At 50.6% G+C, this 144,179-nt stretch overlaps 1 protein-coding gene across 3 annotated transcripts; it reads left to right on the top strand.

The window, feature by feature from the left end:
• The first annotated feature begins 54,321 nt into the window (after positions 1-54,321).
• LOC137327802 (formin-binding protein 4-like) lies at positions 54,322-109,802 on the top strand. Of its 3 annotated transcripts, none has more exons than XM_067993611.1 (17): positions 54,322-54,978; positions 64,546-64,641; positions 66,188-66,318; positions 68,814-69,036; positions 81,677-81,821; positions 85,118-85,226; positions 85,420-85,758; positions 86,547-86,781; positions 88,284-88,405; positions 88,575-88,679; positions 89,468-89,601; positions 90,597-90,775; positions 92,223-92,551; positions 93,098-93,257; positions 100,085-100,320; positions 103,161-103,321; positions 109,409-109,802. In XM_067993611.1, exons 1-17 carry the CDS (start codon positions 54,876-54,878, stop codon positions 109,497-109,499), a joined length of 2,898 nt encoding a protein of 965 aa, XP_067849712.1. In that variant the 5' UTR covers positions 54,322-54,875; the 3' UTR covers positions 109,500-109,802. The 3 variants fall into 3 exon arrangements, with proteins under 3 accessions (XP_067849712.1, XP_067849711.1, XP_067849713.1); XM_067993610.1 differs by having other exon boundaries at positions 54,323-54,978; positions 100,079-100,320; XM_067993612.1 differs by lacking the exons at positions 54,322-54,978; positions 64,546-64,641; positions 66,188-66,318 and having other exon boundaries at positions 68,893-68,963; positions 100,079-100,320.
• Positions 109,803-144,179: the final 34,377 nt, after the last annotated feature.

A 144,179-nucleotide genomic window follows, 5' to 3' on the forward strand; every position in this document is an offset into this window, starting at 1 on the left:
CTGATCATCCTCCACCTCCTCCTCTTCAACACAGACCCTGATCCTCCTCCACCTCCTCCTCTTCAACACAGGCCCTGATCATCCTCCACCTCCTCCTCTTCAACACAGACCCTGATCCTCCTCCACCTCCTCCTCTTCAACACAGACCCTGATCATCCTCCACCTCCTCCTCCTCTTCATCAAAGACCCTGATCATCCTCCACCACCTCAGGTGGAGATAGAGGAACAGATATGTAGGCAAATCTCAGAAAATTGTGCAAATAATAGGGTAATAATAGTGGGGGATTTCAACTTCCCCAATATTAACTGGGATACTCAGAGTGTAAAAGGCTTGGAGGGTACAAAATTCTTAACGTGCATCCAGGAGAGCTTTTTGAGCCAACATGTAGAAAGTCCTACAAGAGAGGGGGCGGTACTGGACCTAATTCTAGGGAATGTGGCCGGCCAAGTGGAAGAAGTGCTAGTAGGTGAGCACTTTGGTGACAGTGACCATAATTCGGTGAGATTTAAGGTGGTCATGGAAAAGGACAGGGAGGGGCCGGAAATAAAGGTTCTAAATTGGGGGAAGGCCGATTTTAATAGGATAAGGCAGGATCTGGCCAAAATGGACTGGGATCAGCTGCTTGTAGGAAAATCCGCATCGGAGCAATGGGAGTCTTTCAGAAGGGAGATTGAGACCATACAATGGCAACATGTTCCCGTAAAGGTCAAGGGTGGTTCCAAGAACTCCAGGGAACCTTGGATGTCAGGGGATATACGAGAATGGATTAGGAAAAAAAGGAGGGCTTTTGGCAGATACAAAAGGCTAAAGACGGAGGAAGCCCTAGAGGAGTACAAAAAGTGCAGGGGGATACTTAAAAAAGAAATGAGGAGATCAAGGAGGGGCCATGAAATAACACTGGCGAGCAAAATAAAGGAAAATCCTAAGATGTTTTATAAGTATATTAAGGGTAAGAGGATGACTAGGGAAAAAATAGGGCCCATTAGGGACAAAAATGGCAATCTGTGTGTGGAGCCGGAAGATGTAGGAGGGGTTCTAAATGAATTTTTTGCATCTGTTTTCACTATGGAGAAGGACGACGTAGACATAGAAATACGACAGGGGGACTGTGATATACTCGAACATATTAACATCGAGCGGGAGGAGGTATTGGCGGTTTTAGCAGGCCTAAAAATGGATAAATCCCCAGGCCCAGACGAAATGTATCCCAGGCTACTGTGTGAGGCAAAGGAGGAGATTGCGGGGGCTCTAACACATATATTCAGAACCTCTCTGGCCACAGGGGATGTGCCAGAGGACTGGAGAACCGCTAATGTAGTACCATTATTCAAGAAGGGGAGTAGGGAAAAACCGGGGAACTACAGGCCAGTGAGCCTAACATCAGTGGTAGGAAAATTATTGGAAAAAATTCTGAAGGACAAAATTAGTCTCCACTTGGAGAAGCAAGGATTAATCAGGGATAGTCAACATGGCTTTGTCAAGGGAAGATCATGTCTGACTAATTTGATTGAATTTTTTGAGGGGGTGACTAGGCGTGTGGATGAGGGTAACGCAGTGGATGTGGTATACATGGATTTCAGTAAGGCCTTCGATAAAGTCCCGCACAGGAGACTGGTCAAGAAGGTACGAGCCCATGGAGTCCAGGGTGCCTTGGCACTTTGGATACAAAACTGGCTTAGTGGCAGAAGGCAGAGGGTGATGGTCGAAGGTTGTTTTTGTGACTGGAAGCCTGTGACCAGTGGGGTACCACAGGGATCTGTGCTGGGGCCCTTGCTGTTTGTGGTCTACATTAACAACTTGGATATGAATGTAAAAGGTATGATCAGTAAATTCGCTGATGATACAAAAATTGGTAGGGTGGTAAATAGCGAGGAGGATAGCCTCAGTCTGCAGGACGATATAGATGGGTTGGTCAGATGGGCGGAACAGTGGCAAATGGAATTTAACCCGGAAAAGTGCGAGGTGATGCACTTTGGAGGGACTAACAAGGCAAGGGAATACACAATGAATGGGAAGACCCTAGGCAAGACAGAGGGTCAGAGGGATCTTGGTGTGCAAGTTCACAGATCCCTGAAGGCGGCAGAACAGGTAGATAAGGTGGTAAAGAAGGCATATGGGATACTTGCCTTTATTAGCCGAGGCATAGAATATAAGAGCAAGGAGGTTATGATGGAGCTGTATAAAACACTGGTTAGGCCACAGTTGGAGTACTGTGTGCAGTTCTGGTCGCCACACTACAGGAAGGATGTGATCGCTTTGGAGAGGGTGCAGAGGAGATTCACCAGGATGTTACCAGGGCTGGAGCGCTTCAGCTATGAAGAGAGACTGGGAAGTTTGGGTTTGTTTTCCTTGGAGCAGAGGAGGCTGAGGGGGGACATGATTGAGGTGTACAAAATTATGAGGGGCAGAGATAGGATGGATACGAAGGAGCTTTTTCCCTTCGTTGAGGGTTCAAAAACAAGGGGACATAGATTCAAGGTAAAAGGCGGGAGGTTTAGAGGGGATTTGAGAAAGAACTTTTTCACCCAGAAGGGTGGTTGGAGTCTGGAACTCACTGCCTGAGAGGGTTGTGGAGGCAGGAACCCTCACAACACTCAAGAAGCATTTGGATGAGCACTTGAAATGCCATAGCATACAAGGCTACGGACCAAATGCTGGAATATGGGATTAGATTAGACTGGGCTTGATGGCCGGCGCGGACACGATGGGCCGAAGGGCCTCTATCCGTGCTGTATAACTCTATGACTCTATGACTCTATGACCTCCTCTTCAACACAGGCCCTGATCATCCTCCACCTCCTCCTCTTCAACTCAGACACTGGTCCTCCTCCACCTCCTCCTCCTCTTCAACACAGACCGTGATCCTCCTCCACCTCCTCCTCTTCAACTCAGACACTGGTCCTCCTCCACCTCCTCCTCCTCTTCCTCCTCTTCAACACAGACCGTGATCCTCCTCCACCTCCTCCTCTTCAAGACCGACCCTGATCCTCCACCACCTCCTCCTCTTCAACACAGGCTCTGATCCTCCTCCACCTCCTCCTCTTCAAGACCGACCCTGATCCTCCTCCTCTTCCTCCTCTTCAACACTGACCCTGATCCTCCTCCACCTCCTCCTCTTCAACACAGACCCTGATCCTCCTCCTCTTCAAGACCGACCCTGATCCTCCACCACCTCCTCCTCTTCAAGACCGACCCTGATCCTCCACCACCTCCTCCTCTTCAAGACCGACCCTGATCATCCTCCACCTCCTCCTCTTCAACACAGACTCTGATCATCCTCCTCCACCCCCTCCTCTTCAACACAGACCCTGATCATCCTCCACCTCCTCCTCTTCAACACAGACTCTGATCGTCCTCCTCCTCCTCCTCTTCAACACAGACCCTGATCCTCCTCCACCTCCTCCTCTTCAAGACCGACCCTGATCCTCCACCACCTCCTCCTCTTCAACACAGACCCTGATCATCCTCCACCTCCTCCTCTTCAACACAGACCCTGATCATCCTCCACCTCCTCCTCTTCAACACAGACCCTGATCCTCCTCCTCCACCTCCTCCTCTTCAACACAGACCCTGATCATCCTCCACCTCCTCCGCTTCAACACAGTCCCTGATCCTCCTCCACCTCCTCCTCTTCAACTCAGACACTGGTCCTCCTCCACCTCCTCCTCTTCAACACAGACCCTGATCCTCCTCCACCTCCTCCTCTTCAACACAGACCCTGATCCTCCTCCACCTCCTCCGCTTCAACACAGTCCCTGATCCTCCTCCACCTCCTCCTCTTCAACACAGACCCTGATCCTCCTCCACCTCCTCCTCTTCAAATCAGACCCTGATCCTCCTCCACCTCCTCCTCTTCAAATCAGACCCTGATCCTCCTCCTCCTCTTCCTCCTCTTCAACACAGACCCTGATCATCCTCCACCTCCTCCTCTTCAACACAGACCCTGATCATCCTCCACCTCCTCCTCTTCAACACAGACCCTGATCATCCTCCACCTCCTCCTCTTCAACACAGACCCTGATCATCCTCCACCTCCTCCTCTTCAACACAGAGTCTGATCATCCTCCACCTCCTCCTCTTCAACACAGACCCTGATCATCCTCCACCTCCTCCTCTTCAACACAGACCCTGATCATCCTCCACCTCCTCCTCTTCAACACAGGCCCTGATCCTCCTCCTCCACCTCCTCCTCTTCAACACAGACCCTGATCATCCTCCACCTCCTCCTCTTCAACACAGGCCCTGATCATCCTCCACCTCCTCCTCTTCAACACAGACCCTGATCCTCCTCCACCTCCTCCTCTTCAACACAGGCCCTGATCATCCTCCACCTCCTCCTCTTCAACACAGACCCTGATCCTCCTCCACCTCCTCCTCTTCAACACAGACCCTGATCATCCTCCACCTCCTCCTCTTCAACACAGACCCTGATCATCCTCCACCTCCTCCTCTTCAACACAGACCCTGATCCTCCTCCACCTCCTCCTCTTCAACACAGACTCTGATCATCCTCCACCTCCTCCTCCTCTTCATCAAAGACCCTGATCATCCTCCACCACCTCAGGTGGAGATAGAGGAACAGATATGTAGGCAAATCTCAGAAAATTGTGCAAATAATAGGGTAATAATAGTGGGGGATTTCAACTTCCCCAATATTAACTGGGATACTCAGTGTGTAAAAGGCTTGGAGGGTACAAAATTCTTAACGTGCATCCAGGAGAGCTTTTTGAGCCAGCATGTAGAAAGTCCTACAAGAGAGGGGGCGGTACTGGACCTAATTCTAGGGAATGTGGCCGGCCAAGTGGAAGAAGTGCTAGTAGGTGAGCACTTTGGTGACAGTGACCATAATTCGGTGAGATTTAAGGTGGTCATGGAAAAGGACAGGGAGGGGCCGGAAATAAAGGTTCTAAATTGGGGGAAGGCCGATTTTAATAGGATAAGGCAGGATCTGGCCAAAATGGACTGGGATCAGCTGCTTGTAGGAAAATCCGCATCGGAGCAATGGGAGTCTTTCAGAAGGGAGATTGAGACCATACAATGGCAACATGTTCCCGTAAAGGTCAAGGGTGGTTCCAAGAACTCCAGGGAACCTTGGATGTCAGGGGATATACGAGAATGGATTAGGAAAAAAAGGAGGGCTTTTGGCAGATACAAAAGGCTAAAGACGGAGGAAGCCCTAGAGGAGTACAAAAAGTGCAGGGGGATACTTAAAAAAGAAATGAGGAGATCAAGGAGGGGCCATGAAATAACACTGGCGAGCAAAATAAAGGAAAATCCTAAGATGTTTTATAAGTATATTAAGGGTAAGAGGATGACTAGGGAAAAAATAGGGCCCATTAGGGACAAAAATGGCAATCTGTGTGTGGAGCCGGAAGATGTAGGAGGGGTTCTAAATGAATTTTTTGCATCTGTTTTCACTATGGAGAAGGACGACGTAGACATAGAAATACGACAGGGGGACTGTGATATACTCGAACATATTAACATCGAGCGGGAGGAGGTATTGGCGGTTTTAGCAGGCCTAAAAATGGATAAATCCCCAGGCCCAGACGAAATGTATCCCAGGCTACTGTGTGAGGCAAAGGAGGAGATTGCGGGGGCTCTAACACATATATTCAGAACCTCTCTGGCCACAGGGGATGTGCCAGAGGACTGGAGAACCGCTAATGTAGTACCATTATTCAAGAAGGGGAGTAGGGAAAAACCGGGGAACTACAGGCCAGTGAGCCTAACATCAGTGGTAGGAAAATTATTGGAAAAAATTCTGAAGGACAAAATTAGTCTCCACTTGGAGAAGCAAGGATTAATCAGGGATAGTCAACATGGCTTTGTCAAGGGAAGATCATGTCTGACTAATTTGATTGAATTTTTTGAGGGGGTGACTAGGCGTGTGGATGAGGGTAACGCAGTGGATGTGGTATACATGGATTTCAGTAAGGCCTTCGATAAAGTCCCGCACAGGAGACTGGTCAAGAAGGTACGAGCCCATGGAGTCCAGGGTGCCTTGGCACTTTGGATACAAAACTGGCTTAGTGGCAGAAGGCAGAGGGTGATGGTCGAAGGTTGTTTTTGTGACTGGAAGCCTGTGACCAGTGGGGTACCACAGGGATCTGTGCTGGGGCCCTTGCTGTTTGTGGTCTACATTAACAACTTGGATATGAATGTAAAAGGTATGATCAGTAAATTCGCTGATGATACAAAAATTGGTAGGGTGGTAAATAGCGAGGAGGATAGCCTCAGTCTGCAGGACGATATAGATGGGTTGGTCAGATGGGCGGAACAGTGGCAAATGGAATTTAACCCGGAAAAGTGCGAGGTGATGCACTTTGGAGGGACTAACAAGGCAAGGGAATACACAATGAATGGGAAGACCCTAGGCAAGACAGAGGGTCAGAGGGATCTTGGTGTGCAAGTTCACAGATCCCTGAAGGCGGCAGAACAGGTAGATAAGGTGGTAAAGAAGGCATATGGGATACTTGCCTTTATTAGCCGAGGCATAGAATATAAGAGCAAGGAGGTTATGATGGAGCTGTATAAAACACTGGTTAGGCCACAGTTGGAGTACTGTGTGCAGTTCTGGTCGCCACACTACAGGAAGGATGTGATCGCTTTGGAGAGGGTGCAGAGGAGATTCACCAGGATGTTACCAGGGCTGGAGCGCTTCAGCTATGAAGAGAGACTGGGAAGTTTGGGTTTGTTTTCCTTGGAGCAGAGGAGGCTGAGGGGGGACATGATTGAGGTGTACAAAATTATGAGGGGCAGAGATAGGATGGATACGAAGGAGCTTTTTCCCTTCGTTGAGGGTTCAAAAACAAGGGGACATAGATTCAAGGTAAAAGGCGGGAGGTTTAGAGGGGATTTGAGAAAGAACTTTTTCACCCAGAAGGGTGGTTGGAGTCTGGAACTCACTGCCTGAGAGGGTTGTGGAGGCAGGAACCCTCACAACACTCAAGAAGCATTTGGATGAGCACTTGAAATGCCATAGCATACAAGGCTACGGACCAAATGCTGGAATATGGGATTAGATTAGACTGGGCTTGATGGCCGGCGCGGACACGATGGGCCGAAGGGCCTCTATCCGTGCTGTATAACTCTATGACTCTATGACTCTATGACCTCCTCTTCAACACAGGCCCTGATCATCCTCCACCTCCTCCTCTTCAACTCAGACACTGGTCCTCCTCCACCTCCTCCTCCTCTTCCTCCTCTTCAACACAGACCGTGATCCTCCTCCACCTCCTCCTCTTCAAGACCGACCCTGATCCTCCACCACCTCCTCCTCTTCAACACAGGCTCTGATCCTCCTCCACCTCCTCCTCTTCAAGACCGACCCTGATCCTCCTCCTCTTCCTCCTCTTCAACACAGACCCTGATCCTCCTCCACCTCCTCCTCTTCAACACAGACCCTGATCCTCCTCCTCTTCAAGACCGACCCTGATCCTCCACCACCTCCTCCTCTTCAAGACCGACCCTGATCATCCTCCACCTCCTCCTCTTCAACACAGACTCTGATCATCCTCCTCCACCCCCTCCTCTTCAACACAGACCCTGATCATCCTCCACCTCCTCCTCTTCAAGACCGACCCTGATCATCCTCCACCTCCTCCTCTTCAACACAGACTCTGATCATCCTCCTCCACCCCCTCCTCTTCAACACAGACCCTGATCATCCTCCACCTCCTCCTCTTCAACACAGACTCTGATCGTCCTCCTCCTCCTCCTCTTCAACACAGACCCTGATCCTCCTCCACCTCCTCCTCTTCAAGACCGACCCTGATCCTCCACCACCTCCTCCTCTTCAACACAGACCCTGATCATCCTCCACCTCCTCCTCTTCAACACAGACCCTGATCATCCTCCACCTCCTCCTCTTCAACACAGACCCTGATCCTCCTCCTCCACCTCCTCCTCTTCAACACAGACCCTGATCATCCTCCACCTCCTCCGCTTCAACACAGTCCCTGATCCTCCTCCACCTCCTCCTCTTCAACTCAGACACTGGTCCTCCTCCACCTCCTCCTCTTCAACACAGACCCTGATCCTCCTCCACCTCCTCCTCTTCAACACAGACCCTGATCCTCCTCCACCTCCTCCGCTTCAACACAGTCCCTGATCCTCCTCCGCCTCCTCCTCTTCAACACAGACCCTGATCCTCCTCCACCTCCTCCTCTTCAAATCAGACCCTGATCCTCCTCCACCTCCTCCTCTTCAAATCAGACCCTGATCCTCCTCCTCCTCTTCCTCCTCTTCAACACAGACCCTGATCATCCTCCACCTCCTCCTCTTCAACACAGACCCTGATCATCCTCCACCTCCTCCTCTTCAACACAGACCCTGATCATCCTCCACCTCCTCCTCTTCAACACAGACCCTGATCATCCTCCACCTCCTCCTCTTCAACACAGAGTCTGATCAACCTCCACCTCCTCCTCTTCAACACAGACCCTGATCATCCTCCACCTCCTCCTCTTCAACACAGACCCTGATCATCCTCCACCTCCTCCTCTTCAACACAGGCCCTGATCCTCCTCCTCCACCTCCTCCTCTTCAACACAGACCCTGATCATCCTCCACCTCCTCCTCTTCAACACAGACCCTGATCCTCCTCCACCTCCTCCTCTTCAACACAGACCCTGATCATCCTCCACCTCCTCCTCTTCAAATCAGGCCCTGATCATCCTCCACCTCCTCCTCTTCAACACAGACCCTGATCCTCCTCCACCTCCTCCTCTTCAACACAGACCCAGATCCTCCTCCACCTCCTCCTCTTCAACACAGACCCTGATCCTCCTCCACCTCCTCCTCTTCAACACAGACCCTGATCCTCCTCCACCTCCTCCTCTTCAACACAGACCCTGATCCTCCTCCACCTCCTCCTCTTCAACACAGAGTCTGATCATCCTCCACCTCCTCCTCTTCAACACAGACCCTGATCCTCCTCCACCTCCTCCTCTTCAACACAGACCCTGATCCTCCTCCACCTCCTCCTCTACAACACAGGCCCTGATCATCCTCCACCTCCTCCTCTTCAACACAGACCCTGATCCTCCTCCACCTCCTCCTCTTCAACACAGACCCTGATCATCCTCCACCTCCTCCTCTACAACACAGACCCTGATCATCCTCCACCTCCTCCTCTTCAACACAGACCCAGATTATCCTCCACCTCCTCCTCTTCAACACAGACCCTGATCATCCTCCAACTCCTCCTCTTCAACACAGACCCTGATCCTCCTCCACCTCCTCCTCTTCAACACAGGCCCTGATCATCCTCCTCCTCCTCCTCTTCAACACAGGCCCTGATCCTCCTCCACCTCCTCCTCTTCAACACAGACCCTGATCATCCTCCAACTCCTCCTCTTCAACACAGACCCTGATCCTCCTCCACCTCCTCCTCTTCAACACAGACCCTGATCCTCCTCCACCTCCTCCTCTTCAACACAGACCCTGATCATCCTCCACCTCCTCCTCTTCAACACAGACCCTGATCCTCCTCCACCTCCTCCTCTTCAACACAGACCCTGATCCTCCTCCACCTCCTCATCTTCAACACAGACCCTGATCCTCCTCCACCTCCTCCTCTTCAACACAGACCCTGTTCCTCCTCCACCTCCTCCTCTTCAACACAGACTCTGATCATCCTCCTCCACCTCCTCTTCAACACAGACCCTGATCATCCTCCACCTCCTCCTCTTCAACACAGACCCTGATCCTCCTCCACCTCCTCCTCTTCAACACAGACCCTGATCATCCTCCACCTCCTCCTCTTCAACACAGACCCTGATCCTCCTCCACCTCCTCCTCTTCAACACAGACCCTGATCATCCTCCACCTCCTCCTCTTCAACACAGGCCCTGATCCTCCTCCACCTCCTCCTCTTCAACACAGACCCTGATCCTCCTCCACCTCCTCCTCTTCAACACAGACCCTGATCCTCCTCCACCTCCTCCTCTTCAACACAGACCCTGATCCTCCTCCACCTCCTCCTCTTCAACACGGACCCTGATCATCCTCCACCTCCTCCTCTTCAACACAGACCCTGATCATCCTCCACCTCCTCCTCTTCAACACAGACCCTGATCATCCTCCACCTCCTCCTCTTCAACACAGACCCTGATCATCCTCCACCTCCTCCTCTTCAACACGGACCCTGATCATCCTCCACCTCCTCCTCTTCAACACAGACCCTGATCATCCTCCACCTCCTCCTCTTCAACACAGGCCCTGATCATCCTCCACCTCCTCCTCTTCAACACAGACCCTGATCCTCCTCCACCTCCTCCTCTTCAACACAGACCCTGATCCTCCTCCACCTCCTCCTCTTCAACACAGGCCCTGATCATCCTCCACCTCCTCCTCTTCAACACAGACCCTGATCATCCTCCACCTCCTCCTCTTCAACACAGACCCTGATCCTCCTACACCTCCTCCTCTTCAACACAGACCCTGATCATCCTCCACCTCCTCCTCTTCAACACAGACCCTGATCATCCTCCACCTCCTCCTCTTCAACACAGACCCTGATCATCCTCCACCTCCTCCTCTTCAACACAGACCCTGATCCTCCTCCACCTCCTCCTCTTCAACACAGTCCCTGATCATCCTCCACCTCCTCCTCTTCAACACAGTCCCTGATCATCCTCCACCTCCTCCTCTTCAACACAGACCCTGATCATCCTCCACCTCCTCCTCTTCAACACATGTAAGGAATCTTACAACACCAGGTTATAGTCCAACAGTTTTATTTGAAAATCACAACCTTTTGGACGCTTCCTCCTTCGTCAGGAGTGTGTGGGATTCCTTGAAATTTACCGCACATATAGACAGAGAACAATGCCTGGTGATCACAGATGATCTTTCCAACTGCCCGTTATCAAGGCCATCAAAGGAATTGAATAGTGTTCAGACAGAGAGACATTAGATACAAGACTACTGAATATACAAACGGCCAGAACCAAAGACAGAGAGAGAGAGAGAGAGAAACATCCGAAAGGAAGAGAAAGAGAGAGAATGACCAGTTGTATTAAAAACAGATAACTATTTTTTCGCTGGTGGGATTACGTGCAGCGTGACATGAACCCACGATCCCGGTTGAGGCCGTCCTCATGGGTGCGGAACTTGGCTATAAATTTCTGAGACCCTGATCATCCTCCACCTCCTCCTCTTCAACACAGACCCTGATCATCCTCCACCTCCTCCTCTTCAACACAGACTCTGATCCTCCTCCACCTCCTCCTCTTCAACACAGACCCTGATCATCCTCCACCTCCTCCTCTTCAACACAGACTCTGATCATCCTCCACCTCCTCCTCTTCAACACAGACTCTGATCCTCCTCCACCTCCTCCTCTTCAACACAGACCCTGATCATCCTCCACCTCCTCCTCTTCAACACAGACCCTGATCATCCTCCACCTCCTCCTCTTCAACACAGGCCCTGATCCTCCTCCACCTCCTCCTCTTCAACACAGACTCTGATCCTCCTCCACCTCCTCCTCTTCAACACAGACCCTGATCATCCTCCACCTCCTCCTCTTCAACACAGACCCTGATCCTCCTCCACCTCCTCCTCTTCAACACAGACTCTGATCATCCTCCACCTCCTCCTCTTCAACACAGACCCTGATCCTCCTCCACCTCCTCCTCTTCAACACAGACCCTGATCCTCCTCCACCTCCTCCTCTTCAACACAGACCCTGATCATCCTCCACCTCCTCCTCTTCAACACAGACCCTGATCATCCTCCACCTCCTCCTCTTCAACACAGACCCTGATCATCCTCCACCTCCTCCTCTTCAACACAGGCCCTGATCATCCTCCACCTCCTCCTCTTCAACACAGACCCTGATCCTCCTCCACCTCCTCCTCTTCAACACAGGCCCTGATCATCCTCCACCTCCTCCTCTTCAACACAGACCCTGATCATCCTCCACCTCCTCCTCTTCAACACAGACTCTGATCCTCCTCCACCTCCTCCTCTTCAACACAGGCCCTGATCATCCTCCACCTCCTCCTCTTCAACACAGACCCTGATCATCCTCCACCTCCTCCTCTTCAACACAGGCCCTGATCATCCTCCACCTCCTCCTCTTCAACACAGACCCTGATCCTCCTCCACCTCCTCCTCTTCAACACAGGCCCTGATCATCCTCCACCTCCTCCTCTTCAACACAGACCCTGATCCTCCTCCACCTCCTCCTCTTCAACACAGACTCTGATCATCCTCCACCTCCTCCTCCTCTTCATCAAAGACCCTGATCATCCTCCACCACCTCAGGTGGAGATAGAGGAACAGATATGTAGGCAAATCTCAGAAAATTGTGCAAATAATAGGGTAATAATAGTGGGGGATTTCAACTTCCCCAATATTAACTGGGATACTCAGTGTGTAAAAGGTTTGGAGGGTACAAAATTCTTAACGTGCATCCAGGAGAGCTTTTTGAGCCAGCATGTAGAAAGTCCTACAAGAGAGGGGGCGGTACTGGACCTAATTCTAGGGAATGTGGCCGGCCAAGTGGAAGAAGTGCTAGTAGGTGAGCACTTTGGTGACAGTGACCATAATTCGGTGAGATTTAAGGTGGTCATGGAAAAGGACAGGGAGGGGCCGGAAATAAAGGTTCTAAATTGGGGGAAGGCCGATTTTAATAGGATAAGGCAGGATCTGGCCAAAATGGACTGGGATCAGCTGCTTGTAGGAAAATCCGCATCGGAGCAATGGGAGTCTTTCAGAAGGGAGATTGAGACCATACAATGGCAACATGTTCCCGTAAAGGTCAAGGGTGGTTCCAAGAACTCCAGGGAACCTTGGATGTCAGGGGATATACGAGAATGGATTAGGAAAAAAAGGAGGGCTTTTGGCAGATACAAAAGGCTAAAGACGGAGGAAGCCCTAGAGGAGTACAAAAAGTGCAGGGGGATACTTAAAAAAGAAATGAGGAGATCAAGGAGGGGCCATGAAATAACACTGGCGAGCAAAATAAAGGAAAATCCTAAGATGTTTTATAAGTATATTAAGGGTAAGAGGATGACTAGGGAAAAAATAGGGCCCATTAGGGACAAAAATGGCAATCTGTGTGTGGAGCCGGAAGATGTAGGAGGGGTTCTAAATGAATTTTTTGCATCTGTTTTCACTATGGAGAAGGACGACGTAGACATAGAAATACGACAGGGGGACTGTGATATACTCGAACATATTAACATCGAGCGGGAGGAGGTATTGGCGGTTTTAGCAGGCCTAAAAATGGATAAATCCCCAGGCCCAGACGAAATGTATCCCAGGCTACTGTGTGAGGCAAAGGAGGAGATTGCGGGGGCTCTAACACATATATTCAGAACCTCTCTGGCCACAGGGGATGTGCCAGAGGACTGGAGAACCGCTAATGTAGTACCATTATTCAAGAAGGGGAGTAGGGAAAAACCGGGGAACTACAGGCCAGTGAGCCTAACATCAGTGGTAGGAAAATTATTGGAAAAAATTCTGAAGGACAAAATTAGTCTCCACTTGGAGAAGCAAGGATTAATCAGGGATAGTCAACATGGCTTTGTCAAGGGAAGATCATGTCTGACTAATTTGATTGAATTTTTTGAGGGGGTGACTAGGCGTGTGGATGAGGGTAACGCAGTGGATGTGGGAACATGGATTTCAGTAAGGCCTTCGATAAAGTCCCGCACAGGAGACTGGTCAAGAAGGTACGAGCCCATGGAGTCCAGGGTGCCTTGGCACTTTGGATACAAAACTGGCTTAGTGGCAGAAGGCAGAGGGTGATGGTCGAAGGTTGTTTTTGTGACTGGAAGCCTGTGACCAGTGGGGTACCACAGGGATCTGTGCTGGGGCCCTTGCTGTTTGTGGTCTACATTAACAACTTGGATATGAATGTAAAAGGTATGATCAGTAAATTCGCTGATGATACAAAAATTGGTAGGGTGGTAAATAGCGAGGAGGATAGCCTCAGTCTGCAGGACGATATAGATGGGTTGGTCAGATGGGCGGAACAGTGGCAAATGGAATTTAACCCGGAAAAGTGCGAGGTGATGCACTTTGGAGGGACTAACAAGGCAAGGGAATACACAATGAATGGGAAGACCCTAGGCAAGACAGAGGGTCAGAGGGATCTTGGTGTGCAAGTTCACAGATCCCTGAAGGCGGCAGAACAGGTAGATAAGGTGGTAAAGAAGGCATATGGGATACTTGCCTTTATTAGCCGAGGCATAGAATATAAGAGCAAGGAGGTTATGATGGAGCTGTATAAAACACTGGTTAGGCCACAGTTGGAGTACTGTGTGCAGTTCTGGTCGCCACACTACAGGAAGGATGTGATCGCTTTGGAGAGGGTGCAGAGGAGATTCACCAGGATGTTACCAGGGCTGGAGCGCTTCAGCTATGAAGAGAGACTGGGAAGTTTGGGTTTGTTTTCCTTGGAGCAGAGGAGGCTGAGGGGGGACATGATTGAGGTGTACAAAATTATGAGGGGCAGAGATAGGATGGATACTAAGGAGCTTTTTCCCTTCGTTGAGGGTTCAAAAACAAGGGGACATAGATTCAAGGTAAAAGGCGGGAGGTTTAGAGGGGATTTGAGAAAGAACTTTTTCACCCAGAAGGGTGGTTGGAGTCTGGAACTCACTGCCTGAGAGGGTTGTGGAGGCAGGAACCCTCACAACACTCAAGAAGCATTTGGATGAGCACTTGAAATGCCATAGCATACAAGGCTACGGACCAAATGCTGGAATATGGGATTAGATTAGACTGGGCTTGATGGCCGGCGCGGACACGATGGGCCGAAGGGCCTCTATCCGTGCTGTATAACTCTATGACTCTATGACCTCCTCTTCAACACAGGCCCTGATCATCCTCCACCTCCTCCTCTTCAACTCAGACACTGGTCCTCCTCCACCTCCTCCTCCTCTTCAACACAGACCGTGATCCTCCTCCACCTCCTCCTCTTCAACTCAGACACTGGTCCTCCTCCACCTCCTCCTCCTCTTCCTCCTCTTCAACACAGACCGTGATCCTCCTCCACCTCCTCCTCTTCAAGACCGACCCTGATCCTCCACCACCTCCTCCTCTTCAACACAGGCTCTGATCCTCCTCCACCTCCTCCTCTTCAAGACCGACCCTGATCCTCCTCCTCTTCCTCCTCTTCAACACAGACCCTGATCCTCCTCCACCTCCTCCTCTTCAACACAGACCCTGATCCTCCTCCTCTTCAAGACCGACCCTGATCCTCCACCACCTCCTCCTCTTCAAGACCGACCCTGATCCTCCACCACCTCCTCCTCTTCAAGACCGACCCTGATCATCCTCCACCTCCTCCTCTTCAACACAGACCCTGATCATCCTCCACCTCCTCCTCTTCAACACAGACTCTGATCGTCCTCCTCCTCCTCCTCTTCAACACAGACCCTGATCCTCCTCCACCTCCTCCTCTTCAAGACCGACCCTGATCCTCCACCACCTCCTCCTCTTCAACACAGACCCTGATCATCCTCCACCTCCTCCTCTTCAACACAGACCCTGATCATCCTCCACCTCCTCCTCTTCAACACAGACCCTGATCCTCCTCCACCTCCTCCTCTTCAACACAGACCCTGATCCTCCTCCTCCACCTCCTCCTCTTCAACACAGACCCTGATCATCCTCCACCTCCTCCTCTTCAACACAGACCCTGATCCTCCTCCACCTCCTCCTCTTCAACACAGACCCTGATCCTCCTCCACCTCCTCCGCTTCAACACAGTCCCTGATCCTCCTCCACCTCCTCCTCTTCAACACAGACCCTGATCCTCCTCCACCTCCTCCTCTTCAAATCAGACCCTGATCCTCCTCCACCTCCTCCTCTTCAAATCAGACCCTGATCCTCCTCCTCCTCTTCCTCCTCTTCAACACCGACCCTGATCCTCCTCCACCTCCTCCTCTTCAAATCAGACCCTGATCCTCCTCCACCTCCTCCTCTTCAAATCAGACCCTGATCCTCCTCCTCCTCTTCCTCCTCTACAACACAGACCCTGATCATCCTCCACCTCCTCCTCTTCAACACAGACTCTGATCATCCTCCTCCACCCCCTCCTCTTCAACACAGACCGTGATCATCCTCCACCTCCTCCTCTTCAACACAGACTCTGATCGTCCTCCTCCTCCTCCTCTTCAACACAGACCCTGATCCTCCTCCACCTCCTCCTCTTCAAGACCGACCCTGATCCTCCACCACCTCCTCCTCTTCAACACAGACCCTGATCATCCTCCACCTCCTCCTCTTCAACACAGACCCTGATCATCCTCCACCTCCTCCTCTTCAACACAGACCCTGATCCTCCTCCACCTCCTCCTCTTCAACACAGACCCTGATCCTCCTCCACCTCCTCCTCTTCAACACAGGCTCTGATCATCGTCCACCTCCTCCTCTTCAACACAGACCCAGATCATCCTCCACCTCCTCCTCTTCAACACAGACCCTGATCCTCCTCCTCCACCTCCTCCTCTTCAACACAGACCCTGATCATCCTCCACCTCCTCCTCTTCAACACAGACCCTGATCATCCTCCACCTCCTCCTCTTCAACACAGACCCTGATCATCCTCCTCCAACTCCTCCTCTTCAACTCAGACACTGGTCCTCCTCCACCTCCTCCTCTTCAACACAGACCCTGATCCTCCTCCACCTCCTCCTCTTCAACACAGACCCTGATCCTCCTCCACCTCCTCCGCTTCAACACAGTCCCTGATCCTCCTCCTCCACCTCCTCTTCAACACAGACCCTGATCCTCCTCCACCTCCTCCTCTTCAAATCAGACCCTGATCCTCCTCCACCTCCTCCTCTTCAAATCAGACCCTGATCCTCCTCCTCCTCTTCCTCCTCTTCAACACAGACCCTGATCATCCTCCACCTCCTCCTCTTCAACACAGACCCTGATCATCCTCCACCTCCTCCTCTTCAAATCAGGCCCTGATCATCCTCCACCTCCTCCTCTTCAACACAGAGTCTGATCATCCTCCACCTCCTCCTCTTCAACACAGACCCTGATCATCCTCCACCTCCTCCTCTTCAACACAGACCCTGATCATCCTCCACCTCCTCCTCTTCAACACAGGCCCTGATCCTCCTCCTCCACCTCCTCCTCTTCAACACAGACCCTGATCATCCTCCACCTCCTCCTCTTCAACACAGACCCTGATCCTCCTCCACCTCCTCCTCTTCAACACAGACCCTGATCATCCTCCACCTCCTCCTCTTCAAATCAGGCCCTGATCATCCTCCACCTCCTCCTCTTCAACACAGACCCTGATCCTCCTCCACCTCCTCCTCTTCAACACAGACCCAGATCCTCCTCCACCTCCTCCTCTTCAACACAGACCCTGATCCTCCTCCACTTCCTCCTCTTCAACACAGACCCTGATCCTCCTCCACCTCCTCCTCTTCAACACAGACCCTGATCCTCCTCCACCTCCTCCTCTTCAACACAGAATCTGATCATCCTCCACCTCCTCCTCTTCAACACAGACCCTGATCCTCCTCCACCTCCTCCTCTTCAACACAGGCCCTGATCATCCTCCACCTCCTCCTCTTCAACACAGACCCTGATCATCCTCCACCTCCTCCTCTACAACACAGGCCCTGATCATCCTCCACCTCCTCCTCTTCAACACAGACCCTGATCCTCCTCCACCTCCTCCTCTTCAACACAGACCCTGATCATCCTCCACCTCCTCCTCTTCAACACAGTCCCTGATCCTCCTCCACCTCCTCCTCTTCAACACAGACCCTGATCATCCTCCACCTCCTCCTCTTCAACACAGACCCTGATCATCCTCCACCTCCTCCTCTTCAACACAGACCCTGATCCTCCTCCACCTCCTCCTCAACACAGACCCTGATCATCCTCCACCTCCTCCTCTTCAACACAGACCCTGATCCTCCTCCACCTCCTCCTCTTCAACACAGACCCTGATCATCCTCCACCTCCTCCTCTTCAACACAGACCCTGATCCTCCTCCACCTCCTCCTCTTCAACACAGGCCCTGATCATCCTCCACCTCCTCCTCTTCAACACAGACCCTGATCATCCTCCACCTCCTCCTCTTCAACACAGACCCTGATCCTCCTCCACCTCCTCCTCAACACAGACCCTGATCATCCTCCACCTCCTCCTCTTCAACACAGACCCTGATCCTCCTCCACCTCCTCCTCTTCAACACAGACCCTGATCATCCTCCACCTCCTCCTCTTCAACACAGACCCTGATCCTCCTCCACCTCCTCCTCTTCAACACAGGCCCTGATCATCCTCCACCTCCTCCTCTTCAACACAGACCCTGATCATCCTCCACCTCCTCCTCTTCAACACAGACCCTGATCCTCCTCCACCTCCTCCTCTTCAACACAGACCCTGATCATCCTCCACCTCCTCCTCTTCAACACAGGCCCTGATCCTCCTCCACCTCCTCCTCTTCAACACAGACCCTGATCATCCTCCACCTCCTCCTCTTCAACACAGACCCTGATCCTCCTCCACCTCCTCCTTCAACACAGACCCTGATCATCCTCCACCTCCTCCTCTTCAACACAGACTCTGATCATCCTCCACCTCCTCCTCTTCAACACAGACCCTGATCATCCTCCACCTCCTCCTCTTCAACACAGGCCCTGATCATCCTCCACCTCCTCCTCTTCAACACAGACCCTGATCATCCTCCACCTCCTCCTCTTGAACACAGACCCTGATCCTCCTCCACCTCCTCCTCTTCAACACAGGCCCGGATCCTCCTCCACCTCCTCCTCTTCAACAAAGACCCTGATCCTCCTCCACCTCCTCCTCTTCAACACAGGCCCGGATCCTCCTCCACCTCCTCCTCTTCAACACAGACCCTGATCCTCCTCCACCTCCTCCTCTTCAACACAGACCCTGATCATCCTCCACCTCCTCCTCTTCAACACAGACCTGATCATCCTCCACCTCCTCCTCAACACAGACCCTGATCATCCTCCACCTCCTCCTCTTCAACACAGACCCTGATCATCCTCCACCTCCTCCTCAACACAGACCCTGATCATCCTCCACCACCTCCTCTTCAACACAGACCCTGATCATCCTCCACCTCCTCCTCAACACAGACCCTGATCATCCTCCACCTCCTCCTCTTCAACACAGACCCTGATCCTCCTCCACCTCCTCCTCTTCAACACAGGCCCTGATCATCCTCCACCTCCTCCTCTTCAACACAGGCCCGGATCCTCCTCCACCTCCTCCTCTTCAACACAGTCCCTGATCCTCCTCCACCTCCTCCTCTTCAACACAGACCCTGATCATCCTCCACCTCCTCCTCTTCAACACAGACCCTGATCATCCTCCACCTCCTCCTCTTCAACACAGACCCTGATCCTCCTCCACCTCCTCCTCAACACAGACCCTGATCATCCTCCACCTCCTCCTCTTCAACACAGACCCTGATCCTCCTCCACCTCCTCCTCTTCAACACAGACCCTGATCATCCTCCACCTCCTCCTCTTCAACACAGACCCTGATCCTCCTCCACCTCCTCCTCTTCAACACAGGCCCTGATCATCCTCCACCTCCTCCTCTTCAACACAGACCCTGATCATCCTCCACCTCCTCCTCTTCAACACAGACCCTGATCCTCCTCCACCTCCTCCTCAACACAGACCCTGATCATCCTCCACCTCCTCCTCTTCAACACAGACCCTGATCCTCCTCCACCTCCTCCTCTTCAACACAGACCCTGATCATCCTCCACCTCCTCCTCTTCAACACAGACCCTGATCCTCCTCCACCTCCTCCTCTTCAACACAGGCCCTGATCATCCTCCACCTCCTCCTCTTCAACACAGACCCTGATCATCCTCCACCTCCTCCTCTTCAACACAGACCCTGATCCTCCTCCACCTCCTCCTCTTCAACACAGACCCTGATCATCCTCCACCTCCTCCTCTTCAACACAGGCCCTGATCCTCCTCCACCTCCTCCTCTTCAACACAGACCCTGATCATCCTCCACCTCCTCCTCTTCAACACAGACCCTGATCCTCCTCCACCTCCTCCTTCAACACAGACCCTGATCATCCTCCACCTCCTCCTCTTCAACACAGACTCTGATCATCCTCCACCTCCTCCTCTTCAACACAGACCCTGATCATCCTCCACCTCCTCCTCTTCAACACAGGCCCTGATCATCCTCCACCTCCTCCTCTTCAACACAGACCCTGATCATCCTCCACCTCCTCCTCTTGAACACAGACCCTGATCCTCCTCCACCTCCTCCTCTTCAACACAGGCCCGGATCCTCCTCCACCTCCTCCTCTTCAACAAAGACCCTGATCCTCCTCCACCTCCTCCTCTTCAACACAGGCCCGGATCCTCCTCCACCTCCTCCTCTTCAACACAGACCCTGATCCTCCTCCACCTCCTCCTCTTCAACACAGACCCTGATCATCCTCCACCTCCTCCTCTTCAACACAGACCTGATCATCCTCCACCTCCTCCTCAACACAGACCCTGATCATCCTCCACCTCCTCCTCTTCAACACAGACCCTGATCATCCTCCACCTCCTCCTCAACACAGACCCTGATCATCCTCCACCACCTCCTCTTCAACACAGACCCTGATCATCCTCCACCTCCTCCTCAACACAGACCCTGATCATCCTCCACCTCCTCCTCTTCAACACAGACCCTGATCCTCCTCCACCTCCTCCTCTTCAACACAGGCCCTGATCATCCTCCACCTCCTCCTCTTCAACACAGGCCCGGATCCTCCTCCACCTCCTCCTCTTCAACACAGACCCTGATCCTCCTCCACCTCCTCCTCTTCAACACAGACCCTGATCCTCCTCCACCTCCTCCTCTTCAACACAGACCCTGATCCTCCTCCACCTCCTCCTCTTCAACACAGGCCCGGATCCTCCTCCACCTCCTCCTCTTCAACACAGACCCTGATCCTCCTCCACCTCCTCCTCTTCAACACAGACTCTGATCATCCTCCACCTCCTCCTCTTCAACACAGACCCTGATCATCCTCCACCTCCTCCTCTTCAACACAGACCCTGATCCTCCTCCACCTCCTCCTCTTCAACACAGGCCCTGATCATCCTCCACCTCCTCCTCTTCAACACAGACCCTGATCATCCTCCACCTCCTCCTCTTCAACACAGGCCCTGATCATCCTCCACCTCCTCCTCTTCAACACAGACCCTGATCATCCTCCACCTCCTCCTCTTCAACACAGACCCTGATCATCCTCCACCTCCTCCTCTTCAACACAGACCCTGATCCTCCTCCACCTCCTCCTCTTCAACACAGGCCCTGATCATCCTCCACCTCCTCCTCTTCAACACAGGCCCTGATCATCCTCCACCTCCTCCTCTTCAACACAGGCCCTGATCATCCTCCACCTCCTCCTCTTCAACACAGGCCCTGATCCTCCTCCACCTCCTTATCTTCAACACAGACCCTGATCATCCTCCACCTCCTCCTCTTCAACACAGACCCTGATCCTCCTCCACCTCATCCTCTTCAACACAGACCCTGATCATCCTCCACCTCCTCCTCTTCAACACAGACCCTGATCCTCCTCCACCTCCTCCTCCTCTTCAACACAGACCCTGATCATCCTCCACCTCCTCCTCTTCAACACAGACCCTGATCATCCTCCACCTCCTCCTCTTCAACACAGACCCTGATCATCCTCCACCTCCTCCTCTTCAACACAGACCCTGATCATCCACCTCCTCCTCTTCAACACAGACCCTGATCATCCTCCACCTCCTCCTCTTCAACACAGACTCTGATCATCCTCCACCTCCTCCTCTCCAACACAGGCCCTGATCATCCTCCACCTCCTCCTCTTCAACACAGACTCTGATCATCCTCCACCTCCTCCTCTTCAACACAGACCCTGATCATCCACCTCCTCCTCTTCAACACAGGCCCTGATCATCCTCCACCTCCTCCTCTTCAACACAGACCCTGATCATCCTCCACCTCCTCCTCTTCAACACAGACCCTGATCATCCTCCACCTCCTCCTCTTCAACACAGACCCTGATCCTCCTCCACCTCCTCCTCTTCAACACAGGCCCTGATCATCCTCCACCTCCTCCTCTTCAACACAGGCCCTGATCATCCTCCACCTCCTCCTCTTCAACACAGACCCTGATCCTCCTCCACCTCCTCCTCTTCAACACAGACCCTGATCATCCTCCACCTCCTCCTCTTCAACACAGACTCTGATCCTCCTCCACCTCCTCCTCTTCAACACAGACCCTGATCATCCTCCACCTCCTCCTCTTCAACACAGACCCTGATCCTCCTCCACCTCCTCCTCTTCAACACAGACCCTGATCCTCCTCCACCTCCTCCTCTTCAACACAGACCCTGATCCTCCTCCACCTCCTCCTCTTCAACACAGACCCTGATCATCCTCCACCTCCTCCTCTTCAACACAGACCCTGATCATCCTCCACCTCCTCCTCTTCAACACAGACCCTGATCATCCTCCACCTCCTCCTCTTCAACACAGACCCTGATCCTCCTCCACCTCCTCCTCTTCAACACAGGCCCTGATCATCCTCCACCTCCTCCTCTTCAACACAGACCCTGATCCTCCTCCACCTCCTCCTCTTCAACACAGACCCTGATCCTCCTCCACCTCCTCCTCTTCAACACAGACTCTGATCATCCTCCACCTCCTCCTCTTCAACACAGACCCTGATCATCCTCCACCTCCTCCTCTTCAACACAGACCCTGATCATCCTCCACCTCCTCCTCTTCAACACAGACCCTGATCCTCCTCCACCTCCTCCTCTTCAACACAGACCCTGATCATCCTCCACCTCCTCCTCTTCAACACAGACCCTGATCATCCTCCACCTCCTCCTCTTCAACACAGACCCTGATCCTCCTCCACCTCCTCCTCTTCAACACAGACCCTGATCATCCTCCACCTCCTCCTCTTCAACACAGACCCTGATCATCCTCCACCTCCTCCTCTTCAACACAGACCCTGATCATCCTCCACCTCCTCCTCTTCAACACAGACCCTGATCCTCCTCCACCTCCTCCTCTTCAACACAGACCCTGATCCTCCTCCACCTCCTCCTCTTCAACACAGACTCTGATCATCCTCCACCTCCTCCTCTTCAACACAGACCCTGATCCTCCTCCACCTCCTCCTCTTCAACACAGACCCTGATCCTCCTCCACCTCCTCCTCTTCAACACAGACCCTGATCCTCCTCCACCTCCTCCTCTTCAACACAGACTCTGATCATCCTCCACCTCCTCCTCTTCAACACAGACTCTGATCATCCTCCACCTCCTCCTCTTCAACACAGACCCTGATCCTCCTCCACCTCCTCCTCTTCAACACAGACCCTGATCATCCTCCACCTCCTCCTCTTCAACACAGACCCTGATCCTCCTCCACCTCCTCCTCTTCAACACAGTCCCTGATCATCCTCCACCTCCTCCTCTTCAACACAGACCCTGATCCTCCTCCACCTCCTCCTCTTCAACACAGACCCTGATCCTCCTCCACCTCCTCCTCTTCAACACAGACCCTGATCATCCTCCACCTCCTCCTCTTCAACACAGACCCTGATCCTCCTCCACCTCCTCCTCTTCAACACAGACCCTGATCCTCCTCCACCTCCTCCTCTTCAACACAGACTCTGATCATCCTCCACCTCCTCCTCTTCAACACAGACCCTGATCCTCCTCCACCTCCTCCTCTTCAACACAGACCCTGATCCTCCTCCACCTCCTCCTCTTCAACACAGACCCTGATCCTCCTCCACCTCCTCCTCTTCAACACAGACCCTGATCATCCTCCACCTCCTCCTCTTCAACACAGACCCTGATCATCCTCCACCTCCTCCTCTTCAACACAGACTCTGATCATCCTCCACCTCCTCCGCTTCAACACAGACCCAGATCATCCTCCACCTCCTCCTCTTCAACACAGACCCTGATCATCCTCCTCCTCCTCCTCTTCAACACAGACCCTGATCATCCTCCACCTCCTCCTCTTCAACACAGACCCTGATCATCCTCCACCTCCTCCTCTTCAACACAGACCCTGATCATCCTCCACCTCCTCCTCTTCAACACAGACCCGGATCATCCTCCACCTCCTCCTCTTCAACACAGACCCTGATCATCCTCCACCTCCTCCTCTTCAACACAGACCCTGATCATCCTCCACCTCCTCCTCTTCAACACAGACTCTGATCATCCTCCACCTCCTCCTCTTCAACACAGACCCTGATCATCCTCCACCTCCTCCTCTTCAACACAGACCCTGATCATCCTCCACCGCCTCCTCTTCAACACAGACCCTGATCATCCTCCACCTCCTCCTCTTCAACACAGACCCTGATCATCCTCCACCTCCTCCTCTTCAACACAGACCCTGATCATCCTCCACCTCCTCCTCTTCAACACAGACCCTGATCATCCTCCACCTCCTCCTCTTCAACACAGGCTCTGATCATCCTCCACCTCCTCCTCTTCAACACAGGCTCTGATCCTCCTCCACCTCCTCCTCTTCAACACAGACCCTGATCCTCCTCCACCTCCTCCTCTACAACACAGACCCTGATCATCCTCCACCTCCTCCTCTACAACACAGACCCTGATCATCCTCCACCTCCTCCTCTTCAACACAGACCCTGATCATCCTCCACCTCCTCCTCTTCAACACAGACCCTGATCCTCCTCCACCTCCTCCTCTTCAACACAGACCCTGATCATCCTCCACCTCCTCCTCTTCAACACAGACCCTGATCCTCCTCCACCTCCTCCTCTTCAACACAGACCCTGATCCTCCTCCACCTCCTCCTCTTCAACACAGACCCTGATCCTCCGCCACCTCCTCCTCTTCAACACAGTCCCTGATCATCCTCCACCTCCTCCTCTTCAACACAGACCCTGATCATCCTCCACCTCCTCCTCTTCAACACAGACCCTGATCATCCTCCACCTCCTCCTCTTCAACACAGACCCTGATCATCCTCCACCTCCTCCTCTTCAACACAGACCCTGATCATCCTCCACCTCCTCCTCTACAACACAGACCCTGATCATCCTCCACCTCCTCCTCTTCAACACAGGCCCTGATCATCCTCCACCTCCTCCTCTTCAACACAGGCTCTGATCATCCTCCACCTCCTCCTCTACAACACAGACCCTGATCATCCTCCACCTCCTCCTCTTCAACACAGTCCCTGATCCTCCTCCACCTCCTCCTCTTCAACACAGACCCTGATCATCCTCCACCTCCTCCTCTTCAACACAGACCCTGATCATCCTCCACCTCCTCCTCTTCAACACAGACCCTGATCATCCTCCACCTCCTCCTCTTCAACACAGACCCTGATCATCCTCCACCTCCTCCTCTTCAACACAGACCCTGATCCTCCTCCACCTCCTCCTCTTCAACACAGACCCTGATCATCCTCCACCTCCTCCTCTTCAACACAGACTCTGATCATCCTCCACCTCCTCCTCTTCAACACAGACCCTGATCATCCTCCACCTCCTCCTCTTCAACACAGACCCTGATCATCCTCCACCTCCTCCTCTTCAACACAGACCCTGATCATCCTCCACCTCCTCCTCTTCAACACAGACCGTGATCATCCTCCACCTCCTCCTCTTCAACACAGACCCTGATCATCCTCCACCTCCTCCTCTTCAACACAGACCCTGATCATCCTCCACCTCCTCCTCTTCAACACAGACCCTGATCATCCTCCACCTCCTCCTCTTCAACACAGGCCCTGATCATCCTCCACCTCCTCCTCCTCAACACAGACCCTGATCATCCTCCACCTCCTCCTCTTCAACACAGACCCTGATCCTCCTCCACCTCCTTATCTTCAACACAGACCCTGATCATCCTCCACCTCCTCCTCTTCAACACAGACCCTGATCATCCTCCACCTCCTCCTCTTCAACACAGACCCTGATCCTCCTCCACCTCCTCCTCTTCAACACAGACCCTGATCCTCCTCCACCTCCTCCTCTTCAACACAGACTCTGATCATCCTCCACCTCCTCCTCTTCAACACAGACTCTGATCATCCTCCACCTCCTCCTCTTCAACACAGACCCTGATCATCCTCCACCTCCTCCTCTTCAACACAGACCCTGATCATCCTCCACCTCCTCCTCTTCAACACAGACCCTGATCATCCTCCACCTCCTCCTCTTCAACACAGACCCTGATCATCCTCCACCTCCTCCTCTTCAACACAGACCCTGATCATCCTCCACCTCCTCCTCTTCAACACAGACCCTGATCATCCTCCACCTCCTCCTCTTCAACACAGTCCCTGATCATCCTCCACCTCCTCCTCTTCAACACAGTCCCTGATCATCCTCCACCTCCTCCTCTTCAACACAGACCCTGATCATCCTCCACCTCCTCCTCTTCAACACAGACCCTGATCATCCTCCACCTCCTCCTCTTCAACACAGACCCTGATCATCCTCCACCTCCTCCTCTTCAACACAGACCCTGATCATCCTCCACCTCCTCCTCTTCAACACAGACCCTGATCATCCTCCACCTCCTCCTCTTCAACACAGTCCCTGATCATCCTCCACCTCCTCCTCTTCAACACAGACCCTGATCATCCTCCACCTCCTCCTCTTCAACACAGACCCTGATCATCCTCCACCTCCTCCTCTTCAACACAGACCCTGATCATCCTCCACCTCCTCCTCTTCAACACAGACCCTGATCATCCTCCACCTCCTCCTCTTCAACACAGACCCTGATCATCCTCCACCTCCTCCTCTTCAACACAGACCCTGATCATCCTCCACCTCCTCCTCTTCAACACAGACCCTGATCATCCTCCACCTCCTACTCTTCAACACAGACCCTGATCATCCTCCACCTCCTCCTCTTCAACACAGACCCTGATCATCCTCCACCTCCTCCTCTTCAACACAGACCCTGATCCTCCTCCACCTCCTCCTCTTCAACACAGACCCTGATCCTCCTCCACCTCCTTATCTTCAACACAGACCCTGATCATCCTCCACCTCCTCCTCTTCAACACAGACCCTGATCCTCCTCCACCTCCTCCTCTTCAACACAGACCCTGATCCTCCTCCACCTCCTCCTCTTCAACACAGGCCCTGATCCTCCTCCACCTCCTCCTCTTCAACACAGACTCTGATCATCCTCCACCTCCTCCTCTTCAACACAGACCCTGATCATCCTCCACCTCCTCCTCTTCAACACAGACCCTGATCATCCTCCACCTCCTCCTCTTCAACACAGACCCTGATCCTCCTCCACCTCCTCCTCTTCAACACAGACCCTGATCATCCTCCACCTCCTCCTCTTCAACACAGACCCTGATCCTCCTCCACCTCCTCCTCTTCAACACAAACCCTGATCCTCCTCCACCTCCTCCTCTTCAACACAGACCCTGATCATCCTCCACCTCCTCCTCTTCAACACAGACCCTGATCATCCTCCACCTCCTCCTCTTCAACACAGACCCTGATCATCCTCCACCTCCTCCTCTTCAACACAGACCCTGATCCTCCTCCACCTCCTCCTCTTCAACACAGACCCTGATCATCCTCCACCTCCTCCTCTTCAACACAGACCCTGATCATCCTCCACCTCCTCCTCTTCAACACAGACCCTGATCATCCTCCACCTCCTCCTCTTCAACACAGACCCTGATCCTCCTCCACCTCCTCCTCTTCAACACAGACCCTGATCATCCTCCACCTCCTCCTCTTCAACACAGACCCTGATCATCCTCCACCTCCTCCTCTTCAACACAGACCCTGATCCTCCTCCACCTCCTCCTCTTCAACACAGACCCTGATCATCCTCCACCTCCTCCTCTTCAACACAGACCCTGATCCTCCTCCACCTCCTCCTCTTCAACACAAACCCTGATCCTCCTCCACCTCCTCCTCTTCAACACAGACCCTGATCATCCTCCACCTCCTCCTCTTCAACACAGACCCTGATCATCCTCCACCTCCTCCTCTTCAACACAGACCCTGATCATCCTCCACCTCCTCCTCTTCAACACAGACCCTGATCCTCCTCCACCTCCTCCTCTTCAACACAGACCCTGATCATCCTCCACCTCCTCCTCTTCAACACAGACCCTGATCATCCTCCACCTCCTCCTCTTCAACACAGACCCTGATCATCCTCCACCTCCTCCTCTTCAACACAGACCCTGATCCTCCTCCACCTCCTCCTCTTCAACACAGACCCTGATCCTCCTCCACCTCCTCCTCTTCAACACAGGCCCTGATCCTCCTCCACCTCCTCCTCTTCAACACAGACTCTGATCATCCTCCACCTCCTCCTCTTCAACACAGACCCTGATCATCCTCCACCTCCTCCTCTTCAACACAGACCCTGATCATCCTCCACCTCCTCCTCTTCAACACAGACCCTGATCCTCCTCCACCTCCTCCTCTTCAACACAGACCCTGATCATCCTCCACCTCCTCCTCTTCAACACAGACCCTGATCCTACTCCACCTCCTCCTCTTCAACACAAACCCTGATCCTCCTCCACCTCCTCCTCTTCAACACAGACCCTGATCATCCTCCACCTCCTCCTCTTCAACACAGACCCTGATCATCCTCCACCTCCTCCTCTTCAACACAGACCCTGATCCTCCTCCACCTCCTCCTCTTCAACACAGACCCTGATCATCCTCCACCTCCTCCTCTTCAACACAGACCCTGATCATCCTCCACCTCCTCCTCTTCAACACAGACCCTGATCATCCTCCACCTCCTCCTCTTCAACACAGACCCTGATCCTCCTCCACCTCCTCCTCTTCAACACAGACCCTGATCATCCTCCACCTCCTCCTCTTCAACACAGACCCTGATCATCCTCCACCTCCTCCTCTTCAACACAGACCCTGATCCTCCTCCACCTCCTCCTCTTCAACACAGACCCTGATCATCCTCCACCTCCTCCTCTTCAACACAGACCCTGATCATCCTCCACCTCCTCCTCTTCAACACAGACCCTGATCATCCTCCACCTCCTCCTCTTCAACACAGACCCTGATCATCCTCCACCTCCTCCTCTTCAACACAGACCCTGATCATCCTCCACCTCCACCTCCTCCTCTTCAACACAGACCCTGATCATCCTCCACCTCCTCCTCTTCAACACAGGCCCTGATCCTCCTCCACCTCCTCCTCTTCAACACAGACCCTGATCATCCTCCACCTCCTCCTCTTCAACACAGACCCTGATCATCCTCCACCTCCTCCTCCTCAAAACAGACCCTGATCATCCTCCACCTCCTCCTCTTCAACACAGACCCTGATCATCCTCCACCTCCTCCTCTTCAACACAGACCCTGATCATCCTCCACCTCCTCCTCTTCAACACAGGCCCTGATCCTCCTCCACCTCCTCCTCTTCAACACAGACCCTGATCATCCTCCACCTCCTCCTCTTCAACACAGGCCCTGATCATCCTCCACCTCCTCCTCTTCAACACAGACCCTGATCATCCTCCACCTCCTCCTCTTCAACACAGACCCTGATCATCCTCCACCTCCTCCTCTTCAACAAAGACCCTGATCCTCCTCCACCTCCTCCTCTTCAACACAGACTCTGATCATCCTCCACCTCCTCCTCTTCAACACAGACCCTGATCATCCTCCACCTCCTCCTCTTCAACACAGACCCTGATCATCCTCCACCTCCTCCTCTTCAACACAGGCCCTGATCATCCTCCACCTCCTCCTCTTCAACACAGACCCTGATCATCCTCCACCTCCTCCTCTTCAACACAGACCCTGATCATCCTCCACCTCCTCCTCTTCAACACAGACCCTGATCATCCTCCACCTCCTCCTCTTCAACACAGGCCCTGATCATCCTCCACCTCCTCCTCTTCAACACAGACCCTGATCATCCTCCACCTCCTCCTCTTCAACACAGACCCTGATCATCCTCCACCTCCTCCTCTTCAACACAGACCCTGATCATCCTCCACCTCCTCCTCTTCAACACAGGCCCTGATCCTCCTCCACCTCCTCCTCTTCAACACAGACCCTGATCATCCTCCACCTCCTCCTCTTCAACACAGACTCTGATCATCCTCCACCTCCTCCTCTACAACACAGACCCTGATCCTCCTCCACCTCCTCCTCTTCAACACAGACCCTGATCCTCCTCCACCTCCTCCTCTTCAACACAGACCCTGATCATCCTCCACCTCCTCCTCTTCAACACAGACCCTGATCATCCTCCACCTCCTCCTCTTCAACACAGGCTCTGAACATCCTCCACCTCCTCCTCTTCAACACAGACCCTGATCATCCTCCACCTCCTCCTCTTCAACACAGACTCTGATCATCCTCCACCTCCGCCTCTTCAACACAGGCCCTGATCATCCTCCACCTCCTCCTCTTCAACGCAGACCCTGATCCTCCTCCACCTCCTCCTCTTCAACACAGGCCCTGATCATCCTGCACCTCCTCCTCTTCAACACAGACCCTGATCATCCTCCACCTCCTCCTCTACAACACAGACCCTGATCCTCCTCCACCTCCTCCTCTTCAACACAGACCCTGATCCACCTCCACCTCCTCCTCTTCAACACAGGCCCTGATCATCCTCCACCTCCTCCTCTTCAACACAGACCCTGATCATCCTCCACCTCCTCCTCTTCAACACAGACCCTGATCCTCCTCCACCTCCTCCTCTTCAACACAGACCCTGATCCTCCTCCACCTCCTCCTCTTCAACACAGACCCTGATCCTCCTCCACCTCCTCCTCTTCAACACAGACCCTGATCATCCTCCACCTCCTCCTCTTCAACACAGTCCCTGATCATCCTCCACCTCCTCCTCTTCAACACAGACCCTGATCCTCCTCCACTTCCTCCTCTTCAACACAGTCCCTGATCATCCTCCACCTCCTCCTCTTCAACACAGACCCTGATCATCCTCCACTTCCTCCTCTTCAACACAGGCCCGGATCATCCTCCACCTCCTCCTCTTCAACACAGACCCTGATCATCCTCCACCTCCTCCTCTTCAACACAGACTCTGATCATCCTCCACCTCCTCCTCTTCAACACAGACCCTGATCATCCTCCACCTCCTCCTCTTCAACACAGACCCTGATCCTCCTCCAACTCCTCCTCTTCAACACAGACCCTGATCCTCCTCCACCTCCTCCTCTTCAACACAGACCCTGATCCTCCTCCACCTCCTCCTCTTCAACACAGACCCTGATCATCCTCCACCTCCTCCTCTTCAACACAGTCCCTGATCATCCTCCACCTCCTCCTCTTCAACACACTACCTGATCCTCCTCCACTTCCTCCTCTTCAACACAGTCCCTGATCATCCTCCACCTCCTCCTCTTCAACACAGACCCTGATCATCCTCCAATTCCTCCTCTTCAACACAGACCCTGATCCTCCTCCACCTCCTCCTCTTCAACACAGACCCTGATCATCCTCCACCTCCTCCTCTTCAACACAGACCCTGATCCTCCTCCACCTCCTCCTCTTCAACACAGACTCTGATCATCCTCCACCTCCTCCTCTTCAACACAGACCCTGATCATCCTCCACCTCCTCCTCTTCAACACAGACCCTGATCCTCCTCCACCTCCTCCTCTTCAACACAGACTCTGATCATCCTCCACCTCCTCCTCTTCAACACAGACCCTGATCATCCTCCACCTCCTCCTCTTCAACACAGACCCTGATCATCCTCCACCTCCTCCTCTTCAACACAGACTCTGATCATCCTCCACCTCCTCCTCTTCAACACAGACCCTGATCATCCTCCACCTCCTCCTCTTCAACACAGACTCTGATCATCCTCCACCTCCTCCTCTTCAACACAGACTCTGATCATCCTCCACCTCCTCCTCTTCAACACAGACCCTGATCATCCTCCACCTCCTCCTCTTCAACACAGACCCTGATCCTCCTCCACCTCCTCCTCTTCAACACAGACCCTGATCCTCCTCCACCTCCTCCTCTTCAACACAGACCCTGATCATCCTCCACCTCCTCTTCTTCAACACAGACCCTGATCCTCCTCCACCTCCTCCTCTTCAACACAGACCCTGATCCTCCTCCACCTCCTCCTCTTCAACACAGACCCTGATCATCCTCCACCTCCTCCTCTTCAACACAGACCCTGATCATCCTCCACCTCCTCCTCTTCAACACAGACCCTGATCATCCTCCACCTCCTCCTCTCCAACACAGGCCCTGATCCTCCTCCACATCCTCCTCTTCAACACAGACCCTGATCCTCCTCCACCTCCTCCTCTTCAACACAGTCCCTGATCATCCTCCACCTCCTCCTCTTCAACACAGACTCTGATCATCCTCCACCTCCTGCTCTTCAACACAAACCCTGATCCTCCTCCACCTCCTCCTCTTCAACACAGACCCTGATCATCCTCCACCTCCTCCTCTTCAACACAGACCCTGATCCTCCTCCACCTCCTCCTCTTCAACACAGGCCCTGATCCTCCTCCACCTCCTCCTCTTCAACACAGACCCTGATCATCCTCCACCTCCTCCTCTTCAACACAGACCCTGATCCTCCTCCACCTCCTCCTCTTCAACACAGACCCTGATCATCCTCCACCTCCTCCTCTCCAACACAGGCCCTGATCCTCCTCCACCTCCTCCTCTTCAACACAGACCCTGATCCTCCTCCACCTCCTCCTCTTCAACACAGTCCCTGATCATCCTCCACCTCCTCCTCTTCAACACAGACTCTGATCATCCTCCACCTCCTCCTCTTCAACACAAACCCTGATCCTCCTCCACCTCCTCCTCTTCAACACAGACCCTGATCATCCTCCTCCTCCTCCTCTTCAACACAGACCCTGATCCTCCTCCACCTCCTCCTCTTCAACACAGACCCTGATCCTCCTCCACCTCCTCCTCTTCAACACAGACCCTGATCCTCCTCCACCTCCTCCTCTTCAACACAGACCCTGATCCTCCTCCACCTCCTCCTCTTCAACACAGACCCTGATCATCCTCCACCTCCTCCTCTTCAACACAGACCCTGATCATCCTCCACCTCCTCCTCTTCAACACAGACCCTGATCATCCTCCACCTCCTCCTCTTCAACACAGTCTCTGATCATCCTCCACCTCCTCCTCTTCAACACAGACCCTGATCATCCTCCACCTCCTCCTCTTCAACACAGACTCTGATCATCCTCCACCTCCTCCTCTTCAACACAGACCCTGATCATCCTCCACCTCCTCCTCTTCAACACAGACTCTGATCATCCTCCACCTCCGCCTCTTCAACACAGGCCCTGATCATCCTCCACCTCCTCCTCTTCAACGCAGACCCTGATCCTCCTCCACCTCCTCCTCTTCAACACAGGCCCTGATCATCCTGCACCTCCTCCTCTTCAACACAGACCCTGATCATCCTCCACCTCCTCCTCTACAACACAGACCCTGATCCTCCTCCACCTCCTCCTCTTCAACACAGACCCTGATCCACCTCCACCTCCTCCTCTTCAACACAGGCCCTGATCATCCTCCACCTCCTCCTCTTCAACACAGACCCTGATCATCCTCCACCTCCTCCTCTTCAACACAGACCCTGATCCTCCTCCACCTCCTCCTCTTCAACACAGACCCTGATCCTCCTCCACCTCCTCCTCTTCAACACAGACCCTGATCCTCCTCCACCTCCTCCTCTTCAACACAGACCCTGATCATCCTCCACCTCCTCCTCTTCAACACAGTCCCTGATCATCCTCCACCTCCTCCTCTTCAACACAGACCCTGATCCTCCTCCACTTCCTCCTCTTCAACACAGTCCCTGATCATCCTCCACCTCCTCCTCTTCAACACAGACCCTGATCATCCTCCACTTCCTCCTCTTCAACACAGGCCCGGATCATCCTCCACCTCCTCCTCTTCAACACAGACCCTGATCATCCTCCACCTCCTCCTCTTCAACACAGACTCTGATCATCCTCCACCTCCTCCTCTTCAACACAGACCCTGATCATCCTCCACCTCCTCCTCTTCAACACAGACCCTGATCCTCCTCCAACTCCTCCTCTTCAACACAGACCCTGATCCTCCTCCACCTCCTCCTCTTCAACACAGACCCTGATCCTCCTCCACCTCCTCCTCTTCAACACAGACCCTGATCATCCTCCACCTCCTCCTCTTCAACACAGTCCCTGATCATCCTCCACCTCCTCCTCTTCAACACACTACCTGATCCTCCTCCACTTCCTCCTCTTCAACACAGTCCCTGATCATCCTCCACCTCCTCCTCTTCAACACAGGCCCTGATCATCCTCCACCTCCTCCTCTTCAACACAGACCCTGATCATCCTCCACCTCCTCCTCTTCAACACAGACCCTGATCCTCCTCCACCTCCTCCTCTTCAACACAGACCCTGATCATCCTCCACCTCCTCCTCTTCAACACAGTCCCTGATCCTCCTCCACCTCCTCCTCTTCAACACAGACCCTGATCATCCTCCACCTCCTCCTCTTCAACACAGTCCCTGATCCTCCTCCACCTCCTCCTCTTCAACACAGACCCTGATCATCCTCCACCTCCTCCTCTTCAACACAGACCCTGATCATCCTCCAATTCCTCCTCTTCAACACAGGCCCGGATCATCCTCCACCTCCTCCTCTTCAACACAGACCCTGATCATCCTCCACCTCCTCCTCTTCAACACAGACTCTGATCATCCTCCACCTCCTCCTCTTCAACACAGACCCTGATCATCCTCCACCTCCTCCTCTTCAACACAGACCCTGATCCTCCTCCACCTCCTCCTCTTCAACACAGACCCTGATCCTCCTCCACCTCCTCCTCTTCAACACAGACCCTGATCATCCTCCACCTCCTCTTCTTCAACACAGACCCTGATCCTCCTCCACCTCCTCCTCTTCAACACAGACCCTGATCCTCCTCCACCTCCTCCTCTTCAACACAGACCCTGATCATCCTCCACCTCCTCCTCTTCAACACAGACCCTGATCATCCTCCACCTCCTCCTCTTCAACACAGACCCTGATCATCCTCCACCTCCTCCTCTCCAACACAGGCCCTGATCCTCCTCCACATCCTCCTCTTCAACACAGACCCTGATCCTCCTCCACCTCCTCCTCTTCAACACAGTCCCTGATCATCCTCCACCTCCTCCTCTTCAACACAGACTCTGATCATCCTCCACCTCCTGCTCTTCAACACAAACCCTGATCCTCCTCCACCTCCTCCTCTTCAACACAGACCCTGATCATCCTCCACCTCCTCCTCTTCAACACAGACCCTGATCCTCCTCCACCTCCTCCTCTTCAACACAGGCCCTGATCCTCCTCCACCTCCTCCTCTTCAACACAGACCCTGATCATCCTCCACCTCCTCCTCTTCAACACAGACCCTGATCCTCCTCCACCTCCTCCTCTTCAACACAGACCCTGATCATCCTCCACCTCCTCCTCTCCAACACAGGCCCTGATCCTCCTCCACCTCCTCCTCTTCAACACAGACCCTGATCCTCCTCCACCTCCTCCTCTTCAACACAGTCCCTGATCATCCTCCACCTCCTCCTCTTCAACACAGACTCTGATCATCCTCCACCTCCTCCTCTTCAACACAAACCCTGATCCTCCTCCACCTCCTCCTCTTCAACACAGACCCTGATCATCCTCCTCCTCCTCCTCTTCAACACAGACCCTGATCCTCCTCCACCTCCTCCTCTTCAACACAGACCCTGATCCTCCTCCACCTCCTCCTCTTCAACACAGACCCTGATCCTCCTCCACCTCCTCCTCTTCAACACAGACCCTGATCCTCCTCCACCTCCTCCTCTTCAACACAGACCCTGATCATCCTCCACCTCCTCCTCTTCAACACAGACCCTGATCATCCTCCACCTCCTCCTCTTCAACACAGACCCTGATCATCCTCCACCTCCTCCTCTTCAACACAGTCTCTGATCATCCTCCACCTCCTCCTCTTCAACACAGACCCTGATCATCCTCCACCTCCTCCTCTTCAACACAGACTCTGATCATCCTCCACCTCCTCCTCTTCAACACAGACCCTGATCATCCTCCACCTCCTCCTCTTCAACACAGACCCTGATCATCCTCCACCTCCTCCTCTTCAACACAAACCCTGATCATCCTCCACCTCCTCCTCTTCAACACAGGCCCTGATCATCCTCCACCTCCTCCTCTTCAACACAGACCCTGATCCTCCTCCACCTCCTCCTCTTCAACACAAACCCTGATCATCCTCCACCTCCTCCTCTTCAACACAGGCCCTGATCATCCTCCACCTCCTCCTCTTCAACACAAACCCTGATCATCCTCCACCTCCTCCTCTTCAACACAGACCCTGATCATCCTCCACCTCCTCCTCTTCAACACAGACCCTGATCCTCCTCCACCTCCTCCTCTTCAACACAGGCCCTGATCCTCCTCCACCTCCTCCTCTTCAACACAGACCCTGATCATCCTCCACCTCCTCCTCTTCAACACAGACCCTGATCCTCCTCCACCTCCTCCTCTTCAACACAGACCCTGATCATCCTCCACCTCCTCCTCTTCAACACAGACCCTGATCATCCTCCACCTCCTCCTCTTCAACACAGACCCTGATCCTCCTCCACCTCCTCCTCTTCAACACAGGCCCTGATCATCCTCCACCTCCTCCTCTTCAACACAGACCCTGATCATCCTCCACCTCCTCCTCTTCAACACAGACCCTGATCCTCCTCCACCTCCTCCTCTTCAACACAGACCCTGATCATCCTCCACCTCCTCCTCTTCAACAGAGACCCTGATCCTCCTCCACCTCCTCCTCTTCAACACAGACTCTGATCCTCCTCCACCTCCTCCTCTTCAACACAGACCCTGATCCTCCTCCACCTCCTCCTCTTCAACACAGACCCTGATCATCCTCCACCTCCTCCTCTTCAACAGAGACCCTGATCCTCCTCCACCTCCTCCTCTTCAACACAGACTCTGATCCTCCTCCACCTCCTCCTCTTCAACACAGACCCTGATCCTCCTCCACCTCCTCCTCTTCAACACAGACTCTGATCCTCCTCCACCTCCTCCTCTTCAACACAGACCCTGATCATCCTCCACCTCCTCCTCTTCAACACAGACCCTGATCATCCTCCACCTCCTCCTCTTCAACACAGACCCTGATCATCCTCCACCTCCTCCTCTTCAACACAGACCCTGATCATCCTCCACCTCCTCCTCTTCAACACAGACTCTGATCATCCTCCACCTCCTCCTCTTCAACACAGACCCTGATCATCCTCCACCTCCTCCTCTTCAACACAGACCCTGATCATCCTCCACCTCCTCCTCTTCAACACAGACCCTGATCCTCCTCCACCTCCTCCTCTTCAACACAGACCCTGATCATCCTCCACCTCCTCCTCTTCAACACAGGCCCTGATCATCCTCCACCTCCTCCTCTTCAACACAGACCCTGATCATCCTCCACCTCCTCCTCTTCAACACAGACCCTGATCATCCTCCACCTCCTCCTCTTCAACACAGACCCTGATCATCCTCCACCTCCTCCTCTTCAACACAGACCCTGATCATCCTCCACCTCCTCCTCTTCAACACAGACCCTGATCATCCTCCACCTCCTCCTCTTCAACACAGGCCCTGATCATCCTCCACCTCCTCCTCTTCAACATAGAACCTGATCATCCTCCACCTCCTCCTCTTCAACACAGGCCCTGATCATCCTCCACCTCCTCCTCTTCAACACAGACCCTGATCATCCTCCACCTCCTCCTCTTCAACACAGACCCTGATCATCCTCCACCTCCTCCTCTTCAACACAGACCCTGATCCTCCTCCACCTCCTCCTCTTCAACACAGACCCTGATCATCCTCCACCTCCTCCTCTTCAACACAGACCCTGATCATCCTCCACCTCCTCCTCTTCAACACAGACCCTGATCATCCTCCACCTCCTTAACTTCAACACAGACCCTGATCATCCTCCACCTCCTCCTCTTCAACACAGACTCTGATCATCCTCCACCTCCTCCTCTTCAACACAGACCCTGATCATCCTCCACCTCCTCCTCTTCAACACAGGCCCTGATCATCCTCCACCTCCTCATCTTCAACACAGACCCTGATCATCCTCCACCTCCTCCTCTTCAACACAGACCCTGATCATCCTCCACCTCCTCCTCTTCAACACAGGCCCTGATCATCCTCCACCTCCTCATCTTCAACACAGACCCTGATCATCCTCCACCTCCTCCTCTTCAACACAGACCCTGATCATCCTCCACCTCCTGCTCTTCAACACAGACCCTGATCATCCTCCACCTCCTCCTCTTCAACACAGACTCTGATCATCCTCCACCTCCTCCTTCAACACAGACTCTGATCATCCTCCACCTCCTCCTCTTCAACACAGACCCTGATCATCCTCCACCTCCTCCTCTTCAACACAGACCCTGATCCTCCTCCACCTCCTCCTCTTCAACACAGACTCTGATCATCCTCCACCTCCTCCTCTTCAACACAGACCCTGATCATCCTCCACCTCCTGCTCTTCAACACAGACCCTGATCATCCTCCACCTCCTCCTCTTCAACACAGACTCTGATCATCCTCCACCTCCTCCTTCAACACAGACTCTGATCATCCTCCACCTCCTCCTCTTCAACACAGACCCTGATCATCCTCCACCTCCTCCTCTTCAACACAGACCCTGATCCTCCTCCACCTCCTCCTCTTCAACACAGGCCCTGATCATCCTCCACCTCCTCCTCTTCAACACAGACTCTGATCATCCTCCACCTCCTCCTTCAACACAGACTCTGATCATCCTCCACCTCCTCCACTTCAACACAGACCCTGATCCTCCTCCACCTCCTCCTCTTCAACACAGACTCTGATCATCCTCCACCTCGTCCTCTTCAACACAGACCCTGATCATCCTCCACCTCCTCCTCTTCAACACAGACCCTGATCATCCTCCACCTCCTCCTCTTCAACACAGACTCTGATCATCCTCCACCTCCTCCTCTTCAACACAGACCCTGATCATCCTCCACCTCCTCCTCTTCAACACAGACTCTGATCATCCTCCACCTCCTCCTCTTCAACACAGGCCCTGATCATCCTCCACCTCCTCCTCTTCAACACAGGCCCTGATCATCCTCCACCTCCTCCTCTTCAACACAGACCCTGATCATCCTCCACCTCCTCCTCTTCAACACAGACCCTGATCATCCTCCACCTCCTCCTCTTCAACACAGACCCTGATCATCCTCCACCTCCTCCTCTTCAACACAGACCCTGATCATCCTCCACCTCCTCCTCTTCAACACAGGCCCTGATCATCCTCCACTTCCTCCTCTTCAACACAGACCCTGATCATCCTCCACCTCCTCCTCTTCAACACAGACCCTGATCATCCTCCACCTCCTCCTCTTCAACACAGACCCTGATCCTCCTCCACCTCCTCCTCTTCAACACAGACCCTGATCATCCTACACCTCCTCCTCTTCAACACAGACCCTGATCATCCTCCACCTCCTCCTCTTCAACACAGACCCTGATCCTCCTCCTCCTCCTCCTCTTCAACACAGACCCTGATCATCCTCCACCTCCTCCTCTTCAACACAGACCCTGATCATCCTCCACCTCCTCCTCTTCAACACAGACTCTGATCCTCCTCCTCCTCCTCCTCTTCAACACAGACCCTGATCATCCTCCACCTCCTCCTCTTCAACACAGACCCTGATCATCCTCCACCTCCTCCTCTTCAACACAAACCCTGATCATCCTCCACCTCCTCCTCTTCAAATCAGGCCCTGTTCCTCCTCCACCTCCTCCTCTTCAACACAGACCCTGATCATACTCCACCTCCTCCTCTTCAACACAGGCCCTGATCATCCTCCACCTCGACCTCTTCAACACAGGCCCTGATCCTCCTCCACCTCCTCCTCTTCAACACAGGCCCTGATCCTCCTCCACCTCCTCCTCTTCAACACAGACTCTGATCATCCTCCACCTCCTCCTCTTCAACACAGACCCTGATCATCCTCCACCTCCTCCTCTTCAACACAGACTCTGATCATCCTCCACCTCCTCCTCTTCAACACAGACCCTGATCATCCTCCACCTCCTCCTCTTCAACACAGGCCCTGATCATCCTCCACCTCCTCCTCTTCAACACAGACCCTGATCCTCCTCCACCTCCTCCTCTTCAACACAGACCCTGATCATCCTCCACCTCCTCCTCTTCAACACAGACCCTGATCATCCTCCACCTCCTCCTCTTCAACACAGACCCTGATCATCCTCCACCTCCTCCTCCTCTTCAACACAGACCCTGATCCTCCTCCACCTCCTCCTCTTCAACGCAGACCCTGATCATCCTCCACCTCCTCCTCCTCTTCAACACAGACCCTGATCCTCCTCCACCTCCTCCTCTTCAACACAGGCCCTGTTCCTCCTCCACCTCCTCCTCTTCAACACAGACCCTGATCATCCTACACCTCCTCCTCTTCAACACAGACCCTGATCATCCTCCACCTCCTCCTCTTCAACACAGACCCTGATCCTCCTCCTCCTCCTCCTCTTCAACACAGACCCTGATCATCCTCCACCTCCTCCTCTTCAACACAGACCCTGATCATCCTCCACCTCCTCCTCTTCAACACAGACTCTGATCCTCCTCCTCCTCCTCCTCTTCAACACAGACCCTGATCATCCTCCACCTCCTCCTCTTCAACACAGGCCCTGATCATCCTCCACCTCGACCTCTTCAACACAGGCCCTGATCATCCTCCACCTCCTCCTCTTCAACACAGACCCTGATCATCCTCCACCTCCTCCTCTTCAACACAGACCCTGATCATCCTCCACCTCCTCCTCTTCAACACAGACCCTGATCCTCCTCCACCTCCTCCTCTTCAACACAGGCCCTGATCCTCCTCCACCTCCTCCTCTTCAACACAGACTCTGATCATCCTCCACCTCCTCCTCTTCAACACAGACCCTGATCATCCTCCACCTCCTCCTCTTCAACACAGTCCCTGATCATCCTCCACCTCCTCCTCTTCAACACAGACCCTGATCATCCTCCACCTCCTCCTCTTCAACACAGAACCTGATCCTCCTCCACTTCCTCCTCTTCAACACAGGCCCTGATCCTCCTCCACCTCCTCCTCTTCAACACAGACTCTGATCATCCTACACCTCCTCCTCTTCAACACAGGCTCTGATCATCCTCCACCTCCTCCTCTTCAACACAGACCCTGATCATCCTCCACCTCCTCCTCTTCAACACAGACCCTGATCATCCTCCACCTCCTCCTCTTCAACACAGACCCTGATCATCCTCCACCTCCTCCTCTTCAACACAGACCCTGATCCTCCTCCACTTCCTCCTCTTCAACACAGGCCCTGATCCTCCTCCACCTCCTCCTCTTCAACACAGACCCTGATCATCCTCCACCTCCTCCTCTTCAACACAGGCCCTGATCCTCCTCCACCTCCTCCTCCTCTTCAACACAGACCCTGATCATCCTCCACCTCCTCCTCTTCAACACAGACCCTGATCATCCTCCACCTCCTCCTCTTCAACACAGACCCTGATCCTCCTCCACCTCCTCCTCTTCAACACAGACCCTGATCATCCTCCACCTCCTCCTCTTCAACACAGACCCTGATCATCCTCCACCTCCTCCTCCTCTTCAACACAGACCCTGATCCTCCTCCACCTCCTCCTCCTCTTCAACACAGGCCCTGATCCTCCTCCACCTCCTCCTCTTCAACACAGACCCTGATCCTCCTCCACCTCCTCCTCCTCTTCAACACAGACCCTGATCCTCCTCCACCTCCTCCTCCTCTTCAACACAGGCCCTGATCATCCTCCACCTCCTCCTCTTCAACACAGGCCCTGATCCTCCTCCACCTCCTCCTCTTCAACACAGGCCCTGATCATCCTCCACCTCCTCCTCTTCAACACAGGCCCTGATCCTCCTCCACCTCCTCCTCTTCAACACAGACCCTGATCATCCTCCACCTCCTCCTCTTCAACACAGGCCCTGATCCTCCTCCACCTCCTCCTCTTCAACACAGACTCTGATCATCCTCCACCTCCTCCTCTTCAACACAGACCCTGATCCTCCTCCACCTCCTCCTCCTCTTCAACACAGACCCTGATCATCCTCCACCTCCTCCTCTTCAACACAGGCCCTGATCCTCCTCCACCTCCTCCTCTTCAACACAGACCCTGATCCTCCTCCACCTCCTCCTCCTCTTCAACACAGACCCTGATCATCCTCCACCTCCTCCTCTTCAACACAGGCCCTGATCCTCCTCCACCTCCTCCTCTTCAACACAGACCCTGATCCTCCTCCACCTCCTCCTCTTCAACACAGACCCTGATCCTCCTCCACCTCCTCCTCTTCAACACAGACCCTGATCATCCTCCACCTCCTCCTCTTCAACACAGACCCTGATCATCCTCCACCTCCTCCTCTTCAACACAGGCCCTGATCATCCTCCACTTCCTCCTCTTCAACACAGACCCTGATCCTCCTCCACCTCCTCCTCTTCAACACAGACCCTGATCATCCTCCACCTCCTCCTCTTCAACACAGACCCTGATCATCCTCCACCTCCTCCTCTTCAACACAGGCTCTGATCATCCTCCACCTCCTCCTCTTCAACACAGACCCTGATCATCCTCCACCTCCTCCTCTTCAACACAGACCCTGATCATCCTCCACCTCCTCCTCTTCAACACAGACCCTGATCATCCTCCACCTCCTCCTCTTCAACACAGACCCTGATCATCCTCCACCTCCTCCTCTTCAACACAGACCCTGATCATCCTCCACCTCCTCCTCTTCAACACAGACCCTGATCATCCTCCACCTCCTCCTCCTCAACACAGGCCCTGATCATCCTCCACTTCCTCCTCTTCAACACAGACCCTGATCCTCCTCCACCTCCTCCTCTTCAACACAGACCCTGATCATCCTCCACCTCCTCCTCTTCAACACAGACCCTGATCATCCTCCACCTCCTCCTCTTCAACACAGACCCTGATCATCCTCCACCTCCTCCTCTTCAACACAGACCCTGATCATCCTCCACCTCCTCCTCTTCAACACAGACCCTGATCATCCTCCACCTCCTCCTCTTCAACACAGACCCTGATCCTCCTCCACCTCCTCCTCTTCAACACAGACCCTGATCATCCTCCACCTCCTCCTCTTCAACACAGACCCTGATCCTCCTCCACCTCCTCCTCTTCAACACAGGCCCTGATCCTCCTCCACCTCCTCCTCTTCAACACAGACCCTGATCATCCTCCACCTCCTCCTCCTCTTCAACACAGACCCTGATCATCCTCCACCTCCTCCTCTTCAACACAGGCCCTGATCCTCCTCCACCTCCTCCTCTTCAACACAGACTCTGATCCTCCTCCACCTCCTCCTCTTCAACACAGACCCTGATCATCCTCCACTTCCTCCTCTTCAACACAGACCCTGATCCTCCTCCACCTCCTCCTCTTCAACACAGACCCTGATCCTCCTCCACCTCCTCCTCTTCAACACAGACCCTGATCCTCCTCCACCTCCTCCTCTTCAACACAGACCCTGATCATCCTCCACCTCCTCCTCTTCAACACAGGCCCTGATCATCCTCCACCTCCTCCTCTTCAACACAGACCCTGATCCTCCTCCACCTCCTCCTCTTCAACACAGATTCTGATCATCCTCCACCTCCTCCTCTTCAACACAGACCCTGATCATCCTCCACCTCCTCCTCTTCAACACAGGCCCTGATCCTCCTCCACCTCCTCCTCTTCAACACAGACCCTGATCATCCTCCACCTCCTCCTCTTCAACACAGACCCTGATCATCCTCCACCTCCTCCTCTTCAACACAGACCCTGATCATCCTCCACCTCCTCCTCTTCAACACAGACCCTGATCATCCTCCACCTCCTCCTCCTCTTCAACACAGACTCTGATCATCCTCCACCTCCTCCTCTTCAACACAGACCCTGATCATCCTCCACCTCCTCCTCTTCAACACAGACCCTGATCATCCTCCACCTCCTCCTCTTCAACACAGACCCTGATCATCCTCCACCACCTCCTCTTCAACACAGACTCTGATCATCCTCCACCTCCTCCTCTTCAACACAGACCCTGATCATCCTCCACCTCCTCCTCTTCAACACAGACCCTGATCATCCTCCACCTCCTCCTCTTCAACACAGACCCTGATCATCCTCCACCTCCTCCTCTTCAACACAGACCCTGATCATCCTCCACCTCCTCCTCTTCAACACAGGCTCTGATCATCCTCCACCTCCTCCTCTTCAACACAGACCCTGATCATCCTCCACCTCCTCCTCTTCAACACAGACCCTGATCATCCTCCACCTCCTCCTCTTCAACACAGACCCTGATCATCCTCCACCTCCTCCTCTTCAACACAGACCCTGATCATCCTCCACCTCCTCCTCTTCAACACAGACCCTGATCATCCTCCACCTCCTCCTCTTCAACACAGACCCTGATCATCCTCCACCTCCTCCTCTTCAACACAGACCCTGATCATCCTCCACCTCCTCCTCTTCAACACAGGCCCTGATCATCCTCCACCTCCTCCTCTTCAACACAGACCCTGATCATCCTCCACCTCCTCCTCTTCAACACAGACCCTGATCATCCTCCACCTCCTCCTCTTCAACACAGACCCTGATCATCCTCCACCTCCTCCTCTTCAACACAGACCCTGATCATCCTCCACCTCCTCCTCTTCAACACAGACCCTGATCCTCATCCACCTGCTCCTCCTCAACACAGACTCTGATCATCCTCCACCTCCTCCTCTTCAACACAGACCCTGATCCTCCTCCACCTCCTCCTCTTCAACACAGGCCCTGATCATCCTCCACCTCCTCCTCTTCAACACAGACCCTGATCATCCTCCACCTCCTCCTCTTCAACACAGACCCTGATCATCCTCCACCTCCTCCTCTTCAACACAGGCCCTGTTCCTCCTCCACCTCCTCCTCTTCAACACAGACCCTGATCATCCTCCACCTCCTCCTCTTCAACACAGGCCCTGATCATCCTCCACCTCCTCCTCTTCAACACAGACCCTGATCATCCTCCACCTCCTCCTCTTCAACACAGACCCTGATCATCCTCCACCTCCTCCTCTTCAACACAGACCCTGATCATCCTCCACCTCCTCCTCTTCAACACAGGCCCTGATCATCCTCCACCTCCTCCTCTTCAACACAGACTCTGATCATCCTCCACCTCCTCCTCTTCAACACAGACCCTGATCATCCTCCACCTCCTCCTCTTCAACACAGACCCTGATCATCCTCCACCTCCTCCTCTTCAACACAGACCCTGATCCTCCTCCACCTCCTCCTCTTCAACACAGACCCTGATCATCCTCCACCTCCTCCTCTTCAACACAGACTCTGATCATCCTCCACCTCCTCCTCTTCAACACAGACCCTGATCATCCACCACCTCCTCCTCTTCAACACAGACCCTGATCATCCTCCACCTCCTCCTCTTCAACACAGGCCCTGATCATCCTCCACCTCCTCCTCTTCAACACAGGCCCTGATCCTCCTCCACCTCCTCCTCTTCAACACAGACTCTGATCATCCTCCACCTCCTCCTCTTCAACACAGACCCTGATCATCCTCCACCTCCTCCTCTTCAACACAGACCCTGATCATCCTCCAACTCCTCCTCTTCAACACAGGCCCTGATCATCCTCCACCTCCTCCTCTTCAACACAGACTCTGATCATCCTCCACCTCCTCCTCTTCAACACAGACCCTGATCATCCTCCACCTCCTCCTCTTCAACACAGGCCCTGTTCCTCCTCCACCTCCTCCTCTTCAACACAGACCCTGATCATCCTCCACCTCCTCCTCTTCAACACAGACCCTGATCATCCTCCACCTCCTCCTCTTCAACACAGGCCCTGATCATCCTCCACCTCCTCCTCTTCAACACAGGCCCTGATCATCCTCCACCTCCTCCTCTTCAACACAGACCCTGATCCTCCTCCACCTCCTCCTCTTCAACACAGGCCCTGATCATCCTCCACCTCCTCCTCTTCAACACAGACCCTGATCATCCTCCACCTCCTCCTCTTCAACACAGACCCTGATCATCCTCCACCTCCTCCTCTTCAACACAGACCCTGATCATCCTCCACCTCCTCCTCTTCAACACAGTCCCTGATCATCCTCCACCTCCTCCTCTTCAACACAGACCCTGATCATCCTCCACCTCCTCCTCTTCAACACAGACCCTGATCATCCTCCACCTCCTCCTCTTCAACACAGACCCTGATCCTCCTCCACCTCCTCCTCTTCAACACAGACCCTGATCATCCTCCACCTCCTCCTCTTCAACACAGACCCTGATCCTCCTCCACCTCCTCCTCTTCAACACAGACCCTGATCATCCTCCACCTCCTCCTCTTCAACACAGTCCCTGATCATCCTCCACCTCCTCCTCTTCAACACAGACCCTGATCATCCTCCACCTCCTCCTCTTCAACACAGACCCTGATCATCCTCCACCTCCTCCTCTTCAACACAGACCCTGATCATCCTCCACCTCCTCCTCTTCAACACAGGCCCTGATCATCCTCCACCTCCTCCTCTTCAACACAGACTCTGATCATCCTCCACCTCCTCCTCTTCAACACAGACCCTGATCATCCTCCACCTCCTCCTCTTCAACACAGACCCTGATCATCCTCCACCTCCTCCTCTTCAACACAGACCCTGATCCTCCTCCACCTCCTCCTCTTCAACACAGACCCTGATCATCCTCCACCTCCTCCTCTTCAACACAGACTCTGATCATCCTCCACCTCCTCCTCTTCAACACAGACCCTGATCATCCACCACCTCCTCCTCTTCAACACAGACCCTGATCATCCTCCACCTCCTCCTCTTCAACACAGGCCCTGATCATCCTCCACCTCCTCCTCTTCAACACAGGCCCTGATCCTCCTCCACCTCCTCCTCTTCAACACAGACTCTGATCATCCTCCACCTCCTCCTCTTCAACACAGACCCTGATCATCCTCCACCTCCTCCTCTTCAACACAGACCCTGATCATCCTCCAACTCCTCCTCTTCAACACAGGCCCTGATCATCCTCCACCTCCTCCTCTTCAACACAGACTCTGATCATCCTCCACCTCCTCCTCTTCAACACAGACCCTGATCATCCTCCACCTCCTCCTCTTCAACACAGGCCCTGTTCCTCCTCCACCTCCTCCTCTTCAACACAGACCCTGATCATCCTCCACCTCCTCCTCTTCAACACAGACCCTGATCATCCTCCACCTCCTCCTCTTCAACACAGGCCCTGATCATCCTCCACCTCCTCCTCTTCAACACAGGCCCTGATCATCCTCCACCTCCTCCTCTTCAACACAGACCCTGATCCTCCTCCACCTCCTCCTCTTCAACACAGGCCCTGATCATCCTCCACCTCCTCTTCAACACAGACCCTGATCATCCTCCACCTCCTCCTCTTCAACACAGACCCTGATCATCCTCCACCTCCTCCTCTTCAACACAGACCCTGATCATCCTCCACCTCCTCCTCTTCAACACAGTCCCTGATCATCCTCCACCTCCTCCTCTTCAACACAGACCCTGATCATCCTCCACCTCCTCCTCTTCAACACAGACCCTGATCATCCTCCACCTCCTCCTCTTCAACACAGACCCTGATCCTCCTCCACCTCCTCCTCTTCAACACAGACCCTGATCATCCTCCACCTCCTCCTCTTCAACACAGACCCTGATCCTCCTCCACCTCCTCCTCTTCAACACAGACCCTGATCATCCTCCACCTCCTCCTCTTCAACACAGTCCCTGATCATCCTCCACCTCCTCCTCTTCAACACAGACCCTGATCATCCTCCACCTCCTCCTCTTCAACACAGACCCTGATCCTCCTCCACCTCCTCCTCTTCAACACAGACCCTGATCATCCTCCACCTCCTCCTCTTCAACACAGACCCTGATCCTCCTCCACCTCCTCCTCTTCAACACAGACCCTGATCATCCTCCACCTCCTCCTCTTCAACACAGGCCCTGATCATCCTCCACCTCCTCCTCTTCAACACAGACCCTGATCATCCTCCACCTCCTCCTCTTCAACACAGGCCCTGATCCTCCTCCACCTCCTCCTCTTCAACACAGACTCTGATCATCCTCCACCTCCTCATCTTCAACACAGACCCTGATCCTCCTCCACCTCCTCCTCTTCAACACAGACCCTGATCATCCTCCACCTCCTCCTCTTCAACACAGGCCCTGTTCCTCCTCCACTTCCCCACCCCCTTCATCAAAGTCCCTGATCCTCCTCCACCTCAGCACAGGCCCTGATCCTCCTTCAATTCCTCTTATTGGTTGTTTCAGAATGATGTTTTGTAATTTTCTTTATTATAAATAAACTGAAATCCTGTTGGTCTGTTATAATTATTGATCAATCTTCAAACAGTGGAGGCCCCACTGCTGTGTGAGTGGGACTGAAGTCTCCTGATACACACACACAATTTCCTGAATTAGTGACAAACCCTGCCCCTCAGACAATGGAATTCCTGACTGGATCAGGATTGTATTTTATTTACAGAAACAGTTCCCATTCTCTAACACACAGAGTACCTTGGAATAAATTTACTGAACACACCACTGACTGGATAGAACCCAACCCTGGCCTGGTGATTGGAACAATAGCACTCTCTCTGTACAGGTAATACATGGGCTGATTTTCCTGGCCGCCCTCTGTCCCAGCACTGCACAGATGCTCCACTCGTGCACACTAAGCTGCAGCCCCATGTGGTGAACTGGGACATTAACATGGTCCAGCCCCAACCCCCAGTGTGGGTCCCATCCCAGCCTGGGCCTGACTCCAGCAAACGGGGGAGACCTGCAGCTCCAGGTCTGGTCACAACCCCCAGTGCAGGTCACATCACTGGCAGGGATTCGCAGCGGCAAACGGGGGAGGCCCGGTCGCCCGACTTGATGATGCTGCTGCTGAGGTAGAGCACGGGCCGAAGATCTCAGGGCAGCTGAAAATAAATTCTTCTCTTCTTATTCAGAGAGCCCTGGTGATGCAGACTGAAAAATACGGTGGGGGGACACAGCTCCCAGAAGAGGAGACTGAGCCTCCAAAACAGGAGAGGCACATCTCCCAGAGCAGCATCGACAAAACTTCTAAAAAAAACTCCCAAAAGAGGAGGGGACACAACCCCAAAATAGTGGGAGACACAGCTTCTAAAAGAGGGGAGACACAGCTCCCAAAAGAGGGGGTAAAGAATTCCAAAGATTCACGACCCTCTGGGAGAAGAAATTCTTCCTCATTTCTGTCTTAAACGGGCGACCCCTTATTCTGAGACCATGTCCCTTAGTTTTAGATTCCCCCATGAGGGGTAACATCCTCTCAGCATCTACCCTATCGAGTCCCCTCAGAATCTTGTATGTTTCAATAAGATCTCCTCTCATTCTTCTAAACTCCAGTGAGTAAAGACCCAACCTGTTCAATCTTTCCTCATAAGGCAACCCTTCCATACCCAGAATCAACCTAGTGAACCATCTCTGAACTGCCTCCAATGCAAGTATGTCCTTCCTTAAATAAGGGCACCAGAACTGTACGCAGTACTCCAGGTGTGGTCTCACCAGCACCCTGTACAGTTGTAGCATGACTTCCCTGCTTTTATACTCCATCCCCCTAGAAATAAAGGCCAATATTTCATTTGCCTTCTGGATTACCTGCTGCACCTGTATGTTGACTTTTTGTGTTTCATGTACGAGGACACCCAGATCCCTCTGTACCGCAGCATTTTGTAATATTTCTCCATTCAAATTATATTTTGCTTTTTTATTTTTCCTCCCAAAGTGGATGACTTCACATTTTCCCACATTATATTCCATCTGCCAAATTTTTGCCCATTCGCTTAACCTGTCACTATCCCTCTGCAGACACTTTGTGTCCTCATCGCAACTTGCTTTTCCATCTATCTTTGTATCATCAGCAAATTTGGCCACAAGACACTCTGTTCCTTCACCAAGTCATTGATATATATTATAAATAGTTGATCCCTGTGGCACCCCACTAGTTACAGATTGCCATTTTGAAAATGACTCTTTTATCCTGACTCTTTGTTTTCTGTTAGTTAGCCAATCCTCTATCCATGCCAGTATGTTACCCTCAACACCATGAGCTCTTATCTTGTGCAGTAATCTTTTATGTGGCACCTTATCGAATGCCTTTTGGAAATCCAAATATTCTGCATCCATTGGTTCCCCTTTATCCACCCTGCCCATTACTTCCTCAAAGAACTCTAATAAATTTGTCAGACATGATTTCCCCTTCATAAAACCATGTTGACTCTCCTTGATTGTATTATGAGTCTCCAAAAGTCCTGCTACTACTTCCTTAATAATGGATTCTAGCATTTTCCCAATGACAGACATTAAGCTAACTGGTCCATAGTTACCTGCTTTCCGTCTCACTCCCTTCTTGAATAGGGGTGTTACGTTTGCGGTTTTCCAATCCGCTGGGACCTTTCCAGAATCTAGAGAATTCTGGAAGATTACAACCAATGCATCCACTATCTCTGTAGCCACTTCCTTTAAGACTCTCAGATGCAAGCCATCAGGTCCAGGGGACTTGTCAGCCTTTGGACCCATTAGTTTTCCTAGTACATTTTCTCTAGTGATAGTGATTGTTTTTAGTTCCTCCCTCCCCTTTGCCCCTTGATTTTCTACTATTATTGGTATGTTATTAGTGTCTTCTACTGTGAAGACAGATACAAAATATCTGTTCAATTCCTCTGCCATTTCCTTGTTTTCCATTATTATTTCCCCAGTCTCATCCTCTAAGGGACCAATGTTTACTTTAGCTACCCTCTTCCTTTTTATATACTTGTAGAAGCTTCTACTGTCAGTTTTTATATTTCTTGCTAGTTTACTCTCATAATTTATTTTCTCCCTCTTTATTATTCTTTTAGTCATCCTTTGCTGGTTTTTAAAGTTTTCCCAATCTTCAGGCTTACCAGTAATCTTTGCCATGTTGTATGCTTTTTCTTTTAACCTGATACCATTGTTGACTTCCTTAGTTAGCCATGGTTGGTTCACCCTTTTTGTGGAGTCTTTCCTCCTCACAGGGGTATATTTTTGTTGTGAGTCATAAAATATCTTTTTAAATGTTTGCCACTGCTAATCCACCATCATACCATCTAATCTGTTTACCCAGTCCACTTTAGCCAATTCCGCCCTCATTCCTTTATGGCAACAATCGCCAGACAGGAGGGTTCCCTCCCAGTCAGGGAACACTTCAGCAGTCAAGGACATTCAGCCACCGACCTTCGGGTAAGCGTTCTCCAAGGCGGCCTTCGAGACACACAACGCAAAATCGTCGAGCAGAAATTGATAGCCAAGTTCCGCACCCATGAGGACGGCCTCAACCGGGATCTTGGGTTCATGTCACGCTACACGTTACCCCACCAGCGAACAAATGTTATCTGTTTTTAATACAACGGGTCATTTGCTGTCTTTTCGATGTTTCTGCCTCTCTCTTTTTTTTGGTGGTTTGTATATTCGGAGACCTTGTAGGTAACACCTGTCTGTCTGCACACTGATTGCCTTGGCAACGGGCAGTTGAAAACACTGTCTGTAATCACCAAGTATTGTTCTGTGATTTATAAATGTAAAGGATTCGAGGATTTCATTTCCACAACATTCACCTGAGGAAGGAGGAAGTCTCCGAAAGCTTGTGAATTTCAAATAAAATTGCTGGACTATAACTTGGTGTTGTAAAATTGTTTACAATTGTCAACCCCAGTCCATCACCGGCATCTCCACATCATGCCATTACCTAGTTATCGATTACCGTATCATCGATCTGCCATTACCTAGTTATCGATTACCGTATCATCAGTGTCTGAGTGTAATGGGCCCAAATCTCTCTTGTACTTAAAATATTTAGAAAAACGTTCATTATTAGCCTCCATATTACTTACATGGATTTTTTGTATTCCCTTACTGCGGCTCATAATATTTTCTGTGTCCCTTTGCTTTCTCTATTTCTCCCAGTCTGCTGGAGGACCACTTTTCTTTCTGTTTGTGAGAGATGCGAAGATGTGTCTGAGGGAATGGTTCACACCCGAACACGGTGAGGGGGGAGTCAGGTTCAGGGTTCACACCTGAACACAGGGGGGTCAGGTTCAGGGTTCACACCCGAACACAGGGGAGTCAGGTTCAGGGTTCACACCTGAGCATAGGGGGGGTCAGGTTCAGGGTTCACACTGAACACAGTGGGGGTCAGGTTCAGGGTTCACACCCGAACACAGGGGAGTCAGGTTCAGGGTTCACACCCGAGCATAGGGGGGTCAGGTTCAGGGTTCACACTGAACACAGTGGGGGTCAGGTTCAGGGTTCACACCCAAAAACGTGGGGGGGGGATCAGGTTCAGGGTTCACACTGAACACAGTGGAGGTCAGGTTCAGGGTTCACACCCAAAAACGTGAGGGGGGGATCAGGTTCAGGGTTCACACCCAAACACGGGGTGGGGGGGGATCAGGTTCAGGGTTCACACCTGAACACGGGGGGGGGGGGAGGGGGGGATCAAGTTCAGGGTTCACACCTGAACACAGGGGGGTCAGATTCAGGGTTCACACCCAAACTCGGGGGGGGGGGGGGTTCAGGTTCAGGGTTCACACCTGAACACAGGGGGGTCAGATTCAGGGTTCACACCCAAACACGGGTGGGGGGGGGGGTCAGGTTCAGGGTTCACACCTGAACACGGGGGGGGGGGGGAGGGGGGGATCAAGTTCAGGGTTCACACCTGAACACAGGGGGGTCAGATTCAGGGTTCACACCCAAACTCGGGGGGGGGGGGGGGTCAGGTTCAGGGTTCACACCTGAACACAGGGGGGTCAGATTCAGGGTTCACACCCAAACTCGGGGGGGGGGGGGGGTCAGGTTCAGGGTTCACACCTGAACACAGGGGGGTCAGATTCAGGGTTCACACCTGAACACAGGGGGGTCAGATTCAGGGTTCACACCCAAACTCGGGGGGGGGGGGGGGGTCAGGTTCAGGGTTCACACCTGAACACAGGGGGGTCAGATTCAGGGTTCACACCTGAACACAGGGGGGTCAGATTCAGGGTTCACACCTGAACACGGTGGGGAGAGGGGGTTCAGGTTCAGGGTTCACACCTGAACACGGTGGGGGGGGGGTCAGGTTCAGGGTTCACACCTGAACACGGTGGGGGGGGGTCAGGTTCAGGGTTCACACCTGAACACGGTGGGGGGGGGGGTCAGGTTCAGGGTTCACACCTGAACACGGTGGGGAGGTCAGGTTCAGGGTTCACACCTGAACACGGTGGGGGGGGGTCAGGTTCAGGGTTCACACCTGAACACGGTGGGGGGGGGTCAGGTTCAGGGTTCACACCTGAACACGGTGGGGGGGGGGGGGTCAGGTTCAGGGTTCACACCTGAACACGGTGGGGGGGGGGGGGTCAGGTTCAGGGTTCACACCTGAACACGGTGGGGAGGTCAGGTTCAGGGTTCACACCTGAACACGGTGGGGGGGGGTCAGGTTCAGGGTTCACACCTGAACACGGTGGGGGGGGGGGTCAGGTTCAGGGTTCACACCTGAACACGGTGGGGGGGGGGGGTCAGGTTCAGGGTTCACACCTGAACACGGTGGGGAGGTCAGGTTCAGGGTTCACACCTGAACACGGTGGGGGGGGGTCAGGTTCAGGGTTCACACCTGAACACGGTGGGGGGGGGTCAGGTTCAGGGTTCACACCTGAACACGGTGGAGGGGGGTCAGGTTCAGGGTTCACACCTGAACACGGTGGGGGGGGGGTCAGGTTCAGGGTTCACACCTGAACACGGTGGGGGGGGGGTCAGGTTCAGGGTTCACACCTGAACACGGTGGGGGGGGGGGTCAGGTTCAGGGTTCACACCTGAACACGGTGGAGGGGGGTCAGGTTCAGGGTTCACACCTGAACACGGTGGGGGGGGGGTCAGGTTCAGGGTTCACACCTGAACACAGGGGGGGGGGGAGGTCGGATTTTGGTCTCCAAGGACCCGACGTATGACGCACTCACGCCAGACGGCGCTGGCCAAGCCCGCGCAGCGCAAGCCGGCCGCGTTGAACGTGATGATGTCATCTACAAATGTGTTTACGCGCTGACGTATGACGCATTCTGCACCGTTGGATTTGGTGCCCGGAGTCCGTGTGAAGGAGGCCCGGCGGCGGCCTGGTCCGAGCCCGGAGTCCGTGTGAAGGAGGCCCGGCGGCGGCCTGGTCCGAGCCCGGAGTCCGTGTGAAGGAGGCCCGGCGGCGGCGGCCTGGTCCGAGCCCGGAGTCCGTGTGAAGGAGGCCCGGCGGCGGCGGCCTGGTCCGAGCCCGGAGTCCGTGTGAAGGAGGCCCGGCGGCGGCCTGGTCCGAGCCCGGAGTCCGTGTGAAGGAGGCCCGGCGGCGGCCTGGTCCGAGCCCGGAGTCCGTGTGAAGGAGGCCCGGCGGCGGCGGCGGCGGCCTGGTCCGAGCCCGGAGTCCGTGTGAAGGAGGCCCGGCGGCGGCCTGGTCCGAGCCCGGAGTCCGTGTGAAGGAGGCCCGGCGGCGGCCTGGTCCGAGCCCGGAGTCCGTGTGAAGGAGGCCCGGCGGCGGCGGCGGCGGCCTGGTCCGAGCCCGGAGTCCGTGTGAAGGAGGCCCGGCGGCGGCGGCGGCCTGGTCCGAGCCCGGAGGCCGGTCTGATGGGGAAGAAGACGCGGATCAATCTACAGCAGAGCAGGCGGCGGCCCATCCTCCAGCTGGAGTCCGGCCACAGGAAGGAGGAGCGGGGCTCGGGCTCGGAGGGTGAGCCGGGGAGGGGAGGGGAGGGGAGGGGAGGGGAGTGGGGGGCCGGGGAGGGGAGGGGAGGGGAGGGGGGGGCCGGGGAGGGGAGGGGAGGGGAGGGGAGGGGAGTGGGGGGCCGGGGAGGGGAGGGGAGGGGAGGGGGGGGCCGGGGAGGGGAGGGGAGGGGAGGGGGGGGGCGGGGAGGGGAGGGGGGGGCCGGGGAGGGGAGGGGAGGGGAGGGGGGGCCGGGGTTAGCGGGCGGGTGGGCGGATTTGCGAGGCTGCTGAACCCGCGGGACTCGTGGCCCCGCAGAGCGAGTGTGTGACAGATACCCGGTGAGTGGGCGGGGGCCGGGCCCCGGGGTGGGGGCGGAGAGGGTGACACCGGCCCTGGGCAGAGCTCGAGTATCGGAAGAGCGAGCACTTGTGGCCCGAGTAGGAAGAGCCCGTCCGGACCCGCCGGACCCCCTCCCCCCCGTCCGGACCCGCCGGACCCCCTCCCCCCGTCCGGCCCCCCTCTCCGTCCGGACCCGCCGGCCCCCGTCCGGACCCCCATCATATCTGATCTGCCCCCCCCCCCAATCCCTGAATACATTTACCCAACAAATATCGATCGATATCAGTCTGCAAAGTGCCAATTGATCCTCAGCCTTGGTGTTTTGGGGGGGGGGGGATTCCAAGTTTCCTCTGCTCTGTGGGAAGATGTGCTTCCTAATTTCACTCCCAAAGTGTCTAGCTCCAAGTTTAAGATTGTGCCCCCACGACAGCAGATAGCTTCTACCCTATCACATCCTTCAATCACACCTTTTTTTTATTCGTTCACGGGATGTGGGCATCGCTGGCGAGGCCGGCATTTATTGCCCATCCCTAATTGCCCTTGAGAAGGTGGTGGTGAGCCGCCTTCTTGAACCGCTGCAGTCCGTGTGGTGAAGGTTCTCCCACAGTGCTGTTAGGAAGGAAGTTCCAGGATTTTGACCCAGCGACGATGAAGGAACGGCGATATATTTCCAAGTCGGGATGGTGTGTGACTTGGAGGGGAACGTGCAGGTGGTGGTGTTCCCATGTACCTGCTGCTCTTGTCCTTCTCGGTGGTAGAGGTCGCGGGTTTGTGAGGTGCTGTCGAAGAAGCCTTGGCGAGTTGCTGCAGTGCATTCTGTGGATGGTGCACACTGCAGCCACAGTGCGCCGGTGGTGAAGGGAGTGAATGTTTAGGGTGGTGGATGGGGTGCCAATCAAGTGGGCTGCTTTGTCCTGGATGGTGTCGAGCTTCTTGAGTGTTGTTGGAGCTGCACTCATCCAGGCAAGTGGAGAGTATTCCATCACACTCCTGACTTGTGCCTTGTAGATGGTGGAAAGGCTTTGGGGAGTCAGGAGGTGAGTCACTCGCCGCAGAATACCCAGCCTCTGGCCTGCTCGTGTGGCCACTGTATTTATATGGCTGGTCCAGTTAAGTTTCTGGTCAATGGTGACCCCCAGGATGATGATTGTGGGGGATTCGGCGATGGTAATGCCATTGAATGTCATGGGGAGGTGGTTAGACCCTCTCTTGTTGGAGATGGTCATTGCCTGGCACTTAAGTGGCAAGTAACATTCATGCCAGACATCAGCCCAAGCCTGGATGTTGTCCAGGTCTTGCTGCATGCAGGCTCGGACTGCTTAATTATCTGAGGGGTTGCGAATGGAACTGAACATTGTGCAATCGTCAGCGAATATCCCCATTTCTGACCTTACGATGGAGGGAAGGTCATTGATGAAGCAGCTGAAGATGGTTGGGCCGAGGACACTGCCCTGAGGAATTCCTGCAGCGATGTCCTGGGGCTGAGATGATTGGCCTCCAACAACCACTACCATCTTCCTTTATGCGAAGTATGACTCCAGCCACTGGAGACTTTTCCCCCTGATTCCAATTGACTTCAATTTTACTAGGGCTCCTTGGTGCCACACTTGGTCAAATGCTGCCTTGATGTCAATTGCAGTCACTCTCACCTCACCTCTGGAATTCAGCTCTTTTGTCCATGTTTGGACCAATGCTGTAATGAGGTTTGGAGCCGAGTGGTCCTGGCGGAACCCAAACTGAGCATCAGTGAGCAGGTTATTGGTGAGTAAGTGCCGCTTGATAGCACTGTCGACGACACCTTCCATCACTTTGCTGATGATTGAGAGTGGACTGATCGGCCGGTAATTGGCCGGATTGGATTTGTCCTGCTTTTTGTGGACAGGACATACCTGGGCAATTTTCCACATTGTCGGGTAGATGCCAGTGTTGTAGCTGTACTGGAACAGTTTAGCTTGAGGCGCGGCTAGTTCTGGAGCACAAGTCTTCAGCACTACAGCTGGGATGTTGTCGGGGCCCATAGTCTTTGCTGTATCCAGTGCACTCAGCCATTCATATCACGTGGAGTGAATCGAATTGGCTGAAGACTGGCTTCTGTGATGGTGGGGATATCGGGAGGAGGCCGAGATGGATCATCCGTTCGGCACTTCTGGCTGAAGATGGTTGCAAACGCTTCAGCCTTGTCTTTTGCACTCAAGTGCTGGACTCTGCCATCATTGAGGATGGGGATGTTTGCAGAGCCTCCTCCTCCCGTTAGTTGTCTAATTGTCCACCATCATTGACCTTGATTAGAGTACTCTTTAATCTGCAGCAATGTCTGAGTTGCACCCCCAACCACTCGTATCCCTCTGTTGGAGGTCAGGACTGTGGCTTTAATTAGATAGAGTAAAGCTCCCTCTACACTGCCCCATCAAACACTCCCAGGTAGGTTAAGCATGTGAAGCCCCCAACCCTGCCTCACCCAATATCTACAATCCCAGAAGACTGCCCCTCATTGCATCAATGTTGACCCCATTTGGTGCTGAGTTGTGGCTATTTTTATGCTGTCGATTCACAAAAATTATTGAGACTGTCCTCATCTTAGGGTACTGACAACCAGTAATGAGGGAGTGAACGCAACTGCATTCTAAACGACTCCTCTGTCCCACCTGTCATCAGTTTTTATGATGCCAGATATGTTCACAGCTTCAGATAACTGAATAAACTGCTTCGAGCTCCCTGTCACGGACCTCATTGAAACCCCCTTGTAACATAATCCGAGCCATCAGAAAATACGGTGTGTGGGCTTTGGTTTACCGCTGGTGTAAGACACTAACATCACGCTCGTTGTCGGAGCCTGACTGGCCCGGAGAAGTGCACAGAACAGATTTGTTGGGCAGTTTCTAGTGTTGAAGGAAAGAACTTGCATTTATATAGTGACTTTCAGCCCTCAGGACGTCCCAAAGAAATACAGCCAATGAAGTACTTTTTGAAGTGTAGCCACTGTTGTAATACAGGAAACATGGCAGCTAATTTGTGCACAGTAAGATTGAGGGATAAATGTTGGCCAGGACATTAGGCGAACTCCCCATTCTTCTTAGTGATGTTTGTTGAGGGATAAATATTGTCCAGAACACTGAGGAGAACTCTTCGAATAGTGCAGTGGGATCTTTTGCGTCCACCTGAGAGGGCAGATGGGGCCTCCGTTTAACGTCTCATCCAAAAGATGGCACCTCTGACAATGCAGCACTCCCTCAGTACTGCAGTGGAGTGTCAGCCTGCAGTCTCTGGAGTGGCTACACGGGTTGCATTAAATGTGTGTGGAACCATTCTGAAACCGTTTACATTCCTGGTGAAAATCTTGGGTCAGGGCCTGGATTTAGACCCATGTTTATGGTTTTAAACTTACTGACTCCCTCTGGTACCTAATGTGATGTTTCCAGTGGATAACATCAGGACATTGCTCGACGATGGTGTCACAGTGCTGGAGGTGAGCAGTGCGTTGCTCAAGACCTATTCTCAGACGAGGCATTGTTCACTCATTCTCACCCCATTATCCGTCCCTCGCCACCCTCCAATGTGAAGGATGGTAAAAAAATTCCAGCTTGCACCTAGCAAAATTATAGGCCAGACAGACTGGTGAAATGGGCAGACACATGGCAGATGAAATTTAATGCGGAGAAGTGTGAATTGATACATTTTGATGGGAAGAATGAGGAGAGGCAAAATAAACTAAATGGTATAATTTTAAAGATGGTGCAGGAACAGAGAGACCTGGGGGTGTATGTACACAAAACTTTGGTGGCAGAACAAGTTGAGAAGGCTGTTCAAAAAGCATATGGGATCCTGCGCTTCATTAATAGAGGCACAGAGTACAAAGCAAGGAAGTTATGCTAAACCTGTATAAAACACTGGTTAGGCCTCAGCTGGAGTGTTGTGTCCAATTCAGGGCACCACCCTTTAGGAAGGATGTGAAGACCTTAGAGAGGGTGCAGAAGAGATTTACTAGAATGGTTCCAGGGACTTCAGTTACGTGGATAGACTGGAGAAGCTGGGGTTCTCCTGAGAGCAGAGAAGGTTAATGTTAATTTGATAGAGGTGTTAAAACTGTTCATGATTTTGAATAGAGTAAATAAGGAGAAACTGTTTCCAGTGGCAGAAGTGTCAGTAACCAGAGGACACAGATTTAAGGTAATTGGCAAAAGAGCCAGAGGTGACATGAGGAAACATTTTTTTATGCAGTGAGTTGTTATGATCTGGAATGCACTGCCTGAGAGGGCGGTGGAAGCAGATTCAATAATAACTTTCAAAAGGGAATTGGATAAATACTTGAAGGGAAAAAATTGCAGGGGAATGGGACTAATTGGATAGCCCTTTCAAAGAGTAGGCACGATGGGCTGAATGGCCACCTCCTGTGCTGTATCATAATATATTATGAACTCACTCCTGGTTATCTATTCTGTGTATAAACCCCCCGAACCCCTCGGTTAGATTCCAGTCTGTAACTCACTCCCGGGTATCTGTTATTCTATATATAAACCCCCCGAACCCCTCGGTTAGATTCCAGTCTGTAACTCACTCCCGGGTATCTGTTATTCTATATATAAACCCCCCGAACCCCTCGATTAGATTCCAGCCTGTAACTCACTCCCGGGTATCTGTTATTCTATATATAAACACCGCCGAACCCCTCGATTAGATTCCAGCCTGTAACTCACTCCCGGGTATCTGTTATTCTATATATAAACCCCCCGAACCCCTCGGTTAGATTCCAGTCTGTAACTCACTCCCGGGTATCTGTTATTCTATATATAAACCCCCCGAACCCCTCGATTAGATTCCAGCCTGTAACTCACTCCCGGGTATCTGTTATTCTATATATAAACCCCCCGAACCACTCGATTAGATTCCAGTCTGTAACTCACTCCCGGGTATCTGTTATTCTATATATAAACCCCCCGAACCCCTCGATTAGATTCCAGTCTGTAACTCACTCCCGGGTATCTGTTATTCTATATATAAACCCCCTGAACCCCTCGATGAGATTCCAGCCTGTAACTTACTCCCGGGTATCTGTTATTCTATATAAAATGCATGTATATGGTGTTGTGTTCTATGGTTTATTGTTACACTGTAGTAGCCCAGATTCTGGATATATACTTGTCGCTGTTTTGGAGTTCCCTGTGTCTTAAATTGATATTTTTTATTCCTGCTCCCTGCTTTCATCTCCCCCAGAAGTGACGGATGGCTGCATTTGGCAGAGCTGCGGGCAGCTGAGAGTCCATACATCGAGAGGATCACGGGTTTCTCTTCTCCTATAGTCCCAGGCCTGGGCTGTGTGACCCCCCCCCCCCCACCAGTCCCTGCAGCAGTCTCGGTTTGACACCTCTCAAGGACCCAGCGAGACGTGCCACTGGTGGGACTGGCAGTTATAATCACACATGGGTACGGTAGCATAGTGGTTATGTTACTGGGCTAGTAATCCAGAGGCCTGGACTAAAATCCAGAGTCATGAGTTCAAATCCCGCCACGGCAGCTGGCGAATTTAAATTCAATTAATTAAATTCAATTAATTAAATAAAAATCTGGAATTACAATACTAGTATCAGTAATGATGGCCATGAAACTACCGGATTGTCGTAAAAACCCATCTGGTTCACTAATGTCCTTTAGGGAAGGAAGCCTGCCGCCCTTACCCGGTCTGGCCTATATGTGACTCCAGACCCACAGCAATGTGGTTGATTCTTAATTGTCCTCTGAAATGGCCTAGCAGGCCACTCAGTTGTAAAATCTCGCTACGAAAAGTCATAATAAGAATAAAACCGGACGGACCACCCGGCATCGGACCACTAGGCACCGGACACGACAACGGCAAAACACCAAGCCCAGTCGACCCTGCAAGGTCCTCCTTACTAACATCTGGGGACTTGTGCCAAAATTGGGAGAGCTGTCCCACAGACTAGTCAAGCAACAGCCTGACATAGCCATACTCACAGAATCATATCTTCCAGCCAACGTTCCAGACTCTTCCATCACCATCCCTGGGTATGTCCTGTCCCATCGGCAGGCAGACCTACCAGAGGTGGCGGTACTGTGATATACAGCCAGGAGGGAGTGGCCCTGGGAGTCCTCAACATTGACTCTGGACCCCATGAAATCTCATGGCATCAGGTCAAACATGGGCAAGGAAACCTCCTGCTGATTACCACCTACCGTCCTCCCTCAGCTGATGAATCAGTCCTCCTCCATGTTGAACACCACTTGGAGGAAGCACTGAGGGTAGCAAGGGCACAAAATGTACTCTGGGTGGGGGACTTCAATGTCCATCACCAAGAGTGGCTCGGTAGCACCACTACTGACCGAGCTGGCCGAGTCCTGAAGGACATAGCTGCTAGACTGGGCCTGCGGCAGGTGGTGAGCGAACCAACACGAGGGAAAAACTTACTTGACCTCGTCCTCACCAATCTACCTGTCGCAAATGCATCTGTCCATGACAGTATTGGTAGGAGTGACCACCGCACAGTCCTCGTGGAGATGAAATCCCGTCTTCGCACTGAGGACACCATCCAACGTGTTGTGTGGCACTACCACCGTGCTAAATGGGATAGATTCAGAACAGATCTAGCAGCTCAAAACTGGGCATCCATGAGGCGCTGTGGGCCATCAGCAGCAGCAGAATTGTATTCCAGCACAATCTGTAACCTCATGGCCCGGCATATTCCTCACTCTACCATTACCAACAAGCCAGGGGATCAACCCTGGTTCAATGAGGAGTGTAGAAGAGCATGCCAGGAGCAGCACCAGGCGTACCTAAAAATGAGGTGCCAACCTGGTGAAGCTACAACTCAGGACTACGTGCATGCTAAACAGCGGAAGCAACATGCTATAGACAGAGCTAAGCGATTCCACAACCAACGGATCAGATCAAAGCTCTGCAGTCCTGCCACATCCAGTCGTGAATGGTGGTGGACAATTAAACAACTAACGGGAGGAGGAGGCTCTGCAAACATCCCCATCCTCAATGATGGCGGAGTCCAGCACGTGAGTGCAAAAGACAAGGCTGAAGCGTTTGCAACCATCTTCAGCCAGAAGTGCCGAGTGGATAATCCATCTCAGCCTCCTCCCGATATCCCCACCATCACGGAAGCCAGTCTTCGGCCAATTCGATTCACTCCACGTGATATCAACAAACGGCTGAGTGCACTGGATACAGCAAAGGCTATGGGTCCCGACAACATCCCAGCTGTAGTGCTGAAGACTTGTGCTCCAGAACTAGCTGCGCCTCTAGCCAAGCTGTTCCAGTACAGCTACAACACTGGCATCCACCCGACAATGTGGAAAATTGCCCAGGTATGTCCTGTCCACAAAAAGCAGGACACATCCAATCCGGCCAATTACCGCCCCACCAGTCTACTCTCAATCATCAGCAAAGTGATGGAAGGTGTCGTCGACAGTGCTATCAAGCGGCACTTACTCACCAATAACCTGCTCACCGATGCTCAGTTTGGGTTCCGCCAGGACCACTCGGCTCCAGACCTCATTACAGCCTTGGTCCAAACATGGACAAAAGAGCTGAATTCCAGAGGTGAGGTGAGAGTGACTGCCCTTGACATCAAGGCAGCATTTGACCGAGTGTGGCACCAAGGAGCCCTAGTAAAATTGAAGTCAATGGGAATCAGGGGGAAAACTCTCCAGTGGCTGGAGTCATACCTGGCACAAAGGAAGATGGTAGTGGTTGTTGGAGGCCAGTCATCTCAGCCCCAGGGCATTGCTGCAGGAGTTCCTCAGGGCAGTGTCCTTGGCCCAACCATCTTCAGCTGCTTCATCAATGACCTTCCCTCCATCATAAGGTCAGAAATGGGGATGTTCGCTGATGACTGCACAGTGTTCAGTTCCATTCGCAACCCCTCAGATAATGAAGCAGTCCGAGCCTGCATGCAGCAAGACCTGGACAACATCCAGGCTTGGGCTCATAAGTGGCAAGTAACATTCGTGCCAGATAAGTGCCAGGCAATGACCATCTCCAACAAGAGAGAGTCTAACCACCTCCCCTTGACATTCAACGGCATTACCATCGCCGAATCCCCCACCATCAACATCCTGGGGGTCACCATTGACCAGAAACTTAACTGGACCAGCCATATAAATACCGTGGCTACGAGAGCAGGTCAGAGGCTGGGTATTCTGCGGCGAGTGACTCACCTCCTGACTCCCCAAAGCCTTTCCACTATCTACAAGGCACAAGTCAGGAGTGTGATGGAATACTCTCCACTTGCCTGGATGAGTGCAGCTCCAACAACACTCAAGAAGCTCGACACCATCCAAGATAAAGCAGCCCGCTTGATTGGCACCCCATCCACCACCCTAAACATTCACTCCCTTCACCACCGGCGCACTGTGGCTGCAGTGTGCACCATCCACAGGATGCACTGCAGCAACTCGCCAAGGCTTCTTCGACAGCACCTCCCAAACCCGCGACCTCTACCACCTAGAAGGACAAGGGCAGCAGGCGCATGGGAACAACACCACCTGCACGTTCCCCTCCAAGTCACACACCATCCCGACTTGGAAATATATCGCCGTTCCTTCATCGTCGCTGGGTCAAAATCCTGGAACTCCCTTCCTAACAGGACTGTGGGAGAACCTTCACCACACGGACTGCAGCGGTTCAAGAAGGCGGCTCACCACCACCTTCTCGAGGGCAATTAGGGATGGGCAATAAATGCCGGCCTTGCCAGCGACGCCCACATCCCGTGAACGAATAAAAAAAAACATTGGGGCCATTTCTTCATTTCAAGCATATTTTCTTTACACCCATGTTTCAATCCTTGTGCTAAGAACCCGGTGTTTTAGTTGATCTCTGTAAATGTGAGCGAGTCTGAAATGGTTTTACCGACAAATGATCAAAATAAACCAACTGTCTGCTCCTTGGGGGAATAGGAATAGCCTTTGGTTTGCCCACGTTCGAACCTGGCATGTGGATGAGAAGGTGCTGGGTTCCACTCTGCGTCCCTACCTTGTGGTCCTGCACCATGATGTGCTCCGCCCGTGCTGTCCTTCATAGAAGTTCCTGGACACTGAGCCCCGGGGGGAGGTGGCAGGGAGTGATTCGGGATCATGACCTGTGGGAGTGAGAAGCAGACCTGTTTAATTTTCGTGTGCTTTGAAGCCATTTTGTTGCCCAGTTGTAGTCCTGTGACTCCGCTGTACTTGTTTATTATAAGGGCTGGCACATTGTCTCCTTGTTCAGATTGTAACACACTTTCTTCACTGCAGATGAGCAGGAGGACGGATCCGATCAATTATTTGTTAATTCAAGTTCAAGCAGTACAAACAATGGGACAGCAAAGGAATCTGCAGTCCGGTCTACAGGTAACTGCTTCCTGATTTCACTCTTGAACGGCCTAGCTCTAATTTTAAGGTTGTGCCCCCATGTTCTGGACTCTCCAACCAGAGGAAATAGTTTCTCTACCCTATCGAATCCTTTTAAGCACTTTGATTAGATCGCCCCTCAATCTTCTATACTCGAGGGAAAACAAGTCTAGTTTATGCAACCTGTCCTCTTAATTTAACCCTCTTAGCCCCAGTGTCATTTTGGTGAATCTGCGTTGCAGCCCCTCATAAGGACATAAGAAGTAGGAGTAGGCCACACGGCCCCTCGAGCCTGTTCCACCATTCAATCAGATCATGGCTGACCTTCAACCTCAACTCCACTTTTCCGCCCGATCCACAAATCCCTTGATTCTCCTAGAGTCCAAAAATCTATCCATCTCAGCCTCGAATATATTCAACGACTCAGCATCCACAGCCCTCTGGGGTAGAGAATTCCAAAGATTCACAACCGTCTGCGTGAAGAAATTCCTCCTGAGACTATGTTTCCCCTGGTTGGAGAGTCCAGAACTAGGGGGCAATCTCTCAGCATCTACCCTGTCAAGCCCCTTCATAATCTTATATGTTTCAATGAGATCACATCTCATTCTTCTAAACTCCAGAGAGTATAGGCCCGTTCTACTCAATCTCTCCTCATAGGACAACCCTCTCATCCCAGGAATTAATCTAGTGAACCTTCGTTGCACCGCCTCTAAGGCAAGTATATCCTTCCTGAGATGCGGTGTCCAAACTGAACGCAGTACTGCAGGTGGAGTCTGACCAAGGCTCTGTACAAGTTAAGTATCGCATCCTCCCCTTTGTATTCCAGCCCCCTTGAGATGAAGGCCAAAATTCCATTAGCCTTTAAGATGGCTTTTTGCACCACTAGCTTTTTCTAATTTTTGTACAGACACACCAAATCTCTTTGCTCCTCTGCACCTCCTAGAAAATGCTCCAATTTATCTTTCTTGGGACCCGTGGATGAGCTCACACTTGCCCACATTGAACACCGTTTGCTACAGTTTTGACCCCTCACTTAATCTGTCTCCCTCTTTACAACTTCACGCTCCCATCTACACAACTTACTTCCCCACCTAACTTAGTGGCGGCGGGCTGCTCGGGGCTCCCCGGCGCGGGCGGGCTGCTCGGGGCTCCCCGGCGCGGGCGGGCTGCTCGGGGCTCCCCGGCGCGGGCGGGCTGCTCGGGGCTCCCCGGCGCGGGCGGGCTGCTCGGGGCTCCCCGGCGCGGGCGGGCTGCTCGGGGCTCCCCGGCGCGGGCGGGCTGCTCGGGGCTCCCCGGCGCGGGCGGGCTGCTCGGGGCTCCCCGGCGCGGGCGGGCTGCTCGGGGCTCCCCGGCGCGGGCGGGCTGCTCGGGGCTCCCCGGCGCGGGCGGGCTGCTCGGGGCTCCCCGGCGCGGGCGGGCTGCTCGGGGCTCCCCGGCACTTTGTGCAGGTGGAATCACTGGGGCATGTGAGTGAGGAGTAGCGGGATGGCAGCTGTTCTAATGTGTTATCATTACTCTGAATTGAAATGCCCTTACAATCTTGCAGGTGGGCTGGGCTTGCTTGGAGCTTACACAGACAGCGAGGATGAGGACAGTCCTGACGCCGAGCCACAGGAGACGGAGCCACTGCCCAGCAAGCCCGGAGACATCGACAGCACGCTGGCAAACTTCATGGCGGTGAGGAATAGTTTGGCGTTACCTACCACAGTACCCCTTCCTCTCCCTTGCGGTGGCCAACACCGCGCCCCTGCCCCTGGCACTCCTTTCTCCTACAACTCTCCGGGTAGTTTTTATGTCCAGGTTCAGGGGTCACCGGGCGCTGTACAACAACAACTTGCATTTATACCATGCCTTTAATGTAGTAAAACGCACCACGCGCTTTACAGGAGCGATTATCAAACAAAATTTGACACCAAGCCACGTAAGGAGATATTAGGACAGGTGACCAAAAGCTCGATCAAAGAGGTAGGTTTTAAGGAACGTCTTAGAGGAGGAGAGAGAGAGAGAGAGAGAGGTGGAGAGGTTTAGGGAGGGAATTCCAGAGCTGAGGGCCTAGGCAGCTGAAGGCACGGCTGCCAATGGTGGAGCGATTAAAATCCGGGATGTGCAAGAGGCCAGAATTGGAGGAGCCCAGAGATCTCGGAGGGTTGTAGGGCTTGAGGAGGTTACAGAGATAGGGAGGGGCGAGGGCATGGAGGGATTTGAAAACAAGGATGAGAATTTTAAAATCGAGGTGTTCCTGGACCGGGAGCCAAAGTAGGTTAGCGAGCACAGGGGGCGATGGGCGAATGGGACTTGGAGCAAGTTAGGATACGGGCAGCAGAGTTTTGGATGAGCTCAAGTTTATGGAGGGTGGAAGATGGGAGATTAATGAGTCACTTGTAAATCCTTGACCGTGTTTGTGTGCACACCAATTCATTAGATTGCTAATTATCCCACAGTCTGTGCTGTTACCTCTAGAGTCCCCCAAGGATCTATCCTTGGCTCCCCTTCTGTTTCTCATCGGCGTGCTGCCCCTTGGCAACATCATCCAAAAACATAACGTTAGGTTCCGTATATATGCTGACGACACCCAGCTCTGTGTAGTTGAGGAGTCAAAGACAGAATCTATTTTGTTAGAATTAAGGAACAACTGAGGGACTATTACACTAATGGGTGTATACTTGAGGCCACCAAATAGTGGGAAGGAAAGAGAGGAGCAAATTTGCAGGCAAATTACAGAAAGGCGCAAGGACTATAGAGTATTGATAATGGGGGACTTCAATTATCCCAGTATAAACTGGGATAATAACAGTATAAAGGACAAAAAGGGGAAGGAATTCCTGAAACGAGGAAGGAAGCAGTGCTGGATCTAGTTCTGGGGAATGAAGTGGGGGAGCATTTGGGGAACAGTGATCATAATACCATCAGGTTTAGAATAGTTATGGAAAAGGACAAGGACCAATCAAATGTGAAAATACTTAACTGGAGGAGGGCTAATTTCAGTGAGTTAAGAAGTGATCTTGCCCAGGTGGATTGGAATCAAAAATTGTCAGGCAAAACAGTAATTGAACAGTGGGAGGCCCTCAAGGAGATGGTTCAGGTATAGAATAGACACATTCCCATGAGGGGAAAAGGAAGGGCATCTAAAGATATAGAGATGCTTTAGGGTTACTTGAAGTAGTGGCCCCTCTAGTTTGCAGAGGGGGGTCTCTTCAATGTGGGGTCGGGGCTCTCGGGCCAAGCTTGCTGCTTGACACAATGGGCACTGTTCCACGATGCATTGTGTGATCGAGAACTTCCTGTTAACTCTCGGATGCGTTAAATGTGTTTGAGAGTGAGAAGCATGGCCTGCGGATAAATGCGCTTGATGGGAGTGGGTAAAAGAAATGATTACTGCAAAATGGCACTTTGTCCTGTCAGTTGGCCATAATGCCCCTTGGCTAGGGAGAGGAAAAATCATCCAGAATCCCCGCTTGCTATCTAGTGACTTCTTTACAAGCAATTATATAGCAATGTGAGCTGCTCGCTTAGTTCCTGGCGACCCTTTCACCCATGCGTTTGTCTTTCCCTCATTTGCTTCGGCACCCTGTGTTGAATTGAATGGGCGCCCTGTATTGAATTGTTTTTGTATTTATATAACGCCTTATCGCGTCACACAAATATCTCGCAGCGCTTCATATCCAGTGAATTACTTATTGTGCAGCAGCTGGTCCACAAACAAGGCGATGGGTGGCCAGTTAACCGTTGGGTTTTGGTGTTGAGGGAGGAATGTTGGCCAACCTGCCCTTCGAATAGTGCTCTCTAACGTGGGTCTGGAACCTGAATTTGCGAGAGGCGTTTAGTTTTTAAGATGCTAAGATAAAATTCTATTTTGTTTTTAAATGAGACTTTGTCTCTAACACACTTTTGGATTGAAGACAGTGCAGCTCTGAGTATTTGGGCAGCACAGGCTTAGACTGTGGAGCTCAAACCCTCGGTCTTTGAGCCCAGAACGGCTGGTTTTGCTGACTGAGCTTGGCAGCATCGACCATGAAAAACCAATCTTCTCAATACGTACACTTACTCCTGGTTATGCTGCAGGTCCCAGGTCACGACAGATTGAACAGTTCATGTGATGGAATCCTAAATGTTATGCATTGGATCAACCTATGCTTTATCTAAGTGTCCTGTTTGTGTTCCTTTAAACACAGGAGATTGATGCAATTACAGCACCCGGGCCCGTTTCTGAATCGATAGCTGCCCCCTCCGACTCACCAGTGCCAGCACCCACACCCCCACGGCCAGAACCCAAACCGGTGCCGAATGCTCAGAAACCTGCAAACAGCCACAACGGCAATGAGGTGAATGCCATGGTGGAAGGCGGTAACATGGCAGCTGATTGGCACTACGATACACAGTACTCACTGGCTGGAGGTATGTTAGATTGGTACTATATACAGTACACACTGGAGGTCGGATTGGTTCTATATACAGTACTCACTGGAGGTATGTGATGCATTGGTACTACATACAGTACTCACTGGCTGGAGGTATGTTAGATTGGTACTACATACAGTACTCACTGGCTGGAGGTATGTTAGATTGGTACTACATACAGTACTCACTGGCTGGAGGTATGTTAGATTGGTACTATATACAGTACACACTGGCTGGAGGTATGTTAGATTGGTACTATATACAGTACTCACTGGCTGGAGATATGTTAGATTGGTACTACATACAGTACACACTGGAGGTATGTTAGATTGGTACTACATACAGTACACACTGGAGGTATGTTAGATTGGTACTACATACAGTACACACTGGCTGGAGGTATGTTAGATTGGTACTATATACAGTACTCACTGGCTGGAGATATGTTAGATTGGTACTACATACAGTACACACTGGAGGTATGTTAGATTGGTACTACATACAGTACACACTGGAGGTATGTTAGATTGGTACTACATACAGTACACACTGGCTGGAGGTATGTTAGATTGGTACTATATACAGTACTCACTGGCTGGAGATATGTTAGATTGGTACTACATACAGTACACACTGGAGGTATGTTAGATTGGTACTACATACAGTACACACTGGCAGGAGGTATGTTAGATTGGTACTATATACAGTACACACTGGCTGGAGGTATGTTAGATTGGTACTATATACAGTACACACTGGCTGGAGGTATGTTAGATTGGTACTATATACAGTACTCACCGGCTGGAGGTATGTTAGATTGGTACTACATACAATACACACTGGCTGGAGGTATGTTAGATTGGTACTATATACAGTACACACTGGCTGGAGGTATGTTAGATTGGTACTACATACAATACACACTGGCTGGAGGTATGTTAGATTGGTACTACATACAATACACACTGGCTGGAGGTATGTTAGATTGGTACTATATACAGTACTCACTGGCTGGAGGTATGTTAGATTGGTACTATATACAGTACTCACTGGCTGGAGATATGTTAGATTGGTACTATATACAGTACTCACTGGAGATATGTTAGATTGGTACCATATACAGTACTCACTGGCTGGAGGTATGTTAGATTGGTACTATATACAGTACTCACTGGCTGGAGATATGTTAGATTGGTACTATATACAGTACTCACTGGAGGTATGTTAGATTGGTACTATATACAGTACTCACTGGCTGGAGGTATGTTAGATTGGTACTATATACAGTACACACTGGCTGGAGGTATGTTAGATTGGTACTACATACAGTACACACTGGAGGTATGTTAGATTGGTACTATATACAGTACTCACTGCAGTTATGTGGTGGATTAATACTATATATAGTACTCACTGGAGGTATGTGATGGATTAGCACTATATGTACTTGGAGGTATACGAACATATAAATTAAGAGCAGGAGTAGGCCATTCGCCCCTCGAGCCTGCTCTGCCATTTGATAAGATCATGGCTGATCTGATTGTGATCTTAACCCTACTTTCCCGTCTACCTACTATAACCTTTGACTCCCTTATTAATCAGGAATCTATCCAACTCAGCCTTGAAAATATTCAATGACCCTGCCTCCACCGCTCTCTGGGGGAGGGAGTTCCACAGACTCACGACCCTCTGAGAGAAAAAAATTCTCCTCATCTCCATCTTAAATTGGAGACCCCTTACTTTTAAACTGTGGCCCCTAGTTCTAGTCTCTCCCACAAGGGGAAACATCCTCTCAGCATCTACCCCTTCTGGTCCCCTCAGGATCTTATATGTTTCAATAAGATCACCTCTCATTCTTCTAAACTCCAGTGTATACAGGCCCAACTTGTCCAACCTTTCCTCATTTAGATGACCCCCTCATCCCAGGAATCAGCCGAGTGAACCTTCTCTGAACCGCCTCCAAAGCAATTATGTCCTTTCTTAAATAAGGAGACCAAAACTGCACACAGTATTCTAGATGTGGTCTCACCAATCCCTGTACAACTGGAGCAAAACATCTCTACTTTTATATTCCATTCCCCTTGCAATAAATGACAACATTCCATTTGCCTTCCTAATCACTTGCTGTACCTGCATACTAACTTTTTGTGATTCATGTACTAGGACACCCAGATCCCTCTGTACCTCAGAGTTCTGCAATCTCTCTCCATTTAAATAATATACTGCTTTTCTATTCCTCCTGCCAAAGTGGACAAGTTCACATTTTCCCACATAATACTCCATCTGCCAAATTTTTGCCCACTCACTTAACCTATCTATATCCCTTTGCAGACTCCTTATGTCCTCTTCACAACTTACTTTCCTACCTACCTTTGTGTCATCAGCAAATTTAGTAACCATACATTCGGTCCCTTCATCCAAGTCATTGATATAGATTGTAAATAGTTGAGGCCCAAGCACTGATCCCTGTGGCACTCCACTCGTTACATCTTGCCAACCTGAAAATGACCCATTTATGCCTACTCTCTGTTTCCTGTTAGCTAACCAATCCTTTATCCATGCAAATATGTTACCCCCTACACTATGAGCTCATTTTGTGTAGTAGCCTTTGATGTGGCACCTTGTCAAAAGCCTTCTGGAAATCCAAGTACACCACATCCACAGGATCCCCTTTATCCACGCTGCTTGTTACTTCCTCAAAGAACTCTGATAAATTAGTCAAACACTGTTTCCCTTTCACAAAGTCGTGTTGACTCTGCCTGATTGGATTGAAATTTTCTAAGTGCCCTGCTATAACCTCCTTAATAATAGATTCTAGCATTTTCCCTATGACAGATGTTAAGCTAACTGGCCTGTAGTTTCCTTCTCTCTGTCTCCCTCCTTCCTTGAATAGAGGAGTTACATTTGCTATTTTCGAATCTGATGGGACCTTCCAGAATCTAGGGAATTTTGGAAAATTAATACCAATACATCTACTATCTCTGCAACCACTTCTTTTAAGACCCGAGGATGAAGTCCGTCAGGACCTGGGAACTTGTCAGCTTTAAGTTCTAATATTTTTTTCAGAACCCTTTCCCTGGTGATTGTAAATGTTTTAAATTCCTCCCTCCCTTTCACCTCTTGGTTCACAATTATTTCTGGCATGTTATTTGTATCCTCTACAGTGAAGACGGACGCAAAATATCTGTTCAATTCATCCGCCATTTCCTTAGTCTCCATTATTAATTCCCCAGACTCTCTCTCTAGAGGACCAACACTCACTTTACTTACTCTTTTCCTTTTTAAATACCTGTAGAAACTCTTACTATCTGTTTTTATATTTCTAGCTAGCTTTCTCTTGTACTCTAATTACTCCCTCCTTATTATTCTTTTAGTCATTCTTTGCTGTTTTTTATATTCTGTCCAATCTTCTGACCTGCCACTAATCTTCGCGGAATTGTCTGCTTTTTCTTTCAATTTGATACAATCTTTAACTTCCTTAGTTAGACACGGATGGTACGTCCTTCCCCGAGAGTCTTTCTTTCTCACTGGAATGTATCTTTGCTGAGTGTTATGAAATATCTCATTAATTGTCTGCCACTGCATCTCTACTGACATATCCCTGGGTCATATGTGATGGATTAGTCCGATATATACTACTTGAGGTATGTTAGATTGGTACTATATACAGTGCTCACTGGAGGTATGTGATGGATTGGTACGATATACAATGCTCACTGGAGGAATGTGATGGATTGGTACTATATACAGTGCTCACTGGAGGTATGTGATGGATTGGTACTATATACAGTGCTCACTGGAGGAATGTGCTGGATTGGTACTATATACAGTGCTCACTGGAGGTATGTGATGGATTGATACTATATACAGTGCTCACTGGAGGAATGTGATGGATTGGTACTATATACAGTGCTCACTGGAGGAATGTGATGGATTGGTACTATATACAGTGCTCACTGGAGGAATGTGATGGATTGGTACTATATACAGTGCTCACTGGAGGAATGTGATGGATTGGTACTATATACAGTGCTCACTGGAGGTATGTGATGGATTGGTACTATATACAGTGCTCACTGGAGGAATGTGATGGATTGGTACTATATACAGTGCTCACTGGAGGTATGTGATGGATTGGTACTATATATAGTGCTCACTGGAGGAATGTGATGGATTGGTACTATATACAGTGCTCACTGGAGGTATGTGATGGATTGGTACTATATATAGTGCTCACTGGAGGAATGTGATGGATTGGTACTATATACAGTGCTCACTGGAGGAATGTGATGGATTGGTACTATATACAGTGCTCACTGGAGGAATGTGATGGATTGGTACTATATACAGTGCTCACTGGAGGAATGTGATGGATTGGTACTATATACAGTGCTCACTGGAGGTATGTGATGGATTGGTACTATATACAGTGCTCACTGGAGGAATGTGATGGATTGGTACTATATACAGTGCTCACTGGAGGTATGTGATGGATTGGTACTATATACAGTGCTCACTGGAGGAATGTGATGGATTGGTACTATATACAGTGCTCACTGGAGGAATGTGATGGATTGGTACTATATACAGTGCTCACTGGAGGTATGTGATGGATTGATACTATATACAGTGCTCACTGGAGGTATGTGATGGATTGGTACTATATACAGTGCTCACTGGAGGAATGTGATGGATTGATACTATATACAGTGCTCACTGGAGGAATGTGATGGATTGGTACTATATATAGTGCTCACTGGAGGAATGTGATGGATTGGTACTATATATAGTGCTCACTGGAGGAATGTGATGGATTGGTACTATATACAGTGCTCACTGGAGGAATGTGATGGATTGGTACTATATACAGTGCTCACTGGAGGTATGTGATGGATTGGTACTATATACAGTGCTCACTGGAGGAATGTGATGGATTGGTACTATATACAGTGCTCACTGGAGGAATGTGATGGATTGGTACTATATACAGTGCTCACTGGAGGTATGTGATGGATTGGTACTATATACAGTGCTCACTGGAGGAATGTGATGGATTGGTACTATATACAGTGCTCACTGGAGGTATGTGATGGATTGGTACTATATACAGTGCTCACTGGAGGTATGTGATGGATTGGTACTATATACAGTGCTCACTGGAGGAATGTGATGGATTGGTACTATATACAGTGCTCACTGGAGGTATGTGATGGATTGGTACTATATACAGTGCTCACTGGAGGAATGTGATGGATTGGTACTATATACAGTGCTCACTGGAGGTATGTGATGGATTGGTACTATATACAGTGCTCACTGGAGGAATGTGATGGATTGGTACTATATACAGTGCTCACTGGAGGAATGTGATGGATTGGTACTATATACAGTGCTCACTGGAGGAATGTGATGGATTGGTACTATATATAGTGCTCACTGGAGGTATGTGATGGATTGGTATTATATACAGTGCTCACTGGAGGAATGTGATGGATTGGTACTATATACAGTGCTCACTGGAGGAATGTGATGGATTGGTACTATATATAGTGCTCACTGGAGGTATGTGATGGATTGGTACTATATACAGTGCTCACTGGAGGAATGTGATGGATTGGTACTATATACAGTGCTCACTGGAGGAATGTGATGGATTGGTACTATATACAGTGCTCACTGGAGGAATGTGATGGATTGGTACTATATACAGTGCTCACTGGAGGTATGTGATGGATTGGTACTATATACAGTGCTCACTGGAGGAATGTGATGGATTGGTACTATATATAGTGCTCACTGGAGGTATGTGATGGATTGGTACTATATACAGTGCTCACTGGAGGAATGTGATGGATTGGTACTATATACAGTGCTCACTGGAGGAATGTGATGGATTGGTACTATATATAGTGCTCACTGGAGGAATGTGATGGATTGGTACTATATACAGTGCTCACTGGAGGAATGTGATGGATTGGTACTATATACAGTGCTCACTGGAGGAATGTGATGGATTGGTACTATATACAGTGCTCACTGGAGGAATGTGATGGATTGGTACTATATACAGTGCTCACTGGAGGAATGTGATGGATTGGTACTATATACAGTGCTCACTGGAGGAATGTGATGGATTGGTACTATATACAGTGCTCACTGGAGGAATGTGATGGATTGGTACTATATACAGTGCTCACTGGAGGAATGTGATGGATTGGTGCTATATACAGTGCTCGCTGGAGGAATGTGATGGATTGGTACTATATACAGTGCTCACTGGAGGAATGTGATGGATTGGTACTATATACAGTGCTCACTGGAGGAATGTGATGGATTGGTACTATATACAGTGCTCACTGGAGGTATGTGATGGATTGGTACTATATACAGTGCTCACTGGAGGTATGTGATGGATTGGTACTATATACAGTGCTCACTGGAGGAATGTGATGGATTGGTACTATATACAGTGCTCACTGGAGGAATGTGATGGATTGGTACTATATACAGTGCTCACTGGAGGAATGTGATGGATTGGTACTATATACAGTGCTCACTGGAGGTATGTGATGGATTGGTACTATATACAGTGCTCACTGGAGGAATGTGATGGATTGGTGCTATATACAGTGCTCACTGGAGGAATGTGATGGATTGGTACTATATATAGTGCTCACTGGAGGAATGTGATGGATTGGTACTATATATAGTGCTCACTGGAGGAATGTGATGGATTGGTACTATATACAGTGCTCACTGGAGGTATGTGATGGATTGGTACTATATACAGTGCTCGCTGGAGGTATGTGATGGATTGGTACTATATACAGTGCTCGCTGGAGGTATGTGATGGATTGGTACTATATACAGTGCTCACTGGAGGAATGTGATGGATTGGTACTATATATAGTGCTCACTGGAGGAATGTGATGGATTGGTACTATATACAGTGCTCACTGGAGGTATGTGATGGATTGGTACTATATACAGTGCTCACTGGAGGAATGTGATGGATTGGTACTATATATAGTGCTCACTGGAGGAATGTGATGGATTGGTACTATATACAGTGCTCACTGGAGGTATGTGATGGATTGGTACTATATACAGTGCTCACTGGAGGAATGTGATGGATTGGTACTATATACAGTGCTCACTGGAGGAATGTGATGGATTGGTACTATATACAGTGCTCACTGGAGGAATGTGATGGATTGGTACTATATATAGTGCTCACTGGAGGAATGTGATGGATTGGTACTATATACAGTGCTCACTGGAGGAATGTGATGGATTGGTACTATATACAGTGCTCACTGGAGGAATGTGATGGATTGGTACTATATACAGTGCTCACTGGAGGAATGTGATGGATTGGTACTATATACAGTGCTCACTGGAGGAATGTGATGGATTGGTACTATATACAGTACTCACTGGAGGAATGTGATGGATTGGTACTATATACAGTGCTCACTGGAGGAATGTGATGGATTGGTACTATATACAGTGCTCACTGGAGGAATGTGATGGATTGGTACTATATACAGTGCTCACTGGAGGTATGTGATGGATTGGTACTATATATAGTGCTCACTGGAGGAATGTGATGGATTGGTACTATATACAGTGCTCACTGGAGGAATGTGATGGATTGGTACTATATACAGTGCTCACTGGAGGAATGTGATGGATTGGTACTATATACAGTGCTCACTGGAGGAATGTGATGGATTGGTACTATATACAGTGCTCACTGGAGGTATGTGATGGATTGGTACTATATACAGTGCTCACTGGAGGAATGTGATGGATTGGTACTATATACAGTGCTCACTGGAGGTATGTGATGGATTGGTACTATATACAGTGCTCACTGGAGGAATGTGATGGATTGGTACTATATACAGTGCTCACTGGAGGTATGTGATGGATTGGTACTATATACAGTGCTCACTGGAGGAATGTGATGGATTGGTACTATATACAGTGCTCACTGGAGGAATGTGATGGATTGGTACTATATACAGTGCTCACTGGAGGTATGTGATGGATTGGTACTATATACAGTGCTCACTGGAGGAATGTGATGGATTGGTACTATATACAGTGCTCACTGGAGGTATGTGATGGATTGGTACTATATACAGTGCTCACTGGAGGAATGTGATGGATTGGTACTTTATATAGTGCTCACTGGAGGAATGTGATGGATTGGTACTATATATAGTGCTCACTGGAGGTATGTGATGGATTGGTACTATATACAGTGCTCACTGGAGGAATGTGATGGATTGGTACTATATACAGTGCTCACTGGAGGAATGTGATGGATTGGTACTATATACAGTGCTCACTGGAGGTATGTGATGGATTGGTACTATATACAGTGCTCACTGGAGGAATGTGATGGATTGGTGCTATATACAGTGCTCACTGGAGGAATGTGATGGATTGGTACTATATATAGTGCTCACTGGAGGAATGTGATGGATTGGTACTATATATAGTGCTCACTGGAGGAATGTGATTGATTGGTACTATATACAGTGCTCACTGGAGGTATGTGATGGATTGGTACTATATACAGTGCTCGCTGGAGGTATGTGATGGATTGGTACTATATACAGTGCTCGCTGGAGGTATGTGATGGATTGGTACTATATACAGTGCTCACTGGAGGAATGTGATGGATTGGTACTATATATAGTGCTCACTGGAGGAATGTGATGGATTGGTACTATATACAGTGCTCGCTGGAGGTATGTGATGGATTGGTACTATATACAGTGCTCACTGGAGGAATGTGATGGATTGGTACTATATATAGTGCTCACTGGAGGTATGTGATGGATTGGTACTATATATAGTGCTCACTGGAGGAATGTGATGGATTGGTACTATATATAGTGCTCACTGGAGGAATGTGATGGATTGGTACTATATACAGTGCTCACTGGAGGAATGTGATGGATTGGTACTATATACAGTGCTCACTGGAGGAATGTGATGGATTGGTACTATATACAGTGCTCACTGGAGGAATGTGATGGATTGGTACTATATACAGTGCTCACTGGAGGAATGTGATGGATTGGTACTATATACAGTACTCACTGGAGGAATGTGATGGATTGGTACTATATACAGTGCTCACTGGAGGAATGTGATGGATTGGTACTATATACAGTGCTCACTGGAGGAATGTGATGGATTGGTACTATATACAGTGCTCACTGGAGGTATGTGATGGATTGGTACTATATATAGTGCTCACTGGAGGAATGTGATGGATTGGTACTATATACAGTGCTCACTGGAGGAATGTGATGGATTGGTACTATATACAGTGCTCACTGGAGGAATGTGATGGATTGGTACTATATACAGTGCTCACTGGAGGAATGTGATGGATTGGTACTATATACAGTGCTCACTGGAGGTATGTGATGGATTGGTACTATATACAGTGCTCACTGGAGGAATGTGATGGATTGGTACTATATACAGTGCTCACTGGAGGTATGTGATGGATTGGTACTATATACAGTGCTCACTGGAGGAATGTGATGGATTGGTACTATATACAGTGCTCACTGGAGGTATGTGATGGATTGGTGCTATATACAGTGCTCACTGGAGGAATGTGATGGATTGGTACTATATACAGTGCTCACTGGAGGAATGTGATGGATTGGTACTATATACAGTGCTCACTGGAGGAATGTGATGGATTGGTACTATATACAGTGCTCACTGGAGGTATGTGATGGATTGGTACTATATACAGTGCTCACTGGAGGTATGTGATGGATTGGTACTATATATAGTGCTCACTGGAGGAATGTGATGGATTGGTACTATATACAGTGCTCACTGGAGGAATGTGATGGATTGGTACTATATACAGTGCTCACTGGAGGAATGTGATGGATTGGTACTATATACAGTGCTCACTGGAGGTATGTGATGGATTGGTACTATATACAGTGCTCACTGGAGGTATGTGATGGATTGGTACTATATACAGTGCTCACTGGAGGAATGTGATGGATTGGTACTATATACAGTGCTCACTGGAGGAATGTGATGGATTGGTACTATATACAGTGCTCACTGGAGGTATGTGATGGATTGGTACTATATACAGTGCTCACTGGAGGTATGTGATGGATTGGTGCTATATACAGTGCTCACTGGAGGTATGTGATGGATTGGTACTATATACAGTGCTCACTGGAGGTATGTGATGGATTGGTACTATATATAGTGCTCACTGGAGGAATGTGATGGATTGGTACTATATACAGTGCTCACTGGAGGTATGTGATGGATTGGTACTATATACAGTGCTCACTGGAGGTATGTGATGGATTGGTACTATATACAGTGCTCACTGGAGGAATGTGATGGATTGGTACTATATACAGTGCTCACTGGAGGAATGTGATGGATTGGTACTATATACAGTGCTCACTGGAGGAATGTGATGGATTGGTACTATATATAGTGCTCACTGGAGGAATGTGATGGATTGGTACTATATATAGTGCTCACTGGAGGAATGTGATGGATTGGTACTATATACAGTGCTCACTGGAGGAATGTGATGGATTGGTACTATATACAGTGCTCACTGGAGGAATGTGATGGATTGGTACTATATATAGTGCTCACTGGAGGAATGTGATGGATTGGTACTATATACAGTGCTCACTGGAGGTATGTGATGGATTGGTACTATATACAGTGCTCACTGGAGGAATGTGATGGATTGATACTATATACAGTGCTCACTGGAGGTATGTGATGGATTGGTACTATATACAGTGCTCACTGGAGGAATGTGATGGATTGATACTATATACAGTGCTCACTGGAGGAATGTGATGGATTGGTACTATATACAGTGCTCACTGGAGGAATGTGATGGATTGGTACTATATACAGTGCTCACTGGAGGTATGTGATGGATTGGTACTATATACAGTGCTCACTGGAGGAATGTGATGGATTGGTACTATATACAGTGCTCACTGGAGGAATGTGATGGATTGGTACTATATACAGTGCTCACTGGAGGAATGTGATGGATTGGTACTATATACAGTGCTCACTGGAGGAATGTGATGGATTGGTGCTATATACAGTGCTCACTGGAGGTATGTGATGGATTGGTACTATATACAGTGCTCACTGGAGGAATGTGATGGATTGGTACTATATACAGTGCTCACTGGAGGTATGTGATGGATTGGTACTATATACAGTGCTCACTGGAGGAATGTGATGGATTGGTACTATATACAGTGCTCACTGGAGGTATGTGATGGATTGGTACTATATACAGTGCTCACTGGAGGAATGTGATGGATTGGTACTATATACAGTGCTCACTGGAGGTATGTGATGGATTGGTACTATATACAGTGCTCACTGGAGGAATGTGATGGATTGGTACTATATACAGTGCTCACTGGAGGAATGTGATGGATTGGTACTATATACAGTGCTCACTGGAGGAATGTGATGGATTGGTACTATATACAGTGCTCACTGGAGGAATGTGATGGATTGGTGCTATATACAGTGCTCACTGGAGGTATGTGATGGATTGGTACTATATACAGTGCTCACTGGAGGAATGTGATGGATTGGTACTATATACAGTGCTCACTGGAGGTATGTGATGGATTGGTACTATATACAGTGCTCACTGGAGGAATGTGATGGATTGGTACTATATACAGTGCTCACTGGAGGTATGTGATGGATTGGTACTATATACAGTGCTCACTGGAGGAATGTGATGGATTGGTACTATATACAGTGCTCACTGGAGGAATGTGATGGATTGGTACTATATACAGTGCTCACTGTTAGGTTGGTATTACTCCTCTTTGGATTTCTGATCATTTTCCTACAGAAGGATCCTTTATGTTGAAAATGTTAATTATTAAATTTTACTTAAAAGGGGTTAAATTCCCAGAGGGAGGGAGGCTTTGTCCGTTGGGGCAAAGGGGAGAACGATATGTTAAGAGCTCTCCTGAAAGTTGATGAGCCAGCCATCAAAACTGTAATCGTTAATGGTCTTTTGGAATAGAAGGATGGTTGTCATGTTCTGAACACTTCCAGTGGGCATTCACACAAGATATGGGGAGGGCCCAATTTAGGCCTGCACAGCTTACAGTTGTCTGGCTGGGTCGCACATCAGTGGTATGAGGGATAACATGAGGCCAGTTTAATTGTCAGCCCTACTGGCTGACCCCCGATCACTGAATTCCCTGTAAAATGCCAAAACAGCTTTCAAAATGGCTTGTGAGCCTCAAGGAGTTATTCCCTTTTAAACCAAACCTGATATTGATATAAATTAACCAAAATCCCATCCAAGCCATAAAGGTAAGATTCCTGAAATGTTGAAGAGTCGGACTTGGCCAGCCTCCCAACACTTACTGTCTGTAGTCACATAAAGAATGCCCACTTGGATGCCATTGGTCCCATTAAGAGGCCGCTTCTTTGGGAGAGGTTGGGAAAGGCAGGCCCATAAATCAGACCGCTGGAGGACCGTGTGCACTGGAGGTGGGCTTTGTGCTTGACACAAATGTGCAAGTAGCTGACCTTGTCTCTCTCTGTACAGCTAATGTGGAGATGGGCGACTGGCAGGAGGTGTGGGATGAGAACACTGGCTGCTACTATTACTGGAATGTTCAAACCAACGAAGTGACGTGGGAGCTGCCCCAATACCTGGCTGCTCAGCTCCAGGGACTGCATTACCAGGACAGGTGGGTGCTCAACCAAATCGGGTTTACACACACTCTCACCCAATGCGCATTCCAGTGCTGTGTCTTGTGCAGTGATATTTATTGACATAAGCGGGTGGTTTTATTTGCTGGTTGGTTTGCAGAATATGAAATTACATTAATGTTTTTATTTTAATAAAAGAAAAACTGGAAAATTGGCACCAAATTCAGTTTCCTGGCTTCCGACTGCACCCACCCTGCTGAGATTGATCAGGGGTGAGGGAGCCATGTTGCACACCTGTGTATTTAGGATCATTGGAGACATCTCAGTACCGCCAACTTGCCCCTGCGGGGTGCAGCAAACTGCAGAAATCGTGTTTGAGTTAACACAAAGCTCCAAGAACGTTCCCATCCCGTGTAATTCTGAGATGTTTGAGCCCATGCACTCACTGGACGCGTGCTATGGTTTTAATACCTGTGGCCTCGGTCTGAATCCTCGGAGAGTTTTGGTTGTGTGGAATGCTTGGAAATGTACACTTGACTGTTGTTTTCATCCATTTGTATTGTTCATGAGTTAAAGTTAAAACAGTGTTAATGGAGAAGATTTGACAGTGGCAAAACCTGTGGCCCAAGTTGAGGGTGTTGAAACTAAAGACGGTTGGAGTCAAGTGTGTGAGAGTATATGGAAGAGGGGCCGAGGGCATAGCACCTCGGCTCTGCTGTTGGTGCCAGAAGTCTCTTGAAATATAGTGGTGATTTCACACAGTGATTCTAACCAAACATAAATCATCTGTGATTTCTCTGCTCCTAGTAAAGAGTGAAAAGTGAAGGGCTGTCTCACCAGGGAGTCTGCCACCTCGATTCACACAAGAGTAGGGGATGATGGCGACCAGTGGCTTGTCGCTGGGTAGTGCGGGGGCTGAGCTAATACCCACCTGTGTCTGTTCCTGTAAGGTAACGGATCGGTGTTCTGACATTCTACACAAAGGTCTACACCTTTTAGGTTAAGTATTGCAACACAAAATGTAATTTTGGGCAATTTATAACTCTTACAATGCCAGAGTAACTGAGTCTGAGAGTTGGATTGATTCCATTTAACACTGAAGTGGGGTGTCCCATTCTCTTTTCTCCTCTCCACACACACACACACACACACACACACACACACACACACACACACACTCCAGTGTCAACTTGGTGGGGAGGTGGGTGCATGGTTGCCAATATGAGGTAGAAAATGGGGAAGAAGGGGGTGTCGAGGTTGGTTGAGTTGGGGGAGAGAGGAGCTTGTGAGATTGGAGCACCAGTGCTTAAAGCTGGCACTGGTATGAACATAGTTGAGATCTCTGCGGAGCAGGTCCCATCTCCGTGCTGGTGTGATGGGGAGCAATATCAAGAACAACAGATGTGGAGATGCCAGTGATGGACTGGGGTGGACAAATGTACAGAGTCATACAACACCAGGTTATAGTCCAACAGCTTTATTTGAAATCACCAAGCTTTCGGAGCTTTGCTCCTTCATCAGGTGATGAAGGCATTCAGAATACTAAAACAAGGACATCACAGGACAATTCTTCAACATGGTACATCGCCATTGAGATATTTAACCCTGGTATTCCAGTGACATGGGTTTATATTTCCCGTACAATTTATCATTCCTATTTTCTACTTTCTCCCATTAACCTTAACCCATTTGTTATTTAATGTACTGATTTTGCTGATCCTGATGACCTTTTTGCCCAAAAGGAGTTTATCGACAGGTTATTGTGTCCAATTTTACACAGTACTCTCAGCATATCCATTCTATATTTGCCATGTACAAGTGTGAGGAGAGGGGTCTCAAGACGGTGACACAAGGAGGGGCTCACCAGTGAACCCAAGAGACAGTGCTACGTTGTAAAATACTCCTAGTATTATGAGGAAGAGAAGGCTGAGGGGCGACATAATAGAGCTCTTCAAAATTATGATGGGGTTAGTAAGGTAGACATAGAGATGTTGTTTCCACTCGTGAGGGAATCCAAAACCAGAGGTCATAAATATGAGTCACCAGTAAATCCAGTGAGGAATTCAGGAGAAACTTCTTTACCCAGAGAGTGGTGAGAATGTGGAACTCGCTACCACAAGGAGTAGTTGAGGTGAATAGCATAGAGGCATTTAAGGGGAAACTAGATAAACACATGAGGGAGAAAGGAGTAGAGGGGTATGTTGATAGGGTTAAATAGAGTGGGAGGAGGCTCATGGACCTGTTGGGCTGAGTGGCCTGTTTCTGTGCTGTAAATTCTGAGTAACACATGGGAGCAGAAAGATCCTGGGTATAATCCCGGTTCTACAGTGTCCTACAAGTGACAGTGCTGCACACTGTTAGGTTTTGATGGAAGTAGAGAGGCAGCACCCTGTGCATGTTATGTAGAGAATCCCAGATAGTGGGGCATGAAGGCAAGACAGTCATCACGAGTGCAGGTATCACGTCTGGGAGCCTTTGCCTGAGCTCTGAGATGAGATCTGCCGCTTGTTGTTCCCTTTGCTTAAGTGTATTTTCTTTGTACACAATGTGGAGCAGCTGTGCGGTTTCTAAAGGCCATGTGCCGAGACTCTGCTCACCTTGGGGTTAGTTTAAAAATGAATAGCTGATTTATGGGAATTGCAGTATCCCTGTGTACATTGTATCGAATATTACAGGGGAAGAGGCAAATGAGAATACGATCACAATTGTACATTTGTTTAAAAAAAAAGTGTTGTCGTAGGGAGAATAAGCAAAGAATGAGGTTAAACAAAACCTTGGGGGCGGTGCTTAAAAAGACCGTCCAGAGATAAGGTTCGGGGTCAATAGTGGGAGTGGCAGTAGTTCTAAGTGCCTTAACTCACCCCACAGTCAGTTTACAGCTTCAGTGAAAGACGGCATGCTGCAGTGCCTCCAGTCATACAGCTTGATTTTAAGTTTCACACGCTGGTCGGTAAGTGTGGGAGGAGCGTGACAGGCAGTTGTGTGGTAGGATTAATTTACAGCGAGGGCTTCGTGTAACGTCGCTTACCAAATGGGATCCTCCTTTGTAGCTGTGGGGCTCCCTGGAACGAGCGGTGTCACAGGGACTTTGACTGTTTCTACTCTCGGGGAGAACGACACACTTGAAACCAGAAAACTGAGCTGTGAGGGTTTACCGATACCATTTATAAGGAACATTCAGAGTCCCTTCAACTGTCCTGGAGTAAAACATGGTTGGGGGCGGGGTTTACGATAGCTTTTTAAAGGGGAGTTCAGTTTTGGAAAGCTGTGTTGCCACAGAGCCTTTGAGCATTGCAGGGGGGAGATGCATGTTACTCTGTGTGTTGTCTTTCAGCTCCGCGGCCCTGTCTGCTGGCGAGGTGGAGAGCAGTTATCAGCACACGGGCATCTATCACCATGACCAAACTGTGGCAAAGCCAGGCGGCAGAAACCTGAAGAAGAAGGTAGGGGTGAAATAAGATGATATCTGTCGCTTTTCCGCAGGGCAAAGGGGCAACAAAAATAAAATTCTTGAGTGGAAGCCTGCCTTGTTACAATGGGGGCCACTGATGTACAGGTAACTTTGACATGCGGCCGTGCTGTCTGCTGGCTCCTATTTGTGCTGCGTCTCTAACCTGCCCTTTTCTGCTTCCGAAGGAAGTTAACGAGAGTGTGTTTGCACTGGCCAGCGAGAAGGAGGAACGCTCAGGCGTCGCTGCATCTCTGCTGGCTCCACTCATCCCCGAGGAAGTGAAGAAAGCCGAGGAAAAGTGGCGGAAGAAAGTGATTTGCCAGGAAGAGCGGGAGGAGCAGGAAGACGAGGAGGACGACGGCGGGGGAAACAGCAGTGTGCAGGTGGAGGAAGCACCGCAAGAGGATCGACAGAGCTTGAACCTTTCCCAGGAGAGCGCGGAGGACGAGGAGGAAGAGGGGGTGGAGAAAGAGGAGGAGGAGGAGTATACGCGGGAACTGGAGCTGGTTCTGGAGAGAAAGAAGGTGAGATTCTAACTGAGAGAATTGCCTCCTTAAACCAGTGCGCTGCTCTCATAAGTGTTTGAGGCCTCAGTTTACTGACTGACAAACCTTGTGACCATCGCACTTCATGGATGCAAAATTATCTGTAGAGAGCCAGTCTGCTTGATGCTAGGTGCTTGTGATCTGCAGCATTAAACTTCCATTTCTAACCTGCAGTTTACCTCACCAAGCAATTCTATTCTGATCTGAGGCTGGGCTTTAGTTAACAACAAATTATCCTCTGTGGAATGACAGAATAATACATTGTGCGTCATGGCACAACACTCCTGTCCTTGGAGGAAAAAGCGGCACCTGACTTACAGCGAGCATTGCCACGGAGAATCTGCTGGTGTCTACAGTATTTTTTTTTGTTTTTGTGCAGTGGGGGAGCAGAATGGTTTGAACAATACTAAGATGCGTGCTGTAAGTCAGTCGCTGGGACCAATGGTTGAGAAGGACTAAATGCATAGTTGAGCTGTGTTGGTGTTTATTCAGCATTATAACCCACACACAATGCAAAAATCACACTTGCACCATCTCAGCCCTAGCACGAAGCTGCTCTGAGCTGGCATTCACGGCAAGGCCCCAGACTGCCTGTTGTGGAAAGTGACACTGAAGAAGATCCTTAATTTTGGTAACTACAAAATCCACCCCCACCCCAAAAAATCAGCAACAAAAAGGCTGTGACACTCTGTTGTGTAGCACTGTTTTATCTGTTTGTATAAAAGCCGTCTTGTGTTACGGTGCTGACTCAGCCCATGTGTTCACAGGCAGAGCTGCGTGCGCTGGAGGAGGGCGATGCCAGCTTGGCTGGGTCTAGTCCACGCTCCGATTGCAGCCAGACTTTGGTGCAGGAAGGGCAGGTGTCGGAGAGCAGCAAGCATGTCAACAGGAAAGGGAAGTGGCAGGCCCTGGCACGCACCTTCAGTCCCGAGTCTGCCGGTCGTGCTTCGGATAACCTGGAGCGTGATACTGCCCCGGAGGGAGCGCACTCTGCAGAAACTGGTAGGTGATTCGAGAACCTTCACCTCAAGGGGTTTTGTCCCTGTCCAGACAATTGATTTTTTTTTTTCCTTACACTCGGGACCTGGGCGATTCTGGCATGGCTGCCTTTGTACCCCCTCCCTAGTTGCCCTGAGAAGGTGATGGATTATTCATTTGTTTTTATATCTGCGTGTCGTCTTGGGCCCCTTCAGAGGAATTAAGACTCAACTGTGGACTAGACTGTGTAGCAGGAGCAAATAAAGACTTTAGTGAACCTGCTCAGTTTTACGACTGTCCGACAACTTTTATGGTCAACTTCACAACTCATGACCCTGGATTGCTAGTCCAGTACCAGAACCACTACATACAGTATCCATAATGTGCAGGCCTAAGATGTTCTGAGGCTGCAGGTCTCATAGTGGAAAAATGCATTTTGTTCACTATGTGTGAATTTCCCTCTACACTGTCCCATTAAACACTCCCCGGGGCAGGTACAGCACGGGTTAGATACAGAGTAAAGCTCCCTCTACACTGTCCCATCAAACACTCCCAGGGCAGGTACAGCACGGGTTAGATACAGAGTAAAGCTCCCTCTACACTGTCCCATCAAACACTCCCAGGACAGGTACAGCACGGGTTAGATACAGAATAAAGCTCCCTCTACACTGTCCCATCAAACACTCCCAGGACAGGTACAGCACGGGTTAGATACAGAATAAAGCTCCCTCTACACTGTCCCATCAAACACTCCCAGGACAGGTACAGCATGGGTTAGATACAGAGTAAAGCTCCCTCTACACTGTCCCATCAAACACTCCCGGGGCAGGTACAGCACGGGTTAGATACAGAGTAAAGCTCCCTCTACACTGTCCCATCAAACACTCCCAGGGCAGGTACAGCACGGGTTAGATACAGAGTAAAGCTCCCTCTGTTCTGTCCCATCAAACACTTGCAGGGCAGGTACAGCACGGGTTAGATACAGAGTAAAGCTCCCTCTACACTGTCCCATCAAACACTCCCAGGGCAGGTACAGCACGGGTTAGATACAGAGTAAAGCTCCCTCTACACTGTCCCATCAAACACTCCCAGGACAGGTACAGCACGGGTTAGATACAGAATAAAGCTCCCTCTACACTGTCCCATCAAACACTCCCGGGGCAGGTACAGCACGGGTTAGATACAGAGTAAAGCTCCCTCTACACTGTCCCATCAAACACTTGCAGGGCAGGTACAGCACGGGTTAGTTACAGAGTAAAGCTCCCTCTACACTGTCCCATGAAACACTCCCCGGGGCAGGTACAGCACGGGTTAGATACAGAGTAAAGCTCCCTCTACACTATCCCATCAAACACTCCCAGGGCAGGTATAGCACGGGTTAGATACAGAGTAAAGCTCCCTTGATACTGCCCTGGGTGTTGTATAATTTCAGTCCCCTGCTCGTCTCTTTTCCTGTCCCACCCCCTCCCAAAGAAAAAAGTAGGATAGTTTCACCCCGAATGGTAAATAATTCTTTTTCTCTGCAGCTCCTGAAAAGCCGAGCATTGATCCCGAGGAAAGTGACATGGATCTTGACGGGTCTGTGGAAAAGCAAACAGCTGCACCAAAATTTCCTCCAGAAGAAAAGGATGACCGGGGTGAACTGAAGGTGGGAACGCCACGGTCCAGGCCGTGCGGGCACTTAATTTTTTCAACGCTGAACATTGGGATGCTGAAGGGAGAGGAGCTGGGACATGGGGAGGGGGCGGTGGAGTGCTGGGACATGGGGAGGAGCGCTGTTATTTGAGCGTTGACACTGACTCCAAATCTTCTATCAGTTTCAGATAGCTGAACTGGCAAACACTCTCTCCAGTAAACTGGAATTCCTGGGAATTAGCCGGCAATCTATCTCCAACTTCCACTTCCTGCTGCTCCAGATCGAGGTTTGAGAATCACTCATTTTGTTCCACATTAAGTCTGAAGTGGTGTTTGTGGGGGTGGGGGGGGAGTTTGGAGGGAGAGCTTTGTGTCTATTCTCGAAGGTGAAATGCTGTGGTATTGGACAGATTTTGTTTTTAATGCGCCTCTTTCCCTGTCCACGTCACTGTCTGCACTGTCATCCTCTGCAGCTGTGACTGACTCTCTGCATCCTTATTGCTGTGTCTGCCAACAGGGCTAACTGGGGCCCTGTGCTCCTGCTGCTGTGATGGGCAATGCAATGTGCCCACCGAGTGCCCACCGCCTGCCGGGTAAACCCCCCCCGTGACGGGCCCGCCGGGTACAACCCCCCCGTGACGGGCGACGGGCCCGCCGGGTACAACCCCCCCCCCCCCCCCCGTGACGGGCGACGGGCCCGCCGGGTACAACCCCTCCCCCCGTGACGGGCGACGGGCCCGCCGGGTACAACCCCTCCCCCCGTGACGGGCGACGGGCCCGCCGGGTACAACCCCTCCCCCCGTGACGGGCGACGGGCCCGCCGGGTACAACCCGTTCAATCTGCCTGCGGGTCTGTGTGGCAACCACAGCCTCCGAGCAGTGTGCATATTGAGTCAGTGGCGTGCCTCAGGACTGATTTGAGCACCTCTATTCGAAGGGCGCAGTTTACCAAAAGCGGCGTGGGTGGTTTTGGCTGTGATCTTTTTTCCTTTTCCTAAACCTGTGTTGCAGTGACTCTAGGCGTTTGCTCAGTTTTATGGCCTTCCGTCCTTTAATAAAATCTCTTGGGTTTCAGACTCGAATATCAGACTGGCGAGAAGGAGCACTGAATGGCCAATACCTCAAACGCAAACTGCAGGAAGCTGATTTACAGATTAAACACTATGAATCTAATGCATCCCCAAAAGGCTGGTCCTGCCATTGGGACAGGTACGCACTCTTCTACTTTTTCACCTTTCACCTTTGACACGTGACAACCGAACTGTGACCCCCACCCTCCCCATCTCCACCTGACGACGTGGCAACAGTAGTTGCAGACTGCCAGCTCACTAAACTGTGCTGTTTTGGTAACACTTACTCCCGCATGTGTGCAAATCCCAAAAGCAAAACAAAACCTATTGGACCAGCCTAAAATGTAACTCTCAAAATTTGGCAATTTCTCATGCTGAGGGTTGAGTATTGGAGTTGAACAGATAGACTGCTCATATAATTGTATTAAGGGAGTAACGATAAAGGGGAAAGGGGCGGGGGAGAGAGAGAGAGAGAGAGAGAGAGAGAGTGCGCATGTGAGACATGTCTGCGCTTTGCTGGAAATTTCTGGGATGGAATTCCTGAGCCGACCACACGAGAGAAAGAGGGAAGGTGCCTCCTGCAGCAGCTGCGAGAGAAGACGAAGATTATTGCCGGAAGCACAGGTCAGAATTATTTTTTTTCCTCTTATTACAGTTTACTGCATCTGTAAAATATGTAAATATGTTTTAATATCTTTATTAAAAAAAATTGCTGTTTATTTTTCAGCTTGAAGAATATTTTTGCACTAATTCCTTCCTTGTTTGCTTCTAGATTAAAAGGGATGTCTGAGTTACCCGTCAGATACCCTGCTCAGTGCCACCGTTGTTATCAAGCAACCATTTTCTCCCATCAAAAAACGATAATTGGGCTGAAATTTGTAACTGTTTGGTTTTTAAAAGGCACAATCTATTTTTTTTTTAAAAAAACCCCAAAACAAAAATCCAAATCAAAATTGAATCGTGAGGTTTTCTATTCGACCTCTTGCTTTCCTAGACTCCTAGGAGCTGACAGGAGGTGCCAAACCTCCTGTCAGCAAAAAAAAAAAAGCTCACCTGTTTTTTTTTTTTCGCCTCTGGCAGGGTCCGCCCACTGCCGCCTCCTGTACTAAGTGTGTCCTTTCTGTCACGCCGTAGGGAGCACCGGCGCTATTTCTATCTCAATGAGCAGACGGGCCAGTCGCAGTGGGAGTTCCCGGACGTGGACGAGGAGGAGGAAGCGGCCGAGTGCGCCTCCAGGCTGAACGTTGGCAAGAGCGTGTTCTCCGCCAGCGCTCCGGTGAAAGAAACGGCGGGCACACCGAGCGATCCCGCGGGTGAGCAGTTTTGTCGCTGGCTCAGTCTGTACCCGTGGGAGGGGAGTGGGGGGGGGGGTGGGGGTGGATGGGTGAACGACACTCTCCGTTCTTTTCAAACGCCCTGGTCGTATTCACCTGTCGGTTCCCACTCCTGCGGAGTTGGTGGATCGGAGGTTACACACCAGGTCGGGAGCAGTGGGCCGACGGCAGTGGATGGCATTCTTCAGCATCAAGCTCTGTACTCGTGATCAGCTGGTTTAGAAAGAATCACTTGGCGAGGTGTTGGTTGAGTGGGAAGACTGTGGCCTTAGCCCCCGAGTCTAGGTTCATCTGATTTTTATCAAAGGACAGGCTTGGTGACCGTGGTGGGTGCTGTATAGCTGCAGGTAGTCTGGGTGAGGAGACTTCTCCTTTAAGACACTCTTTTAAAAACCTACCTCTTTGATCAAGCTTTTTTAGTCACCTGTCCTAATGTCTCTTTTGGCTCGGTGTCAATTTTTGTTTGATAATTGCTCCTGTGGAAGCACCTTGGGACGCTTTACAACATCAAAGACACTATATAAATGCAAGTTGCTACCCAGCTTAATGAGGTGCATGAGTCTCTTTAAAAGCTTTATATAAAACCCAACTAGCTACTGTCCAGAGCGGGTCCCAGAAGATGACTGCAGCAAAGATCCTTCACACAGCAGTAGACTCTAGTTTTTATCCCCGTCCAATCTCTGCATTTATTCTGCCCTTTATCGTGCCTCTGAAAACATCCTAAACCTCTTTCCAGGTAATGAATTACTCCCGTGCATGGACTGTTACGCGGCCAAATGCAAAGCCATTTTCCTTCAGGTCTGTTTGAGTGGCCTGGCAGGTGTCCGGTAAAGGCGCACTCCCTGCAGTGGTGGAGTGAGAGTCCTGCCTCTGGTGTGCGAACATGCTCCAATCCCACGGGCGGTGCTCTGTGAAAGCACGGCCTCCACAAGATGGGAGCTGGAGCTCAGCCTGAACTTCAACAATAAATTACATTTTAAAAGGGACAGTCTGTCCCACCACCTCCGAGTGAAGCCAAGGCGGTCGTGCAGTGCCTTGGTCGCAGTTAAGAGACCTGCATGGCAGCGATGGTGTTCAGGGGATTACAGAAATCTGCGGAATTCAGTGTGCAGGGTTATGGGGTGTTCAGGTAGGCTGGGTGACCCTGGAGAACAGTGAGAAAATGGGTTAAGCAGGCTTGGCACCACAGAGGAGAGAGAATGGCCTCTGTTGCTACCCAGTGACTTCCAGAAAGTGTGTGTGTGAACTCTTGCTGAACAGAAGCCTGGGCTTCGATGTTATTCCCACTGTGGACACTTAGCTGTTGCCACCCAGCCCCAGTCGGGTCACCAGTGTTCGGAAATGGCAGTAACTCGCATTGTATACATTAACCTCTTTAGTAGTTCATTCTGTGTAATGCTACTCTACCTGTTCTACTTACAATCAGGTCCCGTGCCTACGGAGCTGTGTGCCAGCCAGGTTTCTGTTCCTCAGCCAACCAATGCTGCTTCTGTAGGAAACACTGCCCAGCCTCCCCTCCCCCCTCAACCCCCCCTCCCCCTGGACCTACCACCCCCACCCCCGCCCCCACCTTCCTCCCCTCCTCCCCCGCCCCCACCTCCTCCCCCTCCAAATGATGATGGAGACATCCAGGAGGTGGAGATGGAAGTGGAGAGCAAGGAGCCACCAGCGCCAGGAACTGAAGAGGATTGTTTGGAAAGAGCCCTTCTCACCATCATCCCAGTTACAACAGTCCAGCCTCCAGCAGTAAAGAAGGTGAGGCTGTAGCGGCTCTACAGTTTATAAAAACCCTCCCAAGACTCAGCTGGTCACGGCAGTGAGTAGCTGAACCGTACAAACCAGGAGGGAGCTCTCCAACATCTCACCCCTCTTCTGTGGTGAGTTGTCTGATCTCAGTTGGTCTTATGAACGGGGTGCTACATTTGGATAGCGTGCAGTATGATGCTAGACACTACTAAGATGGCTTGAGTAGGGTCGTGCTCTACACCACAGACCGTGTGCTGTCCTGTATATAACCTGTTACAGGCCAAGGAACACAGCACAGGCCATGCACTGTCCTGTACATAGGCAGTTCTGGCCAAAGGAGCTGTGATATGTACAGGATATGAGAGGTGAAACTTAGGCTGTACTCTCAGCTCTGTTAGGCATTTAGGAATCCCCTGTGCATCTTGAGCACCATTTGTGCGGGTGGGCTCCAGAGAGCACCTGTCGCTCAGTAATGGTTGTGTAAATTCTCTTTCGAGCGCACTCTCTCTCTCTCTCTCTCGAATGCCTATGAACGTAGAACTGGTTATTTTTCAGAGTAACGCTGCATCAAACGCACCTCCAAACCCACCAGCCCCAGGTCAGACTGCCAAAACCAGCAAGAGGAAGGCAACAGTACTGAGTTCTGCATCAGTGCCACGCACTGTCACCATTGGGAGCAATCCTGTCCTCTACTCTCAATCAGCCATGTTTGCAGGTAAATGGGGTGCGTGGTGGTATTGGATGTTTATTGGGGAATGGCACCTTGCATGGTGGGGCACTCCATGCTCAAAGTAACGCTCTGTGTAAACAAATGTCTCCGAACGTCTGTCGTTACTAACTACCCAACCTGAGGAACAGACGTTCCCAAGCCACGCTATCAGTGTGACCAGGGAGTTACTCCTGTGTCATGGCCAACATTCATCTCTTCGCCAACACCAGGTAAACAGCAAATGTATCTCATTGCTGTTTGTGGGATCTTGCTGTGGGCAGATTGGCTGCCGCGTTTGCCTACGTTACAACAGTGACTGCAGTTGTAAAGTAATTTACAGTCTGTCGAGTGCTCTGGTATGTCCTCGGGTCGTGAAAGCTAATGTTTAGATGCAAGTTTGTTTATTTAAACTGCACGTGTAAATATGAGGGGCTCAGGTGGAAAATGGGAACCTGAGTGTGATGGTTTGTTTTTGCTAGGTTATCAGACCCAGCACAGGGACTGAGAAACCCGCTGCCTGCACTGTGGCTTCTACTCTGCTGATAGGAGTCTGTGCGGGTGGATGTTTCTCTGACCGTCTCGGTCTGTTTTCCCCTCCCCGATACCGGTCTGTCCCCCATCCCACCCAAAATTATAAAGAGTTGGCAGATCTGACTTTTATAGAATTGTACAACACGGGAGGAGGCCGTTCCGCCCGTCGTGCCTGTGCTGGCTCTTTGAAAGAGCTATCCAATTAGTCCCACTCCGCCGTTCTTTCCCCATAGACCTGTAAATTTTTTCCCTTCAAGTATTTAAACTAATTCCTTTTTGAAAGTTATTATTGAATCTGCTTCCACCGCCCTCTCAGGCAGCGCATTCCAGATCATAACAACTCACTGCATTGAAAAAAAATGTTTCCTCATGTCGCCTCTGGCTGTTTTGTCAATCACCTTAAATCTATGTCCTCTGGTTACCGACCCTTCTGCCACTGGAAACAGTTTCTCTTTATTTACTCCATCAAAACCGTTCATGATTTTGAACACCTCGATCAAATCTCCCCTTAACCTTCTCTGCTTTAAGGAGAACAACCCCAGCTTCTCCAGTCTATCCACGTAACTGAAGTCCCTCATCACTGGAACCATTCTAGTAAATCTCTTCTGCACCCTCTCTAAGGTCTTCACATCCTTCCTAAAGTGCAGTGCCCAGAACTGGACACAATTCTCCAGTTGTGGCCGAACCAGTGTTTTATAAAGGTTCTTCGTGACGTCCTTGCTGTTGTACTCTATAACCTCTATTTATAAAGCCCAGGATCCCATATACTTTTTTAACCACTTTCTTAACTTCAACGATTTGTGCACATAAACCCCCAGATCCCTCTGTTCCTCCACCCCTTTTGGAGTTGTGCCCTTTATATTGCCTCTCCTCATTTTTCCTACGGAAATGCATCACCTCGCATTTTTCCGCGTTAAATTTCATCTGCCACGTGCCCACCCATGTCACCAGCCTGTCTATATCCTCTTGAAGTCTATCACTATCCTCCTCGCTGTCATCTGCAAATTTTGAAATTGTGCCCTGTTCTCCCAAGTCCAAGTCATTAATATATATCAAGAAAAGCAGTGGTCCCAGCACAGACCCCTGGTGAACACCACTGTAGATCTCCCTCCAGTCCGAAAAATAACTGTTCACCACTTGTCTCTGTTTACTGTCATTTAGCCAATTCTGTATCCATGTTGCTACTGCCCCCTTTTATTCCATGGGCCTCAATCTTAATAGCAAGCCTACCATGTGGCACTACCAAACACTTTTTGAAAGTCCATATACTCCATATCAACTGCATTGCCCTCATCTACCCTCTCTGTTACCTCATCAAAAACTCTATCAAGTTGGTTAGACATGATTTGCGTTTAACAAATCCATGCTGGCTTTCCTTAATCAATCCACCCTCCTCCAAGTGACTGCTAATTCTGTCCCAGATTATCGTTTCCAAAAGTTTCCCCACCAGTGAGGTTAAACTGACTGGCCTATAGTTGCTGGGTTTATCCTTACACCCTTTTTTTGAACAAGGGTGTAACATTTGCAATTCTCCAGTCCTTTGGCACCACCCCCATATCTATGGATGTTTGGAAGATTATGGCCAGTATTTCTGCAATTTCCACCCATACTTCCCTCAGCAACCTAGGATGCATCATCTCCTTTTTGATCCATAACCAGCCTTACCCTTCCTTTGACTATCATTTTACTATTTATATGTGTGTAAGACTTTCGAGTTCCCTTTCATGTTACCCGCTAATCGTGGCATCAAAGAAATTTATGGCACAGGAGGCGGCCATTCAGCCCATCGTGTCTGTGCCGGCCGAAAGAGCTATCCAGCCTAATCCCACTTTCCAGCACTTGGTCTGAAGCCTTGTAGGCTACAGCACCGCAAGTGCACATCCAAGTACTTTTTTAAATGCAATGAGGGTTTTCTGCCTCTACCAGCCTTTCAGGCAGTGAGTTCCAGACCCCCACCACTCTCTGGATGAAAAAATGTCTCAATTCCTCTCTAATCCTTCTACCAATCACTTTAAATCTATGCCCCCTGGTTATTGATCTCTCTGCTAAGGGAAATAGGCCCTCCCTGATTGGATAGGCTGGGGTGGTTTCTTTGGAACAGGGGAGGCTGAGGGGAGATTTAATTGAAAGGCCTAGATAGAGTGGATTCTCTATCTAGGCCTCTCAATTAAATCTCCCCTCAGCCTCCCCTGTTCCAAAGAAATCAACCCCAGCCTATCCAATCTTTCTTCATTGCTAAAATTCTCCAGTCCTGGCAACATCCTCGTAAATCTCCTCTGTACCCTCTAGTGCAATTACATCCTTCCTGTAATGTGGTGACCAGAACTAGTGTTTTATACATAACCTCCCTGCTCTTATAATCTATCCTCATACACTCTCTTTGCCCTTGCTTCCTTTTTCAGTTCTCCCCTGTACTTTTTGTATTCAGCTTAGTTCTCTACTGTATTTTGAACTTTACATTTATCGCACCATTATTAATGTAAGCAAATTAACAGTAATGAAGAAAATAATGACACTAAAGAGTGACAAATCCTCAGGACCAGATGGTTTCCATCCCAGGGTTTTAAAAGAAGTAGGTGAGAACATTGCAGATGCCCGAACAATAATCTTCCAAAGTTCTCTCGATTCAGGAACCGTTCCCTTGGATTGGAATATTGCACATGTCGCTCTGCTTTTTAAGAAAGGTGAGAGAGGGAAAACCAGGGAATTATAGACCAGTTAGCCTAATGTCGTCAGAAAATTACCAGTCTATAATTAAGGATAGAGTGACTGGACACCTTGAAAATTTTCTGCTGATCAGAGAGCCAGCATGGATTTGTAAAGTGTAGGTCATGTCTGACAAACCTGATTGAATTTTGTGAAGAGGTGACTAAAGTAGTGGACAGGGGAATCTCTATGGATGCTGTTTATATGGACTTCCAGAAGGCATTCAATAAAGTCCCTTATAAGAGACTGTTAGTTCAAGGTGAAGCTCATGGAATTGAGGGCAAATTATTGACCTGGTTAGGAAATTGGCTGAGCGGCAGGAGACAGAGAGTAGGGATAATGAGCAGGTACTCAAATTGGCAGGATGTGACTAGTTGTGTCCCACAGGGATCTATGTTGGGGCCTCAATTATTCACTGTACTTATTGACAACTTAGATGACTGGATAGAGAGCCATATATCCAGGTTTGCTGATGACACAAAGATAGGCAGCATTGTAAGCAGTGTAGATGGAAGTGTAACATTACAGAGAGATATTAATAGATTAAGTGGGCAAAACTGGCAAATGGATTTCAATGAAGGCAAGTGTGAGGTCATCCACTTTGGAGCTAAAAAGGACAGATCAGAGTACTTTCTAAATGATGAAAAGCTCGAAACAGTGGAGGTCCAAAGAGACTTAGGGGTCCCTGTACATAGATCATTAAAATATAAAATGGACAGGTACAGAAAATAATCAGAAAGGCTAATGGAATGCTGGCCTTTATATCTAGAGGACTAGAATACAAGGGGGCAGAAGTTATGCTACAGCTATACAAAGCCCTGGTTAGACCACACCTGGAGTACTGAGTGTAGTTCTGGGCACCGCACCTTGGAGGGAGTGCAGCATAGATTTACTAGAACGATGCCTGGACTCCGAGGGTTAGATTACAAGGCGAGATTACACAAACTAGGGTTGTATTCCCTGGAATTTAGAAGATTAAAGGGTGATTTGATTGAAGTTTTCAAGATATTAAGGGGAACTGATATGGTTGAGGGAGAGAAACTATTTCCACTGGTTGGGGAGTCTAGGACTAGGGGACATAGCCTAAAAATTAGAGTCTGGACTTTCAGGAGTGAAGTTAGGAAACACTTCTACACACAAAGGGTGGTAGAAGTTTGGAACTCTCTTCCGCAAACAGCAGTTGATGCTAACTCAATTGTTAATTTTAAATCTGAGATTGATAGATTTTTGTTAACCAAAGGCATTAAGAGATATGGGGCTAAGGTGAGTATATGGAGTTAGGTCACAGATCAGCCAGGAAATAGCGGAGGCTTTAACAATCATTTTCCAAACTTCACTGGATACAGGCATAGTGCCAGAGGATTGGACGACTGCTAACGTACCGTTGTTTAAAAAGGGAGTGAAGGATAGACTGAGTAATTACAGGCCAGTCAGCCTAACCTCGGTGGTGGGCAAATTATTGGAATCAATTCTGAGGGACAGGATACACTGTCACTTAGAAAGACATGGAGTAATCAAGGACAGTCAGCATGGACTTGTTAAGGGGAGGTCGTGTCTGACTAACTTGATTGAATTTTTCGAGGAGGTGACGAGGAGGATCGATGAGGGTGGCACATTTGATGTAGTCTACATTGATTTTAGCAAGGCTTTTGACAAGATCCCACATGGCAGATTGGTCGAAAAAGTACAAGCCCATGGGATCGAAGGGAAAGTGGCAAATTAGATCCAAAATTGGCTCAGTGGCAGGAAGCAAAGGGTAATGGTCGACGGGTGTTTTTGCGACTGGAAGGCTGTTTCCAGTGGGGTACCGCAGGGTTCAGTACTAGATCACTTGCTTTTTGTGGTGTATATATTAATGATTTGGACTTAAACGTAGGGGGCATGATTAAGAAATTTGCGGATGACTCAAAGATAGGCCATGTGGTTGATAGTGAGGAGGAAAGCTGTAGACTGCAGGAAGATATCAATGGACTGGTCAGATGGACAGAAAAGTGGCAAATGGAATTCAATCCGGAGAAGTGTGAGGTAATGCATTTGGGGAGAGCAAACAAGGCAAGGGAGTACACAATAAATGGGAGGATACTGAGAGGTGTAGAGAAAGTGAGGGACCTTGGAGTGCATGTCCACAGATCCCTGAAGGTAGCAGGACAGGTAGATAAGGTGGTTAAGAAAGCATTTGGAATACTTTCCTTTATTAGCCAAGGCATAGAATATAAAAGCAGGAAGGTTATGCTGGAACTGTATAAAACATTAGTTAGGCCACAGCTTGAGTACTGCTTACGTTTCTGGTCACCATATTTCAGGAAAGATGTGATTGCACTAGAGAGAGTACAGAGGAGATTTACGAGGATGTTGCCAGGACTGGAGAATTTTAGCTATGATGACAGATTGGATAGGCTGGGGTTGTTTTCCTTGGAACAGAAGTGGCTGAGGAGAGATTTAATTGAGGTGTATAAAATTATGAGGGGCCTTGATAGAATGGATAGGAAGGACCTATTTCCCTTAGCGGAGGGGTCAATAACCAGGGGGCATAGATTTAAAGTGATTGGTAGAAGGATTAGAGTGGAAATGAGGAAAAATGTTTTCACCCAGAGGGTGGTCTGGAACTCACTGTCTGAGACGGTGGTAGAGGCAGAAACCCTCAACTCATTTTAAAAAAATACTGAAGAGCCGTGACCTGCAGGACTACGGACTAAATGCAGGAAAGTGGGATTAGGCTGGGTGGCTCGTTTCTCAGCCAGCGCGGACACGATGGGCCGAATGGCCTCCTCCTGTGCAGTAAATTTTTCGAAATTTCTATTTCTGTCTCATTAAATGGCAGAACAGGCTCGAGGGGCTAAATGGCCTGCTCCTGTTCCTATGTCATAAGCCTCCTTTTTCTGTTTTATTTTATTTTCTATATCTTTAGTCATCCAGGAAGCTCTAGCTTTGGATGCCCTTCCTTTCCCCCTCATGGGAATGTGTCTACTCTGTACCCAAACCACCACCTCCTTGAAGGCCTCCCATTGTTCAATTACTGTGTCACCAACAATTTTTGATTCCAGTCCACCTGGGCCAGATCCCTTTTCACCTCCTCCAGTATTTTTACGCCTGATTGTTCCCTGTTCTTGTCTATAACTACGCTAAACTATGTGGGGAGTTTAAACATGAAGTTAGGAATGGGGAGAGTCTGAGGTGGGGGGTACCTTTTCGCCCTTTCCTGCCCCCTTGATTGTGTTGTGGCCTTTGCCTGGAGCTCTCCGGGGGCCCTGGGGCCTGTCTGCGGCAGCGGGAGCTTCGTGCCATCTGAACCCTGTGAATTTCGAACGCTCACGCTCGCGTATTTGTTTAACTGCGGTGTGTACTCTAAGAACGGGAAGTGCTCAAAGAATCTGTCTTGTGCATGGTATGTTTCACCCACGTGGAGGTATTACTTCATGTGCCTGGTGCCTCTGTATAAGGATGGAGCAGTAATTTAATCCCACTTTGGGTGGCACTCATTAACCATGTGCACTTTGGGTGTGCGGTGACCTTTGAACCCAGAGTATTGCAGCTGTTATTACTCTGTAGTGAACGAGGCTGACTGAACGCTCCTTCCCCTTTTTGTCAAGCTGTAGGTCCCCAGATGCTGGTCCCGATGGTACCCGTTCCTCCTATGCACCAGGCTGTGCCCGCACCAACGCCCCCGCTGCTGCCCATGCCGACCAACGCTGTGCAGGTGCCACATGCTACACCACAACAGCTTGTACCGATCGCCCAACCAAACCCACCGCCCCCTAACGTGCCGGAGATGCTGCCGACTGGCGCGGCGGCCCAGGCAGCAGAGAAGAGCAGGAAAGTGAAGAAAGACAAGGTAGAGTGCGGCTCGCTTTGTGCATCTGTCTCGGGGTCTGATGCCCAGCGAATGGAAGCAGCAAACTAGTAACCTTGTCCTGCGCGCTCTCTCTCTCTATCTATCTATTTCTGCCTCTGGTAAATATCTTTTTGCTGAGTGGGGACCTGCCCAGTGACCAAGCTGGAGCTGTTCCTGAGTAATTTGAACCCAAGTACCTCGGGTGGCACTCCGCAGCCTCCTCCCATACCGATCTCTCCCAGCTCTTGGGAGTTGTACTTCCTGGGTGGTTTCATTGCTTGTAGGGAGTGGCCACTTCCAGTTGGGACCAGTTCACAATTACTTTGTGGACCCCCCCCCCCCCAAGGGATTGGTTACCGCTGGTGGGGGTGATTCCTGACTTGGTGCTAGCTTGCACTCAATTTGCTGAAAATGAAGTGGCTTCTCACCCCACCCGTTTAGTGCTGCTTTAATGTGCATTTCGATTTCCAGCTGACACAATTTCTGGTGGCCATGAGCCCCAGGAATACATGAAAATCGGGGTCAGGTGATGTCATTTAGACCCTGCCTCCCTCAGTGCACCAGTTCCATGCCCACCTCCATGGGTGGTACTAGTTGGGAGGCAGCCATTTGGAGCGATATTTAAAGGGATCCTCAGCTGCTGATTGGGGCTTTTGGAGACTGACTTCTTACAGTAGTTGTGTGTGGGGTGGGGCCGTGGGTTTCACCATGAAGGATTTGAAAGGGCATGTCATTGCTGCTGTAGGTTCTGAACTCATGTTGCATAAGAAATAGGAGCAGGATTAGGCCATATGGAAATATATCGCCGTTCCTTCAAAGTCGCTGGGTCAAAATCCTGGAACTCCCTTCCTAACAGCACTATGGGAGAACCTTCACTACATGGACTGCAGCGGTTCAAGAAGGCGGCTCACCACCACCTTCTCAAGGGCAATTAGGGATGGGCAATAAATGCCAGCCTCGCCAGCGACGTCCACATCCCGTGAACGAATAAAAAAGAAATATGGCCCCTCGAGTCTGCTCCACCATTCAATCAGATCATGGCTGATCTTCAACCTCAACTGCACTTTCCTGCCTGATCCCCTTCTTCTATGATTCCCCTAGAGTCCAAAAATCTATCTATCTCAGCCTTGAATATAATAATTGCCTGCTGCTCCACAGTGTTACATCTCTCTGCCGCACAAAAAACTGCACCTTCCCCTTTAAGCTGCCGCTGCAAGCCCATGAAATGCACCTCCCACTTTCCCTCCTCCAAATTGCTGAGCTGCCTGTGGGGAGTGGGTTTTACGCTGGCAGCTCACTGACCACAGCTTAACAAAGGGCAACCGGTAAATTGGACCCGTCCCCTATGGCCTGCCTATTTACTGCTCAGACACCAAAATCACCCCGTGGAGTGCCATGGCACATAACATAAGCAATCGGAGCAGGAGTGGGCCATACCGCCCCTCGACCCTGCTCTGCCATTCAATCTGATCATGGCTGATCTTCAACCTCAACTCCACTTTCCCACCAAATCCCCATATCCCTTGATTCCCCTTGAGTCCAATATGTTGTATTAGTCGATGGTTCGGAGCGTTGCACAGGAGCCTGGAGTATCCCGACTGCAGCAAATTTTTTTTTTATTCATTCATGAGATGTGGGCATCGCTGGCGAGGCCGGCATTTATTGCCCATCCCTAATTGCCCTTGAGAAGGTGGTGGTGAGCCGCCTTCTTGAACCGCTGCAGTCCGTGTGGTGACGGTTCTCCCGCAGTGCTGTTAGGAAGGGAGTTCCAGGATTATGACCCAGTGACAATGAAGGAACGGCGATATATTTCCAAGTCGGGATGGTGTGTGACTTGGAGGGGAACGTGCAGGTGGTGTTGTTCCCATGTGCCTGCTGCTCTTGTCCTTCGAGGTGGTAGAGGTCGCGGGTTTGGGAGGTGCTGTCGAAGAAGCCTTGGCGAGTTGCTGCAGTGCATCCTGTGGATGGTACACACTGCAGCCACAGTGCGCCGGTGGTGAAGGGAGTGAATGTTTAGGGTGGTGGATGGGGTGCCAATCAAGCGGGCTGCTTTGTCCTGTTTTCCCTGCCAACAGTAACGGATACGGTCATTTAACCAACATTGAAATATCTCATGGTAGAAGTTCCCTGTTTCCCTTCCCCCCCCCCCCCCCCCCCAAAATGCTTGTTGGTTTATCCACAGTGACCAGACCAGGCTGGGGCTCGGCATTCACCCTGAACCAGGGCAGCAGCAGTTGATACAATTGGCCTCGGCACCACATAAAGAGGGACAAAATCAGTAAGGGTAGAGCAACTATTACCGATCCTCACCCGCAGTTCTCCCCACCCGAGGCTATGCTAACAGTTTAGTACTGACCCTTACTCACGGTTCTCCCTGCAGTAACAATGTGTTAAAGATGATTTCCCGTGAGGGCAGGTATAGACTGATCGTCTATCAATACCAGCTGTCCTGTGTTATGGGCCATTTTTCAAGTATTTAGAGTATGGTTTGGTGAGATCTGTGAGCTAGATTATGCAGGCATCTCTTCCCTTACACCTCTCCCATCATCTCATTTTCTAGGCCAATCTTGTTCTCATCCTTGACTTGTGCTGTTTGCCCCTATTGTATCATTATTTCATTGAAATGGCACACCCACGGTAATGATTGTTATTTTCAGTGACTGGCCTTGTAGCACTGGGTGGTGATGGTGAATCTGCTGTGTAATCTGGCACTCTGATCAGGGATATCGCCATTTATATGGTCGCGTTGGGGTTCGGGGGGCGAGGGCTCTGTGTTGTGGGGGGAACGCGGGGCTTTGTGTTCGGGGTGCTTTGTCCCCTAAATTCTCCTCCTCTTTCAGAATAAGAAGAGTAAAACAAAAATGCCGTCACTGGTGAAAAAGTGGCAGAGCATTCAGCGGGAGTTGGATGAGGATGAACACTCCAGCTCCAGTGAAGATGAGCAGAGAGGGATTCTGGCACACAAACGGATTGAGGAGTGGAAACAGCAACAGTTGGTGAGGTGAGCACACAGCTCTGGGCACTGGAACCCACATCTAGTTTGAAAGACTTTTTTACACACTGTTGGTCGCAAGTAGTGCAAGGCATGCGCTGGGGAGTAGCGCAGTCGTGGAAACATAGTAACTTAGGAATTGCTGGACGTAAAAAGACCAAGGTCCATCTAGTTTGCCTTCTACCATCCTGGTAACCGAATGATACGATGATAATCGAAGAGGTGTTTAAGATGACTAAAGGAGTTGATTGGGTAAATAGAGAGAAACTATTTCCTCTGGTGGGGGGAGTCCAGAACAAGGGGACATAACCTTAAAATTAGAGCGAGGCCGTTCAGGGGTGATATCAGAAAGCACGTCACACAAAGGGTTGTGGAAATCTGGAACATTCTTTCCCCCCCCCCCCAAAAAAAATCTGTTGAGGCTGGGGGTCTATTGAAAATTTCATAACTGAGATTGATAGATTTTTGTTAGGTAAGGGTTATGGAACCAAGGTGAGTAAATGGAGTTAAGAAACAGATCAGGCTTGAGGGGCTGAATGGCCTCCTCCTGTTCCTATGATGGAGTTGTTGACTAATCATAGCAATCAATCTCTGAATTAGTCTGCAACAAACCCAGACTTCACGTGAGGAACTCCCGGTGGTGGAGAGCTTTGGGAAGCTTAGGCCTAAACTCATCTATTCCTCCCAAACATGCAACATTTACCACGTCGTGTCTCAAATTATTCATATACCATATCAAAAAATGTTACTTCCTGAAAGAAATCTATGAATGAATCAATACTCAGACTGGACTATTCCAATGCACTCCTGGCCGGCCTCCCATCTTCCACCCTCCATAAACTTGAGCTCATCCAAAACTCTGCTGCCCGTATCCTAACTCGCACCAAGTCCCGTTCACCCATCAACTGGCTCCCAGTCCGGCAACACCTCAATTTTAAAATTCTCATCATTTTCAACTCCCTCGATGGCCTCGCCCCTCCCTATCTATAACCTCCTCCAGCCCAACAACCCTCCGATCTCTGCGCTCCTCCAATTCTGACCTCTACTGCATCCCCGATTTTAATCGCTCCACCATTGGCGGCCGTGCCTTTTTTTTTTATTCGTTCACGGGATGTGGGCGTCGCTGGCGAGGCCGGCATTTATTGCCCATCCCTAATTGCCCTCGAGAAGGTGGTGGTGAGCCGCCTTCTTGAACCGCTGCAGTCCGTGTGGTGACGGTTCTCCCACAGTGCTGTTAGGAAGGGAGTTCCAGGATTTTGACCCAGCGACAATGAAGGAACGGCGATATATTTCCAAGTCGGGATGGTGTGTGACTTGGAGGGGAACGTGCAGGTGGTGTTGTTCCCATGTGCCTGCTGTTCTTGTCCTTCTAGATGGTAGAGGTCGCGGGTTTGGGAGGTGCTGTCGAAGAAGCCTTGGCGAGTTGCTGCAGTGCATCTTGTGGATGGTACACACTGCAGCCACAGTGCGCCGGTGGTGAAGGGAGTGAATGTTTAGGGTGGTGGATGGGGTGCCAATCAAGCGGGCTGCTTTATCTTGGATGGTGTCCAGCTTCTTGAGTGTTGTTGGAGCTGCACTCATCCAAGCAAGTGGAGAGTATTCCATCACACTCCTGACTTGTGCCTTGTAGATGGTGGAAAGGCTTTGGGGAGTCAGGAGGTGAGTCACTCGCCGCAGAATACCCAGCCTCTGTCCTGCTCTCGTAGCCACAGTATTTATGTGGCTGGTCCAGTTAAGTTTCTGGTCAATGGTGACCCCCCCAGGATGTTGACGGTGGGGGATTCGGCGATGGTAATGCCGTTGAATGTCATGGGGAGGTGGATAGACTCTCTCTCTCACCTAGACCCTAAGCTCTGAAATTCCCTGCCTAAACCTCTCCGCCCCTCTACACCTCTCTCCTCTTTTAAGACGCTCCTTAAAAAGTACCTCTTTGACCAAGCTTTTGGTCACCTGTACAAATATCTCGTGGCTGTGTCAATTTTGTCTGATTACACTCCTGTGAAGCACCTTGGGACGTTTTACTACGTTAAAGGTGCTATATAAATGGGAGTTGTCGTTACTAACTGCTTCCACCATCTCCCTATAGAGCCTGTTCGATAAATTGACCAACTCACTGAAATATTGTTTACGCAGATTAGTTTTGAATTTACCCTCCAAGTGCAGGCTGTGTCCTCGGGTTCTATTGTTCTGGACAAGGTGAAACAGCTTCTCATGGTCTCCATTATCCAGTCCCTTTTGGAATCCTATCAGCAGCAATCATATCACCCCTCAACCTTCTCTTTTCCAGTGTGAACATGGCCAATTTACATAATCACTTCTAGTCCAATCATTCTTGTCTCTTCTGTATCTTCTCGATCTTGGCAATATCCTTTTTGTACTGTGGCGACCAGAACTGTTTCAAGTACGGTTGCACCATTGATTTATTAATTGGCAGGATGACAGCAGTTGGTGTCTCACCTGCTCCCTCCAGCATTCTGTCAACCTGCCTCGTAAGATCCTCAGCCCGTGCACCCCGGAGGCAACGTACCATTCATCCAATTTGCACAGAATTCTGTCTGTATACTGAGTAATCGAATCCCCTACTCCCACAACTTGTCTGCTATTCCTCTTCCTGATGGGCTACTGAACTGTCTCGGCACATGGAACATCCTCGCTTGTCTCAGCCATCCCTCCAATCTCCACATTATCTCTTCCCAGAGGAGAGAAACTGTTGGATGCTTGCTCCTGCCCCACTTCTGGCCCCCTTTCTAACAGAGACCCACCCTCCTCCTCCTCACCCCCAGTCTGGGCTACTCTCATACCTCATCTATAAAAAGTCTCCCTCCCTAATATTTTGATACGTGGCTGGTCACTGACTGAGGCTGCCCGCACAGCCTTCAGTGCACCAACTAGCTTGCAGTTGAATCGCTCCAGAATCTGGACCTGGAAGGCAAACATCTCAATATTTACAACACAAAGTATTCCTTCCTTGTGCAACTTCACATGTTTTAAACTTCAAACTGTTACAAAAGTTTCTGAGTGGGTTAAAGTTTAAAAATGTAAACACTTCCGAGATGTTAATGTTTCTCCAAGCTGATTAAAAACATTTCGGAATGGTTTAAACATTTCTTGGAGTTGATTCTAAACTTTGAGTTGGTTAAAAGTTTCTAGGTTATTTAACAGTCATGTGGGGTGAAGGACACGGGAGCCAAAGGGGATCAACTTCCAGTCGACCGGCTTGGCTGTGTTGCAAGAGAGCTTGGGCCGTCTTCGACAGTAACGCCAGTAGCATTGAGACACCTGGGCACTGAAGAATGAGAAATGAGCAACATTGGGAGCTGTCATTATTTGAAGGAATGAAATGGTGCAGCATGTCATCCCGGGGAGAACTTCTGCACCGAGAGTACTGGAGACTGTGTGGCAGGAGTGGAGATCACTCAACTAAAGAGGCATTCAAGAAATAACATTGCAGCACAGGCACAGGAGAATTTAAAAGGGCAATGTCGGAGAAGTGAAATGAAAAGAGAAGCACCATGGTTAGAGCCACAGAAAGGGAAGTGAGTGTCAAATGGTACCAGGAATGAGGCCTTAAGAGTTGTGAAGGAAGGATCCAGAAACGAGTGCTTTGTCACTGGAACATAAGGCTGGGGAGAGGCAAATAGAGTATACAGTTTAGCAAAACTAAGTAGTGAAAGGTTGTTTCTACTGGTTGGTGAATCAGAGAGTCAGGATTATCATTAGAAGAATTTTTTTAAAATTCGTTTACGGGATGTGGGCGTCGCTGGCGAGGCCGGCATTTATTGCCCATCCCTAATTGCCCTTGAGAAGGTGGTGGTGAGCCGCCGCCTTGAACCGCTGCAGTCCGTGTGGTGACGGTTCCCCCACAGTGCTGTTAGGAAGGGAGTTCCAGGATTTTGACCCAGCGACGATGAAGGAACGGCGATATATTTCCAAGTCTGGATGATGTGTGACTTGGAGGGGAACGTGCAGGTGGTGTTATTCCCATGTGCCTGCTGCCCTTGTCCTTCTAGGTGGTAGAGGTCGCGGGTTTGGGAGGTGCTGTGAAAGAAGCCTTGGCGAGTTGCTGCAGTGCATCCTGTGGATGGTACACACTGCAGCCACAGTGCACCGGTGGTGAAGGGAGTGAATGTTTAGGGTGGTGGATGGGGTGCCAATCAAGCGGGCTGCTTTGTCCTGGATGGTATCGAGCTTCTGTGGTGTTGGAGCTGCAGTCATTCAGACAAGTGGAGAGTATTCCATCACACTCCTGACTTGTGCCTTGTAGATGGTGGAAAGGCTTTGGGGAGTCAGGAGGTGAGTCACTTGCCGCAGAATACCCAGCCTCTGACATGCTCTTGTAGCCACAGTATTTATATGGCTGGTCCAGTTAAGTTTCTGGTCAATGGTGACCCCCCAGGATGTTGATGGTGGGGGTTTCGGCGATGGTAATGCCGTTGAATGTCAAGGGGAGGTGGTTAGACCCTCTCTTGTTGATGGTGATCATTGTCTGGCACGAATGTTACTTGCCACTAATCAGCCCAAGCCTGGATGTTGTCCAGGTCTTGCTGAATGCGGGCATGGACTGCTTCATTATCTGAGGGGTTGCGAACAAGAACATAAGAAATAGGAGCAGGAGTAGGCCAATCGGCCCCTCGAGCCTTCTCCGCCATTCAATAAGATCATGGCTGATCTGATCCTAACCTCAAATCTAAATTCATGTCCAATGTCCTGCCCGCTCCCCGTAACCCCTAATTCCCTTTACTTCTAGGAAACTGTCTATTTCTGTTTTAAATTTATTTAATGATGTAACTTCCACAGCTTCCTGGGGCAGCAAATTCCACAGACCTACCACCCTCTGAATGAAGAAATTTCTCCTCATCTCAGTTTTGAAAGAGCAGCCCCTTATTCTAAGATTATGCCCCCTAGTTCTAGTTTCACCCATCCTTGGGAACATCCTTACCGCATCCACCCGATCAAGCCCCTTCACAATCTTATATGTTTCAATAAAATCGCCTCTCATTCTTCTGAGCTCCAATGAGTAGAGTCCCAATCTACTCAACCTCTCCTCATATGTCCGCCCCCTCATCCCCAGGATTAACCGAGTGAACCTTCTTTGTACTGCCTCGAGAGCAAGTATGTCTTTTCTTAAGTACGGAGACCAAAACTGTATGCAGTATTCCAGGTGCGGTCTCACCAATACCTTATATCACTGCAGCAATACCTCCCTGTTTTTATATTCTATCCCCCAAGCAATAAAAGCCAACATTCCGTTGGCCTTCTTGATCACCTGCTGCACCTGCATGCTAACTTTTTGATTTTCTTGCACTCGGACCCCCAGATCCCTTTGTACTGCAGTACTTTCCAGTTTCTCGCCATTAAGATAATAACTTGCTCTCTGATTTTTCCTGCCAAAGTGCATAACCTCACATTTTCCAATATTGTACTGCATCTGCCAAATCTCCGCCCACTCACCCAACCTGTCTATATCCCCTTGTAGGTTTTTTATGTCGTCCTCACTACTTTCCCTCCCGTCTTTGTATCATCTGCAAACTTTGATATGTTACACTCGGTCCCCTCCTCCAAATCATTAATATAGATTGTAAAGAGTTGGGGACCCAGCACCGACCCCTGTGGAACACCACTGGCCACTGGTTGCCAGTCCGAGAATGAATCATCTATCCCAACTCTCTGCTTCCTGTTAGATAACCAATCCTCCACCCATGCCAGAATATTACCCCCAATCCAGTGATTCTTTATCTTGAGCAATAATCTTTTATGTGGCACCTTGTCGAATGCCTTCTGGAAGTCTAAATACACTACGTCCACTGGTTCCCCATTATGTCCTCGAATGGAACTGAACACTTCATCAATGGAGAGGGTAGCAGAGGGTATTAAAACAGGGAGCGTCTGACCACAAAGCATGCTGAGGCAGAGATTGGAACATCATCTAAATGGGAATAAGATAAGCATTTGAAAAGGAATATAACAGGACATTGTGAAAGGGCAGGGAAACTGGATAAGAGGAGACAGCTGTTTTACCCCGCCTTGTGTCTGTTTAGTTCCTGGTCCGTTATATCGCCCAGTAACCCTGTCCTGTGTCTGTGATTATTCCTACAGTGGCCAGGCTGAGAAGAATGCCAACTTTGAAGCACTCCCAGAAGACTGGCGAGAGAGACTGAAGAGGAGGAAAATGACTTCAAACTCCTAATGTTTTATGAGTTTTATACCGCTTGTGTAAACTATTTTTCTACATTTCTATACAGAACTGTTTATATTTGTGTAAATCACTGTGACTGAGTTAGGTAGTGGGTCTGTGAGCAGCTTGGTGCATGAGCAGTAGATTTAGTGGAGTCAATCCTGCTTTCATTATTTTTAAAACATACTGAGCTACAAAAAAAATCCATGTATGAAAATGATGTGCATCTGGGCTGTGAATTAAAGGTGCTCATTTGCAGTTTCATATTTGTGCTGTACATTTGTATATAACATCAATAAAACCTCTTTTTTACAATGGCTTAGGGTCTCCTTTGTCCAAACTCAAGTGCCCTCCAGACACTCCACCCTCTCCAAAATGACCAGCACACACTCCACCCTGTCCATAATGACCAGCACGCACTCCATCCTGTTCATAATGACCAGCACGCACTCCACCCTGTTCATAATGACCAGCACACACTCCATCCTGTTCATAATGACCAGCACACACTCCATCCTGTCCAAAATGACCAGCACGCACTCCATCCTGTCCATAATGTGGAGATGCCGGTGATGGACTGGGGTTGACAATTGTAAACAATTTTACAACACCAAGTTATAGTCCAGCAATTTTATTTTAAATTCACAAGCTTTCGGAGACTTCCTCCTTCCTGAGGAAGGAGGAAGTCTCCGAAAGCTTGTGAATTTAAAATAAAATTGCTGGACTATAACTTGGTGTTGTAAAATTGTTTACAACTGTCCATAATGAACAGCACACACTCCATCCTGTCCATAATGACCAGCACACACTCCATCCTGTCCATAATGACCAGCACACACTCCATCCTGTCCATAATGACCAGCACACACTCCATCCTGTCCATAATGACCACCACACACTCCATCCTGTCCATAATGAACAGCACACACTCCATCCTGTCCATAAAAACCAGCACACACTCCATCCTGTCCATAATGACCAGCACACAATCCATCCTGTTCATAATGAACAGCACGCACTCCATCCTGTCCATAATGAACAGCACACACTCCATCCTGTCCATAAAAACCAGCACACACTCCATCCTGTCCATAATGACCAGCACACACTCCATCCTGTCCATAATGACCAGCACACACTCCATCCTGTCCATAAAAACCAGCACACACTCCATCCTGTCCAAAATGAACAGCACACACTCCATCCTGTCCATAAAAACCAGCACACACTCCATCCTGTCCATAATGACCAGCACACACTCCATCCTGTCCATAATGACCAGCACACACTCCATCCTGTCCATAAAAACCAGCACACACTCCATCCTGTCCAAAATGAACAGCACACACTCCATCCTGTCCATAAAAACCAGCACACACTCCATCCTGTCCATAATGACCAGCACACACTCCATCCTGTCCATAATGACCAGCACACACTCCATCCTGTTCATAATGAACAGGACACACTCCATCCTGTCCATAATGAACAGCACACACTCCATCCTGTCCATAATGACCAGCACACACTCCATCCTGTCCATAATGACCAGCACACACTCCACCCTGTCCATAATGAACAGCACACACTCCATCCTGTCCATAATGAACAGCACGCACTCCATCCTGTTCATAAAAACCAGCACACACTCCATCCTGTCCATAATGAACAGCACACACTCCATCCTGTCCATAATGAACAGCACACACTCCATCCTGTCCATAATGACCAGCACACACTCCATCCTGTCCATAAAAACCAGCACACACTCCATCCTGTCCATAATGAACAGCACACACTCCATCCTGTCCATAATGACCAGCACACACTCCATCCTGTCCATAAAAACCAGCACACACTCCATCCTGTCCATAATGAACAGCACACACTCCATCCTGTCCATAATGACCAGCACACACTCCATCCTGTCCATAAAAACCAGCACACACTCCACCCTGTCCATAATGAACAGCACACACTCCATCCTGTTCATAATGAACAGCACGCACTCCATCCTGTCCATAATGACCAGCACGCACTCCATCCTGTCCATAATGACCAGCACGCACTCCATCCTGTCCATAATGACCAGCACGCACTCCATCCTGTCCATAATGACCAGCACGCACTCCATCCTGTCCATAATGACCAGCACACACTCCACCCTGTCCAGAATGAGCAGCACACACTCCATCCTGTCCATAATGACCAGCACACACTCCATCCTGTCCATAATGACCACCACACACTCCATCCTGTTCATAATGACCAGCACACACTCCATCCTGTTCATAATGACCAGCACACACTCCATCCTGTCCATAATGACCAGCACACACTCCATCCTGTCCATAAAAACCAGCTCACACTCCATCCTGTCCATAATGACCAGCTCACACTCCATCCTGTCCATAATGATCAGCACACACTCCATCCTGTCCATAATGACCAGCACACACTCCATCCTGTCCATAATGATCAGCACACACTCCATCCTGTCCATAATGACCAGCACACACTCCATCCTGTCCATAAAAACCAGCTCACACTCCATCCTGTCCATAATGACCAGCACACACTCCATCCTGTCCATAAAAACCAGCTCACACTCCATCCTGTTCATAATGACCAGCACACACTCCATCCTGTCCATAATGACCAGCACACACTCCATCCTGTTCATAATGACCAGCACACACTCCATCCTGTCCATAATGACCAGCACACACTCCATCCTGTTCATAATGACCAGCACACACTCCATCCTGTTCATAATGACCAGCACATACTCCATCCTGTCCATAATGACCAGCACACACTCCATCCTGTCCAGAATGACCACCACACACTCCATCCTGTCCATAATGACCAGCACACACTCCATCCTGTTCATAATGACCAGCACACACTCCATCCTGTTCATAATGACCAGCACATACTCCATCCTGTCCATAATGACCAGCACACACTCCATCCTGTCCAGAATGACCACCACACACTCCATCCTGTTCATAATGACCAGCACACGCTCCATCCTGTCCATAATGACCACCTCACACTCCATCCTGTTCATAATGACCAGCACACACTCCATCCTGTCCATAATGACCACCACACACTCCATCCTGTTCATAATGACCAGCACACACTCCATCCTGTCCATAATGACCAGCACACACTCCATCCTGTCCATAATGACCACCACACACTCCATCCTGTCCATAATGAACAGCACACACTCCATCCTGTCCATAAAAACCAGCACACACTCCATCCTGTCCATAATGACCAGCACACAATCCATCCTGTTCATAATGAACAGCACGCACTCCATCCTGTCCATAATGAACAGCACACACTCCATCCTGTCCATAAAAACCAGCACACACTCCATCCTGTCCATAATGACCAGCACACACTCCATCCTGTCCATAATGACCAGCACACACTCCATCCTGTCCATAAAAACCAGCACACACTCCATCCTGTCCAAAATGAACAGCACACACTCCATCCTGTCCATAAAAACCAGCACACACTCCATCCTGTCCATAATGACCAGCACACACTCCATCCTGTCCATAATGACCAGCACACACTCCATCCTGTCCATAAAAACCAGCACACACTCCATCCTGTCCAAAATGAACAGCACACACTCCATCCTGTCCATAAAAACCAGCACACACTCCATCCTGTCCATAATGACCAGCACACACTCCATCCTGTCCATAATGACCAGCACACACTCCATCCTGTTCATAATGAACAGGACACACTCCATCCTGTCCATAATGAACAGCACACACTCCATCCTGTCCATAATGACCAGCACACACTCCATCCTGTCCATAATGACCAGCACACACTCCACCCTGTCCATAATGAACAGCACACACTCCATCCTGTCCATAATGAACAGCACGCACTCCATCCTGTTCATAAAAACCAGCACACACTCCATCCTGTCCATAATGAACAGCACACACTCCATCCTGTCCATAATGACCAGCACACACTCCATCCTGTCCATAAAAACCAGCACACACTCCATCCTGTCCATAATGAACAGCACACACTCCATCCTGTCCATAATGACCAGCACACACTCCATCCTGTCCATAAAAACCAGCACACACTCCACCCTGTCCATAATGAACAGCACACACTCCATCCTGTTCATAATGAACAGCACGCACTCCATCCTGTCCATAATGACCAGCACGCACTCCATCCTGTCCATAATGACCAGCACGCACTCCATCCTGTCCATAATGACCAGCACGCACTCCATCCTGTCCATAATGACCAGCACGCACTCCATCCTGTCCATAATGACCAGCACACACTCCACCCTGTCCAGAATGAGCAGCACACACTCCATCCTGTCCATAATGACCAGCACACACTCCATCCTGTCCATAATGACCACCACACACTCCATCCTGTTCATAATGACCAGCACACACTCCATCCTGTTCATAATGACCAGCACACACTCCATCCTGTCCATAATGACCAGCACACACTCCATCCTGTCCATAAAAACCAGCTCACACTCCATCCTGTCCATAATGACCAGCTCACACTCCATCCTGTCCATAATGATCAGCACACACTCCATCCTGTCCATAATGACCAGCACACACTCCATCCTGTCCATAATGATCAGCACACACTCCATCCTGTCCATAATGACCAGCACACACTCCATCCTGTCCATAAAAACCAGCTCACACTCCATCCTGTCCATAATGACCAGCACACACTCCATCCTGTCCATAAAAACCAGCTCACACTCCATCCTGTTCATAATGACCAGCACACACTCCATCCTGTCCATAATGACCAGCACACACTCCATCCTGTTCATAATGACCAGCACACACTCCATCCTGTCCATAATGACCAGCACACACTCCATCCTGTTCATAATGACCAGCACACACTCCATCCTGTTCATAATGACCAGCACATACTCCATCCTGTCCATAATGACCAGCACACACTCCATCCTGTCCAGAATGACCACCACACACTCCATCCTGTCCATAATGACCAGCACACACTCCATCCTGTTCATAATGACCAGCACACACTCCATCCTGTTCATAATGACCAGCACATACTCCATCCTGTCCATAATGACCAGCACACACTCCATCCTGTCCAGAATGACCACCACACACTCCATCCTGTTCATAATGACCAGCACACGCTCCATCCTGTCCATAATGACCACCTCACACTCCATCCTGTTCATAATGACCAGCACACACTCCATCCTGTCCATAATGACCACCACACACTCCATCCTGTTCATAATGACCAGCACACACTCCATCCTGTCCATAATGACCAGCACACACTCCATCCTGTCCATAATGACCACCACACACTCCATCCTGTTCATAATGACCAGCACACACTCCATCCTGTCCATAATGACCAGCACACACTCCATCCTGTCCATAAAAACCAGCTCACACTCCATCCTGTCCATAATGACCAGCTCACACTCCATCCTGTCCATAATGACCAGCACACACTCCATCCTGTCCATAATGACCAGCACACAATCCATCCTGTCCATAAAAACCAGCTCACACTCCATCCTGTCCATAATGACCAGCACACACTCCATCCTGTCCATAATGACCAGCACACACTCCATCCTGTCCATAATGACCAGCACACACTCCATCCTGTCCATAATGACCAGCACACAATCCATCCTGTTCATAATGAACAGGACACACTCCATCCTGTCCATAATGACCAGCACACACTCCATCCTGTCCAGAATGACCAGCACACACTCCATCCTGTCCATAAAAACCAGCACACACTCCATCCTGTCCATAATGACCAGCACACACTCCATCCTGTCCATAAAAACCAGCTCACACTCCATCCTGTCCATAATGACCAGCTCACACTCCATCCTGTCCATAATGACCAGCACACACTCCATCCTGTCCATAATGACCAGCACACACTCCATCCTGTCCATAAAAACCAGCTCACACTCCATCCTGTCCATAATGACCAGCACACACTCCATCCTGTCCATAATGACCAGCACACACTCCATCCTGTCCATAATGACCAGCACACACTCCATCCTGTCCATAATGAACAGCACACACTCCATCCTGTCCATAAAAACCAGCACACACTCCATCCTGTCCATAATGACCAGCACACACTCCATCCTGTCCATAATGACCAGCACACACTCCATCCTGTCCATAAAAACCAGCACACACTCCATCCTGTCCAAAATGAACAGCACACACTCCATCCTGTCCATAAAAACCAGCACACACTCCATCCTGTCCATAATGACCAGCACACACTCCATCCTGTCCATAATGACCAGCACACACTCCATCCTGTCCATAAAAACCAGCACACACTCCATCCTGTCCAAAATGAACAGCACACACTCCATCCTGTCCATAAAAACCAGCACACACTCCATCCTGTCCATAATGACCAGCACACACTCCATCCTGTCCATAATGACCAGCACACACTCCATCCTGTTCATAATGAACAGGACACACTCCATCCTGTCCATAATGAACAGCACACACTCCATCCTGTCCATAATGACCAGCACACACTCCATCCTGTCCATAATGACCAGCACACACTCCACCCTGTCCATAATGAACAGCACACACTCCATCCTGTCCATAATGAACAGCACGCACTCCATCCTGTTCATAAAAACCAGCACACACTCCATCCTGTCCATAATGAACAGCACACACTCCATCCTGTCCATAATGACCAGCACACACTCCATCCTGTCCATAAAAACCAGCACACACTCCATCCTGTCCATAATGAACAGCACACACTCCATCCTGTCCATAATGACCAGCACACACTCCATCCTGTCCATAAAAACCAGCACACACTCCACCCTGTCCATAATGAACAGCACACACTCCATCCTGTTCATAATGAACAGCACGCACTCCATCCTGTCCATAATGACCAGCACGCACTCCATCCTGTCCATAATGACCAGCACGCACTCCATCCTGTCCATAATGACCAGCACGCACTCCATCCTGTCCATAATGACCAGCACGCACTCCATCCTGTCCATAATGACCAGCACACACTCCACCCTGTCCATAATGAGCAGCACACACTCCATCCTGTCCATAATGACCAGCACACACTCCATCCTGTCCATAATGACCACCACACACTCCATCCTGTTCATAATGACCAGCACACACTCCATCCTGTTCATAATGACCAGCACACACTCCATCCTGTCCATAATGACCAGCACACACTCCATCCTGTCCATAAAAACCAGCTCACACTCCATCCTGTCCATAATGACCAGCTCACACTCCATCCTGTCCATAATGATCAGCACACACTCCATCCTGTCCATAATGACCAGCACACACTCCATCCTGTCCATAATGATCAGCACACACTCCATCCTGTCCATAATGACCAGCACACACTCCATCCTGTCCATAAAAACCAGCTCACACTCCATCCTGTCCATAATGACCAGCACACACTCCATCCTGTCCATAAAAACCAGCTCACACTCCATCCTGTTCATAATGACCAGCACACACTCCATCCTGTCCATAATGACCAGCACACACTCCATCCTGTTCATAATGACCAGCACACACTCCATCCTGTCCATAATGACCAGCACACACTCCATCCTGTTCATAATGACCAGCACACACTCCATCCTGTTCATAATGACCAGCACATACTCCATCCTGTCCATAATGACCAGCACACACTCCATCCTGTCCAGAATGACCACCACACACTTCATCCTGTTCATAATGACCAGCACACGCTCCATCCTGTCCATAATGACCACCTCACACTCCATCCTGTTCATAATGACCAGCACACACTCCATCCTGTCCATAATGACCACCACACACTCCATCCTGTTCATAATGACCAGCACACACTCCATCCTGTCCATAATGACCAGCACACACTCCATCCTGTCCATAATGACCACCACACACTCCATCCTGTTCATAATGACCAGCACACACTCCATCCTGTCCATAATGACCAGCACACACTCCATCCTGTCCATAAAAACCAGCTCACACTCCATCCTGTCCATAATGACCAGCTCACACTCCATCCTGTCCATAATGACCAGCACACACTCCATCCTGTCCATAATGACCAGCACACACTCCATCCTGTCCATAAAAACCAGCTCACACTCCATCCTGTCCATAATGACCAGCACACACTCCATCCTGTCCATAATGACCAGCACACACTCCATCCTGTCCATAAAAACCAGCTCACACTCCATCCTGTCCATAAAAACCAGCACACACTCCATCCTGTTCATAATGACCAGCACGCACTCCATCCTGTCCATAAAAACCAGCACACACTCCATCCTGTCCATAAAAACCAGCACGCACTCCATCCTGTCCATAATGACCAGCACACACTCCATCCTGTCCATAAAAACCAGCACACACTCCATCCTGTCCATAAAAACCAGCACACACTCCATCCTGTTCATAATGACCAGCACGCACTCCATCCTGTCCATAAAAACCAGCACACATTCCATCCTGTCCATAAAAACCAGCACGCACTCCATCCTGTCCATAATGACCAGCACACACTCCAACCTATCCATAAAAACCAGCTCACACTCCATCCTGTCCATAATGAACAGCAGACACTCCATCCTGTTCATAATGAACAGCACACACTCCATCCTGTCCATAAAAACCAGCACACACTCCATCCTGTTCATAATGACCAGCTCACACTCCATCCTGTCCATAAAAACCAGCACACACTCCATCCTGTTCATAATGACCACCACACACTCCATCCTGTCCATAATGACCAGCACGCACTCCATCCTGTTCATAATGACCACCACACACTCCATCCTGTCCATTATGACCAGCACACACTCCATCCTGTTCATAATGACCAGCACACACTCCATCCTGTTCATAATGACCAGCACACACTCCATCCTGTCCATAAAAACCAGCACGCACTCCATCCTGTCCATAAAAACCAGCACGCACTCCATCCTGTCCATAAAAACCAGCACGCACTCCATCCTGTCCATAAAAACCAGCACACACTCCATCCTGTCCATAATGACCAGCACGCACTCCATCCTGTCCATAAAAACCAGCACACACTCCATCCTGTTCATAATGACCAGCACACACTCCATCCTGTCCATAAAAACCAGCACGCACTCCATCCTGTCCATAAAAACCAGCACACACTCCATCCTGTCCATAATGACCAGCACACACTCCATCCTGTCCATAATGACCAGCACGCACTCCATCCTGTCCATAATGACCAGCACACACTCCATCCTGTCCATAATGACCACCACACACTCCATCCTGTTCATAATGAACAGCACACACTCCATCCTGTCCATAATGACCAGCACGCACTCCATCCTGTCCATAATGACCAGCACACACTCCATCCTGTCCATAATGACCACCACACACTCCATCCTGTTCATAATGAACAGCACACACTCCATCCTGTCCATAATGACCAGCACGCACTCCATCCTGTCCATAATGACCAGCACACACTCCATCCTGTCCATAATGACCACCACACACTCCATCCTGTTCATAATGAACAGCACACACTCCATCCTGTCCATAATGAACAGCACACACTCCATCCTGTCCATAAAAACCAGCACACACTCCATCCTGTCCATAATGACCACCACACACTCCATCCTGTTCATAATGAACAGCACACACTCCATCCTGTCCATAATGAACAGCACACACTCCATCCTGTCCATAAAAACCAGCACACACTCCATCCTGTTCATAATGAACAGCACACACTCCATCCTGTTCATAATGAGCAGCACACACTCCATCCTGTTCATAATGAACAGCACACACTCCATCCTGTCCATAAAAACCAGCACACACTCCATCCTGTCCATAATGAACAGCACACACTCCATCCTGTCCATAAAAACCAGCACACACTCCATCCTGTCCATAATGACCAGCACACACTCCATCCTGTCCATAATGACCAGCACACACTCCACCCTGTCCATAATGAACAGCACACACTCCATCCTGTCCATAATGAACAGCACACACTCCATCCTGTCCATAATGACCAGCACGCACTCCATCCTGTCCATAATGACCAGCACGCACTCCATCCTGTCCATAATGACCAGCACACACTCCACCCTGTCCATAATGACCAGCACACACTCCATCCTGTCCATAATGACCAGCACACACTCCATCCTGTCCATAATGACCACCACACACTCCATCCTGTTCATAATGACCAGCACACACTCCATCCTGTCCATAATGACCAGCACACACTCCATCCTGTCCATAATGACCAGCACACACTCCATCCTGTCCATAAAAACCAGCTCACACTCCATCCTGTCCATAATGACCAGCACACACTCCATCCTGTCCATAATGACCAGCACACACTCCATCCTGTCCATAAAAACCAGCTCACACTCCATCCTGTCCATAAAAACCAGCACACACTCCATCCTGTTCATAATGACCAGCACGCACTCCATCCTGTCCATAAAAACCAGCACACACTCCATCCTGTCCATAAAAACCAGCACGCACTCCATCCTGTCCATAATGACCAGCACACACTCCATCCTGTCCATAAAAACCAGCACGCACTCCATCCTGTCCATAATGACCAGCACACACTCCATCCTGTCCATAAAAACCAGCACACACTCCATCCTGTCCATAAAAACCAGCTCACACTCCATCCTGTTCATAATGACCAGCACGCACTCCATCCTGTCCATAAAAACCAGCACACATTCCATCCTGTCCATAAAAACCAGCACGCACTCCATCCTGTCCATAATGACCAGCACACACTCCAACCTGTCCATAAAAACCAGCTCACACTCCATCCTGTCCATAATGAACAGCAGACACTCCATCCTGTTCATAATGAACAGCACACACTCCATCCTGTTCATAATGACCAGCTCACACTCCATCCTGTCCATAAAAACCAGCACACACTCCATCCTGTTCATAATGACCACCACACACTCCATCCTGTCCATAATGACCAGCACACACTCCATCCTGTTCATAATGACCAGCACACACTCCATCCTGTTCATAATGACCAGCACACACTCCATCCTGTCCATAATGACCAGCAGACACTCCATCCTGTTCATAATGACCAGCACACACTCCATCCTGTCCATAAAAACCAGCACGCACTCCATCCTGTCCATAAAAACCAGCACACACTCCATCCTGTCCATAATGACCAGCACGCACTCCATCCTGTCCATAATGACCAGCACAAACTCCATCCGGTTCATAATGACCAGCACACACTCCATCCTGTCCATAAAAACCAGCACGCACTCCATCCTGTCCATAAAAACCAGCACACACTCCATCCTGTCCATAATGACCAGCTCACACTCCATCCTGTCCATAAAAACCAGCACACACTCCATCCTGTCCATAATGACCAGCACACACTCCATCTTGTTCATAATGACCAGCACACACTCCATCCTGTCCATAATGAACAGCACACACTCCATCCTGTCCATAATGACCAGCACGCACTCCATCCTGTCCATAATGACCAGCACACACTCCATCCTGTCCATAATGACCACCACACACTCCATCCTGTTCATAATGAACAGCACACACTCCATCCTGTCCATAATGAACAGCACACACTCCATCCTGTCCATAAAAACCAGCACACACTCCATCCTGTCCATAATGACCAGCACACAATCCATCCTGTTCATAATGAACAGCACGCACTCCATCCTGTCCATAATGAACAGCACGCCCTCCATCCTGTTCATAATGACCAGCACACACTCCACCCTGTCCATAATGAACAGCACACAATCCATCCTGTTCATAATGAACAGCACACAATCCATCCTGTCCATAATGACCAGCACGCACTCCATCCTGTCCATAATGACCAGCACACACTCCACCCTGTCCATAATGAACAGCACACAATCCATCCTGTTCATAATGAACAGCACACAATCCATCCTGTCCATAATGACCAGCACGCACTCCATCCTGTCCATAATGACCAGCACACACTCCACCCTGTCCATAATGAACAGCATACAATCCATCCTGTTCATAATGAACAGCACACACTCCATCCTGTCCATAATGAACAGCACACACTCCATCCTGTCCATAATGACCAGCACACACTCCATCCTGTCCATAATGACCAGCACACACTCCATCCTGTCCATAATGACCAGCACACACTCCATCCTGTCCATAATGAACAGCACACACTCCATCCTGTCCATAATGAACAGCACACACTCCATCCTGTCCATAAAAACCAGCACACACTCCATCCTGTCCATAATGACCAGCTCACACTCCATCCTGTTCATAATGACCAGCACACACTCCACCCTGTCCATAATGACCAGCACGCACTCCATCCTGTCCATAAAAACCAGCACACACTCCATCCTGTCCATAAAAACCAGCACACACTCCATCCTGTCCATAATGACCAGCTCACACTCCATCCTGTTCATAATGACCAGCACACACTCCACCCTGTCCATAATGAACAGCACACACTCCATCCTGTCCATAATGAACAGCACACACTCCATCCTGTTCATAATGAACAGCACGCACTCCATCCTGTCCATAATGACCAGCACGCACTCCATCCTGTCCATAATGACCAGCACGCACTCCATCCTGTCCATAATGACCAGCACGCACTCCATCCTGTCCATAATGACCAGCACACACTCCACCCTGTCCATAATGAGCAGCACACACTCCATCCTGTCCATAATGTCCAGCACACACTCCATCCTGTCCATAATGACCACCACACACTCCATCCTGTTCATAATGACCAGCACACACTCCATCCTGTTCATAATGACCAGCACACACTCCATCCTGTCCATAATGACCAGCACACACTCCATCCTGTCCATAAAAACCAGCTCACACTCCATCCTGTCCATAATGACCAGCTCACACTCCATCCTGTCCATAATGATCAGCACACACTCCATCCTGTCCATAATGACCAGCACACACTCCATCCTGTCCATAATGATCAGCACACACTCCATCCTGTCCATAATGACCAGCACACACTCCATCCTGTCCATAAAAACCAGCTCACACTCCATCCTGTCCATAATGACCAGCACACACTCCATCCTGTCCATAAAAACCAGCTCACACTCCATCCTGTTCATAATGACCAGCACACACTCCATCCTGTCCATAATGACCAGCACACACTCCATCCTGTTCATAATGACCAGCACACACTCCATCCTGTCCATAATGACCAGCACACACTCCATCCTGTTCATAATGACCAGCACACACTCCATCCTGTTCATAATGACCAGCACATACTCCATCCTGTCCATAATGACCAGCACACACTCCATCCTGTCCAGAATGACCACCACACACTCCATCCTGTTCATAATGACCAGCACACGCTCCATCCTGTCCATAATGACCACCTCACACTCCATCCTGTTCATAATGACCAGCACACACTCCATCCTGTCCATAATGACCACCACACACTCCATCCTGTTCATAATGACCAGCACACACTCCATCCTGTCCATAATGACCAGCACACACTCCATCCTGTCCATAATGACCACCACACACTCCATCCTGTTCATAATGACCAGCACACACTCCATCCTGTCCATAATGACCAGCACACACTCCATCCTGTCCATAAAAACCAGCTCACACTCCATCCTGTCCATAATGACCAGCTCACACTCCATCCTGTCCATAATGACCAGCACACACTCCATCCTGTCCATAATGACCAGCACACACTCCATCCTGTCCATAAAAACCAGCTCACACTCCATCCTGTCCATAATGACCAGCACACACTCCATCCTGTCCATAATGACCAGCACACACTCCATCCTGTCCATAATGACCAGCACACACTCCATCCTGTCCATAAAAACCAGCTCACACTCCATCCTGTCCATAATGACCAGCACACACTCCATCCTGTCCATAATGACCAGCACACACTCCATCCTGTCCATAAAAACCAGCTCACACTCCATCCTGTCCATAAAAACCAGCACACACTCCATCCTGTTCATAATGACCAGCACGCACTCCATCCTGTCCATAAAAACCAGCACACACTCCATCCTGTCCATAAAAACCAGCACGCACTCCATCCTGTCCATAATGACCAGCACACACTCCATCCTGTCCATAAAAACCAGCACGCACTCCATCCTGTCCATAATGACCAGCACACACTCCATCCTGTCCATAAAAACCAGCACACACTCCATCCTGTCCATAAAAACCAGCACACACTCCATCCTGTTCATAATGACCAGCACGCACTCCATCCTGTCCATAAAAACCAGCACACATTCCATCCTGTCCATAAAAACCAGCACGCACTCCATCCTGTCCATAATGACCAGCTCACACTCCATCCTGTCCATAATGAACAGCAGACACTCCATCCTGTTCATAATGAACAGGACACACTCCATCCTGTCCATAATGACCAGCACACACTCCATCCTGTCCATAAAAACCAGCACACACTCCATCCTGTTCATAATGACCAGCTCACACTCCATCCTGTCCATAAAAACCAGCACACACTCCATCCTGTTCATAATGACCACCACACACTCCATCCTGTCCATAATGACCAGCACACACTCCATCCTGTTCATAATGACCAGCACACACTCCATCCTGTTCATAATGACCAGCACACACTCCATCCTGTCCATAATGACCAGCACACACTCCATCCTGTTCATAATGACCAGCACACACTCCATCCTGTCCATAAAAACCAGCACGCACTCCATCCTGTCCATAAAAACCAGCACACACTCCATCCTGTCCATAATGACCAGCACGCACTCCATCCTGTCCATAAAAACCAGCACACACTCCATCCTGTTCATAATGACCAGCACACACTCCATCCTGTCCATAAAAACCAGCACGCACTCCATCCTGTCCATAAAAACCAGCACACACTCCATCCTGTTCATAATGACCAGCTCACATTCCATCCTGTCCATAAAAACCAGCACACACTCCATCCTGTCCATAATGACCAGCTCACACTCCATCCTGTCCATAAAAACCAGCACACACTCCATCCTGTCCATAATGACCAGCACACACTCCATCTTGTTCATAATGACCAGCACACACTCCACCCTGTTCATAATGAACAGCACACACTCCATCCTGTCCATAATGAACAGCACACACTCCATCCTGTCCATAATGACCATCACACACTCCATCCTGTCCATAAAAACCAGCACACACTCCATCCTGTCCATAATGACCAGCACACACTCCATCCTGTCCATAATGACCAGAACGCACTCCATCCTGTCCATAATGACCAGCACACACTCCATCCTGTCCATAATGACCACCACACACTCCATCCTGTTCATAATGAACAGCACACACTCCATCCTGTCCATAATGAACAGCACACACTCCATCCTGTCCATAATGACCAGCACACACTCCATCCTGTCCATAAAAACCAGCACACACTCCATCCTGTCCATAATGACCAGCACACAATCCATCCTGTTCATAATGAACAGCACGCACTCCATCCTGTCCATAATGAACAGCACACACTCCATCCTGTCCATAAAAACCAGCACACACTCCATCCTGTCCATAATGAACAGCACACACTCCATCCTGTCCATAAAAACCAGCACACACTCCATCCTGTCCATAATGACCAGCACACACTCCATCCTGTCCATAATGACCAGCACACACTCCATCCTGTCCATAATGAACAGCACACACTCCATCCTGTCCATAATGACCAGCACACACTCCATCCTGTCCATAAAAACCAGCACACACTCCACCCTGTCCATAATGAACAGCACACACTCCATCCTGTCCATAATGAACAGCACACACTCCATCCTGTCCATAAAAACCAGCACACACTCCATCCTGTCCATAATGAACAGCACACACTCCATCCTGTCCATAATGACCAGCACACACTCCACCCTGTCCATAATGAACAGCACACACTCCATCCTGTTCATAATGAACAGCACGCACTCCATCCTGTCCATAATGACCAGCACGCACTCCATCCTGTCCATAATGACCAGCACGCACTCCATCCTGTCCATAATGACCAGCACGCACTCCATCCTGTCCTTAATGACCAGCACGCACTCCATCCTGTCCATAATGACCAGCACACACTCCACCCTGTCCATAATGACCAGCACACACTCCATCCTGTCCATAATGACCAGCACACACTCCATCCTGTCCATAATGACCACCACACACTCCATCCTGTTCATAATGACCAGCACACACTCCATCCTGTTCATAATGACCAGCACACACTCCATCCTGTCCATAATGACCAGCACACACTCCATCCTGTCCATAAAAACCAGCTCACACTCCATCCTGTCCATAATGACCAGCTCACACTCCATCCTGTCCATAATGATCAGCACACACTCCATCCTGTCCATAATGACCAGCACACACTCCATCCTGTCCATAATGATCAGCACACACTCCATCCTGTCCATAATGACCAGCACACACTCCATCCTGTCCATAAAAACCAGCTCACACTCCATCCTGTCCATAATGACCAGCACACACTCCATCCTGTCCATAATGACCAGCACACACTCCATCCTGTCCATAAAAACCAGCTCACACTCCATCCTGTTCATAATGACCAGCACACACTCCATCCTGTCCATAATGACCAGCACACACTCCATCCTGTTCATAATGACCAGCACACACTCCATCCTGTCCATAATGACCAGCACACACTCCATCCTGTTCATAATGACCAGCACACACTCCATCCTGTTCATAATGACCAGCACAGACTCCATCCTGTCCATAATGACCAGCACACACTCCATCCTGTCCAGAATGACCACCACACACTCCATCCTGTTCATAATGACCAGCACACGCTCCATCCTGTCCATAATGACCACCTCACACTCCATCCTGTTCATAATGACCAGCACACACTCCATCCTGTCCATAAAAACCAGCTCACACTCCATCCTGTCCATAATGACCAGCACACACTCCATCCTGTCCATAATGACCAGCACACACTCCATCCTGTCCATAATGACCAGCACACACTCCATCCTGTCCATAATGACCAGCACACACTCCATCCTGTCCATAAAAACCAGCTCACACTCCATCCTGTCCATAATGACCAGCACACACTCCATCCTGTCCATAATGACCAGCACACACTCCATCCTGTCCATAAAAACCAGCTCACACTCCATCCTGTCCATAAAAACCAGCACACACTCCATCCTGTTCATAATGACCAGCACGCACTCCATCCTGTCCATAAAAACCAGCACACACTCCATCCTGTCCATAAAAACCAGCACGCACTCCATCCTGTCCATAATGACCAGCACACACTCCATCCTGTCCATAAAAACCAGCACGCACTCCATCCTGTCCATAATGACCAGCACGCACTCCATCCTGTCCATAAAAACCAGCACACACTCCATCCTGTCCATAATGACCAGCACACACTCCATCCTGTCCATAATGACCAGCACACACTCCATCCTGTCCATAATGACCAGCACACACTCCATCCTGTCCATAAAAACCAGCTCACACTCCATCCTGTCCATAATGACCAGCACACACTCCATCCTGTCCATAATGACCAGCACACACTCCATCCTGTCCATAAAAACCAGCTCACACTCCATCCTGTCCATAAAAACCAGCACACACTCCATCCTGTTCATAATGACCAGCACGCACTCCATCCTGTCCATAAAAACCAGCACACACTCCATCCTGTCCATATAAACCAGCACGCACTCCATCCTGTCCATAATGACCAGCACACACTCCATCCTGTCCATAAAAACCAGCACGCACTCCATCCGGTCCATAATGACCAGCACACACTCCATCCTGTCCATAAAAACCAGCACACACTCCATCCTGTCCATAAAAACCAGCACACACTCCATCCTGTTCATAATGACCAGCACGCACTCCATCCTGTCCATAAAAACCAGCACACATTCCATCCTGTCCATAAAAACCAGCACGCACTCCATCCTGTCCATAATGACCAGCACACACTCCAACCTGTCCATAAAAACCAGCTCACACTCCATCCTGTCCATAATGAACAGCAGACACTCCATCCTGTCCATAATGACCAGCTCACACTCCATCCTGTCCATAAAAACCAGCACACACTCCATCCTGTTCATAATGACCACCACACACTCCATCCTGTCCATAATGACCAGCACACACTCCATCCTGTTCATAATGACCAGCACACACTCCATCCTGTTCATAATGACCAGCACACACTCCATCCTGTCCATAAAAACCAGCACGCACTCCATCCTGTCCATAAAAACCAGCACACACTCCATCCTGTCCATAATGACCAGCACGCACTCCATCCTGTCCATAAAAACCAGCACGCACTCCATCCTGTCCATAAAAACCAGCACACACTCCATCCTGTCCATAATGACCAGCACACACTCCATCTTGTTCATAATGACCAGCACACACTCCACCCTGTTCATAATGAACAGCACACACTCCATCCTGTCCATAATGAACAGCACACACTCCATCCTGTCCATAATGACCAGCACACACTCCATCCTGTCCATAAAAACCAGCACACACTCCATCCTGTCCATAATGACCAGCACACACTCCATCCTGTCCATAATGACCAGCACACACTCCATCCTGTCCATAATGACCACCACACACTCCATCCTGTTCATAATGAACAGCACACACTCCATCCTGTTAATAATGAACAGCACGCACTCCATCCTGTCCATAATGATCAGCACACACTCCATCCTGTTCATAATGAACAGCACGCACTCCATCCTGTCCATAATGAACAGCACACACTCCATCCTGTCCATAAAAACCAGCACACACTCCATCCTGTCCATAATGAACAGCACACACTCCATCCTGTCCATAAAAACCAGCACACACTCCATCCTGTCCATAATGACCAGCACACACTCCATCCTGTCCATAATGACCAGCACACAATCCATCCTGTCCATAATGACCAGCACACACTCCATCCTGTCCATAATGAACAGCACACACTCCATCCTGTCCATAATGACCAGCACACACTCCACCCTGTCCATAATGAACAGCACACACTCCATCCTGTCCATAATGACCAGCACACACTCCATCCTGTCCATAAAAACCAGCACACACTCCATCCTGTCCATAATGAACAGCACACACTCCATCCTGTCCATAATGACCAGCACACACTCCACCCTGTCCATAATGAACAGCACACACTCCATCCTGTTCATAATGAACAGCACGCACTCCATCCTGTCCATAATGACCAGCACGCACTCCATCCTGTCCATAATGACCAGCACGCACTCCATCCTGTCCATAATGACCAGCACGCACTCCATCCTGTCCATAATGACCAGCACGCACTCCATCCTGTCCATAATGACCAGCACACACTCCACCCTGTCCATAATGACCAGCACACACTCCATCCTGTCCATAATGACCAGCACACACTCCATCCTGTCCATAATGACCACCACACACTCCATCCTGTTCATAATGACCAGCACACACTCCATCCTGTTCATAATGACCAGCACACACTCCATCCTGTCCATAATGACCAGCACACACTCCATCCTGTCCATAGAAACCAGCTCACACTCCATCCTGTCCATAATGACCAGCTCACACTCCATCCTGTCCATAATGATCAGCACACACTCCATCCTGTCCATAATGACCAGCACACACTCCATCCTGTCCATAATGATCAGCACACACTCCATCCTGTCCATAATGACCAGCACACACTCCATCCTGTCCATAAAAACCAGCTCACACTCCATCCTGTCCATAATGACCAGCACACACTCCATCCTGTCCATAATGACCAGCACACACTCCATCCTGTCCATAAAAACCAGCTCACACTCCATCCTGTTCATAATGACCAGCACACACTCCATCCTGTCCATAATGACCAGCACACACTCCATCCTGTTCATAATGACCAGCACACACTCCATCCTGTCCATAATGACCAGCACACACTCCATCCTGTTCATAATGACCAGCACACACTCCATCCTGTTCATAATGACCAGCACATACTCCATCCTGTCCATAATGACCAGCACACACTCCATCCTGTCCAGAATGACCACCACACACTCCATCCTGTTCATAATGACCAGCACACGCTCCATCCTGTCCATAATGACCACCTCACACTCCATCCTGTTCATAATGACCAGCACACACTCCATCCTGTCCATAATGACCACCACACACTCCATCCTGTTCATAATGACCAGCACACACTCCATCCTGTCCATAATGACCAGCACACACTCCATCCTGTCCATAATGACCACCACACACTCCATCCTGTTCATAATGACCAGCACACACTCCATCCTGTCCATAATGACCAGCACACACTCCATCCTGTCCATAAAAACCAGCTCACACTCCATCCTGTCCATAATGACCAGCTCACACTCCATCCTGTCCATAATGACCAGCACACACTCCATCCTGTCCATAATGACCAGCACACACTCCATCCTGTCCATAAAAACCAGCTCACACTCCATCCTGTCCATAATGACCAGCACACACTCCATCCTGTCCATAATGACCAGCACACACTCCATCCTGTCCATAATGACCAGCACACACTCCATCCTGTCCATAATGACCAGCACACACTCCATCCTGTCCATAAAAACCAGCTCACACTCCATCCTGTCCATAATGACCAGCACACACTCCATCCTGTCCATAATGACCAGCACACACTCCATCCTGTCCATAAAAACCAGCTCACACTCCATCCTGTCCATAAAAACCAGCACACACTCCATCCTGTTCATAATGACCAGCACGCACTCCATCCTGTCCATAAAAACCAGCACACACTCCATCCTGTCCATAAAAACCAGCACGCACTCCATCCTGTCCATAATGACCAGCACACACTCCATCCTGTCCATAAAAACCAGCACGCACTCCATCCTGTCCATAATGACCAGCACACACTCCATCCTGTCCATAAAAACCAGCACACACTCCATCCTGTCCATAAAAACCAGCACGCACTCCATCCTGTCCATAATGACCAGCACACACTCCATCCTGTCCATAAAAACCAGCACACACTCCATCCTGTCCATAAAAACCAGCACGCACTCCATCCTGTCCATAATGACCAGCACACACTCCATCCTGTCCATAAAAACCAGCACACATTCCATCCTGTCCATAAAAACCAGCACGCACTCCATCCTGTCCATAATGACCAGCACACACTCCAACCTGTCCATAAAAACCAGCTCACACTCCATCCTGTCCATAATGAACAGCAGACACTCCATCCTGTTCATAATGAACAGCACACACTCCATCCTGTTCATAATGACCAGCTCACACTCCATCCTGTCCATAAAAACCAGCACACACTCCATCCTGTTCATAATGACCACCACACACTCCATCCTGTCCATAATGACCAGCACACACTCCATCCTGTTCATAATGACCAGCACACACTCCATCCTGTTCATAATGACCAGCACACACTCCATCCTGTCCATAAAAACCAGCACGCACTCCATCCTGTCCATAAAAACCAGCACACACTCCATCCTGTTCATAATGACCACCACACACTCCATCCTGTCCATAATGACCAGCACACACTCCATCCTGTTCATAATGACCAGCACACACTCCATCCTGTTCATAATGACCAGCACACACTCCATCCTGTCCATAAAAACCAGCACGCACTCCATCCTGTCCATAAAAACCAGCACACACTCCATCCTGTTCATAATGACCACCACACACTCCATCCTGTCCATAATGACCAGCACACACTCCATCCTGTTCATAATGACCAGCACACACTCCATCCTGTTCATAATGACCAGCACACACTCCATCCTGTCCATAAAAACCAGCACGCACTCCATCCTGTCCATAATGACCAGCACGCACTCCATCCTGTCCATAAAAACCAGCACGCACTCCATCCTGTCCATAAAAACCAGCACACACTCCATCCTGTCCATAATGACCAGCACACACTCCATCCTGTTCATAATGACCAGCACACACTCCACCCTGTTCATAATGAACAGCACACACTCCATCCTGTCCATAATGAACAGCACACACTCCATCCTGTCCATAATGACCAGCACACACTCCATCCTGTCCATAAAAACCAGCACACACTCCATCCTGTCCATAATGACCAGCACACACTCCATCCTGTCCATAATGACCAGCACGCACTCCATCCTGTCCATAATGACCAGCACACACTCCATCCTGTCCATAATGACCACCACACACTCCATCCTGTTCATAATGAACAGCACACACTCCATCCTGTCCATAATGACCAGCACGCACTCCATCCTGTCCATAATGACCAGCACACACTCCATCCTGTCCATAATGACCACCACACACTCCATCCTGTCCATAATGACCACCACACACTCCATCCTGTTCATAATGAACAGCACACACTCCATCCTGTCCATAATGAACAGCACGCACTCCATCCTGTCCATAATGACCAGCACGCACTCCATCCTGTCCATAATGAACAGCACACACTCCATCCTGTCCATAAAAACCAGCACACACTCCATCCTGCCCATAATGAACAGCACACACTCCATCCTGTCCATAAAAACCAGCACACACTCCATCCTGTCCATAATGACCAGCACACACTCCATCCTGTCCATAATGACCAGCACACACTCCATCCTGTTCATAATGAACAGGACACACTCCATCCTGTCCATAATGACCAGCACACACTCCACCCTGTCCATAATGAACAGCACACACTCCATCCTGTCCATAATGAACAGCACACACTCCATCCTGTCCATAAAAACCAGCACACACTCCATCCTGTCCATAATGAACAGCACACACTCCATCCTGTCCATAATGACCAGCACACACTCCACCCTGTCCATAATGAACAGCACACACTCCATCCTGTTCATAATGACCAGCACACACTCCATCCTGTCCATAATGACCAGCACGCACTCCATCCTGTCCATAATGACCAGCACGCACTCCATCCTGTCCATAATGACCAGCACGCACTCCATCCTGTCCATAATGACCAGCACGCACTCCATCCTGTCCATAATGACCAGCACACACTCCACCCTGTCCATAATGAACAGCACACACTCCATCCTGTCCATAATGACCAGCACACACTCCATCCTGTCCATAATGACCAGCACACACTCCATCCTGTTCATAATGACCAGCACACACTCCATCCTGTCCATAATGAACAGCACACACTCCATCCTGTTCATAATGACCAGCACACACTCCATCCTGTCCATAAAAACCAGCTCACACTCCATCCTGTCCATAATGACCAGCACACACTCCACCCGGTCCATAATGAACAGCACACACTCCATCCTGTCCATAATGACCAGCACACACTCCATCCTGTCCATAAAAACCAGCACACACTCCATCCTGTCCATAATGAACAGCACACACTCCATCCTGTTCATAATGACCAGCACACACTCCATCCTGTCCATAAAAACCAGCACACACTCCATCCTGTCCATAATGAACAGCACACACTCCATCCTGTTCATAATGACCAGCACACACTCCATCCTGTCCATAAAAACCAGCACACACTCCATCCTGTCCATAATGAACAGCTCACACTCCATCCTGTCCATAATGACCAGCACACACTCCATCCTGTTCATAATGACCAGCACACACTCCATCCTGTTCATAATGACCAGCACACACTCCATCCTGTCCATAAAAACCAGCACACACTCCATCCTGTCCATAATGAACAGCACACACTCCATCCTGTCCATAATGACCAGCACACACTCCATCCTGTTCATAATGACCAGCACACACTCCATCCTGTCCATAAAAACCAGCACACACTCCATCCTGTCCATAATGAACAGCACACACTCCATCCTGTTCATAATGAACAGCACACACTCCATCCTGTCCATAAAAACCAGCTCACACTCCATCCTGTCCATAATGACCAGCACACACTCCACCCGGTCCATAATGAACAGCACACACTCCATCCTGTCCATAATGACCAGCACACACTTCATCCTGTCCATAAAAACCAGCACACACTCCATCCTGTCCATAATGACCAGCACACACTCCATCCTGTCCATAAAAACCAGCACACACTCCATCCTGTCCATAATGAACAGCACACACTCCATCCTGTTCATAATGACCAGCTCACACTCCATCCTGTCCATAATGAACAGCACACACTCCATCCTGTTCATAAAGACCAGCACACACTCCATCCTGTCCATAATGACCAGCACACACTCCATCCTGTTCATAAAAACCAGCACACACTCCATCCTGTCCATAATGACCAGCACACACTCCATCCTGTCCATAATGACCAGCACACACTGCATCCTGTCCACAATGACCAGCTCACACTCCATCCTGTTCATAATGACCAGCACACACTCCATCCTGTCCAGAATGACCAGCACACACTCCATCCTGTCCATAAAAACCAGCACACACTCCATCCTGTCCATAAAAACCAGCACACACTCCATCCTGTCCATAAAAACCAGCACACACTCCATCCTGTCCATAATGACCAACACGCACTCCATCCTGTCCATAAAAACCAGCAAACAGTCCATCCTGTCCATAATGACCAACACACACTCTCTCTATCCCTGCCCTGGGTGCACTCTCTCTCTCCATCCCTGTCCTGGGTGCACTCTCTGTCTCTCTCTCTCTCTCTATCCCTGCCCTGGGTGCACTCTCTCTCTCTCTCTCTCTATCCCTGCCTTTGGTGCACTCTCTCTCTCTATCCCTGCCCTGGGTGCACTCTCTCTCTCTCTCTCTATCCCTGCCCTGGGTGCACTCTCTCTCTCTATCCCTGCCCTGGGTGCACTCTCTCTCTCTATCCCTGCCCTGGGTGCACTCTCTCTCTCTATCCCTGCCCTGGGTGCACTCTCTCTCTCTCACTCTCTCTATCCCTGCCCTGGGTGCACTCTCTCTCTCTCTCTCTCTCTCTATCCCTGCCCTGGGTGCACACTCTCTCTCTATCCCTGCGCTGGGTGCACTCCCTCTCTCTCTATCCCTGCCCTGGGTGCACTCTCTCTCTCTCTATCCCTGCCCTGGGTGCACTCTCTCTCCATCCCTGCCCGGGGTGCACTCTCTCTCCATCCCAGCCCTGGGTGCACTCTCTCTCTCTCTCTATCCCTGCCCTGGGTGCACTCTCTCTCTCTCTCTCTCTCTCTATCCCTGCCCTGGGTGCACTCTCTCTCTCTCTCTCTCTCTATCCCTGCCCTGGGTGCACTCTCTCTCTCTATCCCTGCCCTGGGTGCACTCTCTCTCTCTCTCTCTATCCCTGCCCTGGGTGCACTCTCTCTCTCTATCCCTGCCCTGGGTGCACTCTCTCTCTATCCCTGCCCTGGGTGCACTCTCTCTCTCTATCCCTGCCCTGGGTGCACTCTCTGTCTATCCCTGCCCTGGGTGCACTCTCTCTCTCTCTCTCTATCCCTGCCCTGGGTGCACTCTCTCTCTCTCTCTATCCCTGCCGTGGGTGCACTCTCTCTCTCTCTATCCCTGCCCTGGGTGCACTCTCTCTCTCTCTCTATCTCTGCCCTGGGTGCACTTTCACTCTCTCTCTATCCCTGCCCTGGGTGCACTCTCTCTCTCTCTATCCCTGCCTTGGGTGCACTCTCTCTCTCTCTCTATCCCTGCCCTGGGTGCACTCTCTCTCTCTCTCTCTCTCTATCCCTGCCCTGGGTGCACTCTCTCTCTCTCTCTCTCTCTCCCTGCCCTGGGTGCACTCTCTCTCTCTCTCTATCCCTGCCCTGGGTGCACTCTCTCTTTCTCTCTATCCCTGCCCTGGGTGCACTCTCTCTCTCTATCCTTGCCGTCGGTGCACTCTCTCTCTCTCTATCCCTGCCCTGGGTGCACTCTCTCTCTCTCTCTCTATCCCTGCCCTGGGTGCACTCTCTCTCTCTCTCTCTATCCCTGCCCTGGGTGCACTCTCTCTCTCTCTCCATCCCTGCCGTGGGTGCACTCTCTCTCTCTCTCTCTCTCTCTCTATCCCTGCCCTGGGTGCACTCTCTCTCTCTCTCTCTATCCCAGCCCTGGGTGCACTCTCTCTCTCTATCCCTGCCCTGGGTGCACTCTCTCTCTCTCTCTCTCTATCCCTGCCCTGGGTGCACTCTCTCTCTCTCTCTCTCTCTCTATCCCTGCCCTGGGTGCACTCTCTCTCTCTCTATCCCTGCCCTGGGTGCACTCTCTCTCTCTATCCCTGCCCTGGGTGCACTCTCTCTCTCTCTCTCTCTCTATCCCTGCCCTGGGTGCACTCTCTCTCTCTATCCCTGCCCTGGGTGCACTCTCTCTCTCTCTCTCTCTCTCTCTATCCCTGCCCTGGGTGCACTCTCTCTCTCTCTCTATCCCTGCCCTGGGTGCACTCTCTCTCTCTCTCTCTCTATCTATCCCTGCCCTGGGTGCACTCTCTCTCTCTCTCTCTCTCTATCCCTGCCCTGGGTGCACTCTCTCTCTCTCTCTCTCTCTCTCTATCCCTGCCCTGGGTGCACTCTCTCTCTCTCTCTCTATCCCTGCCCTGGGTGCACTCTCTCTCTCTCTCTCTCTCTCTATCCCTGCCCTGGGTGCACTCTCTCTCTCTATCCCTGCCCTGGGTGCACTCTCGTTCTCTCTCTCTCTCTCTATCCATGCCCTGGGTGCACTCTCTCTCTCTCTCTCTCTATCCCTGCCCTGGGTGCACTCTCTCTCTCTCTCTCTCTCTCTCTATCCCTGCACTGGGTGCACTCTCGTTCTCTCTCTCTCTCTCTCTATCCCTGCCCTGGGTGCACTCTCTCTCTCTCTCTCTCTCTATCCCTGCCCTGGGTGCACTCTCTCTCTCTCTCTCTCTCTCTCTCGATCCCTGCCCTGGGTGCACTCTCTCTCTCTCTCTCTCTCTCTATCCCTGCCCTGGGTGCACTCTCTCTCTCTCTATCCCTGCCCTGGGTGCACTCTCTCTCTCTCTCTATCCCTGCCCTGGGTGCACTCTCTCTCTCTCTCTCTCTCTATCTATCCCTGCCCTGGGTGCACTCTCTCTCTCTCTCTCTCTCTCTATCCCTGCCCTGGGTGCACTCTCTCTCTCTCTCTCTCTCTCTATCCCTGCCCTGGGTGCACTCTCTCTCTCTCTCTCTCTATCTATCCCTGCCCTGGGTGCACTCTCTCTCTCTCTCTCTCTCTCTCTATCCCTGCCCTGGGTGCACTCTCTCTCTCTCTCTCTCTATCCCTGCCCTGGGTGCACTCTCTCTCTCTCTCTCTCTATCCCTGCCCTGGGTGCACTCTCTCTCTCTCTCTCTCTATCCCTGCCCTGGGTGCACTCTCTCTCTCTCTCTCTCTCTCTATCCCTGCCCTGGGTGCACTCTCTCTCTCTCTCTCTATCCCTGCCCTGGGTGCACTCTCTCTCTCTCTCTATCCCTGCCCTGGGTGCACTCTCTCTATCCCTGCCCTGGGTGCACTCTCTCTCTCTCTCTCTATCCCTGCCCTGGGTGCACTCTCTCTCTCTCTCTCTATCCCTGCCCTGGGTGCACTCTCTCTCTCTCTCTCTCTCTCTATCTGTCCCTGCCCTGGGTGCACTCTCTCTCTCTCTCTCCATCCCTGCCCTGGGTGCACTCTCTCTCTCTCTCTCTCCATCCCTGCCCTGGGTGCACTCTCTCTCTCTCTCTCTCTCTCTCTCCATCCCTGCCCTGGGTGCACTCTCTCTCTCTCTCTACCCCTGCCCTGGGTGCACTCTCTCTCTCTCTCTCTATCCCTGCCCTGGGTGCACTCTCTCTCTCTCTCTATCCCTGCCCTGGTTGCACTCTCTCTCTCTATCCCTGCCCTGGGTGCACTCTCTCTCTCTCTCTCTCTCTATCCCTGCACTGGGTGCACTCTCTCTCTCTCTCTCTCTCTCCCTGCCCTGGGTGCACTCTCTCTCTCTCTCTATCCCTGCCCTGGGTGCACTCTCTCTCTCTATCCGTGCCCTGGGTGCACTCTCTCTCTCTCTCTCTATCCCTGCCCTGGGTGCACTCTCTCTCTCTCTCTCTATCCCTGCCCTGGGTGCACTCTCTCTCTCTCTCTCTATCCCTGCCCTGGGTGCACTCTCTCTCTCTCTCTCTCTCTATCCCTGCCCTGGGTGCACTCTCTCTCTCTCTCTCTCTCTATCCCTGCCCTGGGTGCACTCTCTCTCTCTCTCTATCCCTGCCCTGGGTGCACTCTCTCTCTCTCTCTCTCTATATCCCTGCCCTGGGTGCACTCTCTCTCTCTCTCTCTCTATCCCTGCCCTGGGTGCACTCTCTCTCTCTCTCTCTATCCCTGCCCTGGGTGCACTCTCTCTCTCTCTCTCTATCCCTGCCCTGGGTGCACTCTCTCTCTCTCTCTCTACCTATCCCTGCCCTGGGTGCACTCTCTCTCTCTCTCTCTCCCTGCCCTGGGTGCACTCTCTCTCTCTCTCTCTCTCTCTATCCCTGCCCTGGGTGCACTCTCTCTCTCTCTCTCTCTCTATCCCTGCCCTGGGTGCACTCTCTCTCTCTATCCCTGCCCTGGGTGCACTCTCTCTCTCTATCCCTGCCCTGGGTGCACTCTCTCTCTCTCACTCTCTCTATCCCTGCCCTGGGTGCACTCTCTCTCTCTCTCTCTCTCTATCCCTGCCCTGGGTGCACTCTCTCTCTCTATCCCTGCGCAGGGTGCACTCCCGCTCTCTCTATCCCTGCCCTGGGTGCACTCTCTCTCTCTATCCCTGCCCTGGGTGCACTCTCTCTCCATCCCTGCCCGGGGTGCACTCTCTCTCCATCCCAGCCCTGGGTGCACTCTCTCTCTCTCTCTCTCTATCCCTGCCCTGGGTGCACTCTCTCTCTCTCTCTCTCTATCCCTATCCCTGCCCTGGGTGCACTCTCTCTCTCTCTCCATCCCTGCCCTCGGTGCACTCTCTCTCTCTCTCTCTCTACCCCTGCCCTGGGTGCACTCTCTCTCTCTCTCTCTCTCTCTATCCCTGCCCTGGGTGCACTCTCTCTCTCTCTCTATCCCTGCCCTGGGTGCACTCTCTCTCTCTCTCTATCCCTGCCCTGGGTGCTCTCTCTCGATCCCTGCCCTGGGTGCACTCTCTCTCTCTCTCTCTATCCCTGCCCTGGGTGCACTCTCTCTCTCTCTCTCTATCCCTGCCCTGGGTGCACTCTCTCTCTCTCTCTATCCCTGCCCTGGGTGCACTCTCTCTCTCTCTCTCTCCATCCCTGCCCTGGGTGCACTCTCTCTCTCTCTCTCTCTCTCTCCATCCCTGCCCTGGGTGCACTCTCTCTCTCTCTCTCTCTCTACCCCTGCCCTGGGTGCACTCTCTCTCTCTCTCTATCCCTGCCCTGGGTGCACTCTCTCTCTCTATCCCTGCCCTGGGTGCACTCTCTCTCTCTCTCTCCATCTATCCCTGCCCTGGGTGCACTCTCTCTCTCTCTCTCTATCCCTGCCCTGGGTGCACTCTCTCCCTCTCTCTATCCCTGCCCTGGGTGCACTCTCTCTCTCTATCCGTGCCCTGGGTGCACTCTCTCTCTCTCTTTCTATCCCTGCCCTGGGTGCACTCTCTCTCTCTCTCTCTATCCCTGCCCTGGGTGCACTCTCTCTCTCTCTATCCCTGCCCTGGGTGCACTCTCTCTCTCTCTCTCTATCCCTGCCCTGGGTGCACTCTCTCTCTCTCTCGCTCTATCCCTGCCCTGGGTGCACTCTCTCTCTCTCTCTATCCCTGCCCTGGGTGCACTCTCTCTCTCTCTCTCTCTCTCTCTCTCTATCCCTGCCCTGGGTGCACTCTCTCTCTCTCTCTCTATCTATCCCTGCCCTGGGTGCACTCTCTCTCTCTCTCTCTCCCTATCCCTGCCCTGGGTGCACTCTCTCTCTCTCTCTCTCCCTGCCCTGGGTGCACTCTCTCTCTCTCTCTCTCTCTATCCCTGCCCTGGGTGCACTCTCTCTCTCTCTCTCTATCCCTGCCCTGGGTGCACTCTCTCTCTCTATCCCTGCCCTGGGTGCACTCTCTCTCTCTCACTCTCTCTATCCCTGCCCTGGGTGCACTCTCTCTCTCTCTCTCTCTATCTATCCCTGCCCTGGGTGCACTCTCTCTCTCTATCCCTGCGCTGGGTGCACTCCCTCTCTCTCTATCCCTGCCCTGGGTGGACTCTCTCTCTCTCTATCCCTGCCCTGGGTGCACTCTCTCTCCATCCCTGCCCGGGGTGCACTCTCTCTCCATCCCAGCCCTGGGTGCACTCTCTCTCTCTCTCTATCCCTGCCCTGGGTGCACTCTCTCTCTCCCTCTCTCTATCCCTGCCCTGGGTGCACTCTCTCTCTCTCTCTCTCTATCCCTGCCCTGGGTGCACTCTCTCTCTCTATCCCTGCCCTGGGTGCACTCTCTCTCTCTCTCTATCCCTGCCCTGGGTGCACTCTCTCTCTCTCTCTCTATCCCTGCCCTGGGTGCACTCTCTCTCTCTCTATCCCTGCCCTGGGTGCACTCTCTCTCTCTCTCTCTATCCCTGCCCTGGGTGCACTCTCTCTCTCCCTCTCTCTCTCTCTATCCCTGCCCTGGGTGCACTCTCTCTCTCTCTCTATCCCTGCCCTGGGTGCACTCTCTCTCTCTCTCTCTCTCTATCCCTGCCCTGGGTGCACTCTCTCTCTCTCTCTCTATCCCTGCCCTGGGTGCACTCTCTCTCTCTATCCCTGCCCTGGGTGCACTCTCTCTCTCTCTCTCTCTCTCTATCCCTGCCCTGGGTGCACTCTCTCTCTCTGTCCCTGCCCTGGGTGCACTCTCTCTCTCTCCCTCTATCCCTGCCCTGGGTGCACTCTCTCTCTCTATCCCTGCCCTGGGTGCACTCTCTCTCTCTCTCTCTATACCTGCCCTGGGTGCACTCTCTCTCTCTCTCTGTCTCTCTCTATCCCTGCCCTGGGTGCACCCTCTCTCTCTCTCTATCCCTGCCCTGGGTGCACTCTCTCTCTCTATCCCTGCCCTGGGTGCACTCTCTCTCTCTCTCTCTCTATCCCTGCCCTGGGTGCACTCTCTCTCTCTCTTTCCCTGCCCTCGGTGCACTCTCTCTCTCTCTCTCTCTCTCTATCCCTGCCCTGGGTGCACTCTCTCTCCCTCGCTATCCCTGCCCTGGGTGCATTCTCTCTCTCTCTCTATCCCTGCCCTGGGTGCACTATCTCTCTCTCTCTCTATCCCTGCCCTGGGTGCACTCTCTCTCTCTATCCCTGCCCTGGGTGCACTCTCTCTCTCTCTCTCTATCCCTGCCCTGGGTGCACTCTCTCTCTCTCTATCCCTGCCCTGGGTGCACTCTCTCTCTCTATCCCTGCCCTGGGTGCACTCTCTCTCTCTATCCCTGCCCTGGGTACACTCTCTCTCTCTATCCCTGCCCTGGGTGCCCTCTCTCTCTCTCACTCTCTCTATCCCTGCCCTGGGTGCACTCTCTCTCTCTCTCTCTCTCTATCCCTGCCCTGGGTGCACTCCCTCTCTCTCTATCCCTGCCCTGGGTGCACTCTCTCCCTCTCTATCCCTTCCCTGGGTGCACTCTCTCTCCATCCCTGCCCGGGGTGCACTCTCTCTCCATCCCAGCCCTGGGTGCACTCTCTCTCTCTCTCTATCCCTGCCCTGGGTGCACTCTCTCTCTCTCTCTCTATCCCTGCCCTGGGTGCACTCTCTCTCTCTCTCTCTCTCTCTCTATCCCTGCCCTGGGTGCACTCTCTCTCTCTATCCCTGCCCTGGGTGCACTCTCTCTCTCTCTCTCTCCATCCCTGCCCTGGGTGCACTCTCTCTCTCTCTCTATCCCTGCCCTGGGTGCACTCTCTCTCTCTCTCTATCCCTGCCCTGGGTGCACTCTCTCTCTCTATCCCTGCCCTGGGTGCACTCTCTCTCTATCCCTGCCCTGGGTGCACTCTCTCTCTCTATCCCTGCCCTGGGTGCACTCTCTCTCTATCCCTGCCCTGGGTGCAATCTCTCTCTCTCTCTATCCCTGCCCTGGGTGCACTCTCTCTCTCTCTCTATCTCTGCCCTGGGTGCACTTTCTCGCTCTCTCTATCCCTGCCCTGGGTGCGCTCTCTCTCTCTCTATCCCTGCCCTGGGTGCACTCTCTCTCTCTCTCTATCCCTGCCCTGGGTGCACTCTCTCTCTCTCTCTCTCTATCCCTGCCCTGGGTTCACTCTCTCTCTCTCTCTCTCTCAATCCCTGCCCTGGGTTCACTCTCTCTCTCTCTATCCCTGCCCTGGGTGCACTCTCTCTCTCTATCCCTGCCCTGGGTGCACTCTCTCTCTCTCTATCCCTGCCCTGGGTGCACTCTCTCTCTCTCTCTCTCTCTCTATCCCTGCCCTGGGTGCACTCTCTCTCTCTCTCTATTCCTGCCCTGGGTGCACTCTCTCTCTCTCTCTATCCCTGCCCTGGGTGCACTCTCTCTCTCTCTCTCTCTCTATCCCTGCCCTGGGTGCACTCTCTCTCTCTCTCTCTATCCCTGCCCTGGGTGCACTCTCTCTCTCTATCCCTGCCCTGGGTGCACTCTCACTCTCTCTCTCTATCCCTGCCCTGGGTGCACTCTCTCTCTCTCTGTCCCTGCCCTGGGTGCACTCTCTCTCTCTGTCCCTGCCCTGGGTGCACTCTCTCTCTCTCTCTATCCCTGCCCTGGGTGCACTCTCTCTCTCTCTCTATCCCTGCCCTGGGTGCACTCTCTCTCTCTCTCTCTCTATCTCTGCCCTGGGTGCACTCTCTCTCTCTATCCCTGCCCTGGGTGCACTCTCTCTCTCTATCCCTGCCCTGGGTGCACTCTCTCTCTTTCTCTCTCTATCCCTGCCCTGGGTGCACTCTCTCTCTCTCTCTCTATCCCTGCCCTGGGTGCACTCTCTCTCTATCCCTGCCCTGGGTGCACTCTCTCTCTCTATCCCTGCCCTGGGTGCACTCTCTCTCTCTCTCTCTCTATCCCTGCCCTGGGTGCACTCTCTCTCTCTCTCTCTATCCCTGCCCTGGGTGCACTCTCTCTCTCTCTCTACCCCTGCCCTGGGTGCACTCTCTCTCTCTCTCTCTCTATCCCTGCCCTGGGTGCACTCTCTCTCTCTCTCTATCCCTGCCCTGGGTGCACTCTCTCTCTCTATCCCTGCCCTGGGTGCACTCTCTCTCTCTCTCTCTCTATCCCTGCCCTGGGTGCACTCTCTCTCTCTCTCTCTCTATCCCTGCCCTGGGTGCACTCTCTCTCTCTCTCTATCCCTGCCCTGGGTGCACTCTCTCTCTCTCTCTATCCCTGCCCTGGGTGCACTCTCTCTCTCTCTCTCTCTATCCCTGCCCTGGGTGCACTCTCTCTCTCTCTCTCTCTATCCCTGCCCTGGGTGCACTCTCTCTCTCTCTCTCTCTATACCTGCCCTGGGTGCACTCTCTCTCTCTCTCTCTATCCCTGCCCTGGGTGCACTCTCTCTCTCTCTCTATCCCTGCCCTGGGTGCACTCTCTCTCTCTCTCTCTCTATCCCTGCCCTGGTGCACTCTCTCTCTCTCTCTCTCTCTCTATCCCTGCCCTGGGTGCACTCTCTCTCTCTCTCTCTATCCCTGCCCTGGGTGCACTCTCTCTCTCTCTCTCTATCCCTGCCCTGGGTGCACTCTCTCTCTCTCTCTCTCTCTCTCTATCCCTGCCCTGGGTGCACTCTCTCTCTCTCTCTCTCTCTCTCTGTATCCCTGCCCTGGGTGCACTCTCTCTCTCTCTCTCTCTATCCCTGCCCTGGGTGCACTCTGTCTCTCTCTTTCTATCCCTGCCCTGGGTGCACTCTCTCTCTCTCTCTCTATCCCTGCCCTGGTGCACTCTCTCTCTCTCTCTCTCTCTCTCCCTGCCCTGGGTGCACTCTCTCTCCCTCTCTCTATCCCTGCCCTGGGTGCACTCTCTCTCTCTCTCTATCCCTGCCCTGGGTGCACTCTCTCTCTCTCTCTCTCTATCCCTGCCCTGGGTGCACTCTCTCTCTCTCTCTCTATACCTGCCCTGGGTGCACTCTCTCTCTCTCTCTGTCTCTCTCTATCCTGCCCTGGGTGCACCCTCTCTCTCTCTCTATCCCTGCCCTGGGTGCACTCTCTCTCTCTCTCTCTCTCTCTATCCCTGCCCTGGGTGCACTCTCTCTCTCTCTCTCTCTCTGTCCCTGCCTGGGTGCACTCTCTCTCTCTCTCTCTCTCTCCCTGCCCTGGGTGCACTCTCTCTCTCTCTCTCTCTCTATCCCTGCCCTGGGTGCACTCTCTCTCTCTCTCTCTATCCCTGCCCTGGGTGCAATCTCTCTCTCTCTCTGTCCCTGGGTGCACTCTCTCTCTCTCTCTCTCTATCCCTGCCCTGGGTGC

The sequence above is a fragment of the Heptranchias perlo genome, chromosome 12 (genome assembly GCF_035084215.1).
Source record: "Heptranchias perlo isolate sHepPer1 chromosome 12, sHepPer1.hap1, whole genome shotgun sequence".
NCBI lineage: Eukaryota > Metazoa > Chordata > Chondrichthyes > Hexanchiformes > Hexanchidae > Heptranchias > Heptranchias perlo.

Bases quoted from the DNA above. Each gene is read 5' to 3' on its own strand.
- LOC137327802 (XM_067993610.1), top strand. From the start codon at position 54,876: ATGGGGAAGAAGACGCGGATCAATCTACAGCAGAGCAGGCGGCGGCCC. The intron at 64,642-66,187 runs GTAACTGCTTCC...ACAATCTTGCAG, and splicing joins ATCTGCAGTCCGGTCTACAG to GTGGGCTGGGCTTGCTTGGA. The intron at 92,552-93,097 runs GTGAGGCTGTAG...GTTATTTTTCAG, and splicing joins AGCCTCCAGCAGTAAAGAAG to AGTAACGCTGCATCAAACGC.